The following is a 106,637-nucleotide window of genomic DNA, read 5'->3' on the forward strand; positions in this document are numbered from 1 at the left end:
AGGGGTGGAAAGAGTAGCCTACCAAAATATCACGTAGAAGTACTTGACTGAAATTTTACTTCAAAGTAAAATTAATGGTGTAAAAATATCCTGAGTGAAATTCAAAAGTAGTTCATTTTAAATATACGAAAGAAAAGTTACTGTTTTTTTGTTTGTTTTTAAAGAAAACTGCTACACATAAGCTTTCTCTTGCAATATAAAAAGGACAACAGTAGCCTATGTGATATTGTACATGTTGTTATAGACTATTTAATAAAAAAAAACAAAAAAACAAAACTAAACATGTCCATTCCCATTATTCAGCAATGTTACTACATTGATATTTGTGTTGCTAATAGCTAGCCAAGTAGCTAGCAATTTTACTGTAGCTGAATGGGTGGAAACTAAGCTACTATCATGGATAAATTTGAGCATTTTATGTTACAGTTAGCTAACTTGACATTTCCTCTACAAGCTTGTGCAGGTTGAGGTTGAGGTTTGCAGGTTTTGACTCTACAAATGCTCTCTAAAATGTAGCCAAGCATAATACTTCAGTCAAAACACACTTTAGCAAAAGTAAAATTAGGCTTTAAAAATACTTAGGAAGTGCAAAAAAGCTACTCAGTTACAGTAACAAAAATTTATGTTATTCATTACTTCCACCCATATATATATACATATGAATACACACGTATGGACAGAATTAAAGGCAAAATCACACACATCTTCAGGGAGTTCTTTTGCACTGCTCACTGAATGCCAGGGGAAAGACAGGGAATAAAATACCAAAAAAAAAAAAAACATGCTACCAACTGCACACAGTGAGGATTGCCATCATACTATTTGTCCCGCGAATCACATTCATGTGTAAGAATAGCTAACACTTTTCTATGCTCAGCAGTTCACAACACATACTGGCTGAACAGGAGCTTCAGAGACGTAGGGCCTGGGCAGAGACGTGTCGCTTGCACAGTTGGCTTCAGATGTCACTGTTCATGTCACTGTCATGCACTTACTGTCATGTTTTCCAACCCCCCCCCCCATCACCCAACCACCCCCCACCACCCCCCCATCCACGCCCATCCCATGCTACAGTAAGGCCGCTCGGAGCTGAGGTTATCACATTACGGGGACATTAGAGGGCGTCTTAATTGGTCCTTCCAGGCAGGTAATTAGTGCTGGTGGCATGTGTTCCCATAGCGATGCAAATGACAGGGATGCAGCCACGTCCCACCCCTCACCCCTCACCCCCATCTCTCTCTCTCTCCCTCTCTCTCTCTCACACACACACACACACACACACACAAGTAAAGGAGTTGCCACATTCTCTGGCCATTCCTGGGAAAAGACAATAGGTCTGGCTTGTTAAAATAGGCTCCCTCTCAGCAGGGGGAGAGCGGAGCTGAGGCAGCTGTCCCATAGTAAATTGAGACAGAGACGTCAAGCTTCAATAGTTCCATCAGCCTCAGGAGCCGCTAATCCAGAGGTTTTTCAACTTTTTTTTTTTTTTTTTTCCCGGGCATCTCATTAGCGGGGAAATACAGAGGAATAATTAATTTGAAGCATTTCCTTTCAACTCGCCTGGCCAGTGAAGAGGCATCTGCGGGGAGGGAAAGTCGTGTTGCGTTCAAAGCTTATGGACGACTCTTTAGGGAATTCAGTATGAAATTATTGCAAAGAATACACTCAATTAAACTTCATAGGGGCTCAATTTTCATATAAAAACAATTTGTTTTTGCTAATTGCAGCCTGCTATAATAGAAAACTCTCTTATTACAGTGTTTTATTAGAATGAAGTTGTTCATCATTATCGATTGAAAATGACTGTTCCTAATGTGCTTCATTATTTATGACAGTTTATTTTGTCAATGGAAAGATGAATGAGGATTTTCTATAACATCAAAGTAACTTGAAGGACGCTAATACATTTCCCTGCGGCCCCATTCTTTTCTGCCCATTGGAAGCCTGGTCCATCTATAGCAAATGATTTCAATCGGACCTCCGGTCAGACTGAAACCTCCTACCCTCTGCCACAATAGCGTCACTTCGCTTCGGCCGAATGCCATTTTAGGCCTTTTTGTATCCGTGGAAGACAAACAACTACCGGGAACCCTTGCAAAAAACCAAGAGCATTGTGGGTGTGGGCGGGGGGGGGGGCGGCCTATTCTCTGGTAGAATAATGATGACAAAACAGGAATTCTGACCTTGTCCGGGGGAACACATCCTGGGGCACGCTACAGCGACGAGGGAGCCGAACAATAATAGCGCTGCCTAAAAATATAAGGGACCGACGGTGGAGGTTTTTCATTACAAAGGCCTTGAGAGTTGGGTCCACCGGTGGAGGAGGAGGAGGAGGAGGGAGGGGTGGGGAGGAGGTTTCTACTCACGAGACACAGATCGGATTCCCTTAATTTAGGCCCTACCTGGAAAACAGAGGAGAGGCGCTTTTGAAGTCGGCCACGGCGGCCATTTTTAACCCGGTTCACACCTGCTGCCATTGTGTCACATACTGTTATATTGTGAGCCGCTCTGTTTTTTTTAGCAGCTGATCTTTCCCAGCAAACGTTTTGACGTCTTTTCGACCTTTTGTGCTCTGAACAGTTGTGTATCAGGCTAGTAGTGTGTGTGCGTATTCACAGGCTCATACTGGCTCAATCTGTACTGCAAGGAGGAATCTCAAAGAAGTTATTATTAGAGTCGTGACACGGTGCGCATGGTGAGCGAAACAGTCAGTTCTAGAACTTGCTGAAGGCCACTCCACTGACGCAAAGAGGATATTAAGAATGAATTTCTGAGAGGGTCTGGTCTGAAAGGAGTGTTCTTCATTCATTCATTCATTCATTCATTCTCTCTATACCACTTAATCCGTTTCAGGGTCACGGGGGCTGGAGCCTAACCCAGAATACATTTGGCGGAAAAACACATCTTAAGTACCATCATTTGTTTTCATTTTGTCACAGTAGATGTCGCTTTTGTTCAAAACGATGGATATCTCATTATGGAACAAAAGTCTTTAAATGTTCAGGGTCAGCACTACAGCACAACTTCGGATTGGGAGAACTTAATGACTGAACATCAAATCAGTAGACCTCAAAGTTGCAGATCATGAGTACACCAAGTGCTAGTTCTTCTTAGAATGGCAGAGAGAGCCGCAAGAAGTTTGACTTTCCATCTGCGAGTCCGACTAGGCTAAGAACCGAGACGTCCGTCCAACACCCGCGGCGTCTTCGGGAGATAAGGGTCATGCCTCGCTGTCTTCACCGCGGATTCTCCACCGGCTCCTCGCTCACCTCGCCCAGGCCTCTGCGACGTGTCATCGAGCGACACGTGGCGCTATTTTGAAATCCAGGCCCCTTCGTCGGGAGGATTTGGGAGCGTCTCCTGGAACGAGGCGAGTGGCGACTGAGCGTCCAGACCGGAGGACGGCGGGATACGGGCCGTCCCGCCCCACACCCGGGGCCCGCTAACAGAGGTCCAGCAGCCACCTTGGCTAAGTGCATTCCCCGAGGCCCTGGCCCAAATCCCCGCTTGACCCCGGCTGATAAACTATGCTATGGATAGACCACTTGAAGGTTTTTTTTGTTTTTTTTTTCTCCTCCAAAATGAGGGTTAGTCCAAAGTTTCCAGAAGACCAGATGGTTCTTGGGATCAAACATGGTTTCTTGTTTTGACCCATATGGGCTTTTGAAGGCACGCATCGATAGGCTGCTGATATTTTTGGATTGAAACTGGCAATAGGCGATATTTTGTGCCGACATTCGTATTTATATTTCACCATATTTGTGCTAAAAAAAATCCCCCAAAAATTACAGGGTTTCTTTGAGAGTTCTTTGAGAGTTTATTCTTGGCAAAACCTCTTAAACAGGATTTAGACCATGGGACACTAAAACTCTATTCGTAAAAATAATAACCATCATCATTATCTTTATGACAGTTTTGCATTAAAATCGGGTGAAGAGCTTCCCATAGACGGCCAGTACAGTATTGATCAATTCTCCAATAAATATGTAATCAATCATCATATCCATCATATCAAGACCATATCTTATTTTTAATAAAAGCCCATTTTTTTATTGTCCAGATATATTGGTCTAAGCCTAGTGCGGACGTCTTATATAAGAATCAAGTAAACATAGCCTAATGACTACCAAGTAACAAAACTGTTTAATGAAAACGAATGAACTATGATAAAATGAATGTCATAATGGAACGAGAGAGAAAAAATTAAAGTGAGACAGAGAGCATGAGAGATGGGGAGTATGAGGGTGAGAAAGACAGAGACAAAGAGAGAGAGATCGAGAAAGAGACAGAGAGTAAGACAGAAGGAGAGAGAGAGAGAGAGCAGGATGGACAAGAAGGGCAGACAGGAAGAGAATGGAAGGCTCGGTGACCTCGGGAGGCTCCGGGTTTGGCGTTGCGCTAAGCCTGAGGAAGTCTGGCTTGCATCAGCCGCCTGCGCACAGTAATTGGCCGTGACTGCGAGGGCCCCGCACCAGCATGTACTTGGGAAGGACGGGATTAACACGTCGCGGGTGCCCCAGGACCAGAACTGAGGAGCAGATAAGGTTTTTGTGGGTGATGCTCCAGTGAGGTCCTGGAGAGGATACAGCATCGGGCCGTGGCATGAAAGTTCACTATAGAAGATGAAGCAAATTCGAAGTGTTGTTTTTGGTGTGTCACTTTGTCACTTTGTTTTGCTGAAAGAAGCGATCTTTGAGATGCATTTTCCAATACACAAAGTGTGATGGAGCCATAATCCAATGGCATCCATACAGAAGCTCAAGTCAGATGTTACAAGGCAATAGTAAGCCTCTTGTCCACCATGCATGATGCAATCCCCTGCATTTGTAGCGCCCCCTTTGGGCCAATCAGTGTCATTTTGAGAATGCTGGACTGCAGTGGTGAGATGCATCATTTCCCCAAGTTTTGTCAAAATCCAATCAGAGATATTTGAGATATCACGCATGACACATGGACAAACAAACAAACCAATTGGGTAATCTAATCATGGGGTTCATGGGGTTTACACTCTTTGATGATCCAGTAAAAAAAGTAAAAATTGCACTATTTGTTTTGCCAAAAATGTATTGAGAAAAAAATTGCACAACTGAAACGGGCCAGTTAGAACATGGTCCAGTTCTTACATACTGTAGAAAGCTGATTTTACTGGAGTCGACCAATCATATGTTTGGGGTGCTGGGTGGGGGGAGGAGCCTCAAGTACTGCCAGCCAATCAGAGCAGTGGCTCTTTCTGGCTGCTTGAAACACCCCCAACACAGCCTGTAGCTCCAGGAGAGAGAGGTGGCACTAGAGAATAAATTACTAAAACATTTTCATATGAAAAAATTCATAGCCAGGCTTCCCCTTTAATGTCTAGAGTATCAAGGAATAACCTTCCCTCCTGGATTCAACTCCTGCAATCAGGCTCGTTCTCCAAGATTGCAGGAAATCTAATGACAAGATTTGTTTTTTTTGCAAAAGTTTAAAATATGAGTGGATCGAATATGAATTAGGATTGTGCCATTCCTTTGTGAATGGGTTCCTGTCATCTTAAAACTTCTGAATTAATTGTGTCTGCATTGCCAACATGTTATGTTCACATCCTGACTACTATCCCTCCCTACACACCTGAAGTGGGCCTGTTCCTTTGTGTGTATGTGTGTGTGTATGTGCTTGTCGATAGTGTAACTTTTCAAAAGTCCACGCTTTAAAGTTTTGGATTTGTCAGAGGGGCTATATGGGAGCAAAATGGAGAAAGGGAAGGGAAAGGAGTGTATGTAGTGTAGTGGAGGTAATAGGCTTCTATACGTTTTCATTGACCACAGATAATGCCTAATGAAAGCATTTTCACAAAACACCTCACAGTTCTAGTTCAATATGGATCAAAAGTATCTCAAAATTATTAAATGATAATTTAGTTTTAGAATGGACAGTGGTCTGAATGCTGTTTTACAGGCTTTTCCACCTTCACCAGAATAATACTGAATCCTTGTAATTGTTTTGTTTTGTTTTTTTTCATGAAAATTGTCTAATCTAATTCAAAAAGATTAGCGTGAAATATCAGCTATCAGCAGCTTTAATCCAAAAATTTCTTTATCAGTATCGGCCTGCAAAAACCCATATCAATTGAACCCTAATGACAATCGGTAATGGATGCTGGTTTTGTCTAAGTGCTGCACATCCCTACTGCTGACTGTATGCATAATGCCTGGAAAGGCTTTGTGCACCATCCATTGTGAGTTCTCTCTCTGTGCTTCGTTGTGCCCTATAGTCTCATTTCATTCTATCATTCTTCTTCTATGGTTTCTTGAACTTGTGAACTAGCGGACGCTGTGCGAGCGTGGCAGAAACACCGTGGCATGGCGACTCCTGCACAATGCTTAAAGTCAGCAGGTCCCTCCCAGCTTATCGGGACCTGCAGCTTGGCCGGATCGGGGGGTGGGGGGGGCAATATAAATCGGACCTGCCCGGGAGGAGAGACGCCGGGTTCCTCTTTGTGGGTCCGCACATTGTTTTGTCTGGGCCTGTATTTATTTAGATGTAAATCAGCTAGCAAAAGTGTTACATCCTGTCCTTGTGTAGTGGGTGGCGGTCTGGGGCTCGTTCGGCCGGAGGAAGTCGGCCCCGTCGAGATTGGAGCTCGAGCAGATTGTTTTCCATTATGAGGCTGTTATTGATGTGAGAGGGTGACATCATCCGGCCTCACCCTCCGAGGCCGGGCCGGTGAGAAAGAGCTCCCACGCCCATCTGATTCATTACTCAGCACTTTGAGGGTGGCGGGCTTCTCGTCACGCAGGTGTTTGATCTAATAAGAAGGCAGTGAAATGAATCTTGTGCCATTGCATTGACTGAAATGATGCAGTTTAGTTTTCAGAGTAAAACAATAAAGGTACTTTCAACTCATCTTGCCTCCAAGGAAGAGAGAAAAAGATGCAACAACAAATCCCCCAGAAATGATGCATCTCACCAGTGCTTAAATGCAATGGTGAGATGCATAATTCCCTCAAGTTTAATCAAAATCCAATCAGGTAAATGTTATGGTGCGTGACACATGGACAAAGGTCCAAACAATGTAGTTTCCCCCTCTAAAAGTGCACTATTGAAAATGCCACAACGTAATAGTGAGATGCATCACTCTGCTGAGTTTTGTAAAATCCGATCAGCGGCATGTCAGATATCACGTGAGACAGAAGGACGAATAAATTAACGAATAAGCGAATGAATGGAAGGACAGTTCTCCCCCGATTTCATCCTGAGGGACAAAAAGGATCTGACATGAAAGAAAAAATGAATAATTACTAAATAATTACAAAATTTACAACATTTCTCAACTGTCCCGTAAAGTCTATACTGTAGTTGAATAAAGGAATAATGAATAAGAAATGACAAACCCTTTCCAGGCATTATGCGTGTACAGTCAGCCTGCTGTCTGGATGTGCAGCACTTAGACAAAACAAGTATCCATTACCAATTGTCATTAGGGTTCGACTGATATGGGTTTATGGAGGCCAGTGCCTGTACTGATGTTTTTGATTTGAAGCTGCTGATAGCTGATATTTTGTGCTGATATTTAATGTCTTTAAGTTTTACCATTTTTATGCATTCAGACCATCATGGGACACTAAAACTCTCCATTGAAACCCAGGATACTACTTCTGCTACTACTACTAATAATAATGATTAATGCTAAGATAATAACATATTTATATATACTTGTGTGGAATCTGAACAAACTGTCATATTAGAATCAACTGATCAATTAAACCAAAATCAGATTTTTAATAAAAGGCCAATATCAGCCTGAGAGAGACAGAGAGAGAGAGACAGAGAGAGAGAGGAGGGAGAGAGTAAGAGAGACTGAGACAGAGGAGAGAGGGAGAGACAGAGGGAGAGGAGTGAGAGGGAGAGACTAAGAGAGACTGAGACAGAGGAGAGAGAGACAGAGAGAGAAGGAGCGAGAGAGAGAGGGGGAGAGAGTAAGAGAGGCTGAGACAGAAGAGACAGAGAGAGAGAGGGAGAGACAGAGAGAGACAGAGAGAGAGAAGGAGTGAGAGGGAGAGAGTAAGAGAGACTGAGGCAGAGGAGAGAGAGAGGGAGAGACAGAGGGAGAGGAGGGAGAGGGACAGAGTAACAGAGACTGAGACAGAGGAGAGAGACAGAGAGAGACAGAGAGAGACAGAGAGAGAAGGAGTGAGAGAGGGAGAGAGTAAGAGAGACTGAGACAGAAGGAGAGGGAGAGACAGAGAGAGGAGAGAGACACCGAGAGACAGACAGAGAAAGAGAGATGCAGCGAGAGAGAGGGAGAGCGTAAGAAAGATTGAGACAGAGGAGAGAGAGAGAGAGAGAGAGGGGGGGGGAGACTGAGCAGCTGGTTCCAATGTAATGTAAGCTGAGGTGTATGACAAGATAAGTAATGGGAGGTTGGCCATGTAAAGACCAGTGAAGTCTGCTAATCCTCAGCACTTGGCCTCTTTCCTTCCACATCCTTTTAAACCAGATGTTTTGTTTTTCACCGTAACATCACACCCATAACTTATTTTACAGCCCGCAAGAACGTAGATAAGTAAATCCAATTAGTTGTTGAAAAAACATGACATATTCACCCTTTTAATCACCAAAAAAATCATTCTAATATTGTTGTGATATTCTAATTTTGTTGAATGTGTCTGTGGTATAGTGAGTTTATAGTCCTGTATCAAACTTTATGGTATTTTCTTTTTTAATCTCCTATGGTATCAGTATGAAATTCCTATAATATTCCAATTCCAAACATATAATTTTGCTGTGATAACTGTACTCTTCTTTATTAAGGGAATACAATAGTTATTTTTATAAGGGATTGGTTTGAAGACATTTTTTCACTCACAACTGATTGATTGATCTTTTGATACAAATGCTGACAGCTAAATACCAGTTTGAAGTTTTTTTTAAAACTGACAGTGGTTTGCTCACAATTGTTTCAGAACAAAATGGTTTTTTTTAAATTTTTCTATTTGAAGTTTATTTTACATCAGCAAGTCCTACCATAAGGAATCAATATGTATTTGAAAAATGTATATAGAAAAATAATATGTACCATGATCCAGGTTACAGCACCAGTGTTACAGGTATGTTTAATGTTAGCCAGGAGAATGGATGTGGCTAATATTCAATTTGCATCTAAAATTCACCCAGTATGGATTCAAACGTTTTTTTTTAGTTCAATGCCAAGATTTTTGTTCTAACCTGATGTTGCTCCCATGTTCTCCTGGACCCACTTTCAGCACCACAGACAGCCCCTGCAACCAGGAAGTGAGCTACTTGCACAGGCACAATCAGAACATTGCACTAGGATTGATGCATATTAGGGTTAATAAGGGATATGGCCATGTACAACTAACTAGTTATAACTGCATAACGGCTGGTTGGAGTTGTCGTTTGTGGTTGAAATTGCATCGCTTATTATGCTGTAAAATACACACTGACATATAATGTGGCAAAGCTGATCAGTCCACACACACTTCGGCTTCAAATTTAAGGCGTCAACAGTTCCAAATTGTTCGTTACTTCCCTTTAACCCTCAAGCCACTTCTTCCTTTATTCCCATACGCCGTGCACCCATCGTGAACGGCACGGTGAAAGTGAAATCTTCTGTCCTTTACGGGCCTCCGTAGGCATTCCATCACTGCAATTTGCTAACTGTAGTTGTTATCAGTCTGTGTGCGGTGAGAGCAACATCGGTGAGCCACCAATCTAGCCCAAAAGTGTACATTATGGACCAGATTAATAATATTGAAGTCGTCCCATGCACCAACTCCAACTATCTAAAACCGTTCAGGGTGCACTATAATCAGGTGAGTCCAAATACTAGCTCCTTTGCGTTATCACTGCCTAGACTGTGGCTGTTGGATGCTGCTGCTGTGTGCTAGCCCAACCCCCCCATTCATTTTGCAGCTAGCTAGCAGAGCATGAGGGCTAAGCTGACCTTAAAGCACGGACATTGACAGCAACAATTGGCGTTACTCTCGCTACATTGCCTAAACTATTGCATGTGTGTTGTTTTCACATACGACAATAGCTAGTGTATGACGTGAAACCTCAGCCGGCTGTGAGGCAGCTTTAGGCTAGCATGCTAACGTTAGCTAGCTTCATAGGCTTTGGTCCAGCATCACCATTACCACATGCTTTACATTAGTGTAGGGAGGTTTAGATAACATGGGCTAGCAGTGTTACGTGTAGGGAAGTCAGACGCCAAGGAACACTTGGTGACAGGTCAGTTACTTGGGACTCGTTGAATTACACTGTAGAACTTGACTTTAGCTCTGTGTGCAGGGACAGTCTGGTTGGTGTGTTGTTTCTAGGTCAGGGGTCTTGGCAGTGGGCTCCAGTGACACCCCGGGGCCCCTGATGTAGTCCCCTAGCTAGATGAATGAGTATTGTAGAATCTCATTTATTCAAACACTTTGGGAATGCAGATTGTTAACAGTATTCAGAATGTCTGAAATACAGGTCCAGGACATATTCATAACGGGAAACACTGCATGGAAATATGCACACAGGGAGACACTTTACACTCTTATACATGGGTGTCAATGCACTAAACCCCAAGGTATGGCAGACTCCCTGCATTAATGTAGTGTGCAAGTAAAATTGTCATACCCGCTCATATTGCTGAAATTTCCGGGGACAAAGTGGAGCAAAGACGAGAATGACAAGATATTAGTATTTGGTCAGTGTGATAAATTATTACACAACTTAGAGGGAAATTGGTCTTGGATGCTCTTCTGATGTGATTATTTTAGATATGGCTTCCAAATACATATCATCTGCCAGTTTTGCTTGGTCTTTCCTATAATGATAAAAAGTAGCAGATCAAATCTGGAGTATGTGCCCAACTGACACCCTCATGTGTTGTCTTTGTTGCCATAGAGGTAGAGAGACTCGCTAATCACCACACGCTTGCAGGAATGCTCCTTGACATTAACAGTAGGGGTTTTCCCATGGATAAGCTGTTACTAATTTGTGCAACAACTGGAGGGGGATTGGAATTAGATTTACAGGACCCATCATTCATGGCGGGAAGCTAACTTTGTTGTCCCACAGCCACAGTGGCCAGCGCCTCCCAAAATGCATGAGTCAAATTCTGTTTTACTGTGTTATCAGCCAACTTGTTTCTTAAAACAGAGTAGAACCTACTTACAGTGGTTGGTTACCTACTTATGTGTTTTGTAGAGTAGTTAGTAAACTCAGTGACAGCCAAGGATTTACCAACATTTGGCTGGTGGTTGGTGTTAATTTTCTATTCTCTCACCATCACGTCCAAAGTGCCCATGAGCAAAGCATATGATATGAAAAGACAAATTTGAATTACTAAAAATGGACCCTTAAGTCATGGTGAAAATCCTCTTTCATACGGGTATGTGGTAACAGTTCTAAATCAATCATGACTGGTTAACTTTCTAATCTCTAGTAGAGTTTCTAACATCAAACCACTCCTCTTACATGCTTTTTCAGTGCTCACTGCTCAGATTGTGGTTGCTCTAGTTGGTCTGGTTTGACATTGAATTGAGCTATCAAAAATCCAAATTCTGAGAATTTTGTAAACAAACCCAGTAATACCGTACTTCGGTCTTGTGTAAAATTGCACCAGCACACCACAGTAGTAACTAGGTCTAACTAGGTCTATAGGGCAAGGTCTTTTCTGACTGAAATCTCCTAATTTGTAAGTATATCAAAGGAGCTCAAGAGCTGTCAATCTCCAATTAACTGCCCTAGGGTTCTGCTGTAACTACTGGCTTTCAGGCTTTCCCAGTTCTCAATATTGATAACTGCATACAGGCAATTCTGATGTATGAAATTATGACCCTGGCCTCATTGATCGTAGACTGTTCATGGATCTCCTACAGAAGTATGTGCGCTGAAAATTGAAAATGGTTTATCATCATTTTTCGCAGGGTTCTTGAAGTAATGAAGAACATTGCCATTCTAAACAAACTTAATATTCAGGATAAGGGCTGCAACTAACGATTATTTTAATATTGGCTTCATCTGTTGATTATTTTATGAATTAATTGACTAACCCTAAAAGCACCATATTATTGGGTTTGTTTACAGTAGTCATAAAATTTTTTGCAGCCATGTTCAAAACAAAACAATGCATCGAATAGCGAATATCCAAAGTCACCAAACTTCCACAGTCCATGTAATCAATGATGTCATCGGAGCACTAAACATAATTGTGATTAGACCATTACACCTCGAAGATGTCCGACTAGACTGGTCTCTTAACAGTGATTTCCAGCAGTGAAGACCTTAGACTGTCAGGTCCACTGCTGTAGACTGGCTCTGTTTGTTCTGTTCCGTTTCTGTGGCATTAGGGTTCCTTCCTTCCTTCCAGAGTCCCCTCAGCTTTCTGTTGAGACGTCTTCTCCTTCCTCTAGCTGTATCCACTGAGTCACCGCATACAGCCACCCACACTTCTCTCTCTGCCATTCAGAAGATCCCCCTACACCACACACACACACACACGTCCGTCCCCATAATCTCTTCAGTAGTGAGCCTGTTTACCAGGTCACTGTTCATTTTTCAATCCCCTTAACATATTCGAGCTGAAATGTGCTAGTGTCCTTTTTTTTCTGTTTTTTTTTTGTTTAGGACATTCCAGTAAGGTGTGAAATAACACTGATGGACACTAGCAACAGTGAGAAAAGCTTGCCTACCCAAACAGATGCTGTAATACAGGGTGGCTTTACTATTGGGTGTCAAAAGATGCGTACATTTTTTGCTTTTATTGGGGGGTGAGCGAGAGGGTGAGCACAGTAGAAAACTCCTGGTGGGACTCAGGAGCTACACATAGAGCCACATAGCAATGAAACTCATAGAAAATGAACGGGCATCCTTATTGCTCGAGTTGTCGACGATAAGAGGATAAGAATAAAGTATTACGTAACCCAGTCTGACGAGTGAGGCAAGGTCCATGTTGAACTGTCTGCATGTAAGTCTAAGTGTGGCTGAGTGAGCAGACTGTCCTACTGCGCCAAGCAACGTAATGACAGTCCAAGGAGACACGAGAGGATGGAAAGTGTGAATAAGATGGAGTGTGTGTGTGTGTGTGTGTGCTGTGCTGGGATAGGTAGGGTAGTTTAGGTCAGAGAATTTGGGGCAACAGACAGGCTGACCAGACAAGTGACCGTATTAAATGAGGGGTTGGTTTGGTAGGGGAAAGGAGGTGATGGAAAGATTTGGAGGGCACGGGAAAAAGTTTGTTGCGAGGCAGCGAAACCTTTTGCCCTCCTTCTTTTCACTTCCACCTAGCCTGTAGTTGAACCAGGCCCCCAGAGCCAGTGAGCAGCCAGAAAACGGTGGCCTAGAAGAGCACTCGTCAGCCCAAGAGTATAAAATGCAGGTTTTCATTCCAACCAATCGTTACACTGGCTCATTTCACTGTTACGTAGAGCTGTAGAACTTGAGTCCGGTCTCGGTCTTGCGCGCGGTCTCCAGATCACTTTTTGACGTCTAGGACTTGTCTTGGTCTGCTGCCTATTTTGACTCAGTTTTGTCTTGGTCTCTGTCACTGTCTGCTTTTTCATCTAAAAATATAAAAAATGGGTCGTTTTATTGATGTGTGGTTATTTGTTTCCACAGCACCACAAATAAGTAGAGGCTTCTCTCCTGTAGAAACTTGTGTACATGATGGTCCTCAAACATAAAGCCCTATCAATTGGATCTTGAAAGGTATAGAGCTCCTGCAAATAGATCTATACATCTCTGTTTATCCATTTAAGAAATTCCTCAATCATAATTTTTGTATTTGGAAATGGAAATGAACACAGGTTTATTGCCTGTTTTAATCTTGAGCTTGAATAGGATTTGATTTGCTTTTGTCTCGGCCTTGACTTTGGACCTGGTCTTGACTCGAACTCGATTGGACCTGGTCTTGGAATTGTCCTCCCAAGCGTGACGGGATGCTAATATTGACTATTTTTAATTTCAAGTGTTCCTCCATTATGCATTTCTTTAGGATATGCGTTAAAATATTTAACAACTTTTCATTATTTCACCCATTGTAAGAACATAACGATTGGCAAATGGGATCCAAAAATCTGGATATAGGCTAATCCAAGCCTGAGAGGACAATTGACTGGTTTTGAAAACAGCCATTCTAAGTAGTTCTCTCTCTCTCTCTCTCTCTCTTTCTCTCTCTCTCTCTCTGGATGGTATGCTAATTAGCGAAGTCAGCTACTGTAGTGTTTGATTGGAATGAAAACCTGCGTGCACTTGGGCCTCAATGGCACTGAGGCCCAAGCAACTGCTGTAAAGGAGATGAGCCGGTGTAGCTCGCGGATACGGCGGGGTGGGCCGAGGTCGAGGGCTCTTGTTCGGTCCCCCGCTACTTGGCAAGGAGCGACTGTGCCGGCCTGGGAGGTCCCGGGAGGTCCTTCCACAGACAGGTGGCCAGTGGGATCTGCGGTGACCTTTTTGATCCTGCCAGTCGTGTGGCGTGACCCTTGTTTGTGGCTTGCCGCGTTCGGACCTTTTGGAGGACTGTACCCTGCGGTGACTTGTTTAGCGGTTGGCCTTGTAGTCCACTGCACATTGTTACAGACGGTGACATATTTACATGCAGGGTTGTGTGCATTCCCCTTTAAAAAAAACACCCAACTGAACTGAATCTGAGGTGTAAAGTAGACAGTCACTGTTGAAGGAACATGAAGAAGTTAGAGAAAGATTTTGCCTGCAGGACACCATGAAAATTACAAGTCAGTGCCCAAAAAGTGGTTGTGAACATTATTTTCCCTCAGACAAACCACTTCTTCCTGGAGTGTGAATCCCCTAATTCACTTTTGTCATTCATTGTCATTCATCTGTAACATGCAGAAACCCGCTTGTCCATCTTTCAGCACACATTCCAAACTTGAAGTCGATCTCGCCGGCACAGCCAAGTTCAAATTGACAGCTTACAGATTATTGCGCGATGAATGAGAGCCAATGTTAACCTGTCAAGTTCTCTCAGGACCTCATCATATACATAACCACACAACGTTTCAGTAGAACTAGGCTAGAAATCAGATATTTTGTCCAAACTAAAGTCAACTCTGTCCTGGAAATGAACTCTAATGAAGACGGCACAAGTGGCCGCTCATCATCACAGGTATACAAGCAGTAAAACCAATCCAAAAAGTGACTGGAAGGTGCCCCTTTGTTGTGTTTTCAATTTAATCAGAAAACTCGAGGACCCAGGCACTCTTGTTGAGGGGAGCTGGGGTGAGGGTTTTTTTTTTTTTCAGTAGGGGGGGTTACACCTGTGACAGGAGAGGGGGGCTAAGCTTGTCAAGAGAATGGCGGAACGGCTAAGACAGCAGATGGACAACAAAGGAGGACGACGGCGGACTCCCCTCTCCCCATCTCGTCTTCCCTTTCATCCTCGTCATTTCTCCTCCGGAGCTCGGAAGGGTCGGGGGGGTAGGGGGGGTGGGGGGGGCGTTCTTCGGGGGACTCCCCACAAAGGCTTTTTCAATCACAACGAGGTAGCATCCCTTCCCGGGTCTTTTTTTTTTTTTTTTGTTCCACAGTACATCTGCAGCCTGGATGGTCACTCACCGGAATACACTCGCACACACACACACACACACACACACACACACACACACACACACAGAAGCCCACTCTGAAAGTAGGTAATGTCACGCCTAAGAGGCTCTCTCCGTCATTAGTATTTATTGCTTGTTTTGTTTCCTCTCCTTTGCCTCGCTCTACAAAGCAGGTGATTGTCCCTCATTGACTCCGAGAAAACCGCTCTCATCTTTGTTGCCTCGCGCTCACATCCAGCCACGGGTTGCTATGTAGAGCAGACTAATTGCGTTCTCCATTTATTCATTATACCGATTTGAATTATTCATCTCGAATTATTTATCTAGCTTACAGTCGCCGGCCCTCGCCCCGTCAAACCGAGCGTTAGAGACGTTCCGACTCTTAAAATCTTAAAATTTTCCCGCAGAAATTTGGAACTTGGAACGGTGCTGGTGAAGTCGCCCCTCTGTCTGGTCTGACAGTGTGCATGCTCTGTGGTGCCCGACTATAAAACCATTTTTATTAGGGATGGGACGATATATCGAAATTCAATGTATCGCAATACGAAAATGTGACAATACGTATCACGGGGGAGAAAAATGAATCGCGATATTAGCTCCGTTTTGTTCTGCTGTAGGAATCACGAATGAGACGGCTTGACTATCACAATTTCACAAGCTCTCCATCCAAATTATGGAAAGATTTGTGGCTCAGAAATAGGCTAAACATTATTCTCCACAGTCAGACTTTGTCGTCATCAGGGCTGGGCGATATGGACCAAAAATCATATCTCGGTATATTTAGCCTGAATGACGATACACAATATATATTTCGGTATTTTCTACAAAGTGGGCTAAATGTTCAGTTGTAAGTAGGGCTGGGCGATATGGACAAAATCAAATATCACAATATTTTTGACCAAATACCTCAATATCGATATTGCGACAATATTGTAGGGATGACTATTGGTGCTTTCACAAAATATTTACACAATGAGATTTTTGATAAATAATCATCAGTAATGTGGATATAATGACTAAGTGGGTAAAGGTAAATAATAGAACAGCTAGAACAGTCTGGTAAGTTCAGAAAATGACATCACTTTACTGTAATGCAGCCTTTAAAACCAGGAAAAGACAACACTTATGCCATATCACGATATTACGATATCCAAAATCTAACGATATCTAGTCTCATATCACAACATCGATATAATATCGGTATATTGCCCAGGCCTAGTTGTCATTGAACTTTTATTAATTACATCGTATCGTGGTTGTATCGAATCGTGAACCCCATATCGTGTATCGAATCGTATTGTGAGATAAGCATATCATCCCATCCCTAATTTTTAGGCTCTCTGGCAAATGTGTTTAACTAAGGTTAAACTCAGTATAGGCTATGCTCTGGTAGTCCTTCAGCTAAACAGTGTCAGGCCTATCTCCCAGTCAGCTGGTTTGCTTCGGAGGGACACGAGCACGTAGAGTGACCTCCATTGATTTGATTTGAGGTCTACGTGCCTTTTTTTGGCTTTCACCGGAGGGCACAGTCACATGGTGTCTACTTAAAGAGTGGTGTCCTTGACGCCGGGTCTTGCACTCGCGGAGAGGCGGGGATCGCTTTTGCAAATCAGATTTGTCATTTTGTAAATGAGATAATGCTCTCATGATCATCTCACAGCCTGAGTTTGCGGTGATCCACGAGAAGCACTGTCCTTCTTATTTTGTAAAATGGGAAATTGTGTCCATATGGGCCTAGTATCTGTTTTGTCTTACTGTAATTCATCAGTTTATGAAGGTGCGACCGTGGACTGGTTGTCTTCCTCATTAGTCCACATTTGATGTCATTGTCATAATCCCATTTTTAAACTCATTAGTTCATTGGTTGTAATTTGTTTATGTGATGGCCCCGCTTCCTCTGGTGAGGCTGGTGGGAAGACGGGGACTGAGGGTAAATCCGGGGAAATTGGAAAGCACATGGTGGGAATTAAAAGACTGCCATTGTGTGTGGGAGCAGGAAGGCAGTCGATTTTTTTTTTGATTTTCTTTTTTGCTGCAGCTGCCCGGTCTACGGTGTAGTGAAGGGGGCAGGAGTGTGTGTGCGTGCGTGTGTGTGTGATGGTTATTAGACTTTAAGCACCTAAAAAAGATCAAGACCACACATCCCTCTCTACAATAGCCATTCACGCAAGAGCCTGTCATTTCTGATGCCCAAAGCCAGAGGGACCACATTAATTTCAAGGTCCCGTGTAGCCTGTCCTATACTTCCCTTCCACTCCTCCTTCTCCCTCTCTCCCTTTCTCTCTCTCTCTCTCTCTCTCCTCCCTCCCTGTGGGCTAATCTCTCTGTCGTAATCCATGTCGGCCGTGATTCTCTGTGTCTCCCCAGGGCTATTCACGCCGCCCCCCCAGCAAGTGGCCCTAGTAATGAGGGGAACCCCACCATCTGTGAGTGGTGACAGGACACTAGAGGGGGAACGTCGTTGTGTGTGTGTGTGTGTGTGTGTGTGTGTTTGCGGTGAGCCCCACACTGGTTTGTGCCATCACTTTTGTCTTGAATGCAGTTGCCAGAAAAGAATCATGTCTTCTCACAGATATCAATGTATCATTGCCAAATGAATTGTGCAGCTTGGTATGATTACTGTAAACAAATGCGATGCATGTTCGAACCAATTGGTATCCTGTCTCACACCAGTGCTTTTGTTAGTGCTAGTGTTTCTTAAACGCCACATTTCCCCAAAACCTTGTTCCTTCCTATCGCAGATCCAATGTTGCTAGTTGTCCCCACCCTCCCCCTCCCTGGCATTGCTCCGGCTGCGTTTGTTTTGTCTTCACTTTACTGAAGGCGATAAATTCCCTGGAATTGACGATGACGGGTCTCATTCTCTTCCATAATCCCAAAGTAAGATAATATCCTACTGTACTGTTCTGAGGAACCTATTTGTCTTGTCCGAGCATGCTTCCCATCTCGTTTGATCTTGCTCTATATGGCCTCTCAAAGAGGTCATTGTATCACCCCCCCCCCCCCCCCAGTCCCCCCATTACCTCCAGCACCAAACAGCAGTGCTGCTCTTGGTGGGACAGGCTTTTCCACAGCCCCCCCCCCAACAGCCCCCACAACTCGCCAGCTGTTACCCCTCTGGATGATAATAATAATCATAAAAATGATATTAATAATGATGATAATAATAATATAGCAAGGACATAAAAGTAGACAATACATTTAAAGGAAAATTGTTTAGAATAAATACAGAAAATAGAAAAAAAAAAAAGTTTCACAGTTGGAAAATCGCCTTTTGTCTTATGTCTAGACTGAGGGAAAATCATTTTGAAGTCCCATAAATGTTTTTAGAACATCCGTCAGAACAACACATGGTCACTTCAGACATTCTCAGATGTGCACATGGAAGGGAAGCACTTGCAGTCAGAGAGCTGTTTGTCTTGGCTGAGCTCTCACAGGTTCTCCTGAGAGTTCATGAGGCTCCCATTGACCTGTTGACCTGCTCTCAAAGGACAACTCCAGTGTGATTTGACTTTTTTTTTTTTTTTACATTTTCCATCCCTTTAATGTTAATTCTGACTGCTTTTAAACGCATACACCACAGTTAGATATTAGCTCATTTTAAATCAGCTTTGCCATACCGCCCGGGCTTATTCACTGCCATTCAATTCCGGCATAGAAACAACTCCTGGGACTTCCAAATCAGTCAGTAAAGGTTATCTATCACTGTGAATGAGAAGCTGAAAATCGTTTTTTGCCGAGATGCACTTTCAACCGCTAGCTAATGTTCTCTGCAGTAGGACCCGCCTTCTGTCAATCACAGCCCAGTCAAGCCAACATACATACCAAAGCAAGACACTTCCACCAGCTATAGTCTGTAAAATAAAACGGAAGTTAAAGCTTGATTTTACACCATTCCGGCTTTAAATGTCTACCCTATTCGTTACTGGGAATAACTTGTAATATTTAGGCTGTGTTTGTTTCAAAATATTTACTTTGAAAAACAACTAAGACCAAGGAAAAATGGAAATGGGATGTGCGTAAGGACTATTAGAAACTAAAATAGCAAATATCTCATAACTCCAATCATGCTGGAATTGCCCTTTTTAAAGCTTCCTAAAGCCAAAAAAGATTCCTAAAGACAGCTCCGTGAAGTCATTTGCTGGTTTGTTTCCTTATTTTCCCACTATTTAAGCTGGCGTATACCATCTACATAACCTTTTACCAATGCTTAATATGTTCGTAAAATATTCACTGAAAGGAAAAACGCCCTCTCTTCTCCCTCACTTCATTCAGTCAGCAGCGTCGACAAAGCCGAGCCGAGTGGCGTGAAGCGCCTCGACGCCTCGGTGGCGACGAGTGATTTATCACTGGCGGCGCACACACGCCTCCGCACTAGTTTTGCTTTCACCAAGGGAAAGTGAGAAGGGCGCGGCCCCCGGGCTCCGGTCGGGGGGTGGGGTGGGGTGGGGGGGCCGAGGAGGAGCGACGGCGCTCTCCACACTCGCGCAGTTTGTTGACATGACAGGATTTCGTTGTCGGTAATTACACCAGGAGGCCGTCTCGCAGCGCTGGCAGAGCATCTTTCATAGCACGCCTCGGCGGTTTGGAGGCTTGACGATGTGTCAGCGAGTGCACAGGCCGCTCTCACTTCCATCACTCGGGCTGGCATCACTCTGCGTGTGGCTCAGTGTCTGTGCACGCCTAGAGCTGGAGTCCAAGGTTTAAGGTCGATTGATGTAGATTTGAATCTGTAAATACATGAGTTTTTGGCCTTAGTTGGATAGGCAATTTGTTGTCTGTATAATGAATATTATTGTGTCTCTCTGATGTCATATCACAGTATGATGATTGATTAATAAGTTTGTGTTTAGTTTAATTACAGGTAATAGTCACATTGCAATGCAACTGTAATTATTGGATAAGCTTTTCACTGTTGGAAACCTAAGTTCTGGCAATTCTGTGCAACTTGAGTCAATGTGAACTCTATCATGGTACATGCCATCCTCCAATGAAATTCGGTACATTGTATTTCATGTAATGTCATGTTTTACCAGGCCTACTTTTTTCACTTCTGACAGACAATTCAGTTTGATTTAAGCCATTTGTCTGCACTCCATTATCTCAGAACAAGTGTCTTGTCAGCACAAACCACAAGACTATACTATAACTAAACCTACACAAACTTGGCTTCATGCTCTTATTTCACACCTCAGCATTATAGTTAATGATGCATGAATGCCATTACGCTAGCTTCGCGTCACATTGATACTTACAGTATGTCCATGCCCTGCTGGGTTATGCTCTGGTTGTTTTGACTGTTGAGGTGCATTTGTGGATTTAGCAGGGTTTCCATCTAAGTATTTTTAGTTGAATTCTGATGTATTGATTTAGAAAAGTAATAGAATAGAAACAGTTTTTTATTAGAAGTTTTTTGTTGATAAAGCACTTCCTTGTCTTTTGTTTCAAAGCCTGTAATGAGCACCTGGTAAAGACCCAGTTCCGTCAACACAATTCTGCGTTAATGTGATAGGGGAACTTTGTTGGCCTGAAAGTTAATCAACTAATCAATCAATCAGCCAATTTGGAGGTAGTTTTTGTTCCAAGAGTTTTGAAAGCCAGACATCTGGTAGCAGCTGGCGAGGTAAGATGATTTGAGTAACTGATAATGAGGCGTGAGGCCGCAGTGACTGAAAGATATTTCTTAAGGCTTTACAGGAAACGTACCTGAGCAGTTCAGGTACATGTTTGGGTGCAAGCCATAATTTTTATAATCACTTCTAAAACTAACAGGCAACTAATGGAGAGAGTGTTTTCTGTTTGCTGTTTTTATATAGACCAGAAAACAGTGTTACAGTAGTCCAGGCAATTAGTAAGAAAAAAAAACATGGCTTAAATGGGATGTGCGTAAGGCCTTAATGCCTTAAATGCCTTAAATTGACAACTTCTTCAGTTAAAAACGCATGTGAACTGGTAACTTTGATGCCACAGTATGCAGCTTTTATCCAGGATGATTTTTGGAGGGGCTCAAATTCCCCCTACTAGTTTTCCAGGGGGTTAATGCCTTGTCTGAGGGGGTCAGCAGTAAAGTCAAGTTCATTTACTGTATATAGCCTTTTATCACAACAGAAAATGATCTGGAGGCTGTCACATGCTAATCAATATGTGACACACACTGTATTGCTACCAGTGAATTAAAATTAATTAAAGGATTCAAATATTGCAACTATAGCTCAAAGCTTTCAATGCATTTGTTCTCAAATTGTTTGCACATGTGTTTGCACATTTGCAATTAAGTGCAAATAAGTGTTCACAACTAAAAAATCTATCCCAAGTTTGCAGCTTGTGTCTCAGCCTTACGGTACACGGTGCACACAGCTATGGATTGGGAAACATATTTGCAAGTTTGCGAGTTATGTTGCAACTTCATGTAACTTCTGATATACAGTACAACGGGTTGTGGCATGATTTTCTGCAGGAGGACACTGCCAAGATGGCAGCAAATCTTTTTAATGATATGCAAAAGGAAATATTGATTACAGGGCATAAAGGCAAATGTGTTTATTGTAGCTGTTTACAAATTGCGTCACCCACACACATTTTGCTTTCCAATCTTATGGATTGAAGTGCACATTTTTGCAAGTTTGTCGCAACCTGATGCATCTTAAAATACAAGTACAACTTATTTTGTTAGAAAACATCTTCATAATCATCTTCATCTGGAGTGAAAATGTACAGAATTTGTTTTTTTGAGTCAATTTTAGGCAAACAGGTGGATTTAGACATGAACACACAGACTGATAATGCATAATGTAACTTTATTTATTGTTATTTTAATGTGGAAACAAAGTTGCATATTGCAGCTGTAGGGCATCATTGGCACAATGTCACATGCTGGCTCTAACCCAGAGTACTGTATGTTCATAATGTTCTCTTCACTTCTAGCATTGTGCCGTGCCATTCACAACCAGAACCCTTCTGGTGCTGGCTTCGGCACTGAGGAGTGTTGCTACAACAGGAGCCTCATTATACCTGAATATACTGGTGCAATTAGCTTGGCATTTCACTTCCTTTCATTTCTTGGGTGGTGCTGAAATTGCACCTTGACACACACCCACACACACAACATACATGTATTGTAGTTGAAATAGGCTTGCTCTAGTAAAGCTGTCATCGCTGGGTCTGAAAGAGCTTGTGGGTGGACAGGAGGCGTAGCCTAAATTTTGAATCAAGGTCATATTTCCTCAGGCAGTGGGAATGTAGGCCAGCATCACCATTTAAATTCACTATGAGTAGGCCTAAAATAATTCATTTTTTATTTTTTGGCACTCTTTTTGCTCTTTGTATCAAGTTTAGATGCTGACTTTAAAAGTTAAATTGCATCTGCCTTTATTTATGCATGATGTGAACAGTAAAAGATCAAAATCATGATATAATGAGTAGCCTTATATTTTTGCTGGTTACACCTCAAAGGAGTTTTACTTTTCTATTTTGGTACAACATCAGAAATGAGAAGCCTTTTGTTTTTACCTTGAATTTGCTGGTTACCATATCCAAATGAAAGGGGGAAAAAAAGACGGTATGCGGTAAGGCACAAGGCAATGAAAACTTTGTAAAGGTATTGAACAGATTAAGATTATTTTATGTGAAGTAGTCATTCTTTCCATGTCCTTAAAGGATTCCTCTGGTGTTGGTGAAAGGTAGCCTCATTTTCCAGGTTGGCCTCTCTCTCACTTATGAAATTGCTCTGACTGGTAGATGCCATTCAATCCCATTCATGATGTCCCATTCATGCGTAGTAAAGTAATTCATGGAGGAGATTTATGGGTCGAAGATGCACGCATGAAATAGTCTCCAAGTTAAGTTAGAGGGCAGAAGGTCTTTCTTGGCTTTGTGAGAGCATGTCAGGACAGGTAGTTATGCAATATTATCTTTCAGAACCACACTATACCACAATTCATTTTTAATCTTAGAGGGGGTTCCTGTGGCATTGATTCCCAGATAAAGGTCCTCAGCCTGCCTCAGACTACAGCATGTTCAGCCGAGCTAACGCGCTACTTAGGGCCGGCTCTCTCATCACATAACATATCATATCAAGACAGAAGATTACCATCCGCCACATGCTGCAGAATATTCGGCTGCGGATGGAGGATAACACCGCACAACCCCAGACAGTGTTAGCTGATTCTCTCAAGGTGTGGGCAGCTGTGTTGAAAGATGATTTTGCATGGCGGTGTCAAACATGCAGCTGAATACTTCACCATTGCCAAAACAGACAGTGTGTTTGTCTTTTTTTTTTGCATGTTTGCCTAACCCTAACCTGCCAAAAGTACTACTTCGTTTCATATTATTTTAATCTCACCTAACACATTTGGCACCCTGAACTGCAAATGGTCTTTTCCCCTCTCTATCCAGTAAGAATGAAAGTAACCTCAAAATGACACAGACTATCTGTACGTTTACCTCACAGACGAGCCAAAAAACCCCCAATGCGTCACTGCCCAAATATTTTTCCGGCGTGCCAGAATTTATTGGCGCATCTCATTTGTGCCGGTCACGCACCTGCCTCGGCGGCTCGGCGGTCGATGCCCGCGCTGGAAATTTACCGAGGGAGTGTTCAGCTGCACACCTTGTTGACGTGACCACAGGGCATATAAACAATCAGAGCAGCTTCTGTCATTGAAGCCGAATAACCACAACAGGACGTGTTTCAGCATTTAGTCACCGCCGGGGATCTTTTCCCGCAACCCGGCCCAGCTTGCAAGGGCCCATCTATGGACTTTTTGTGTTGACATTGTGGAGCGTAATACACAATGAGACTACCTAGTTTATATATTCCATAGTGTTGTCATTACACCAAAATTATAAATTAAGGGCTGGCACTCAACTCAAGTATCACCGTTTTGATTCTACAGTGATACAACTGCAAAAGTATTTGAACCTGAAACCTAAATGTTACATAACTCTTCAAATCACATTAGGAGTTTCTTTTTGTTAGATTTCTTTACTTCAAAAAGCCATTGATTACCTTCCAGCTCACTCTAATTGCATTGGGACCTCCTATCTGCACTCCTGCTTAGTTCAGATAGGAGGTTTTTGTTGAGCTCAAGAATGTCATATTCGGTGCCTGTATAGGTGCCTATATTTTTCTTTGCATGTGCAGATGTTTGTTCTGGGGTGTGGCTTGCGGTCCCACTTTAACAAGCCTAAGCAAGCGTCGGTTATGGGACAACTGATTAGCCAATTTGTGTATACCTTTACAGTAAGCGTTTCACTTAAATCACAGATGATTTGACATCCAGCCATCCCAGTGACATGCAACACTGGGTGTGAGCCGCACTCTGACTCGCAAAGCTGTGGGCACATGGTATGCGTCTTACTCAGGATGTCCAACTATATGTCTCGCTGCCTTTTGATCTGTTTATTTATGCTGTTTGTCTTTTCTCTTTTATTCACAGAACGGTACAAAGAAATCCTGGGACTTCATGCGAACCCATGACAGGTAAAATGGGAACATGTTTCATTCACTACTGCTTTACAGAAGCAATGATCACTTATATGTTTTGTCACTGTGCAAATAGATACATCTTGTTTCTTCCAAGCAAGCTACTTTTTTCCATGAAGGCATTGTCAGGAATGAGGTGTCAGCTCCTAAGCCTGACACATGATGCCCCAAGGGAGCAATCTCAAACTATTTGTGTGATTTTTCTTTCACTTGTAGCCTTAATTAGCAGCTGTTTGAGGACATGGCATTTACTTTTTATGGTCTGGCATCTCTAAGAGTTGCCTTAGACTGGCAGGATGTTCAAGTCAAAACAAGCCATTTTTTTGGGGGGGGGGGCTTCCTACCTTCTATTTTGCCCGAGGTACCGCCATGCCCCTAGGTAGATCCCAGGTCATTTCACTCCTGACCCCCCGAGAGAGGTCCTTTATTTTACTCTGGAAAATGGTACCATAGAGACAAGAGCAATAAACCTCAAACCTCAAACCTGTACTTCCCAGAGGAACATCCAGTTCTTCCCCAGGTGGCAATTCTGCCAAGTCGTTCCCCTTCCTTAGCATGTAGCAATGGGACCTGGGATTGTTTTGCATTTTTGTGTAACTGTGCATAGAAAAGTTCTTCTCAGTGGGCTTCATGTTGGCCTACACTTCTTGTCACATTTCAGAAGCATTAATAGAAAGAAAGACCACATGTCAAGAGGCTAAATGGGCAATGCACTATAAAATATCTACATAGAACCTGGTTAATGTCTATCTGAAGAAGGTTGTTTTCCTGAGAGACAAAGATCAATTTCTCCATTGTAATATTAGGAAATCGATTCTGCATGGAATGAAAACTCTTCCTCATAATTCAGTAACACAAACATTTGCCTATTTTTTGAGTTATGATTACTCCCCCAAGCGATTTCTATCTACTAAATTCTTTATGGCAACTATCCTACTGAGCAATTTTACGTTGATTAGACGTTTAAAACACGTCTAAATGGCCCATAGCCGTCCAGGCTAAATAAAGTTTAAATGGGGTTGAAAAGTGAAAGTTTATTAGATGTCTATACATAGACAAAAGTATCCTAGGCTATATGAGAGCTAGACGCAATGTTGAAATTACTTCTTGTGCTCAGATAATTATCTTGTAGGCTAGTCTACAGGACTTCTCTGGTGCATATTTTTGGTATTTACAGATGTTTATTCATTGTAATAATGTATTTACTGCTTGGTCTAAAACAGGTCTATACATAGCCGTAATGATCCTGGGCTATATGAGAGCTAAAGCATAGACGTGACGTTGAAACCACATCTTTTGCTCAGTGGGATCACTTGAATTTCCAACAGACAGGAACAAGCAACAGTTTCCAAAACAAGCTGTAGGCATTCTCAATCAAATGCTAGTGGTGGCTCTTAAAGATGTTGGTCTCTCTGGGACCAATTGGATGGTTTCTGTTATTTTGACACCTATGTGTTTATTGGAATGTTGACATAATGGCACGTGTTTATTGCTGTTAGTGTTTGTCAATGAGTGTGTGTATTTGTGTGTGCACGAGTTTTAAGAGGCCAAGGGCAACGGAAAGGTAAAGTCATTAGGAAGTGGCATATGTTTAGGTCTTCAGTAGCGGTGCTGCTGTCCTGCTCGTCTCTGTGTTGGGTCCCATGTCGCTCACTATGAAGAGTTTGATTCGAAGTAGTAGTCTTTTGACCAAGAAGTCTTGGAGTTGGTGTCCAGTCGGCATGAATAGGTTAGCATCAGTGCTTTGACTTGGTTCTTCCACATCAATCTTGGTGAACACAGCTCTATAACGTAAACTTAGCCAAGACCAAGACAATCTGTCAGCTGTTGGAAGTACAGCTAACCTGTAGCCTTGTGCCAGTATACATCTGGTATTAACATGCGTACTAGGGGTTCAGATTGTATTTGGATATAAAAACCACGCCCACTGAAGCTCACCTAATTGCTTGTAGGGCTCGCCTTACACAATAAAAGGCAATTTAGTTTTTTACTATATATGATGAATGATAGTGGTGATAGATGATGAAAATGGCTTTTTTTATCGAATCACCTCTGTTTTAATCAAATCATCTTTGGATTCAGTTCACATGCATTTTCAGCACTCTGGTTTTCAATTCACATGCATTTTCGTCACATCTATTTTTATCACTGTATGTTTTTTGCTTCCACCGCTCATACTCACTATCAATCTAAAGGATGTTAAGTATGAAATGTAATGTGTGCTGCAATGTAGCAAGGGGAAATAAGCAATCTGATTTCAGTGTGGACACAGGAGATACATTTTAATGCCAGGTGTAAGTGCAATCTGGCTAAACAATCTAGAACAGTGTCATGTATACAAGCTTAACCTACAGTATGTGTAAAAGCTGCTTTAGTGTGCACAAAACACAGCTCATCTTACCTCATCAAATCACATTGAATGAGAAAAGACCATTAACAAATGTCACAAAGGATAAAAGTCTGATATTGAAGTCTGATTTGTCAAAATGCAGTTGTCCTTTTACCACAAGAAGCTTAATTTTACGTCTTTGGCATAGCAAGCTCTGCACTGCAACCAACTGACCTGTGATCAGCTCAGAATGGAGGACCCTCTCCTCATATGTCTGCCGCAGCACAGTGTTCCCGCTGTCCGACCGGAAGCCCCGCAGAGAAGGCTCCAAGCTTAACGGTGCATGAAATGTCCTGAGCGTCCGTTTAGCTTGCTCTCCTTGGTTTAACCATTAGAGCTTTTTTTTTTTTTTTTTGCGAGAGGGAAGCAATGGAACAGCAGTAATGGTGTGGAACAGCAATACAAGGCCCATACCTGCCTCAGGGGACGGCTTCCATGCCCCGGGCCTGTGTGTCCCACTTTTGGCCTGGATCCTCCCGCGCTATTTTGTGGGCGATAATGTTCTGGCACTAGACTTTCTGTTGCGCCTATAGGCTTCATTTCACAGAAACAAGTAGTGGTTTCTCATAGTTCAGATCCTTAGATGCCTGCAGAGGTATTTTTGGAAGCTCAAACCCTGAAATTCAGTGGCTCTTCCCCTTTTGAAAACATCGACGTCATCTGTGGACTTTCCGATTAAGACAAAAACAGTGGTGTGGTGGGGTGATCAGTGGATCTGTCAGAGATTTTTACAGGTTTCACACAGGGAGAAGCAATTAAAAAAAGGAACCCTGTGACCTTCCTTTGGGGAGGGGGGGGGTGAATGAAGGTGTGATAGAGAGGGGAAGAGGATGGAGAACTGGCAGAGGTTTCCACAGTTGGCTGTTCCTAGATAAGAGGCCCTTAAAATGGACCAGGGGCTTTTTAATCAGCAGCTGAGGCACAACTGACCTTTTCCTCTCCTGATATCGCCACACACAGCGATATCAGGATACTAGTATTATTGCCCAATATTTACCCAATTGAATTAACCTTAAATTATTTATTGCACCAGCAGTAAGGTTGGAAATTTTAAGTTATTTCACTGAAGGTGAAATGAGTTGAATGGGTCTAATCACAGAAACACACCAGAACAGACATTGGCAGATGTTTATCAGGCGTTATCTGCAGCAAGCATTAAATAGACACTCAAAACCATTTATCAGATCCCTGTACTAAGGATAAACCAGGTGAATTGACATTGTCAAAAACACAGGAAAGATAATCAGCAGATAACTGTTTAAAAGGGATATTTCAGAGTCTTGGCTCTGAAATAGACTTGAAAATGTTAAGAATTCTGGACTGAACCTTATTAGATTATAAGAGTAACATGTAATAAGTCTGGGCCGTATACCGACCTTATGAATCTCTCACCAACCTAATGTTCTTCATGTCAGTATGGTCTGGTCAGTATACTCTGGTAAAAGCTGCTCCCCACTGCTCATGCTGTGCTCTTGAGAAAAACTACAAAGTAAAGTCACATCTGGTCCACATACTGTATATCCTCCTCATCTAGCCTATGAGCTTCAGTCAAAACAAAAATAGCCTCCCTGTCCTACCGTCCTTGACTGTTTGTTACTAAGAACAAACTTGAGTATTGAGCAGGGACAATGAGTCAGACCTGGTATCCGAAAGAGGATTCTGTGTCTGTATGTTGGCTTCAGCAAACATGATGCAGAAAGAAGCAACATGTAAACATTGTTGAACAATCGCAGCAACACAAGTAATTCGTTTCATCGCTTGAAATGCAACTACCTCATCAAATATGGTGAGTGTATAGCAAAGGAACAAGAGGCAGCTGATGTGCTTATTTTGAAAATTTGAAAGAGATGTCAGTCATTTTTAGTTTCTGCGGTGTTTAATTTATCGTTATCGCGGTAAATGTGACAATAAATCTTGATATGGATTTGAGGTCCTATCGCCCCACCCTAACATGTAATATCTTCTCCGGTTCGGATTTCCACGTTAAATATCTAGTGCGAACAGATATTGAAACAGGCCAGTATCAGCTCCAGGGTCCTGGCTGGGAGCAGGTTGCAGCAGCAATCTCCTGGTCTCTCTCACCATGGGAAAGACAGGGCAGGGCTTCCTGCCTCCTCAGACACATCCGCTTTCCCAACACAGAGCCCAGGCCCCGAGTCTCCACTGGCTGCAAAACAATCACACTCACACACACACACGGCATTGACCCACCTGTGTGCATACAATTTGTTGGGTGGCAGTGGCGTGGCACATCACACTGACCTTCCTTCCCATGTTATCTTCACATGCCTCCCTGCTGGGAGTGCTTTCTTATTTCTGATCCATAAGAGTAGGTGGCAGGATGGACCAGTAGTGGTTAGTGAGGTCATTCTCCATGATTCCCCCATGTGGCTATACCTGCCCTTGAGCAAGATACTTGCCCTACTGCTCCATGAACAAGGCAACCTGGCCTCACCCTCCACCCAAACCAGAAGGAAGAAACAGAATTTCCTTTGGGGGATTAGTACATTCCCACTGAGCAATTTTACGTTGATTAGATGTTTAAAACACGTCTAAATGGCCATAGCCGTCTAGACTAAATTAAGTTTAAATGGGGTTGAAAAGTGAAAGTTTATTGGATGTCTATACGTAGACAAAATTATCCTAGGCTATATGAGAGCTACGTATAGACGCAATGTTGAAATTACTTCTTGTGCTCAGATAATTATCTTGTAGGCTAGTCTACAGGACTTCTCTGGTGCATATTTTTGGTATTTACAGATGTTTATTCATTGTAATAATGTATTTACTGCTTGGTCTAAAATAGGTCTATACATAGCGTAATGATCCTGGGCTATATGAGAGCTGAAGCATAGACGCAACGTTGAAATCACGTCTTTTGCTCAGTGGGTTATATCAAAACAAACAAGAGGTGAGAAGAACAAAGTGCTACCTAGAAATGGGAAGCATGCTGTATTAGTAAATAATATATTGAGCCTTTTTAATATTAGGGGCAATAAGTAAGAATTTTACTAACCCCCCCCCCCCAAAACCACCTACTTGCATTTTCAAAGCCTCAATGATGGAAGATGGTGCTATGAGCAAGCGACCAGTGCCATGCTATATAGGCTAAAAAAACCTCACTCTCCAGCCAAAAAAGCAGTGTTATCATTCCAGTATATGGCATGGTGATATATTACCTCTCCACTAGATGTTTACGTTGGATCTCGGCTCAAATTCGCTACTCACTCCTATTGTGAGTATTTGTGTCCTTTACAGGCCACTGTAAATCAAGGGGACAGGAGGGGGGGGATTACTTTATTCCTCTTTAATAGTTAATAAAACAGCAGAATGATAAACAATGAAGCGAAAGGGAATTAAATAAGACAAAAGCTACTACTAAAATACTAAAAAAGGTGAAGACAAAGTAATCAGTTAACATGGAAAGCAAAAAATATATATATTAGAAGCTTGGTGAGTTAACCCAGGTTAGTGACATTTGTAAGTGTCATGGCTGGTGCTTCTTCTTGTCTTTGGGTTGGTCACAGTCCTGTTATTCTGACAGCAATATAAGCGGCTAACTTTTTTTTTTGTTGGCTGGCATCTTGCATTGTGTATTTGGCCCCTGGTTTTGTTATTTGAACTTCAAAAACATTGTGAATCTCAGGTTGTGGATGAAAATCACGTTCGATATTTTCATCCTTTCTCTGCCAAGGCTCACCTAAGGGCAAAACAAAACCTAAGAAATTGTTTCCACATAACAAAAGTGCATGCTGTACAATACTGACAATTCACCACATTTATCAACAAATCTGACACTTCATTAACGTGTACACACACACACTCACACTCACACTCTCTCTTTCTCATTCTACAAACTGTTGATCTTAAAGTTTTCATGCTTTCCAAGCTACTCAGACCAATGATCTACTGTTTGGGTAGAGATTTATTTTTAGAAAAAGTTGTCAGATTGTGATTTTTCTTTAATCTCATGTTTTTTTTTCTCTCTCTCTCTCTCTCTCCCTCAGTGTCTCAGTGCTGATCTTCAACACCACTTCTCATTGTTTTGTCCTTGTCAAGCAGTTCCGTCCAGGTAAATGATCACCTTTCTCTTTTTCCATCCCCCAAAAAACCTAGCAGTCTAATAACATTATGGACTGCAGTTTATAATACCTTTTTTCTTTTTTTTCTTTTTTTGCCAAGCCAGATCTAGTTTGTTGACCATCCTGTTGGGCACTCTCAGTAAAAAGCAGTACACTAGAATCCCTGTTTATTCAACTGGACCCTAGCAACAATGCAGTCTCATAAATAGACCGCAAGAGACCCCATTACAAAGCAGCCTAACCTCCTTTGTTAGACGTCGCCAGGGACTGTCCCACACTGCAGTGTGCTAAATTCAAGGAAGTCTGGGCATTGATGTATTTTTTTTTCCCTCCCCTCTCTCCTTGCTGTCGGAAAAAAAAAAGAACTAGCCTTTGTCTGAGAGAAATGACACTTTGTCCAGAACCTAGAATTCACTTTCAAACACTTGTTTATTTGCTACATGTCTATAAAATCTTTTTATAACTTAACTGCCTGGTTGTGCTCCAACACAAAACGTTATCTACTGCAGATATTGTTTCATAAAAATTGTTGCTGAGTAATTGACTATTGTGGATGTTCTGTGAATGTAATCTAAACACAAGAGAAAGAGAAAAGTAAGCTGAAATTCTGCAAAGCCAGTAGCTGCTTTTAGATTTTCTATTGTTATCAGCAGTTATCAACATAATAAAAATATCAGTCCAAATCTGTATTATTTTTTCCAAATTTCTGGGCCCAAACCATTTAAGCACTGTGCAGGATGATGTATGGCTGAAAGATATGCTAACAATAGGGGCAGAAAGAGTACCAAATTATCTTACTCAAGTAGAAGTACTGCTATGTTGCTGAAAGTTAGTATAATTATTGATGTAAAAAAGTCAAACTAAAAGGTAGCTCAGTTTAAATGTACTAAATATGAGTAAGAGTTACCATAAAAAAACATTGTTACATATGATCTTTCCTATAATGCCAAAAGGTGTCGAGCATTGTAAAAGTGCGATACCAAAATTCATGTCAATATTTAATCTTTGATTTGAAAAATAGCCTGAAAATGCAGATTCCTGTTACTCTGTACCACTATTACCTTGATGTTCCTCTTGCTATTAGCTATTCAACTAGCTAGACACCAACCAGCCAAATGCTAATAATTCTGTGGATGGGGGTTTGATAGGGATTTCTGGTTGGTCAGTTTCTGATGCAATACTTTTGGCAACAAAATTTGTAATCTGTAATGGATGCGATTTTAAAATGTAGCAAAATACAATCCCAGCAAGCATTTGACAGATAGCGAAAGTTAAACATCAACCCAATATTGCATGATACAATTTCAAATTAAAACAGCTTTGGAAACAGTTTTGGACTGATACCAGAAAGACGTGTAGGTCCTGATTTCACAAAACGATGCAGGTAGCAGGTATGGACGATTATGGATGTCTCAATTTAAATTTTGGTGCTATATTTCTGTTGGTACAGGCCGTCATGACATCTATTCAACATCAAAATGTTTGCTGGGATACTTCATTTAAAACATACTTGTGTAAAAGTAAAATTAAAAGCTACTCATTTACAGTAATGAGAGTAATTCTTCCACCCGTGTCTTAACAATATTTTCTCTTAACAATATCCATCCTGTATTCCATCAACAGCTGTATACATGTGTGAGTGGGAGAGGACCAAGCCTCAGCCTCCCGAGACCGCCGAGAAAGCCGAGGGGGGCGCCGCCGAAGCCGCCGCCCCGGAGTCCCAGGAGGGCCAGACGGTCCCGGAGGGGGGAAGCTCCTCTCCGCAGCCCCCGGCCTTGGCGGGGGTCACCTACGAGCTTTGCGCCGGGCTGGTGGACAAGCCCGACCTCTCCCTAGAGGAGATCGCCCGGCAGGAGGTGCTGGAGGAGTGTGGCTACGACGTGCCTGCTTCCAAGCTGAGGAGGATCACCTCTTACAGGTCAGTTAGGTAGTTGGTTCCCTGTCTGAATCAGTCTTAAAAAAAAGTATTAGTCTGAAATACACTTAGCAGAGGTTTTATTTCACCATGCAATGACAGGCTTCTTTGCTCTGCATGTCCACTCTTGGATTAATACAGCTTTGTTTGTTTTGTTTTCTCCTTTTCATATCTGCTTTTCTAAACACAGCTGGATGTCATGTCCCTTAACAATTGATATCCTGTTTCTTTTTCTTATGCTGTCCATTTGTTCAATCAGCAATTGTTTCTTTGGTTGGATTTGGTTTGAAATTGGTCATAAATTCAAGTCTAGGTAGCATTAAAAAATATTAAGTTTGGCTTCTGAAACCTGCAAAAAAATGTGTGTTTGTACTAGGAGTAAAGCATATCTTTTGACCAATCAAAAGATGACATAAACAAGCCCCTTCTCATTGAAGACAATTGCCAGGCAGTTGGGCAAAAGACCTCTAGAAGGTGTTAAGGACTAACTAAACTAAAACACACATGGAACACTGAACATGGACAAGAAGATAGGACAAGCAAGCAGCACAGGAACATGAGAATATATAATAGCAGACACAAGAAGGGGGCAATATAACAATCACAACAGATGTCTAAATGATGAGAGAAAAAACTGAGGAAGAGAAAAATGCTCAGGTTATGTAATCAGGTGGACAGAAGCGACATGGCTGGTAGCACAAACCATCCGTCTCTGTCAACATATAAATAGACTACAGGTAGATATTACAGTTGAAAGTGCCAGGAATAAAGTTCAGTCAGTGTAGCAGCAGATCAGAGTGAGCAGCAGACTGTGTGAGTACAGCTCAGTTAAATACACACTGCCCTATTGGTGAAGTACAGTGTGATTTGTGACTAACAGAGATGAGACTGCATCAGCAAGAGTTTCCTGACTGAACTTGTGTGGCTCATTAGTCCCACATTAGGCAGCAGCACCTGGACAGCTAAGACTGATGGCTCTCATAAGCATGCTTTTGATTTGACTCGCGCACCTCCTCTGGCTTTGTTGGTGGTGTCTACTGCGGTTGTTATGTGTGGGCTGCTTCCATTAAATGGAGAGGTATCATCTTAACCCTCATGACCCCTATGAGGCTGTTTCTGACAGAGGCACACGGGTTGTGAAGCTGTGTGACTCGCTGCTAACGGGCAACCCCAGGTCACAGCCCTTTGCAATTGAGAAATACAGCTCCGTTTGACTAGCACTTATATTCCTCAAGGCATACAAAGATAGAAACTGACAGGAGTTTTCGTGAGTGTGAGTGTCCAAGTTTGGATACAGCAGTATGTGGCCCTCCAAATGTTTTAGTCAATATAGGGCTTTCAGGTGATGTCTGGCAGCCATATTGGAGGTCCTCAGCTCTTGGACAACAACAGCTGAGAATAGCAAATTGCATATCTAAGCGTCCAATTTGTCTGTCTCAACCAAACTGAATGGACATGGTTAATTTCTGTGCTGTGTTTGACTGGGAACTGATCATTTCACTGTTGATAAATGTGATAAATTTTGTGTTTAGCTAGCTCATATACAGCTGTATGTTAGCTAGCTAGCTGTAGTATTGGGTCAGCTAGTTATCACTGCTTCGATGATTTACACAGCTAATCTTACGTGGCTATTAGGAAATAGTGGCTAGTAGTTGCATCTTTACATTACCATTAGTTGCTTTGCTAAATTAGCTTGCTGGCTAGTAAGCTAGCTATCAAAGCCAAGTTAACGGAACTGTCTTTTCTCAAGCTACATTTCAGTGAGTTTTGGAGTAGAGATTAGGGCTAAAGGCAAGACAGTTTACTGTGTCACAATAAGCTAAATTTAGAAATAATTCTAGCATATCAGTCTATTCACTTTTACTTATAACATTTTTGAATGGACCTATGCCCACACCACAACTGTCTTTTTTCAAATATCTCTGTAGCCTGGTTGTTATATATTTAGACATTATTTACGTACAGCCAATTCTCGCATCATGGAGAATGTTAAAAACAGTTGTTTTCACAGCTATAGACCCCTCTGATCTTTACCTTCCCTCTTTTTATTTTTTTCTTCCTCCAGGTCAGGCGTGGGTGTGACGGGTGCCAAGCAGACCATGTTCTACGCCGAGGTGTCGGACGACAATCGCGTCGGCGAGGGTGGCGGCGCGCCACAGGAGGGCGAGCTGATTGAGGTGGTCAAGGTACCCCTGCACGAGGCCATGACGTTCGCGTACGATGAGAGCATCCCCAAAACCATGGGCGTCATCTTTAGCTTCATCTGGTTCCACAACAACATGTCGCCCAAGTACAAGATCTCCACCAATGTGTAACCAGCGTTAAACAACTCCTTCCATCGTTTTAACCTGTCCCCGAATGAAATCAAACACTGGCCCAGCACATCCACTCTTCCCCCATGGCCCTTCATCCTTTATTGCCTTTTTGCTTACTGGTACATGATAAAGGGTGGGCCCCTTGTCATGTTGCCAACACGTATCTTTGAGTTTTGTCCTGTTACCTTTCTAATTTTTATGTGGTCTTAATTACCTTTCCTAAAAACAAATTTGCCATATGCTGGGGGTCACTGGCACTTTTTTCTCTCTTCTTCATATTGTTTTGGTATGTTTATCCTTTCATTTACTGTGCCATCTCGCATAAATGGCTGTATATCACTGGTTCCATTTGCCTGCCCTTGATTAAGCCATGATCCAGTAATGCAAAAACAATGCTTAGTCAATGGTGGGGCCTTGTGATGATAGAAGTGATTCGCGTGATTTATTAACCACCACTTGTTCAGGCATGCCTCATTCAATTTCTCTGTGATCCACAGCCTCTAAGCAATACTTATCATAGTAAACCCCAGGCTAAACAATCACTCAGTGTCACTGAAATCTTCTCACTTTGTCACAAAGTGGTTAGGAGGTAGAGCCAGTGGATATAATAGCAGACTTCATTATACAAGGAAATTGTGTAATTAGGTTTTCTTAGACACTATACAGCAGAAATATTCACCTACCTCTGCACTGAGGGCCTAATTTGCAGTATTCAGCATATCACTGATTGAGTACTCAAGTACAATCTTAATTTGCATCATATACAGGGAGTTATATTAACACACATAAGAATCAAGTCCACTTCCATTGGCCTTTTCACATTTAGTTAGGGATATGACAAGCTGCAGTGGGTTCCCATTTGTTTTCAGAACCTGATACACGGCATATAACATGTCCGTGAAATCCTTAGATTCACTTTGACGTAACTTCCCAAACGGGCGCATCTGTGAGGCCCTTTGTTTTGGGGAGATGAGTTTGAGTTTTGTTGATACCACCATGGGTTTTGGAGAAAGAATTTTTCTCCCTTTTACCCCTTAAAGGAGTATGGGTAGGCCATCCTCAATTATTTATATTTTTCTGTCATGGATCACATTGACGAGAGACCAGAAATAGACAAGAGAGCTATGCCAAAAAAGCGTGAGCTGTGGTTTAAACCCAACAAGGCCAACTGACCATATCTGCTATTGAGATTCTCAATGTTTCCATCCATCCGATCAAACCTCTCCCATACGCCATTGTCAAGCATTTGTACTTCACATCACGTCCATATGAATCCAACTCAGTCCTCTCCAAGACTTCTGGCTCAAACCTTTGCAAAACCCTCTATAAGGTTTTCACAGCTTCCATTACAATCAAGCCATTTGTAGGCAGTGTTATTTATGCCTAGCATGTTTTGGTATATCACAAAGCACCAAAACTGAGGACATTTTGAACAAATTAATGGAGGCTTAAGAACTAGTCTCAAAGGACTTGAACTCTTAATGATTATCCTTTGGTCACAATTTATTTGGGGAGGTCCCCTGTAGTTAATGCTGAAATGGAGTAGTTGTGTAAAGCTTTGATGGCCATAAGGACAGAAAGCTAAGCTCACAAAAGTGAACCTCAAAAGCAGCTTGCCAAAATCTCAGGTCCAAATAGCCAACCCTGCGGTCATATTCAGGGATTGAACCATTCTATTGGTTTAATTTCATCTCTGAATGTGATGATGACCGACATGTAATCACATTTCAAGATCACTTGCATCTTAAATAACTGTAAGCAACAAAATGCTTACTATTCTTACTATATGCCAGTACTTTGTTCATCCAAAAAAGGGCTGACACTTCATTTACTATTTAACATATGAACAGAAAGACGTTCACCTACATTGTAGACACCTACATTGTAGACAATATGGTGTGTTAAAAGATATGCAAGTGCTGAAGCAAAGCCAATGCTGTTTTTTAGCAAATTACCGCTCGATACATACAGTATCTATCATGCCATATTACTACACTTAAACAATCAGAAAACTACACTGGCAGATCTTGTTACAATTCCAATGTAGCCATGCTACAGCGATTGTATACTGAATGGGACTTTAACTCTTCGGCAAACCACTTGGTGCACCTGCAAAGTTTGGAAGTTGAAAAGTTTGTGTGGGGAAAAAATGCTGCGTTATAAGTGTTGTAAGTTGAAAAAACTGACTTGCCTGAATAACTTGGTGGTTTAGCATCTACATATTTAAATATACTGTATGTTAATGATATTGGGTTTCTATTGATAAGTGAGACTTTTAAGTGCAATGTTTCTAATACCTTTCAAAGATTATAAGGTATGAAAGGAGTTATAGAATGACCCAACAGGTATGATGTACTTGACGTACAACTTCTAGGAATACTGGTGGGCCTCTGTGAAAGAAAATAGTTATAAAGCAAGCAAGTGTCCTTGCTTCAGCTGATGACAAGACATCGCCAAAATGTATTGCAAGATTTGCTGGCACAAGTGCGGAGATTTTTTTGCGCTTTGTATTGGCCATCGTAGAAGCAGACTTGCTTTGCCTTGTGACTCAGGGTGCGATCACACCAGTTCATTTTCTTTGGTCTGAACCATAGTGGAAACAATTACTTTGTTGCATCTTTTATTTGGTTTGCTTAGGTTCACACTGCTTAATTACAAGTGAACCAGGGCTTGTAAACAAAGTCACATGGACGCACAAGTAGCTTGTTTATTGGACAGAGTTTGGTAACCTGTCATCAACCCATGTTGGAGATTTTGGCGGTGGTTTGCACTCTTGACCACAATTTACCCTTTCTGGTGTTCATGCCAGTTAGGAACACATGAAGAAATAACTGAATATGAGCATCAGTCAAGACTGCTGTTGTGCTAGGCTTTCCAAACACGAAGAACTGCTGGAACTGAACCGACAGAGTAAACGCTCTAGAGTTTGAATGAAACGGTCCGAACACGCTTGGTGTGAACGCACCCTCAGTCAAACCTTTTGAGAGGTCCTTCCCACCCAAACCTTGTAGGAATAGATGCATTACCCTCATAGCCATAGTTATCCATCTCAACCACTTGAGTTCTCCTGTCCATCCAAGAACATTCCTTGATGCAGGATTGCATAATTCGCTGGAATTGCTTGAATTGATTTTATTTTGTTGATTCCCTTGGACTAACGTCACCCGGGCATATCCAAGTAAGTTCCAAAGCATATTACCTAATGCTTTTTCAAGACAAAATTCTACCACTCCTATGCAAATCCACAAATTTTCGGCATCTAACTTAATTCACGGTACATGTTCAACACCAAATCCAATTCTCTTTGACTACCACTTGTTGGAATTTATTTTTAGGTTTCAAACAAACGCATACACATTGTTAAATTGGGGGCATGTCAAGTTCAATCTCAGGACACCTTGGAAAAAATGTGGAACGCACCTCTGGAAACCCTTGAAAGTGACCACTGGAAGACATGTTGGGGGGTACGTCTTAATTCCATGAGGCCCCCACATAATGCTACTCCCCCGCAAATAGGGCTTTAGTTGATTGTTTTCCATTTTCTCGGTTACTGTCAAACACTTTCACAAATTGTTCTCGTTTCTTTCTCCATGCTTTACACAATGACAAATAACCTCTTATGTGATATCTTCAAATGGTTTCTTTAGCTCGAAAAGAGTGATATCAGGGAATTATTGGAATCTTATTCTCACTAGATCGATGACCTCAGTCCCTTACCCTCTTCATTTACTCCACCTTTTGTCCATATGACAATCTTTTCTTGACAGTCTGTCTCGGTTGAATGAGATTTTGAGTGGATTATCTGACTGTGCGCACTGAGAGTAGCTGAAAAGGAGAACTCCACTGAAAGATTTCCGATGGTGCTCACTTTCTACCTTTTTTACATGGTTGGTATTTGTTTCTTTGTCCGACACTTCCACAGTCTAATACAGAGTTCTTCAAAGTGGGAAGTGTGCCCACCTTGGAAATTAATGGGTATACTCGCATTTTCTCTTAACTCATGAGAAAAATAGCTATAGCTTACATTTTAAATAGCTTCGACATAATCATTCCATTGTTGAAAGAAGCAAAATTGATTTTCTCTGACGGTTTTCTGAAATGAGGCCAAGTGGTTCAGACTTGGCTCACTCTAAAACATTGATGTTAACCCTTCCACAAATGGGACAAAAAAGCCACTTAAACCTTTGAGGCCAGTCTGTAAATTTACGTCCCTGTCAAACGTACGCATCTACCCCTCTGCCTTCTCTTTTGGCTGTAACTGTCTTTGCATTTGAGGAAAGTTTTGTAAAAACAAGGGGCTGTTTTCCCTTACCCTAGCACTTTTGACAGAAGTGTAAGGTTGCAGACTGTGCCACTGGTAAGCCATATTGACTTCTGTTAAATATCACAAATATTTGAGGTAAGGAAATGGTTCAATGATAATTCCGGTTATTTTAAACCTGGGCCTTATTTCCATAGTTTTTACTATCATGACAATTAATTGTGTTCAATATTTCGCCACTTCATGGTAGAACTTTCTGTACCTTCAGTTCCGTACCTGTCTACACAGTAACATACGCTGCAATGGAACCTGCCTACATCCAATTTTCCGATCTCTGGTCTATTGCCTGAAACTTGCATATATTGCGCTATTAGATATGTTATTTTATTTAGCATTAGCTATTCAGCAAGTAGAATATGTGGGATTTTTTGCGGCTTCCGATATCGTGATATAGTGTGTCGACACAAGTGGTAAACACAGCAGGGAATCCACTGGCGTCGGCAGTCCAAGGTATTAAAAATCAAAATTAGTCATATTCACACTAATACAATCAACTGTATTATCTCTAGAGTGACAAAATTTTGAACACAATCATTAAAATGGCAAAAACTTGGAAAATAAGGGCCAGGTTGAAAATAACTAGACTTATCCTTTAAGTTGCATGGTTCTATGGTTCTTTGCCTATGCTGTATATTACCATTAGCCCAGCATATGACATTTCTACCTCCATCACTCAGGCAAGTAGGCAGCACAACTAAAATATCTGATGTCCTTTTGCTTGCTTTCAAGGCACTGACATATCAAATTTTCAGCGACGTGTCGGAAATGTCAACGCTCAGTGGAGTTCTCTGCGACAGAATGCTTAAATCTTCTGATTTTCCTCATGAGTTGTACCACATTTTTTTTATACATGTACCCCATTGCTATGCTGTAGTTGCTTCTTCAACTGTGATTTTCTTTTTCTTTCTTTGAATGGTTTGTGCACCGTTTCGAAATTTCTTACTGTATTTTCAGTGACCATGAGCTGAGCTATATCTTGAAAATATCCGTTTTTAAAGGTGCTATGTGTAGTATTCTCTAATTAATACAGGTATATTGCTGTTAAATCAGTGGTGATGATGCCTTTGACTGTTGATTTTTGCAGTTCTAAACAGTAGCTCCAATTGTCTGCTTGTTGTTACCAAACAGTGAGCCTGAATTGACAGAATTTTGCTTTTGTTGATCAGTGATTCTTGCCTTGCCCACGAATCCTTGTAAGGCAGTTTCTGGGTCTTGGGTCTGTACCTTCACTTTGCTTCCTTATTGGTGGGCTGGTAGCTGGCAGTTCAGAAGCAGCCGGGGGAACATAATCAAATTTGCTGCTGTCAAGCAGTTCACAGCGGTTATACAGTGTAGCACATATGGTAATCTATTAGATTGTGTCATATTTACTGAAAATCCTACACATAATACCTTTAAGAGAAAGGAGTATTATGATTTTTCTCCTGGTAAAGGCATACTTGCAAAGCAATTTGTACAATTGTGATTTCTCTTTTTCTTTCTGGTAGTGTCTTACACTGAATTTGTGTTCTTAAAAAATATTCTCTGAAAAAAGTACTAGCATAAGCATTGCAGTATTAATGATCTATCATGTATTTTATGCTTTATTTGGAGTGAATACTCATTGTGGGCAGTGTTTTCAGTAACGTTTCTGTTTTTTTAATTTATTACATAAATGTTTAAATATTTAACTTTGAAACCATATGACACTTGGTACAAATATATATTTAAATATGATACTTTGCATGTGCACTAACTGTGTTTCATTAAACTGCATTAAGTTTAAATAAAATAGGTTTGATGCCTGATATTCATTTTGTCTCACAGGTTACTCACTTCTTACTCGTACAGTAGATGTGCTTTAAAAGTCCTATATAGCAGAAGTCATCATTTAATTGAAGTTTTGAGTTAGGAGTGAGGATGTCTAACCTGTATTTCCAAAGACTGCATATATCTATACTCATTTCTCTTTTACAGTCTTGTAAAAGATTGGCACCTCATGCAATTTACAATATAAATCTTCAAAATGAAGGTCGTATTTTGTTGTATTAATTTGTTGTGACAGGATTACTAATCATTAGACAAAGTTATTAGGAGGAGGGCGAGGTTGCCTTAAACATATTAACTAACCAAGTTCCACCGCACTACATTTGCTATGGCAACCATGAAGTTACTGACAACAGTGACTTCCCTGTCTACTGCTGGAGACATATGTTACAGCCATCTATGAGACGCAACACTAAAAGGAATCAAGAATCTGCATCTGCTCTCTCTATTGTCATATTATGAAATATTAAAACAGTGTATGGTTATACGATTATTCAGGGTATCTGTGGGTCCTTTAAACAGTTTTTATATTATCTAACTTTAATGCTCTTTAATTCTTTTATTAATTAATTCAGTTATTAAAGGTCTTATTTTTTGTGCTGCATGTCCACTCTTACATTAATAAAGAACAGGGTTAGTAATACAATAATGCAAAACCTCTGCTGGTCATATCCTGTTGCTCTTTTTCTTATCCTGGCCATTTCACATAGTCACAACTTTTCACAAACATAGTTTCACAACTGTCATTAGCTGTGTTCAGTCTTCAATGAAACTGAAAGAACACACTTGCAAGCAATCTGTGGTGAAGTCATCATGTGAGTGGCATCCATCACATGATGAACTTGAAATTCCCACCACTTCCCTACTGCTTAGGTACATACTGTCCATCTGTCAGTAGTCTTTATAAAGCCTATCGATATATCAAGCCTGGTGAACAAACACATCTTGATAGGATACAAACTAGATCTGGAACAGGAAATAGGACAACACATTTATGCAAAGAATTGGACACAAGCCCTTACAGTATACAGTATGTAAATTGTGAAAGCCTGATCTTGATGTGCATCTTGATATATTTCCCAGTAGAGATAGCAGATTGTCTTGGCCAATAGACTGTGGCATCAGCAAGTGCAGGGTTCCCACAGTAAGGAGATGTTAGGAAATAGGAAGAATATTTTCTTGCAGTTGCCTCTGTGTGAGATAAAGGCGTTAATCCTATAATAATCTTCCGTATCAGAATGCTTTAGAAAACCCTGATAACTACTAAATGGGTAGGAATATTAGTAATTAATCTTTAAGTTTATCTTCATCCTCTGCTCACATCAGCAATCCCATTAAGATTAGATAGACGTATTTGTCAGTTCCAACATTTTCAACTATCTGTTCATCAACCTATTGCTTATACTGTTTATTAACAGTCTTAGGATCTATATACAGGCTAAAGGAACTAGGTACTTCATCACTAAAATGCAGCTACCTACAGTGACTCATTCTATATCACTTTACTTCCTTTCTTTTTTTTCCTCAAATGCCAATACCACACATCCCCTGCTATCTCTTCAAAGCATGTTGCTTGGGAACAAGATGGCAACAGGTCATGCTCACACTCCCTCCCACTTTAGTAACACATTTCTCTGGTAATATGGCTCTATTGCAAAGAAATACACTCTATACAGACGCAGTCTTCTAGACCACAATGTTCTTACTCGGTTAATGGGGTTTAACTCAATTTCCTGCACAGCTTCAGATCATGTTGACGACAAGGTTAACACTGAAATAGTATAATAGTAATCGCCTTAGAGAGAGATAGGAGTCAACTAGTAGCCTATAATTAGTTTTGAGTTGTTTTCAGTTGATTTCAGACATGCATGTTCAACAAGGACCTGATAAAAATCCTACAGTCACATAGCTATTACTTAGATGTAAAAGGATCTAGAAGACCCAAAAAGTTTCATTTAATGCTTTTTTCCATTCAAGCCTCAAGCCAATAAAAAATCGAAAGCTTAAAAGGAATGTGAGGAATTTTGATATTCATCCATCCGGGTCAGGGCTGCGGTGGCAACGCAGCGACTTCCTCCAGCTCCTCCTGCGGGGATCCCGAGGCATGCTGGGAGATGTAGTCCCTCCAGCGTGTCTGACCGACCCACCCCACCTACCCCCCCCCCCCCCCCCGATCTCAAAAATTACATGAATACCCACTTCCCACCGCCCTTCCACCTCTGTGCTTTGTGTGACAGTGTGGACAGAGTACCTGCATTGTAGCCCGGTGGCTTTCATGTTGTAATTGGACACATGGGATCGCGGTGTCCCTCTCCTCCAGAGGCCATCTGTGTGTGTGCGTGTGTGTGTGTGTGTGTGTGTGTGTGTGTCTGTGTGTTCACCACAGCAGGTGGACGGCCGCCTCTCTTTCTGGACGAAGTCAGTTCCCAGGTGTGAGCCGGCAGCTGCCCTTTGAAGCCGAGACAAGAGCCACCGCTGGAGTCGCGAGGTAAATCGAGGGACAAAAGTCAACAGGATTCCGGCGTGCTCACACACTGTCCATCTGTATGCAAATGAGGGCTTGGACATATGGGGAAGGAAGAGGGGTGGGGGTGCGCAGGGGACTGGAGGGGATGGCTAATGAACTTTCTGTAGAAGGACTACCAAGGTAAAATAAGAAACTTTATTGCCTTTGCGGGGAGAATTTTGTCCTGGACTTCGAAGCTGCAGCACAAAAGACAAAAAAAACAGAAACATCATGCAATCAGTACATTAGATAAAAACACATCATACACATATCAAATAACAGTTTTCAGAGTTTTTTGGAAAAGGCAGATGGAAAAATGGAATGTCTCCGATAGTTGCTGAGGGAAGAGCTTGATTTTCCCAGCCGAGGAATCGAACCAACGACCTTCTCAAGCGTCTCTGCATCTCTAACCTTCTGGTACTGCTTCCCTTTGAGTCCCTTAAAGATTAGCGACTAAATCTACTGATCAGATACACGAATCCTCCCTTCCTTTTCATATCCACTTTTTCACCCAACGTACACTTGAAATTACTCCAAGATGAGCTTCTTCTTCTGCCCTCGCCTCTTGAGCGATGACCGCCGATCGGGTCGTACCCTTGGACCGGAGGGGGAACTGATTTAAAACGGTCCAAACTGACAAACAGACCTAGATGGGAACCAGATGAACACAACCTGTTTCTCTCTTATAGGCCCAATATCGAGTTGGTCACAAAGAAGACTTTGCTGCACTCTTTTTACGACCTTATGTCTGCTGGGCCTTATCAGTGAGGTATATTTATGAGGTCCCGTATGCTGGGATGGCATGGGGGGAGTTAAAGTAAGTCTCTCTATATATATCTCCACATGTGGAAGGGGGCAAACGGGGGAAAGTCTTATCTGCTACGTTGCAAGCGACAGGAGAGAAATGTGAACAGCATGCCGCACATCCTCTCTAATCGTGTCTTTTATCACCGATACACGACGGGTAGCGTTTAGATTTGTACAGCGCATGTCATCTCTCTCAGATTGGTGATGGTGAAGGAGAGGAAGCAAAAAGAAGTAATAGCATTATGAGATCAAATGGCTTTAAGATGCGACTATTTTCTCCTCGTCCTCATGTTGAGCGTTGGAGATGATCCGTGAGTTTTTGGCGACAGATTTGAAAACAAGCTCAAGTCGAATGGAGTATGCCCACAAAATATCTTGGATGAGCAAATGTCCCCGGTTTGCTTGGTGCTGCTCAAACCAGAAATAGTCTTCCCAGGAAGTTTGAAGGTGTTTTCTCCTCTGAACGGCGACGGCGAGTGTCACGCAGATCGGCACGTGTGAAATCCGAGCTCGCCGCATGAGAAAACAGAAACGCATACAGTGCTATCAGCAGAGCAGAACATAAGGGCATGAGAGAGATACACCTCGGAGTCAGCGATGGCTGCCTGTCTCCTCTTATCGCAGCGGAACTGCCCTTTCCACACACTTGATAGCTCGGTCAAGCATGGGGACGAAAGGGAAAGCTGGGCAGCTGAAGTCGCCGAGACGCAGTGGCTTCAATTAGAAAAATGCTTATCCTCGATTCCATCATGCAGAACCAATTGAATTGATGTGAATGATTGAATTAATTCTATGAAATTCTATTGATTCTATTAAATTAAGTCTAGTATTTCTTTATTCATTGTAATGCATTCATGCCGTATATTGGGTGATGAAATTGGTTTCATATTTTGATTTATCACAGAAAATTAGAGAAAATGGAATGTAACCCACTGAATTTGGCATCAAGATCATTTTTTCTTAAACTATACATACTGTATATACATACAGTATGTAAATCCTTTTCATAAAAGAGGAAAGCCTTTTATAAATGAGGCCCTCACTGGATGTGATGAAAAAACTGTTGAGTTCTGTACTCTGTTCCCTCCTCTTGAAACCGGTGTATCTTTGGGATTAGAGGTTGACCCCATTAGTATTGCTTGGAGCTGTGGGGTATGGACTAGCCAACTGGTAGATTGGAGTTTTAGTTTGACAGACATTTCTTGGACCACTCTGGAAGCAGAAATAATCTGATTGGTTGAGTTAAACCTCAGTGGGCGGAGTCAAGAAAGCCATTGTTCTCTGTGGCAGAATTTAGTCTTAGTTTTTTTAAGTTTAATTTAGTTTTTCTGGCTAAGTAACAATAGACTGAAGCCCAGTGAAAAAGGTAAGGGGTAAGAGAGGAAGAAGTAGCCATACTAGCCTTTAGCTGTCTAGGTAAACTAGTTAGCTAGCTGCTGAGCTTCCAAGATCATGAATGTCACGGCCAAGAAAGAATGAAAAAAATAAGTCACTGCTATTCATATTTTTTAGTTATATTTTTACCAGAGTTCCTTCTTTGCCTTTCAAGTTTGTCATTTAGCTAGTGGTTCTTTGGCTCCGCCCACTGAGATTTAACTCAACCAATCAGATTATTTCTGCCTCCAGAAACGCTCTGCCTCTAAGAAATGTTTAACTCCAATCTGCATTGTATTGGCAACAGGGTTACCCATTACTTTTCTGACCATTTTTTAACTCCCTGCATCCACCAACATTCGCATACCCATCGTGCCGTGTTCTGATTTCTGACAGGCATTGTGCCAGAAGAGTTAAATTCTTCTGCCAGCCTTGGCATGTAGTTTCCCCATTCTTACCTCCAAAGATTTAACTATGGGAGGGAATTTCTACGGTTGAGTCACACCAACTAAAAAACTAGCTACAGCACATTTCTCTTCCACTCTATTGAATAGTGAGAGATGTAAGGTATGCAAACCTGTTTCCTGTAGGGAGAGAAGGCACACACCTCCTTTCATCTGCATTGATTGATGCTTAATACACTTTGATTTGCTGTTCAAAGCAGCAGCTTTTGCAATAAATAGAAGAAGAGCTGGGTAGTTAGCATGAGCAGTGATAGCCACCAAGGCCGAACAGACAAAGAAAAGAAACTCAAACTTCATCTATGAAGACATACAAGCCTCTACCAGGATAGTTGAGGATAGCAGTGGACTGTATTCATTGATATATGAACAGTATTTAATAATCTCCCCAGTCTCTGAAACCTGGAAGTGAGCAGCCTTTCCTGGTTGGTCTTTATGAAGCATCAAAACAAAGTGCTGAGGTCATTTCCAGTCAAAATGAGATCATGGCTCAGTCTATTCTCCTTCTACATCTGTACTGAAACTGAAAATGGCACAGTAGGTTATATTTTCACCAGTATCATTATACTCAAAGGGGCAATAAATAAGGTTCTTATTGGTCCCATAGCACAAAATGACAATAATATCTAAGGGGGGTTGATGAGGTTGTTGATCAATACCAATGACTCAATGATTACTTGAGATTTCTGGCTTCCAAAACTCACTTTCTGGCCCATACTTGTGTTTTAGAACAAAAACTCCCTGCACATTGAAGTGTGTATTGTATTGGAAAGCAACACTCACTGCAAACTGAGCGGTACATAGAGCTCTACAGTGAAGTAGCTGACAAAATTTTGATCAGAATCGATCACCATGATGAGAAAAACTAGGAAAATAAGGCCCAGATTGAAAAAAGAATGGATTTATCCTTTAATGCCCCTTTAAAAAGATGTTAAACTTATTATGTATTTGGATGAATCTGCAGGGGGAATATACTCTACTGGAAATCATATTATTAAAAAGTACCATTTATGCTGTTAGTATGGTCAGTATGGACTGATATGACCTCCATATCTGCTTTTGAGATGATGCTTAATATGATTCATCCATCCATTTGCACAGTGGAAAAAATACAGATCTGCATCCTTCCCACAAAATATTTAGAATTGAATATCCTGTGGCTGATTGAGTAATATCCCATCATGTATACCACTGTATGCAGATAGCTGCCTACCACAGCTGGAACATTAAGGACATAGCCTATTAATGGGGATAGAACAAATCCAGTGTCAAAAGCAAGGCAGCCGTATGCATCTGCTTATAAAACTGAAAAACATAGCGATATATTTTGCTGATCAAAAGCGAGCATCATTTTAGTAGCAACTGCTGTGAGGTAGTCATGAAACAGCACTAATATCTCAAACCCACACACACACACACACATACACACACACACAGTCCACAGTCCCCAAAAGATGCTTAAAGATAAAAGAGAATCGACCCGTCGGGCCGTATGTACTGAGACAGGAGATCTGAAAGGAGAAAAGCCATGAAAAATGGATGAGAGAAGAAATCCACTTCACCTCCCCCCTGGAGGCTGGCAAACCCCCCACAGCGCCCCGACACTCCTCCCACTCCTAATCCCTCCTCCTCTCTCTCTCTCTCTCTCTCTCTCCCTCACACACACACACATGCATGTAGGGTATGCACAGAGGAAGACCAGGTATAGGCACACACACAGTTTCTTCACCACCCAAAGCCCTTTAGTAGGTGTTAGGGGTTACAGCGATATCCACTATCAGTTTGCTTATATATTAGACTGATATTGGCCTTTTATTAAATTACAGATATTGGACTGCCATGTCATCCGCTGCTGATATATTTCTTTGCACATTTTATTTCATTCATAACTGTTTGGTGATGTTTTTTGTAAGTTCATTCTTCATTTAAAGGCCTAATGTATCCCAGAGTTTCCCTATTGAATAGATGTGGTGGGTCAAACTGGCTTAAAGAGCTGCTAATCTAAAAGAATGTCATTAGTCTGGGTTTCAATGGAGAGTTTTAGTGTCCCATGATGGTCTAAATGCTGTTTCAGAGGCTTTTCCACCCTGACAAGAATACAATTCTGGGGGAAACACTGAATAGTTGTAATATTTTGGCTTGAAAATGGGGGAAAAGATATGGATTATCAGCACAAAATATCGTTATTGGGCTTCAAAAACCAACTCCGGTCGAACACTAGTACACACACACACACACACACACACACACACACTTCCTTCACCACCCAAGGCCCTTCACTAGGTGTGACCCAACTTAAGGCACACACAGCTACTTGTGACAGCGTGTGAAACGTTCCAGTCAAAGCGGCTGCAGCGGCTCGGGCTATCGGCCGTCTCCTGTAAGGCCTATCTGATGGCCTGGCAGTCGCCTGATGAGGGGGAGACAGGAGGAAGGGTTGTGTGTGTGTGTGTGTGTGTGTGTGTGTGTGTTGGGGGGGGGTTACACTCTGATGGTTTCCTTGTCATAAAGGAAACAACAAAGCTAAAATCCCTGCAGCAAAATGTCATTATTTACCACCAAAACTTCCAAAACTATTCCAAACTAACTTATATATATATATACTACAGATTGAATTTCTGGGGACAAATTGGAGCAATGACTGAAAAGATATTGGAATTTCAATGATAAATTATTAGTAGGTCACCAAACTATCAGCTTAGAGGGAACATTGGTCCCGAATGCTCCCCTGATGCGGTTTATTTTAGATATGGCTTCCTAATAGATGGCTGGCTATTTTTGCTTGATCTTTGCCCTCCATTATAATGACAAAAAACTTGCAAGATCAAATTTGCACTCTAGGCTAAAGTGTGGCAAGTGTTCATTTCACAGAATGGGGTCACGCTCGACAGTGAGGCTGTGTTCCAGCAGTATTTAGTCTAAGGACCGAGCGCTCTCCTGGCCTTCGTCTGTGTCTGTGGATGAGAGGCCCGCTGTGTATGGATCACAGGTGGAACCACATTCTATATGACGAAGTAGACCTCTGATCCACATACACTGATAAAGGACTGATGAGTGTGAATACAGGCCAGAGAGAGAGAGAGAGGAGGGAGAGAAATAGAACAGATCTGCATAAGCTGGGACTCAAACTTCTTACACTTAGAGGAAATCCCTACCATAAAATGATATGTGGGCCTTTTCTGCATATTCAGCCACATAACATTTGAAGCATAGCATCTGCTGTGGGTGCTTGTGCAAGAGTCCATGTATGTGTGTGTGTATATGGGGGGGGTCAATTGGAAGGAGGAAAGCCACTTGTTGCGATAATATGCCTGCTTCTCCACAGGAAATAACATGTACATGTGTAAAATGGTGCTCTAAATATACTGAATATATGTGCTTTTACATGTATGTTAATGTGTTAGATCACCACCGCGAGGGTGAATATGATAAGATGAAATAATGATGATCCCTGTGGGGGAAATTGGGTCACTGCAGCAGCAAATAGTAATAGGATGCAGCAAAGAAAAAAAATAAAAAATAGAGCAAATGGGTGGTATAAACATAACACAACTGACAATTACAACAGTTAGGTAGAAATGTGTGGAAAAAAAATAAACTACATAATTATGGAAGGGTGCAAATTAACAGCAACTAAGCAAAAAACATGAATACAGAATATGTATAATATGAAAATAGAAATATATGCTGTATGAAATAAGTCAAGAAAATATAAAAATATCAAGATGCATGCTATATCTAACAAATTAGAAGACTATGAGCTATGAAGAAAATAAATATGTGAATTTACAGCATATGTAAATTCACGTTTGTTTTCTATAGAGACTGACGCAAACCGTGTTATGGGTGACTGGCGCGTCCACAGAAGAGGGCGCTCTGACCTGCCGCAATAGGGGGTTGAATGGAGAATATACAGTACTGTAGTGCACCATGGTGAACTGCTGGCCGGCTGGATTCACCCAGCAGACCAAGCCTTGTTATGGAAAAAGTGGTATGCGAGTTGCATCAGGGCTTATAGGGGCAATCTCACCTTTAAACCCCCCATCCCATCACGCAGTAGCCGATTAAGTGATTAATAAACATACTTCATTAGAGCTGTATTAATTGGTGTTTATATTGACCTAATATGGGCGTCAAGTGGGTATGGCAAGGTGTGGCACTTACCATACCTTAGCATAAGTGAGTCTTTTCATTATTATTTATTATTATTTATTTTAGCAAAGATCAAGCAAAAAATGGCAAGAACATATATTTGGATTCAACATCTAAAAAAACACAACAGGGATCATTCAGGACCAATGTTCCCAATAGCTGATAGTTTGGTGACCTATTTCTAATAATTTATCACAGTGACCGAATAATAATATCATATCAATCATTGCTCCATTTACATACATTTAGATTAGTCGATTTACATATCAGATCATTGAAACCCTAAGATATGGGAAATGATATTAAATGCAGGGACTTTGCCATGTCTTAGGGTTGTCAATGATCTGATCCGAGCCAATTGTGTTGCCTTGCCTAATTAAACCTATAATTAAATTCCAACCTACGCCGATAAGGTCCTATAATTTGCAATAACACCCATGCATCATAATATCTGTACCGGGCGCGTTTAATTAATTTCGACATCTGTTTCAATTTGCATGCTGTAATGCGGTTTTAGTCCAAACGAAGCCCAGTATTTCAAAAAAAAAAACAAAAAAAAACCCCGATATAATTCAAGTTTTTGGGGAGGCGGAGGAGGAGAAGGAGAGGAGAGGAGGGAGAGGAGGAGGAGGAGGGGAGGAGGAGGGGGGGGGGGGGTTATATTGTCCGCCCCCTTTAATCCGGTTGGCTCAGAGACTGCCCGCAGGCCAATTTGTAAGTGGTTTGCGGAGCTGCCAATCAAAGCAGACATCCTCTCCTCAGGCTGTGGCTGCGAAACATCTCAGTTGCTGTGTGGAGAGATTTGACGGAGGGACACTCCTGTGCGTGGACCATCACTACGCTGCAATCCGCCGCCCCGCTCCGACCGACGCGCATGTAATGTCTCGGTGAATTCTGGACACATACGCTGGAAACCCAAAAAACCACGCATGTGAATTATTATTATTTATTTATTTTTATTTTTTTTGCATGTCAGGAGAGGGGGAACTAGTCGCCGGTCCGCGGCTGTTTGTCGTTTCTTATCGCTTCTCCCCCCCCTCTATGTCACTCTAATTAATCGGAGGCATGTGGAATCGCACCAGGATTAGGAATTGCCTCCCAATAGTGTGCCTGCTGTTGACGTTATGGACGGAGGTAAGAGGGCTCCCGTTTGTTTGAATTTGCGCCACATGAAATAAGATCAATGTTTAAAATAGTCAATGTCAAAAGTTGGTGGGCGTGGGCAGATGTATTTGCTCCCCAGCGTTGCATATTCGCATCACATTAATCGATAATTGAATTACGTAGCCGTCAGTTGTGGAGCATGTGATCATGTTACCATGACAAGACTGAAGTCTGAGCAATTAATATAGGCTACTCTTCCATTTTGTTGTAATGCTTCAACCCTACACGTTTTTTTTTTGATTTTTTTTTTTTTTTGGTGTGTGGAATTAGGCCTGCACCAAGAAGTTGGAAGTTGCATTGCATCAATTGCCTGCTGCAGCGGTTCATTTCCACCTCCTCCTGTCTGAGAGTAATTGTCTGAAATCGTAGCCTATTAAACTGCATATGGGTTTTTAGCGCATGGTCCAATTCATGATGCAACAAATTATTTTGGAATAGCTGCCCCATCTGAGATAGCCCACATCTTGGAGTCAGCCACTGTTACGCACCAATTTGAGTACTGAATGCGTGTGTAGTCTGTCAATATAGTGCCTGCGTATAAATATATTTTGTCTTTCTTTTTTTAATGTTATTTTTAGGTGTCCCAGTCAACTGGCTATTTCGAGCTGCAGCTGATCACCGTGGAGAATGTAAACGGCGAGTTGGCGGACGGGGAGTGCTGCGACGGCTCCAGGAGCCCCCAGGACCTGCGCTGTATTCGAGACGAGTGCGACACTTACTTCAAAATCTGTCTAAAGGAGTACCAGACCGAGGTCACCACGACCGGCCCCTGCATCTACGGAGTTGGATCTACACAAGTTCTCGGTGGAAATACGTTTTATTTTAAAAGTGCAAAGAATAACCCCAATAAAATCGACGAGGCTGGCAAGATTTTGATCCCCTTCCAGTTTGCGTGGCCGGTGAGTGTGCTTCCCTGCTCCAATTAAGGCTTTATAAGAAGAGTGATTGCTGCCCCCCTCTTGTATGGGGAAAGAGGAAAACGCCAAACCCCATTTAAAAACCAGGCGTTATAATGTTGGTTTGCGTATCGGCAAATATACACACCCGCTAGAGCAGGACTTAAAACCTTTTAATCATGGTTAGGAGCCACTCTTCAATTCGGCATTCATCCAATACACCAAGCAGCACTTATTTCGATAAAAAAAATTACACTTTTATAACTGGTTTGGCTGTTATTCCAACAACCTTCCATCAAAATACACAGTGGCAGTCAGTTGCGAAGCAGTTATAAAAGTTGAAATTTTATTCAAATAAACTGCTGCTTGATGGGTCATATGTTAGCCGAATTTACCAAAAGACGCCAAGGAATCGTTAAAGGTCTCAAGTAACGTTCTCCTGTGGATGTATCTTTGCAATGAAGGTAGACCGCATTAAAGTGCCAGATTTTTAATGGAGTTCGGCGTGACATTCTCGACATACGAGAATGGCACCTATCATGGGGTAAATGATTGCATGTTCCATAAGGATCCAATTGCAGCTACAGTGGTTCGCAGTGTCATCTGGCTCTTCTTTTAAAGTTGCCTTGATATATGAGGTTGGCTTTGTTCCAACCCACCAGCATGCACCTGCCAAGGCCATGATAGGCTAATTAGACCGGGGGAAATGCTTTGATATGTAGACCCTAGCTGAGTTTAGAGAGGAGAGGGGGAGCCTCGTTCCCTCTCTCGTACGGAGACAAGGTTATACCAAACTTTCATACCTTGTAGAACATGACTTAAGACATTTTCTGATTCACTAGTGTCTTGTGGTAAATTCGGCGTGCATATGACCCACCAAGCAGCGCTTAGTTCAATAAAATTCCAACTTTAAGAATTGATTCACACTGCTCGCTACCGCCAACTACGGTGTAGCCTACTCTGGCAGAGGAAGATTGCGAAAATACCACGCGAACCAATTCTAAAAGTCGATATTTTGTGGACAGAAGTGCTGGTTTGTGTATTGAAAGCATGCCGAATGGAAGAGTTACTCCTACCGATTTTTATAAGGTCATAAGTCATGTTCTACGAGGTATGTAACGTTAGCCGTTATGCAGGGCAACATTAAACTGCCAAATTTTCCATGAAGGCTACATCCTAGGTGTATGTGTCGATGAATGCACCTTTGGGCCTATTAATCCTCTATTATAACTTAAAGTGAGTCACATTTCGCTTTGAGCCTTGTGAAGCAGTGTGGAAGATGTGCTGTTAATAAGGCTAAGGTGAAGGATGCCTCCAGGCAGTGGTTGGGTGTGTAGAGCTGGCTGTTTTTGACACCTCTCTCTCTCCCCCTCCTCTCCTGCTGCCGGGTGCCAGGTGGCCCCTGGTGGCCCCTCCAGGGCAATTAAGCTTGTCTGACCGTGGATGAGTGATAGCTGATGGATTAAGCACAAAGAAGGTGTACAAGGTTTGACCGCCATGTTAGCGAGTTTAGTAGTTTTTTTAGGACTTCAGATATTGTCAAATGGACCTATAATGCTGCATGTTTTTATTAGGATATCTAACATGGTGGTTGTGCTGGAGGTGGGCGAATGAAATTGGACTGTGTTTGCATTGTAAGCTGTCATGTTGTGCAGAATATAAGCCACTTGCCATGTTATTTTGAAGGAAAACATCAGCAGTACTTGACCAAGGGTTTTGAAGATAATGAAGTTGACCCTTGACCCCATTACTGCACAGAGCATCTTATTAGGGTGCCACTTAAACTGGATGGCCCCTACCCGATTATTATATTTTTTTATATTTGTCTGTCTGGGGACACTTGCCAAAGATATTTCCTCACATCGGGAGGCAGCAAGTTAAGTTTCCTCAAATTTAGATGCTCTGATGACTGACTTTTATTACAATTTTTTTTTATATTTGTAGAGTACACAAGGCTGATTCAGGGATTTGTCTTTGTGTGTTTGGTGGCTTTTCTTCCAGCTACATAGAGAAAGTGTCATACATCCATCAGAAGAAGTCTCTCATTCGACGTACTGACTTTTAACACCTCAAGACAGAGGTGAAGAGGCCTATTCTGGTGTGTTGTCTTTCTGCTAAGTGGCCCGGGCTGATAGCGGTGCACTATTCCAGTGCCAGATGTCACAACAAGCCTGCAGGGTCACTGGCTGTGGCGTTGTCGCTTTGCTCACTGAAGGAACAAAGATGCAGTGTAGTATTGACTGTCTGATCTGGCCGGCAGCCCACTTCGAGCCCCGTGGAAGCCGGCAGGGGGGCTGGACTCCTCCGTCATCCCCGTCCCGGCTTTAGCAACCCTCTAAAACTGAAAGTCATGTATTAAGGTCGTAGGAATACTGGCTGTGCTTCAGGGGAACACTCTGGTTATGTTCACACTGCAGCTGAAAGTGTGCCAATTCTAATTTTTTTCCCCCTGTCACATGTGGCACAGATCTGATGTTTTCTAATTGGTGTGAACGGCAAAAAGCTGCATGAAGTCACATTTTTTTTTTTCTAATTCTGACATGGTGTTACAAAATCAGATCCTGAGGCATGAGACCTACATGCGACTTGTATTTGGACACTCAAATCGGAAATTATCATCTTTGCCATGGCAATAAGTAAATCGTATGTCAATCACCTGAGACAATCGGCACAATCCTGCCACCATGGCAGCTTGGCTGAGCCAGCTTTGGTATGGAGGACAAAAGAGACACAACAATGGAAAGAAAGCAAGATTGGCGACTTGATTGGTATTTGGGGAGACGCCTCAATTCAGTCAAAACTCAGGCTCTTACTGTAACTGAAATGTGTTCAGAACAAGAGCCAGACAAAAACGGACGTGACGTCTTTCGGTGTTGATTGTTATCATTTTTCGACAACGCTTTCAATTCCAAAAAAAAGAAAATCAGATACGAGCAGCGATCCGGAATTGAGCGCGAGGGCTTGAGCTGTGAACGTAGCCCTTGCTTCCTTTTTTAATTTGCTAAAGTAGCACTTACGCAATTCTCATAAAGAGGGCTTTTCATCTCCCGCCTCCTTAGCGCTGTAGTCGGGCCGGCACAGTGCAAATCGTCTTGCAGTTTCAGGGGAGGCTGCTTGTACGTCACGAGGAAGCGGAGACATCAGCACACCAGTGATGATGATGATGATGATGATGATTATTGTTGCAGGTGTGCAGTACTCCGATTTCCCGATGCTGATCTGTTCTTTGGAAATCCTCCTCCTTATTGCTCCTGGAGGGTGTTTTCTAGCTCCGGCTTGTCTTGTCAGCATGCCAGTGAAGAGACCGACTGCTGATGCTGGTGCTGCCACCTCTGAGCTCAGCCTACACTACTTTTTTCTTTTTCTGCTGTTTTGACTTTACAGTAGGCGCACACTGCTTTTTGTCTTTCCCTGCTGAAGGGATATAGTGTTGTGTTAAGAGGTTTGATATTGAAATTCAAGCTTTCTCAAGTTGAGGGAAATTGTTTCGCAGCGAAGGGATGCAATGAAATAGTTCAGTTTTTTAAGGTAGGTAAGATTCAGGTAATGGTTAGGGTTTGGGTTAAAGGAGAAATCAGTATTTGGACTTGACCCAATGGAAATAAAAGCAATAGTTTAGAAGCAAAACCTGCTTTTGATAGCTGGAAACCTATGCAATATTATGGATCATCTTTTATGGTTTTGTCTAGCTATGTAGTAATATCCTTAAGCATTAAGGGCAATGCTTAGTGTCAGGCTATGTGGACCTATGGAACGGATCTAGACGCTTTCAACCCAGTCCAGCAGCCGGCTGACCAAGTTAAGGCCTCCTCTAGCCCGGCCTGATTGAGTTTCCATTTTGTTGGCCCATGCTGTGTCTGCAGTTCCGGAGAGAGAGAGAGAGAGAGACACGTCTTACTTCCATTTGATCGCTAATGAAATTGCTGGTGGAATTTCTCTCTCTCTCTCTCTCTCTGCCTCTCTCCCTCCCTCCCCCTGCAGCTACATCAACCGGACGTCCGTTTTGATGTGAGCCTGCCTGTAACTCTATCTCTTCTGAACTTGGGATGGGACGTGTCGCACCTCCTTTCCCGGCAACATAGTAAATGCGTGCATGGGTTCAGCCGGGCTTCTAGTTGCTCTGCTCCAAGCGAAGCATGAAACATAAGCGTTACTTCCGAAGCTAGACCCATTTTGAAGAATTTTGATAGCATCCTGTGTGAATGTCTTATCTAACACCTTATCTCTTTAGGCGATCGACACAGTTGTAGCGTCTGTATTCCCGTAAACACAAAGCGGAGCTCTCGGAGTACATCTTTGATCAAGCAACGAAGGGTACAGTGAGTCGGGAGCGTGTAGAATCTCATCGACTTGAAAGCGACGTGGTAATCTGCGCAGACCCGCTTAAAGGTTGTTTTCACTGGAACACGCCCAAAGAATTTGAATGCCGCTGGCTCGGCTGTGCAGGAGCCACGTGCTCGTGACACGCTCACTGTTATTGTCGCGCTCTCTCGTCTGGGGTGTCACCGTGCCTACTGTAGAGCGTTTCATTAAAGGTCTGTGGTTCTCAAAGTGGGGGTTCGGGGCCCTCCAGGGGTTCCAGGGGTTTCCCAGCTCAATGAAGAATACTTTTAATTTCACTATAATTGAATTCACTGGAGATTATCCAAATTGGAGAGAGTATAATCATAGGTTTCACTCTCGCTGCTATTATCTCCCCATGTGCAGTTTTACAATTAAATACTAAATCAACAACGAATCTTCCCATATGGGTCACTGGGACAAAATCTTATTAAATGGGGGGTCTGTTTGGGGTCCATGAAAGCAGGATATGAAACCACTTGAGGAGCCGCTGACCACATCCTCAATTCTGAATTGCTTTGTTCATATCTTGCTTTTGTTTTATTCATTTTGTGACTGTTGGTATCTGTTCTAGGATGTAGCCCGTATCCGTCACCCAATAACGAAAGACGTCACATCCGTTTCCGAGCCGACGTTTCTCTCGGTTGTTGAGCTCATTCCGGTTTCAGTATGTACCTTTTTTTGGGGGGTTTTGACTGAACTGAGCCGTCTCTCCAAATACCAGTCGAGTCAGCTATTTGGCTTTCTTTCCATTGTTGTCTCTGGTTGTCCTCCAGGCTAACACTGTGCTCAGCCAAGGTGCCGCGGTGCCAAAATTATGTTGTCAATTATTTGTCAAATTAGTATTGGCCAAAATACAACTCTGTGCAGCTTTTTGTTGTTCACAGTGATTGGAAAGCATCAGATCTGTGTCACATTTGAGAGAAAAAAGGAATTGGGACACTTTCAGCTACAGTGTGAATATAGCCCAAGTATTAAGAAATGCTAGAATGAAGTAAGGATTGGGACATGGCTACCCACTCAAGCACTTTGTCTTGGTTGTACATGTCCTCTTTGCCTTCTCTGCTAGTCAATACTTTCGATTATGTCTTTCTCTCTCTCTCTCACTCTCTCTCATACAAACACACAGAGCCCAAGGCTAACAGAGACTGCCATGGTTAGCCACACCTGATAGGGAGCTTGCCAGGGCCGTTGCTAGGAGACGGCTAGATAGGCCTCTAGTAAACAATTATCCTCCGTTGCCGTGGCTCCCTCCCCCATCCCTCCTCTTTTTTTTTGCCCCGGGGACGCTGTGTGGAAAGCCACTCATCGGAGTCTCACCTGTGATTCAGCTGATTTTCAATATTGATTACGCAATTAGCCGGTCGACCAGGGCTCCCGAGTCAAAGAGTTGGTATTTTCTAAGAGTGCTTGCTCTGACTGTGTTCGAGGGGCACTTGGGGTCTGGTGTTTGTACTTTTTAGGTTGCAGTGAATGTGTGGAGCTGCCCATTCCAAAGCCCTGGGGACTGGACTCACCCTCATCTTTGGTCTAACTACAAACTGTAAATATGAAGCATGTCTGGAATGGTGTTTGGAAAGAAATGTTTCTGAGTAGCACATTTTGTTCAGGTTGCCAGGTTTGCAGTGTGACTCTTAAGAAGTACAAGTCTGAATCATTGTGCAGTCAAGTTGTTTTTTTTCTAGAACATTCGGACATTCTCAAACCACGTTGTTGGGAGTTCTTGAAGTCTAGAGGATGCAAAAACCAAAAAGCAAGCGTATAGCTGTATTTGAAGAGTTTTATTGATCTTGATGTATCAAGAAGGAGGAAAAAGTCAACCTTACAGCATCACAAGTTTCTAGAGTCGCCTCCATTGCTTTTGTCTGCTTCCCAGCCCCATCCTGCACACAGTCGATGCGCTTGAAGCTGTAGGACGAGGTCAGAGAAGTTCTACCTACGCATCAGACGGCCTTTGCTCTGCACCCATCTCTGATATTCTGATATAAGGTAGAAGGTGGGCGGGATCTTGGATGGTAAAATGTAATCTTTCCCACAAAGTGCTGTAGCTGAGATCTGTGGTCAGGTGACAGTCGTTGGTGTGTTCTCAGAATAACATCAAAGCTACAGCTTAATTACTAACCGGGTGGTAAATGATTTCAACGTCCAGTTTATTCATCAGCGAGAGTGACATAACTGAAGAAGATCAACTAACATGACTTGTGATTGCTTGATCCAAAAAGCAGGTGCTTTAGTCGCGCTTCTAGTCAAAGAAGTTGAAGGAAAGGGAAGAAAGTTAGTTCCCGTCCACCGCCGCCATTACTTACCGGTAAGGCCTTCCCCCCCCCACAGACACTGTCCGTTTTGTGCCATCAGAGGTTACGAGTCCGCCAGTCATCTGTGTTGTTGCTTCGCTCACCAACAAAGATGCAGTGTAGTATTGACTGTCTGACCTGGACAGCTGCCCGCTCCCAGCCTCGTGGAAGCCGATGTGGACTGAACCCCGTCACCCCCCGTCCTAACTCCAACTCTGCGCTCTAAATATTAAACAGATCGGTGTTATGGTGTTTGTTCAGCGTTGTTTGTTTCAAGGCTGACCTGTCATTTTGGGAGGCCTAGTAAAATACGGATATAATGTGGAAAAAATGTTTTGTATTGACAACTAGATAAACCAACTAAACTAGATTAAAACTAAACTAAAAACAATACTTGGTCCTCAAAAGGCCATAAGCGATCGACCTCAAACAGTAAGCTGATTTTCATTGACTTTTATGACAACTGTGTCGACATTCAGAATGATCACGTGACTTATACACAACAAATCCTTTGCAAATTGCATTTACATTGAACCGCCATAATATGATGAAGCCATCTACCTTTAATAATGTCAAACCCAACTTTGTGAATGTCTGATTTCACTGTAGAATGAATACTTGATGAATTGACAACATCATCCCACACCAAACCCATAGCAGAGGCACACGGTTCTGGAAGCTGGTCTTCCTATAGGCTCAGAGATGCAGTGGCATGATCATTTTTGAATGTCTAAACCAACATTCAAATTGTCATGTGCCATCATGGGAGCCTTCCCATAAGAAAACGCCCTGACCTTGCACTTTCCAAGCTGGCTGTTGCCAGCCAGCCAGTGCAGGCAAATTATTTGGAGTAGACTATGGAAAATTTTCATAGGTGCATTTATACTCTCTGTAGTGCCATTTAAAAAATAGGATAGCATAAGTGATGGATGATAAAGACCTAGTATAAAGATGCTGAAAGGTGTATTGACATGACACATTGCACACTGCAGTATCTTGGCACCTGGTTTACCCAAAGTGTAGATTACAGCACACTGGCAGTGTTACCGTCACTGTTATGCTTGGCAATTTGTGACTTTTTTCATGATGTTAAATTATGTATGTTCCAATTATTTTTCTGCATTGTAGTCTAAGCCTGGCCTAATGAATAGAGCATGGTCTGTCATTGTCACCCTCTGCTGAGGCTGTCAGTGTGTGTGTTTTTGGACATTTAACACTGCAGGCTGCTCTGCCTAAGATATTATTCAGTGTCGCCTATGCATGTTTTTCAATGTGATAGCTCTGGATAGCTATGCTTTTCAGGCAGTAGCCTATGGGTGGATGGCAAGATTTGAACTCTCTTTCAAATGTGTAGTGTGACAGATTGTATGGAGGAACCGTAATAAGGGTCTGTTTGATTTGGTCCCTAGCAGGGGGGGTGGGAGAGACTTGAGTGGCTATTGATTTTGATGACTTAAGTAAAATTGGTGAGCATATGCCCACTTTCACACAGCCGTAACGATGAGGGAAACGGCCCGGAGCCACTCATAATGGCGGTAATCGCGTTGAAGATACTCTAGAGATTTGGAGACGGGGGTCTGCATGTGTTGTGTCTGTTATAGTAGAACATGGTGTGCTGAGTGATGGTGTAGATGCCCCTGTGGTGGTCTAATATATATTCAGTGATCAATTAGCCTGTAATTTTTATTCATGTGTCAAGTTCAGTTTCCTCTCTTCCATCAAAACATATCATCAGACATGTGCTTTATGTACCAACAACAAGATCATCTGCCTCCGGTGCTTTTAAAACCAAGGTAGGCGGTGAAGCTTTTGCCCAGGCTCTATTGAGTACAAGCAAACTTGTACTGTGGTTAAAAACACCTGTAAGTTGTTAATTATTTTTTAGGCGACGACAAAATGCACGCGTTTCGTTACAACTGAAGTAAAAATAGACATGAAAAGATTGAATTTGACAAAATGTTCCCCCAGGACACCTCCGACAACATGCTGGGACGGCAGATCCCATGTGAATGACTGGCTGCTGGCAACACAGTGGAGGGGGGAAGTGAATATGTGGAGCTGCCTGAGTAGTTTTTAAAGGCGCTAAATCATTAACACATTCATTTCGAGGCATTAGTGCAATTACTGTAAACAAACAAGACCATCATTGAGAAGATTGGCAGCCTCTACCAGCCTCTGCGCTGCGTTTTGACATTGTGTGCCACCAGGTTGAATTTGGAGGGAAATCTGCTGTGTTGCTTTACAGCACGAAGGGAAGTTGTTTTACGGCACAAAACAAAAACCTTTTTTTTTTATCTGCGTGTAATACACAACTTTTTTCCAGTTCCACTATTGTAACTGTATGGTTTCAACTTTAGCTTACCTGGCCTGAATGCATATCTACTGTTATCAAGGCTGTTATCGGCTCTTATCCTTCCTCTCGCTCTTCAAAACAGATCAGAGCAACAAAAGGGGGAAGTGGGGCAAGTAGCAACCTCTGTAACGGGAAGGGTTTATAGGAATTGTGCTGCTGTTTCTCAAAGTAAAAGGCCACATCACACTTTTTTTTCAAACTATTGGCCCAGATCACGCTATTGGCCCAGGTCACACCGATCAAAGTTTTTCTGGTGTCTGGGAAAGCTCTCTAGAGAATGCATTAGAAACAACAATCATACAGCCAAAGACTGAAACAAATAACTCAAAGTGGTGCTTGAAGCAGGCTATGTCCATAACTTTTACATGTGTAGCTGATATGTAGCTGTGTCTCTTTGTGTGCATGCTGCCATTGTCGCTCCGTATTTATCCGTCTGTTTAAATATATGCGCATGTTGCTGTGGCCCATTGCGTCCCCTGTCTCTTGTTAGATGAATGGTGTGCAGGTGCTGGAGGCTCCTTGCGGGGGTAATTAAAGCATGTCATTACATGGGCAGTTAAATTGTCACTGTACTGTTGAACCTGTTTGAAATGATAATGGGACTCGGCTGGAAGCGGTGCTCTGTTGCTCTCCAGCCAGGCCCGCCTGTTGCTTTGGATCAGGAATTAGCCTAGTTAATGTGTTGAAGCAGGTCTGTTGCTGCGGTAGCCGAGTTCTTGGGTGAATAAACACCTGGGCATGTGTAGGTGGCAGTTTGAAACACTGGCCAAGATCTTGTCATTGTTTGTAAGTTTTGTCTTGTCTTGCTTGTAAGTTTTAGCCGCGAGTCATGGATTTGGCTTCAGTGTGACTAGAAAGAGAAAGCGGGCATCAAAAGTTGTGCATCACGTTTTTCAGCACACACAATTATGCTGACATGCTACTACTGTGACTGCCAGACTCGTGTCACTATTCTCAGATGAACTCTTCAGTCATAGCACTATGGTTGGTTGGCAGGTTGCCATATACTCTCCCTCCCTGTCTGCAACCACTTTGTAGCCTACATTGGTTTTTGACTTTAATGAGCAATAAACTAGTGTACGCCTAGTTGGACATATCACTGTATCACATTTACATTGATTTGTTCCTTCTATGCAAGTGTGAGTGTGTTTGTTTTGCATGTTGGGTTGCATAGTCTTAGATCATGCTGGTTAATTAGCACCCGGAGGGGAGGGGTTTGTTGTATTGGAAGTGCATGGTAAATGACCCTGTTGGCATAGTAGCAGCATGCTCAATGGGCCGTGTGTGTGTACACAGTCGGTGTGTAGGCCAGCCAGCCAAGTGCCTTGCCTTCAGTGCGACGTCTCTTGGCACACTGCTCTAGTAAGCAACTGTGTCCAGAACTCCCGCCCCTCCACCTCCCTGCCCAGCAGAGCTATAGTTTGAATTTATTGCCATTATGTAGTCCTGTCTCCTCCAACTGGCACTTCCTCAAACCCAGAACCTAGTTGAATCCACGTTGTCTCGCAATGCTTTATGAGTCCTAGGTCAATGGTTCTACACTGTATCCCATCGAGGCCCAATAGTCTGCAGGGTTTCATTCCAACCATGCACGGCACCAGCTGATTTCACTGATTACTTCTTTCTCTCGGGTTGAAGTTGTGCAAATCAGTGAAATCTCCTGGCATAGTGTTTGGCTGGAATGAAAACCAGCGTACTCTGGGGCCTTGATGGCACACACTTGAAGACCACTGCTTTAAAGGAGATGAGCCAGTTCAGCTTGGCACAGGGTCGAGAACCACTATCCTTGGTGTATGCTTGTGTCTGTGAGCAGGGGTCTGCACATCGGGTGGAGACTGTTGTCTTGTTGTCTCACTTCAAGGACAGCTTGTTGGCAAGAAGGGTCACTGACAGGGCGGTGCAAGGTGGGGCTTTGTCTCAGGAGAGTGTCCGATAACGGCACTACCGTAGTCAGGCGGCATCTGGCACAGGATGCAGACTCTTTGGCTGGAGCATCTGGGTCCGTGTGTCGGAGGTGGGAGTTCAGCTCCAACTCCAAGGTAGAGATGTCATGATACCGTAGTTTTACCCTACGATATACCGGACCAAGTATTTTGATGCCAAGTCATACCAAAATATAGGAGACGTGTAGGGAATTTGTCACTAAGTCTTTTGTCCTTGCTTTTGAACGGATGGAGGAGCTGGAAGCTGGAGAGATTCATATTCAAGTCCTCACTATCTGCTGAAGTGCTTTTATGTCCGTGAGTGCTCTTGGCCACTTATTGGCAGCACTGAAGATGGGTGTTAAGCACAAGCATCAATGCTGCTGCCCCCCCACCACCAGCACCCCCAAGGTAGCACCCACTGTCGGGACCTTTTGTGTGCAGCTGGGGGAGGAGAGGACGGCTCCAGGGGTGGCTGGTGGTTCAGCTCTCATCTTCTTCTTCCCCTCGTTTGGGAGAGGGACTCTCACAGCCCACCCCCACCCACCCTCCCAATCCTTTTCTCTGTGTATCCTCCCCGGTAGTAATCACATCCAGTGTCTAGACTTTGCTGACACTCAGCCTGTTCTCTGCCCCATTCATTAATGATACTCACCATCATTAAGAGTTATGCTGCAAGTAATTATTTTGTTACCAGTTAGTCTAAATGATTACAGTAAGTAATGTAATTGGACATTTCAATGTTAATATAATTTTACCATGTTAACATAGTTTTCATGTGGAATATGTCATTATAATCAAACTACATACTAAATATTATTGCTCGAGTTAAGACACATAAGTACCGGCCACATCTCTATGATTTACAAGGCAGACTGGGAATCACGAGGCAGCTACCTAAGAATTTGCATTCCTGGAAAACTTGCACTATCAGTATGTAAACTTATTCAACGTTTCATCTGAGACCTGCAGCATGGCTAATAACCTAGCAAATGGCAAGATTTCCTTGCAATATGAATATGCCAGGTTTCCTAGCTTTTTAGCTAGTGGGCTCCCCTAGTTTGACTAACATTTGCCATGCTCCTGTACTGTCATGTGCTTTGTGTTTTTGCTCTTTTTTGTTTTGGATTTCAGCTGTTGGTGGATGGTAGTTAGTGCTGTAGTCCAGTGGTTCTCAACGTGGGGTCCGGGGACCACCAGGGGTCCTTGAGGGGGTTCCAGAGGGTCCCCAGCAAATTGATGAATTGTTCAACTTCAGCATTATTTCATTTACAAGAAGCTAAGAAGCTGTAACAATTAGAGAATGTAGAAGAATTACTATTTTGATCATAGTATCACTGTTATCTCTCTACCTACAATGCAGATAGTCATGGAATTCTGGACAAAATCATATCTAACAATACTAATATTCTCAGATTTGGGTTCGAAAGACAAAATCTCATCAAATGGGAGTCCGTGGCCCTAATGTGGACTAAATTAGGGGTCCTTGATATGAAAAAGGTTGAGAACCACTGCTGTAGTCTGCCACTGCAACTTTGCAGTGAACTAAGCACCATATTATTGGTTTTCTGTTTATTCCCATACTTGAATGGAATCCGGATACTTACACATAAGGCTTGGGCTTGCCATAGTCATGTTCAATAAAAAAATCAACAAATTGACATAGTCAACATAATGGGATGACATTGAGGAATTGTTGCAGCCATAATTAAGGCACACAGGATGGGGTCAGACTCTCATTATGCACATCTGTGTTACCTGGGTATCATTCATTTATGTCCATGAACATTAACATGCATGATAAAGGGTGTAACCGTTATTAGCCCAGCATGCAGCCATTAGTTATTCTAGAAAGATGCCATCGCTGGTGTCAGAAGGCACTTGAGGCACCTTGCGGGTTTGGCGAGATGGCATTGCCGGATGCCCTTGCTGGAATAGCGTAGACTCAGCCCTAGTAAAACCAAAAGCTGGGATTGACATCACAGATTAATGAAGATTACATGCAGCGATTACTGGCCACGGGATGAATCGAGACGACCTCATGTCCCTCAGAGGGCAATAAATCAGGAGCTGTCAACGGAACTCCCCACGGAGCTGAGGACGGGGAGGCGCAGAAGGTACCGGGCATTCAGTTCACCTCCCAATGACAAGGGAAACAGTACTTGAAATGGCTCTTGGTTGCAGTCTATGAGGAAAAACTTCCTAGGATTGGGACCAAGCAGTAGACATTTTTGCCTTTTCATAGTATGGTGGTCCATCGCATAAAGGAAAGGTAACAGAAAACCACTGCTTGGACTAATTCTCACAGTCCAAAATCAGCATTTGAGAAGGTAAAATCTTTCCTCAGCAGCAGAAATGAGAGAAACTGAACTGAATTGCTGACAAACTAGGATCTCACACTGGATTACACACTAGGCTTGGATCTCGCATTCTTAGTGTTCTTAGAAGGCAAACACCACACACACACACACACAGACGGAGCTGACCCCTTCTTTTGAAACGAAGTGTGCAGATCCATGCTTAGTGACCCCAACCTGCCCCAGCTTCCACTCCCCACTGCAACCTCTCTTCTGTTTCCCAGTCCCTCTTTATTTAAATGGCCACCTTCCAATCCCCCTCTCTCTCTCCACCCACCCCCTCGTCGTCTGGCGTGGGAACCCATACCTGTGGCTCTCCCCAGACTCCCTCCCCCACCACGTCCTCCACCGTCCTCTGCCTTCACAAGTCTTTTTTTTTTTTTTTTAACCCAATGAATCTCCTGACCTAAAGTCTACCTGCGCTCCCACGGTGGCCAATGAAGGGATTCGGGTCTAGTTTTGGACGCCGCTTTGCATCACGTCAAACACGCAGATTCACGTATAAACATATGACATATAAACATCTATTTTTTTTTTTCAACATGCCCCCCCCCCCCCCCTTCTTGGCTTCGAAAAACTAGGATTTCTCTGAGTAAATCCTCTAATCCATTAGGGGAAGGGCCGGGTAGGGTTTGGGAGATTTGACTGTGACAGGGGACATACCCCAAGGATTCTTCATGGTCTTGCTTTGGAGTATTTCATTTGGTCTTGTGTGTGTGTGGGTGATCTATCTGTGTTTTGGGGTGGGTGGGTTATTGCAATTTTTTTTTTTTTTGTAGCAGTGTAGCACAGTCGGACGCAAGATTAGGACTTGGTGTGAAAACCACTGGCGACATTGTCCGACTTCGCCCACGCAACTGTCCCGACTTGGCTTAACAAGCACACACGCTGACACTAATTGTCCCCGTGCTGACGGGGTCTCTCCAACGGACAGGGGTTTTGGTTGGGACGGGGGGGGGGGGGGTGAATTGCGGTGTTGGGACAAGGGTCTTTGTTCAGTAGCCTCTTCCCCTTCCCTCCCCCCACTCCTCCCCTTTATCCCCCCCCCCCTTCCCGACCCATCCATCTATCTCGCTCCAGCCATTTGGGCAGCTGTCACTTAATCCAGCTAATCACAGACTGGGATGGTCTGTGGGAAACCAGACTGGTCCACGGCTTCGCTCAGCCCCAGCACACATTTCACACCCAGGGACTGTTTACCCAAACGCATACAGGACGTCGGCGTGCAGGCATGTCTGGGTTTTCGGGCAAATGGAAATCCCAATAGGCCCAGGTCACAATATGGCCACTTTTTTTCCCCCTCTTTTAGCACTTGATTCGCTCACATAACGTGCGTGCAGACATCACCTCGCATCCCATCCCCAGATGCGCAACATTTAAAGATCCGCCTATGACTAACACACACACACACATTCCCCACTAACATCGGTTCTTCTCTCACGCATGGACTCACACCCACCCACATGCTCAGACTGGGGACAAGCCGGCCCACCCTTTTGTGGGGGGGGGGGGGGATGGGTGGAAAGGTCAGAAGCCGCGCTGCATGTCGTGGGATGATCCACGTTCATGTCAAATAATCCATCTTTGGCGAGGCTGCATCTGTTGTGCGTCTGAGCAACCGGCAGCGGCGGGAGCGCAATCTTCACCCCGCAGCCTGCCTTCCCTTCCCTTCCCTTCCCTTCCCTTCCCCAAACCCAAACTCCACCCCATCCTCTTCCTCTCCTTTACCTCCTCTACCCTAACCGGCCCGTTCCTCTTCCCATCCTTCCCTTCTCGTCTCGAGCTCCCGACCGTCTCTCTCTCTCCCCCCGGCGTCTTCGTCTTCTCATCGTTTTCAGCCGTACCCCTTATCCCGTACCCCGAGCCCTACAGCTCACCCTATCCCGTCATCCTCCATCCCCTTCTCTCCTCTCACCCGTGGTCTTCCACAACAACACCCCCCCCCCCCCTCCCCTTCCTCCCACCACCACCCACAGCCAGACAAGCCTACTTAATCCCGCAGCCCAGCAGCGACCAGCCTACCAGCTTGTTGGTCCCCCCCAGATCAACAACGCACACTGACACACTCACACTCACACTCACACACACACAAACACACATTTAACAACCCCCCTCCCCTCCCTTGTGATTTCTCCCCTCACCTCTACTACAAGTCCCCCCTTCTGCCTTCCTTCCACCTGCCCCGGGGCAATGTCCTATCAATGACATTACAGTAGAGGTCACAGGCAGTCACGCCGCGGCTACTACAACTGCCACTGACATGATGGTGACGTAATGAGTGCTATTTAGGTCAGCTGGTTGCCTAGCAGTGTGCCCTGCAGCACACCAGCTAGATTACCCCTGCTCTGCTGGTTAGCCTGGTTAGCTTCTGTGTGTGTGTGTGTGTGTGCGTGCGTGCAGTCAAACTGGTGTCACCTGTGAAGTTTTGTTACATCATTGCAAACACTTAAAAACAGATAGGGGGGGCCTGAACATGCACTGAATCCCATAGTTCATTTTTTTTGAAATAATATTTTGATTTTTAGTACCATCAGTGAGGCTGCCAATATTGAGATTCAGACTGGTGAGTCGCATTGTACCGCTGGTTCAAGAAGAGATTTTCCCCCATGCAAACCACCGGTCCAACTTCATATTCAACTTCATATCATCAAAGCTGGATTAAAATGAAGCATTGTTTTCAGACACGTGTAGCTAAAGATAGGCAGATATCTGAGTGACTGTAGTGCTTTTGGCAGTCAAACACAAATTGGACACTGGCCAATTGAGGAAACCATCAAACCATGCTGATTTGCCTCTGATAAACCTCCTGTCCTTCATTGCTTTCCTCCCTCTCCCTGTTTTTTTCCCCTGTCCTTTCCTTTTTACATATGTGTATTTTCTCCTACACAAGGATTAGACATTAGTGGGCAACTGTGGTCAGCACAGGGCACGATGTATTCTCCGGTGAATTGTAAAAGCATAACATGGCGTGAAACAAGATAATCCCCTTACGCTTCTGATTTACCTCACTGCCAATATTAGCTGTGGGAGAGATGAGCTCTGTCTGGCTTTGTCCTTGGTTGTCAAAGTGACCTTCTTGATGGACATCGTGCCATACCTGCTGAGTCTGTTTTTTTTTCCAAAGTCCACTCCACTCTCTGAGAATTTTAGTTTATTTTTGAGAGGAAAGCTGAGAGGGATTTTGAGTAGAGGAGACATGGAAAGAGAAGACTCAATAAAGTACCTTCTGGCGGCCATATTGGAGGTCCTCAGCTCTTGGGTGGCAAGAGCTGATTGCATTTTTAAACTTTACGACCCAGCCGTCTTAACAGTATTGAAAAGACATGGTTAATTCCAGTACTGTTTTTGACTGGGAATCCTCCCATAACTTGTCATACATTGGATTGGTTTTGTGTTTTTAGGAAATGTCAGCTTGTTTGTTAGCTAGACCAGTGGTTTTCAGTTGTGGTCCTTGGGAGTGCCTGTTGGGTTTTCTATCCTACCAGGTAGTTAATTGCATTCACCTTGCATCACAGGTGTAAATGAGTCCTTTATTAGGTGGCTAGAATGAAAACCAACAGGACTCTGCATCCTGAGGACTGTGACTGAGAACCATAAAATGGCCAAACATAACATCTAGTCAGCTGAGAATCACTGTCATTGTTACTAATGCATCTGATTTTCCCAGGAGCTAACATTACTTGGCTAGTAGCTAGTAGTGGTCGTAGTCGTAGGTTCAACTGAAGCTTCCTATAATGAAAAATCCAGAGGAGCGGCCCTTTAGGTTTAGGTGGTCCTGTTGTGTCCTTGCCTCCCTGTATCTCAGTCCTCCAGCCTCTGTTGGCCTCTCACACAGCTTTACTTACCATATCTTGCTCTCTCCATCTCTGAAACATTGGGTTTCATCGGCAGCGTAACTCAAGCACACCTCCAGGCAAGAGAGCCAAGTAGCATACGAGAGTCAGTAGTAGCGGTGGAATCGATTTTGCATCCTCTGTCTCTGTGTGTGTGTATGTGTGTGTCTGCTGATGTTTGAAGCAGGGTTGCGTGATTATGGCTGAAATGATGATCTCAATTATTCTGCCTGATGTTATGAACACAATTATGATAATTGGTCTCAGTGAATTTAGGAACAAAATGGGGTTGGCTCACTGTAAAGTGTTGCTGTAGATGTGTGTGTGTGTGTGTGTGTGTATAGCTGGGAGTAATCAAGGACAGGACGGTGCAGAAACCTTGCCCTGAACGCACTCATACTGGATTTAGTGATGATTATTGACATTATTGAATAGATTGCTTCTACTTTGTGGTGTGGCAACAGTTCAAAGGCAAAGCTTGTGGAGTATCTGTGCTTTTTGATGCCATTTGGTTTGTAATGTAAAGGTTTCCAAATGATACATTTTTGGCTTTGAAAATGACTTTTTGTGTTTTGAAATGTGTTCACACTCAGGATGGCTTTGCCTCTGTAGTGGTGTCCATTCTTATTTGACATTTGGACTAACAAAATGCCAGCTTGAGTTTTGGCTATTCTCTACTTGAAGCGCTAGGCGAGTCATTTCTCCTGCCAGCTCTGCTCGACTCGCATGAAATGACAGATGTGAGCAGAGATGAACACACTGTAAGGGCGCTTTCACACCTATAGTCCGTTTGCTTTGGTCCGAATCAGTGGATGAGTTGCTACTTTGTTGCATTTTTTCATTAGGTCCGGTTAGTGTTCACACGCTCCTGTGTTAAGCGAACCAACATAAACAAATGACACGCAGTCCTACATGCAGTTCATCTATTGGACAGAGCATTTCCGAGAGAAAATCACTTCCTGTCAATCACATTGTCACGGACAACAATGGGGCAACAGCAGCGTATTGCGATTGCGATAGTAGCTTTGATTATTATGATTTGGTGTTGCAACCAAATAAGAACAGTGGAGTATGAGCACATCTCGAGATGTGTGAACAATGTAGGATTGCTTCACACAATTCAGAGGAGACGTACAAGAGGGTACCGAAGGAGAAGGCGGGCCCTAATGGATGCCTACGATATGTTCTCTGTGTACTTATTACACAGAAGACGAGTGAGGTAGGCTATTTATTTAACGTTACATGAATTAGGGGCTGTTCACACATACCGTTTTTGCTGCCTGGAGCGCTTTTTGTGAGGAGAAATGATAATGTCACCTGACATTAGCTGAGCAGCTGCTAGCTCAGTAATCAGCTGGTTAGCACTTCCAGCAGACAATGTTGTGGAACAAGCAAAGGCTTGCCAGATATTTCCAATACATATCCGGTATAATCCATACTGCCTTTATGATCGCTGTTACAGTAACGTAAATTCACTGATTACAACGTCCTATTTCTCCACCGGCACTTTCACTTTCTCCATATTTGTTGTTGCTATGGGAAACGGCCAGCGTCAACGGATGTCAACATCCGTTTTCAACCCACAATGCTCTGTATTTTGGTTTGCTTCCTATATTAGGTCCTATATTAATTCCGATTTACGTTCTCACCTAAAGTGAACCGAACCGTGGTTCACTTGGAAACGGACCGAGTCCCGACTTTTCAGGAGGACCATGGTTCGCTTGTTTGGTCCGCACCAGAGTTCCAACGCGTGTTCTCACCTCTCCAAACGAACCAGACTTACGGAGTAAACGCCATGGTTCGATTAAAACGGACCGAACAGGGTATTAGGATTACGTTACAATTAATTGTGCAGCCTTAGTTGTACAAGTCATGCATCCTAATGCTTAATAATATCCTCCTTACCATGCGTTGCCATTGGACAGCAGTATGGTGATGTGGTTGCCTGTGGTCTGACTGCAAAGTTCTCATTTAGCCGTACCTGGAGAGAAACTGACAAACTCCACAGGCTTGCATTGGCAACATGAAGGAAAATGGTCTTGTATTCCAGTCAAAATGTACACATAACTCTCTTTTTGACTTGTTTCTCTTTCTTTTTATCTCTCTCCAGCGTTCGTACACACTGATCGTCGAGGCCTGGGACTGGGACAACACCACGCACAACCGTGAGTACAAGCCCACACACCCACCATTGCTGTGGCTTCCATCAGCCCTGTTGAGGGAGACGGGGGGTGGGTAAGGTTAGCAGTTTCACAGCTTGTTCTTATTCATGGCAAGTATATAGACTCAAGTTTTTTCCTGTGTTCCCCCCTCTTGTCCCTCTTTGAGTCAACGGATGTGTCTTGTGCCTTGTTACACGTATATACGTACGCTAAACATGGAAGAAAAGAGGGTATGATGTGCAGCAAAGGTTGTGAGATGGATTTGAATTCATAATGTGTAAACCTGGCGAGCCACCCAAGACGCCTCGCAGGATCAGAGGCTGGGTTCTGAGGCAGCGTCGGCCCCCGGGCGTCAACGCTGGCCAGCTGTATCCTGTTTTCCCTCGGCCGTGTCCGCTGGGTGGACTCCTGCACAAACCCCGCTTTTCCCGTCTTAGCAATAGCCCAGTCTGGGAGGAAGAGGGGCCCATTGAGCAATGTGGGATTATAGTGTCTCTGAGTGTGCGTGGAGCTTTGATCTGTGCAGACAGTGGCACTTTTGATGGCTCTCTTCTCCCGTTCCCGTGCAGGCGAGCGTATGCGTGCAATGCGTTTTATCCACCCAAGTCATCTAATGCAAACTCGCACCTTATTTACATTAGGTCATCACATCCTGTTTTGTCCATAACATCAAAAGCACTTCCACTTGTGAATGAAGACAATGGACAATAAATAGATTTGACATCACAGCGCTTTGATTAGACTATTGCATCCCCTGTCTGCCCTCCTGTTTCTGCATTTAGCCCCTCCAGTAAATGTGTTTTATAATAGTCATGTCTGATGACGTTTCTGAAGGAATTGGATGGAAGGCCTCCACAGGAAAACTCCTACTCCATTGCCTGCCAGCTACTAACTCTTTTCTTATACTGCCAAACTGCTATAAAGAAGTGAAATAGATGCTTTTGGTGTCTAAGGAAACAAGGATGGATTCATTTATTTTATAGAGAAGAGATCAAGGCAAAATGTTCCCCTTTTTACTTTTCGCCAAACGGACAGGGAAACTGGGGAAAACTGAACTTTGAAGCTCAGGCAGGTTAGATGCATTTCTGGGTTGCACGCTATTAGCGTTCAAAGGCACAACAACCATCAACTGACTCGAACCTTGATGTCATGGGTTCAAGGCACACAACCTTCTGGAACAAAGGCTCCTTTCAGCCTCCTGGGGAAGATCACAAGGGAGTCTGCTTGTAGTCGTGAACCTCCGTAAAGTCACAGTTAGAGTAGTAGCCGCTGCCTGGCTGGGGGTAAAGAGACTGCAGGGATGCGAGGGGGTTCCACTTTGTCACGCATTGCTTGTCCCCGTCACGTATTTATTTTTTTGCCATTTCATTCCTGCTTCATGTATTTTTACCCAAGATGGTTATTTTCAATTATTTTCACAGTAAATGTAGAATTTTAAGGCTGAGTTTTACCCTTGATATGTTTCCCCTCCCTTGGATGCCATTGATTCCCCTTTACTGGGATTTTGGGCCAGGCTATGTTTCATATGTATATCATTCCAGAAACATTTTATCAACATAATAAAGTAAAAGTAGGTGTACATTATGTGCAATGGTCCATCATAAAGGACTAAGTGAAGTTAAGGTCAGTCAGGGTGTGAGCATCCATCACCACTGATACACTATCAGTTACATGTTTTATTGAGAAAAAATTAACTTCACCCCACACAAAAATAATCATCAATTGCCTTTGCTGGGAAAAGACAACAGTTTTTAGGTTAACACCACTGCTATTGTCAGCAGAGCCATGTGCTCTGTGGCTGCTACACACATACTGTACGTGACTTTAATGGTTTCAACTCAAAGTTACTTAATGATTAGCCCTAAACTGTGGGGATGAAGGTGGAGATGATCATCGGGTTGTTCATTGCCATGCAGGTAGCCATTCAAGTGTAGTAACTATAGGTGTGTATGTGTGTTAGGGACAAGCAATCTGTATTACCTCCATGCGTGAGTTTATTATTTGAATGAAACAGTCCATTTACAAATCTTGTTTGAATCTGTCTTTGCTCTTATCCCCTTCCTATCCTGTTATGTTGGTCTCTGAGCTTCTCCATTTTACATGGTTGAACTTGATTACTCATGAATAACAATAATTGAGGTGATCTGTCTTGTACAAAAACAAAAATGACTTTACTGTACGCATCAGACATCGGAGCAAAGCTTCGGCCTGAGTCAGCAGCAGCCGACATGTCTTGGCCTACGTCAGAGCCTGCTTAGCGTATCGGTCTGCGTTAAGAGATTCCTCTCCTCCGGCGTCACGTCCTCCAGTGGGGTTCTCGTCCCCCCCCCCCCCCCCCCCCCCCCCACCCGTGTCCTCAGGAAAGCCGGCCGGCTGTTTGCCTTGTGTTTATCGAGCAGGAAGCGGGGTGGACTGGACGGCCGGGCTTCGTGTTTAGACACCGCGGCAGCAGGGCCCGGCTTGGGCCCGCAGCCCATTGTTCTCTATCTGGAAACTGCCGGGGGTTATTTCTGTTATTGTTGCTTAATTCTGTCTGACATTGTGTCAGTCCTCAGCAGAGGAAGGTGTGTGTGTGTGTGTGTGTGTGCGCCCGCCCGCTCGCTCACTTCGAAATGTCTGTGAGTGCGGTGCGTCGCGGCCCCCAAAGCCACGGAGAAAAGGAAATCACGGGCCCCCCCCACCCCCTATTTCCACAGAGATTGTTCGCCGGCTTCGATCCCACTGTGATAAAGATTGCTTTCTTTTGTGGGGGCCGGCGTGGCAGCGGGCCCCGCGGAGGAAAACAGAACGTTTTAATGTGCGTCGGCGCGCCAGAGGCCGACACGGTAGCCACCTCGCCACAGACACTAAATGGCACCGCGCAATACAGAGAGCCCAGAGGCACTCGCGTTTTTGCGCTATCGCCAGAAAATGGGGGGCCCATTTGCACACAATGAATTCCAATCGCGTACTTAAGATTCAGTGGGTTGTTTTCCTCCACACACCACGATACCGGGGCCCACTGAGGGAGAACGCCCTGCTGTTATCTCCATAAAGGACACTCATAGTAAAAATCCCATATATCACGCTAGAGACGGAGGGAGATTCCACATGCCTCTTTCCGATGTCAACATTTCAAATAAAATGATTTATTTTTGTGCCAATACCAAATACTTTGTGTACCTTTGCCTTTTTAGTGGTAGTATTTTTGGGCTCATTGCCAAGCTGCTCCCAATGCAAAGGATGAGTTTTGAATTTGGTCTCCCCTGTAGTTCAAAATGTCTCTCTCAAAGTCTCTTAGATGTCAGTACACTTCAAATCCAAGGAAGCCGGAGGCAAATGACGGCTTCCTTTTTTCTTTTTTTTTAAAAAGAGAACGACCAGGCTGACCTTTTGACCGGCGTGTTTGATGGTACCTTCAAAGTGAAAGGCTTCTTGGGGACCTTGAAACGTTTCCCGTGCTGACGCCGCAGTGTGTCGGTTTTTTTGTTGCGCCGGGAGAAAGAGTTACAAGGGAGAGAGTGCTGTTGAAACTTTATGGTACCTTCAGCCCCCGGGTCCCCCCCCCCCCCCCCCCCCCTCAATCGGCATTCATGGTGGTCTTTTCATTCTTCAGTGTCGCCTGTGTGTGTGTGTGGGAGTTGTCAGTGGAGAATTCGTAGACGGGACAGGGGGGTTCAAATGTTTTACGTGATCTGCTTGGTTCTGCGGTCTGATTTATCCCTCATCCCTCTTTTTGTTTCCAGATGAGGAGGAGCTGCTGATCGAACGCAGCGTCCACGCCAGCATGATCAACCCCGGCGACCACTGGCAGACCATCCAGCACGACGGCCCGGTGGCCCGCCTCGTCTACCGCATCCGGGTGCGCTGCAACGAGAACTACTACGGCAGCAAGTGCAACAAGCTGTGCGTCCCGCGCGACGACTACTTCGGCCACTACCGCTGCGAGCAGTCGGGCAACCGGGTCTGCCTGGAGGGCTGGATGGGCGAAGACTGCAGGACGGGTGAGTCGCCCAGCCTTACCTTTTGGTGGCTACGGTGATTGGCTTTGATTTGAAACGGTAGCGTCCCGGCGTCGCTTTCGTCTTGACGTGTCGTGGGAGTGCTGAGATATCTAGATGGGTATCTCAAGTCAAATTTCCCCAAAGTGCCTACATGCTGTAGATATAAGCCATATGGTCCTGTATGGTGCTAGTTAGGGCTGAACGATTTTGAAAAAATATCTAATTGCGATTATTTTGACTGATATTGCAATTGCGATATGATTTGCGATATTAGAGGGAATGATAATTTTTACATCATTATTCTCATTTTCATTGAAAAACGTATTAAAATGATTATGGTGTGATTTTTGCGGGGATCTGTACCAAACAAAGATGTTTTCTTAAGTCTGTAGAATATGATGTGTAGGCCAGGACATCTCTGCAGCACCACAATATTTCATTTAAAATGCTATTTTGACACACATTTCGCCTTTAACAAATATTGTGCCTCCTGCGATTTGAAAAATGCAGTAGGCCATATTGCGATTTCGATAAAATTTTGATTAATTGTTCAGCCCTAGTGCTAGTAAAAGCAATGAATGAACATGCATTCATTCTAATTGTATCCATTGATTTCACTCACAGCAGCCCTCTGTGGCCATTTTGCATCCCACCAAAAAGTATTTAAATGTATTTGGGGATGCAAAATGGTGTAAGTAAAGGCAACCTTTCTGCGAGCTAAATCCATAGTCCCACTCAATATCATAAAAAAGCATGGTGGAAATGCAAAGTGTGCTCTTGGGTTAGCCAGTTAGTTCATGCTTGTGGGCGGGGTGGGAGAGAGTGGGGGGGCCTCCATAAATCACCCAGCTGACCTCAGGAGACTAAGGGTGAAAAGAGGAGGGGAGTGGAGAGGGGGCATGGTTGTTTTTAAGAGGGGGGCGGGCAGGGGGGGGGGGTCGTGTTGTACATGCAGGCAATAAAGTCGTCCCCCCCCCCCCTTCCCCAACCCCGGTCAGGGTGCCACGAATTCTCCCGTCTCGTTGCCACTTGTCGGGGACGATGGCAAACAAACGAGCTTCTCCTCCTCCTACTCTCGCTCTCCCGTTTCGTTGCCTCCCTTCTTTTCTCCCTGGCCCCTTTTTCAAAAAGAACAAGATGCGTCTGTATGGGCAGAGATCTAATGGTACATGTCTCCCAAGGGAATGTCATTATCACTTTCAAATGGTTTCTCTTGTCTCTCTCTCTCTCTTTCTCCCCTATCTTTTTTTTTTTTTTTTTTTTTTCTCAGCAATCTGCAAGCAAGGCTGCAACCTGTTACATGGCGGCTGCTCTGTCCCAGGGCAATGCAAGTAAGACCAGCCAGGATCTATCTTGTTTGTCTTCATTTCATATTCAGAGATGTGATTGTTCAGCTCATTTCCAGTAGGAGAGTGGGGAGTTTTCCTGTTGCTTTTGTGGTCCTGACCACAGTCAAGTCATGTTGTGTGGAAAGATGCTCTTTAATAATTGAAAATGCAGCTGTTGTAGTGTTAGGATTATCTCAAATTTGAAGACCAAGAGGCAAGGAGGTGAACGGAGAGCCCGAGAGTGTGCGAGACAAATGGACGGTGGATGTCAGATGCCAGCGGAGGCACCTTCCCTTGTGTTTTTTTTCTGTCAGCCTTCCGCTCGCCTCACGGACATCTCCACCACGGTTCACGGTATTTTTAGCCGCCAAAATCCTCCACAGAATACCAAGCATCTCGTCAGCTCCCCCCGCGGCTCGGGACGGAAGAAAGGCAGTCGTCGGTGTGTGTGTGTGTGTGTGTGTGTGTGTGAATTCGACCACTGGAAAACGTGCCGGGAATTGTCATATCCCCTTCCCCCCCCCCCTGTCCGCATTGCAGTCCTCCTCGAAGGGGCAGGAGAGGAAATGAATATCCTAGCATGTTATGTACGTTTCCCAAAAGCGGAAACGACCGAATTGATAAAAGTGACGTAGTTCGGCGCTTCCAGGATGCGGGACATCCCGTCATCACCTGCCCTCCCACTCGCCCAGATGGACAGAGCCGCTCGTCTCATCGTCAGGAAACGGGGATTGGCTCGGAGCCGAGGGAACGAAAGAAGGGGATGAGCGGTTTTAGGAAACTGACACGTATACGTATTGTTTTGGCCGGGTTGGATCAGCAGGCCGCAGCCGTACGACAATTAGCAGGGAGACAACAGGAGGAAGCGCCTCATTTTTTTTTACTAAACCGGAACCGGAAATGACATGAATGCAAGAGCGACAAAGGAGAATTTAGCATCTTCCAGTACCCAGGCCTTAGGTCGCTGAATAACCCCAGACAGCTGGTTTACCATGGGCAAATGTGAAGAATGGTGTATGAGGGTAAAGTCTTCTTTAACTCATTGCATTTGCCTGACATCACCTGGACAGATAGTCTTCCCAGCAAATGACCAGATACATTTTGACAATGCTTTCAGGGAAAGTGGCTTCAATTAGTGAACAATCCAGATGGTAACAAATTATGGACATATTCCCTATTAAAAAGCATTTTGGTAACGCATGCATTTAGATGTGGAGTCGCACCATCGGCAATAGAAACAGGCAGATATACAAATATCCAGGCATGTAATAACGGCTCTATTGAATCAGAAACCTATGTACATATAAACTGTACTATACACATATTGGATCAGAGCTTTTATCTCAATTATCCAATCATAAATTTTAATGAGTATAATGCTATACACAAATTATGTGTGATTTGAGCTGGTAATTACTGCATTAACAAATGCACTAAAGCCTGCCACCTTATCGTAAATGGAAGACGTTGATTTAGTGTCTGATAAAATAATGTATACTATGACATGTATGCTTGTAATACCTCTGTTAAAATTGTTTTTATGCTTGTGATGTTTATCTATGGAATGCTTTCAACTTGTCTCACATCTCTAAGTGGTCCTCACCCATTTCAGTGACATAGTGTCGTGTTGGTATTGAGTTGGTAGGTTGTTTTATTACCCGGCCTTCGTTCTGCCCACACTTAACGCACTTTACCTCACGCTGCCTGTGTCGAGGAGTGACACATTAAACAAACAGATCTATCTACATCAGTGTTACATTGGGACACCGAGGGCTTTTCATCAAGATCCAATAGGCTTGTTCCGACGCATTGTCAAGCGCTTGCCATGTCCATAAATCACTCGGGTGGGAGATGTAAGAACGCTCAGCACCACGCCAAAGGTTTCGCAACCTTTGGCAAGACCCAGTGCTGAGACGAGTGCTGCAGATGTTGGAATTCAACCCAGCGCCGTGCCTACACCCGTTTTTGAGAGGCGATTACTCCATGCCTACACCCCTTAAGAGGTCGATTGAGGAATTCACCCACAGACTGCCTCTTTGTATCTCTTCAAGCTTTGGGGAATTGTTTTTTTTTTTCCCCCCCAAAGCCAGCAATTAAAGCAGTTGTCCTGCTAATGTCCCCTAAGCATTACCGCTAGCGTTGCTGTCAAGCCCTCTCGAGCTAATCGTATACGGTGGAGCAAGCATGCCAAGTATGCCCTGATGCCCCCCACCACCCTGAGAATGGCAGCGATTTTTTGAAGCCCCCCACCCCCCCCCACCCGTCTCCGAGAGAGGCAGCGGTGCCGTCTGCAGGAGAGCGCGGGCTCAAAATAGCAACCAATTGACAAGACAGCTGGCCCCCGACGACACCGCAGCCTTGGAATAGCGGAGCGCTGTCATGAAGCCGCACACGCACACTGTATACACACAACGGCGGTCCCCCACGCCACCCTCGTAGCCCCCTCACCCCCCCCCCCCCCCCCCCCCCCCCCCCCCCCCCCCCCCCCAGAACCCCCCCCCAACCCGAGCACAGGAGCCACTGGAAGTATTCTTAACCCCTCCTGCCCTGGAATGTCACCCTCCACTAAGATTAGTTGGCAGGAGGCCTTGGGGGGTGGGTGGGATGGGACGGACTGATGGATTGGACGCGAGAGTGGATGTTAGGTCTGTTTCCACTGCTGGACTGCCTGCACTGAAAAGTCGGGGGGGGGGGGGTCTTGCACATCCTCTGAAGTCCTGCCAAAGACCCTCGCTCCCATGTTTTAGCTTATTCTGTATTCTTTTCCTTCTTCCTTCAATTTGAGCAAAGGAACAAACCGCCACCAGCAGAAACACCCCCTCTTCTTCAAAAGGAAAACATTTTTTTCACAAATATTTATGTTAACGCACCCTTATATTTTGGTTATTGAACTGACTTTTATCGAATGAGTGCATCAGTAGAATAAGCTTCAATTCCTAGATCACCAAAATTGGAACAACCAATAGGACAAAGGTCAGGGACTTAGCGCCTTGGCAACATTCCTGTGACCAGTGAAAGAAAATTCAATAAGAGCCTAGGAGAGAAGAAGACTTTTTTTTAGAGAGCAAGTAGAGTGTGTAGATGGGGAAATCACTTATGTTCATGCTCATATTTCGGTGTGTGTGTGTTTTGACAGGTGTAAGTACGGCTGGCAGGGCCAGTTCTGCGATGACTGTGTGCCTTACCCCGGATGCGTCCACGGGACGTGCGACCTCCCTGGCAGTGCGACTGCGAGAGGAACTGGGGCGGCCTACTGTGCGATAAAGGTATGGAAAAATCTCTTGCACGGCGTTTCCCTTTCATTTACCTTTTCATGGAAGTGTTCATAACCATTACAAGAATCCGCCTTCACGTAGCCAAAATGGCCGAATCTCTCCCCCCGATTGACTTGATTTTGAAATGCAACTGTCCCGCAGCCCCGTTCTCCGGAGAATGGCGGCTGGATAGTTTTACTGCCCGTGTGATCCGAGCGGCAGCGGGGACACCCGATCCGCCCGCGTCCCTTCGTCACCGAGGGCTCTTTGGGGGATGAGAATGGGTCCTGAGATCCCCGGTGGAGACAGATCCCTGCTCATTTATTTACCAGCCTTTAGGGTGACCTGGCCTTTAGCCTACGGACGGTGCTCAGGGATCAACTAGGTCGTAGTTTAGTATATTGTGCATGTAAAAAACAATACAACAATTAAGTGAGATTTGGGAACTTTTAATTGTCATACCCTCCGGTTGATTTGAAAGGTTGCACTTCCGGTTTTAAGGTCTTCTAACAGTCGCCCAACTTGAGGTAAAAAGCCAGCAAGTCGGCTGCATCCTGCAAATAAAGAAGTGTAACGCAGTGCAGCAGTGTGTGCAGTGTGGCTGAGAAAACACCCTGTGCTCCCTGTCAGAGCTGACAGCCAGCCGGCTCTCTCCACAGAGCGAAGCCTCAAAACAGGCCGCCTGCCTGGAAACTCCCTGCACCAACAGGATAAATGGTGAAACGAGCAAAGAGCCGTCTCACAGGATGGCTCCAATTAGCAAAGTCTGAAGAGACAGCTGCGGTTCCTGAAGTTTTATATATATGAGTCTGTCTTTGTGACTCATCCGAATGAATACTGATGTCAAAAGGTGCCAATGCAGCAAAATAACAGAGTGTTTGCTTTTCAATTTGGGTCTTTAATTAAAGTAGCTAGGTGGCTAAATTGGCAGTTTCTTGTCTTCCTGGCCTGACCTTTTGCCTTCTAGGCAGATTTGAATGTAATTATCTTTTATTTTTCATGTACATGTTCTCATAGGTAAATGGAATTCCATCTACTTGCTGCTTAATATCATACTGCCAGTTCAAACATAGACTAAAACATGTGGGGTTTGATGGACTGATACTTAATGCATCCCAACCCAAAAAGTAAATCAAAATGATAATTAGCTTTGTTTTTTAAATTGTAAACCAGGGCAGGAGCTATTTGCTTCTAGTTAGACATTGATAATGATGGCCTTCATGAGAATCAACCTTAGCTCTGGTTTGTAGTTCTTTGTTTTGCTGCTTGATACTCTTGATACAAAAGACTTGTAATTTCCTGTATGTAGAAAGTATTTTTTCTTGCTGCCGGAACTGCAAAATGTATAGCGGCATTTGCAGAAGATTCAAGCAGGGTGGGATGGAGTCATTTCTTCTTGCACAGCCCCCTTAAAAAATAATATAATTTTTGCATGAAATTCGTACAGAACGCTACATCGAGGGTTACCTTGGTGTCACTAAACCGCGTGTCCCTCTGTCCTCCAGATCTGAACTACTGTGGCCGCCACCAGCCCTGCGTGAACGGAGGCACCTGCATGAACACGGAGCCCGACGAGTACCACTGCGCCTGTCCCCAGGGCTACTCGGGCAAGACCTGCCAGATAGGTGAGGGGTCCAACCCGTGTTTTACTTCTATGATTTTGGCCGCTTGAGCTTGTATCTTCGGCGAATGACGTTGCTTGCTTCCCCCCCCCCCCCGCCAGCCGAGCACGCCTGCGTCTCTAACCCCTGCGCAAACGGCGGCACGTGCCACGAGGTCTCCGCCGGGTTCGAGTGCCACTGTCCGCCGGGCTGGGACGGTCCCACCTGTGCCAACGGTGAGTCGCTGCAGCCCCCTCCCCTCCACACTCTCTCTCTCCTCTCACATCTGTCCATCATCTCCGCTCTCTCCTCCAGAGCCGCTGCTTTCCATTTTCGACAACCTTCATTCGGATATTGGTGTTTTCTTCTTAATCAAACAAGGCCCCACACACACACACACACACCAACCACACCACGTCTTTTTTTTTATCCTCCTCCTCCTAAGCCTCTCGTCTCTTAGCCGTCTTAGTGTGTGTGTGTGTGTGTGTTTTGGGGTGGGGGGTCTCAGATAGGGGCCACTGGGATTAGACCCACCGCTGATAGCCATCGGAGGAAGACACACTCAGGGCGGATTTACATAATCTTACCCTCACTTTGAACCAGGCTGCGTTTGTGGTGCCTGTGAATCGGGAGCATTGTGGGGACACACACACACACACACACACACACACACACACACACACACACACACACACACACATCATCAAGACTACCCAACCTCCCACCTCTCCCCCTCTCCTCCTTTCACCATCACTATCTCTTTTTATGCAGCTTTAGTAGCCGGATGCAGATAGTTAAAAGCTGCCCCACCCTCTGCATTGTGCATATGTGTGCATTTCTGTGTTGTGCAACAGATCCTTCAACACGAGGCATGCAGTTACATGTAAGCAAAGAGCTGAAGGGTGTGTGTGTGTGTTTTCTCAGATTTGGACGAGTGTGCCTCCAGTCCTTGTGCCCAGGGTGGAACCTGTATCGACCGGGAAAACGGTTTTGAGTGTTTGTGCCCCCCGCAGTGGGAAGGGAAGACCTGCCAGATAGGTGAGATTTGGGTCTCTCACACACACACACACACACACACACACACACTTGCATTCAAAAATGAATTCAACCAGGTTTTTTCTTTGCTTTTCATTTGAACCCATCATACCAGCAATTCTACAATACTGCCAGCAAACTACATTCAAATACACAAAAAACGGACAACAAATTAATTTCTTGAATCTTAACCATTCGGTGCACTTATGAAAGGGATGATTCCTTTTTGACCTGCACTCGGTCTTAACATTTCAGGATTTCCTTATTCATTTCTAGTGGGAAAAGTACTTTTTTTCTGTCCGTTTTTTTCCCCTGGAACAAATAAATATCCTCCGAGACACGCGATGGCGCAAAATCCCTCGCCGTGCCCGCCTCCGACCCGCCGGCGACCGCTCCGGATCGCCGTTGTTTCTGGATCCGAACCGGCCAGCGGCAACCCGAGCCCCGTGGCCGGTCCATATCCCGGACGAGCTGGCAGCTGCCCCGCAAGCGCAGCAGGCATTCCCGTTTTTTTTTTTTTGTTTTTGTTTTTTGTCTCAATGAGCTCTCCTATGAGTGACGCGTTACAAGTGTGTTTATATACAGTGTATATGATGCTGTTTGCTCGCTGCCGATGGTGTTTTTGTTTTTATATCGCTCCCAGGCCGGCACGAAGCCAGGAAATGGATTACGACCGGTAAACAAAGTTGGGGTGGAGGGGTGGTGGTGGGGGGGGGGGGGGTTTGATGGCGGAAAAGGGATCCCAAGAGTTCGGTCTCATCTTACGAGCTCAGATCTCAGCTTACAGGCGGCAATTGCCCTCCTATCTTACCTGGCGAGTGTGTGTGTGTGTGTGTGTGTGTGTGTGTGTGTGCAGTAGAGTGTTGGGTTTCGGAGAGAAGACAGGTGTGTGTGTGTGAGCAGAGCAGGACTCCCTGGGGACTGCCCTCCCTCCCACCCACCCCTCCTTTTGAATATTTGAGCGGCAGTGCTTTCTTTTCTTTTTTTTTGTCATTGGAGGTGTGGTGTGTGTGTGTGTGTGTGTGTGTGTGTGTGTGTGTGATGGTAGGTAATATAGGAAAGATGAAAGTGAGTACTACAGTGTGTCATTTGTTACTTGGCCAGTTGGATAGTGGTGGTGCTTTACTTCTATGTAAATTTCAGATGGATGCTGTGAAACTTTATAGAGGCCAATAGGGTTTAATTTCAAAAGGATGCAATTTTTCACACAGTATAAATATACATTATATGATTTTAAAATTTGCTGTGAATTGATTCAAACTATATGATGCATTTCGTTTCTGTCCCTCCATCATGGCACATGGTATGCAGGACAATACATGATAGAAACTTCATTCCCCCTTTAGAGTAGATGATCGGATTAGATTTTAAGCACCTTGCCGCTTATATTTGCATATTAATGAGGAAAAACAGATTTTCTTGAAACAAATATAACGCAATGTTTTAAGATACAGAGGTCATGTTAATACCACCCATGTGTTATGAGAAAACAAGTATGCCGATGTAGAAATATTTGCTAATGAATGCATTCATTTGCTTAATTAATCACCTCATTAACATAATTTGGTTATGTACTGTATAATGTGGTGATAATGACGGGACAGCTCAAGTGCCTCTTGTTTAGTACTGTGATATATGATTTTGTGCTTTGCGTTTACTAATATGGTTTAGGGGTAAAATTGAGCCAAAAATTGATTAAATTTAAATATTTCCATTGTTCTTTATTAAACTTAATAAAGAACCTTTGAACCTGTAGTTCAGTGAAATAACTTGGGAAATGTACACACTGAAAATGCACAACTCTTCATGCTCTAGTGGGTTGAACTTTATAACAATATAAAAAAATAAAATAACAATAATCTCTAACTTAGAGATTCTCTAAATCTCTACCCGTGCCCGGAATCTCTAATTCTCTAATAATGCTGGTACCTCTTTGTTTCAGTGATGTGTTGGCTGGGCGTTAAAGCTTGGATTTCAGGACTCTTTTCTTTCTTTCTCCCTCTGCCTGTCTGTCATTTGACGGACTTGGTGTACTTCTGCCTTCACAGATGCGAATGAGTGTGCGGGGAATCCCTGTGAGAACGCTTACTCTTGCAGGAATTTGATCGGCGGCTATCTCTGCGTCTGTTTCGACGAGTGGTCCGGACAGAACTGTGACATCAGTCAGTATTTTCTCCCTCGGCGTCACTCCCTGCATTTCTGTCTTCCCCACTGGCCCTCCTCTTCATCGGCTCCTTTCGATAGCCTTCTCGCTCGCCTGTTAGGACACATAACCTAGGTGCATTCTAGCGTCACTCCCTCCTCCCCCCAGACGCGGTAACTCCTTCCTCTCTTGTCTTGGAAAACTTGATGACTGAACCTGCATGCCCAGTTCCTCTCTCTCTCTAGGAGTCCATCTAAGGTCTTTCCGGCACCGATTCAGCTCCACTAATTATTCCTTTCCCATCTGTAACGTAGCCTGTGCACATTCCACACTGTATGGTGTTTAGGTGATATATGACCCAAGGTTTATTTACTTTTTTTTACACCTTTTCATATTTAATTTTTTTTTTCCTCTCTGTTTGCGCCTGCAGAAGTCGGTGGCTGCCATGGCAAGTGCCAGAATGGAGGGACGTGCAAGGTATGGATGTTCTCATTTCTTCTTCTTCTCTTTCAAATGAGGCGAGGTGAAGTTGATAAGGAAGGGAGGGAATTGCCTTTATAAGCATGCAAGCAGTCGCATTCACGAATAAATTAAGCGTCCAAAACTACAGAAAATTTTAGAAAATTAGAATTAAATTGTAACATAACTCAAAAACTAGTCTTGTCTCGGTATTAGAAACGTGTTAAAAGTTCTCCCCTATCACTAGATGGTCTATCCTTCACCCACACCACCTCTACCCAGCCTTTACCCCCCCCACTCCCAATTTATGGATGTTAATTGCCTATACTGTAATCCCATTTCCTAGTAGATAAACGGTTCTTGACTAGACATACCCTCGACAACCCCCATCTTCTCTCTCTTTGCCTCGTACCAGGAGGGCCAGAGGGGCCACCACTGCCAGTGCCCGGCGGGTTTCGTGGGCACCCACTGCGAAATCCAGCGGAACAAATGCGACAGCGCGCCGTGCCAGAACGCCGGCCGCTGCCACACCGTGCTCGGCGGCTTCGTGTGCGAGTGCCCCGACGAGTTCTCCGGAGAGCTGTGCGAGGTGAGTCTCGGGTTTCGGGGGGGCGCGCATATGGGGTTAACGGTGGCCTTAAGCCCCCCGGGGGGGACACACTACACCGGCGCAAAGATTTGGTAAATTGCGCACTTAACGACCAGCGTATGCGTTTAGGGATTTTATTTGGGGGGAACACGCACTTGACAACCTGTAGGATTTTGGGGAATGGGCATCTGATGGCCGGTTGGATTTTGGGGAATGGGCATCTGATGGCCGGTTGGATTTTGGGGAATGGGCATCTGATGGCCGGTTGGATTTCGGGGAACACGCACTACCCGATGATTCACGCAACCCTCAGACGAAAAAAACACACTCTCATACAAACTATAACACAAGATCATCTGTGCCGACGTGAAAATCAGCCAAGACGGCCAAATTGTGGCTATAATCAGGCTAAAAGTTGTGTAGCGTGTCCCCAGCCCTACAGGCCAAGCCGGTTTCATTACAAACGTCTATATAGATGTTTATAAAGAAAGTTAATGTCACCGATCAGGCGTATCTTTGGACTCGGGGCGTTCTCGCAGCAGCCTCTTCTAACTAGATAGTCTGAAGCTAATGTAGGTTAGCGGCGAGGAAATCGACACTTGGGCGCTCCTCCTGGGCCCTGAATGGAGGACATTGCTGGTCGGGAGCCAAATCCTGATTTAGCATCTCCACTATAAATATGAGCCTCCTTGAATGAGGGTGACGCTGGACCGCTGCCTGCATACTACGGGGACTTTGATGCCTGCCGTGGCACGGTGTGCATTCCTGTTCTCTAGTGGCAAAACTACGACGGCTTCCAGCGTCATATTTCTTTCATTAGCGTCTGCTCCCGAGTCCATAAAAGTCTGATTGTTTAATTGCAGTCATTATTTTATTTTATTTTTTTTAGATATACATTTTCTACATTTTACACTTGATCTGAACGAGGTCTCCCAAGTTGACCTGGCTGCCTCGACTGAGTCTTGTTCAGCTTTCAACATCTGACTCGTCCCACTTGGCGTTTTATGCAAATCCAATTTATGAGGTTTGCGTGTTGCAGCAGGAGTCCGTGCTACAAGGGGAAAATGTCTCTTACGCTGTGAATGGTGCATTACAGTGAATGTGCTGAAGACGCCCTTGCCCTCAGACATGATTCCCCCCCCCCCCCCACACACACACACACACACACACGAGTGCACACTCAACACCTAGCCAGGGCTCAGTCCAGCTGCCAAACAGGATAGAATAAATGTATCTGGCCCTGTCACTTAGAGTAAAATAAACTCTGTGTGTGTGTGTGACCGAAGACACTTCACCCGCCCTGTTGCCCCGCTGCACCACTCTTGCGCTCAGCACCTTAAATGGCAGCGGGTGCGACCCATGGTTTATGCGCAGTTAGGCTTCTGTTTACAGAAACCGGGGGATTTTCACTCTGACCTCCATACTGGAGCGCGTAACGGCAAAAGATGTCCCCACGGCCTCCGGTTGGGTTTTATTCTGTGTCACGGTGGTGCCACAGAGAATTTTGTCATTATTTCACTGCGGCTCTGCACATTTTGCACCAAGTTTGATGTTGCCGTGACCTGTCCCTCATAATGGGTTTTCCTCTCCCTCTCTCTCTCTCTCTCTCCCTCCATCCTCCCTCTCCCCCCGTGCTCGCGTGTCAGGGGGATTAAGCGGGGGGGGGGGCAGAGACGTAACACCGACCAGGGGCTGGATCCCCTTGATGAGCTTAGGGAAAGTGTCCGAGGCTTACCTGCCCGTCCGCTTACCTTTTTTCGATTTTGCCCCCGAAATGCCTAAACCTCTCCTCCTTTCTCTCCCTTGTCACTTGTAAAAAAAAAACAGAATATATCCTCTCCTTAATCCTCCACAGGTCCCCGGCTGGTCTCCCTCGGACCCTTGCGAGCCGAACCCTTGCGAGAACGAGGCCGAGTGCCACGCCATGGCCCGGGACTTCTACTGCGCCTGTCCCGAAGGCTACGAGGGGAAGACCTGCGACCGCGCCAAGGACCACTGCCGGACCGCCCCCTGTCAAGGTGACCGGAGCCGGTTCGGCGATGGCCCAGATCAGACTTGGGATTCCTTTGGCATACGTGAAAGAAAACCATTAAATATTTTTTTTTTTCTCTGCAGTGATCGACAGCTGCACCATCGCCGTGGCGGCCAACGACTCGGCCGAGGTGCGGCACATCTCCTCCAACGTGTGCGGGCCGCGGGGACGCTGCGTCAGCCAGCCGGCGGGCAACTTCACCTGCGCCTGCGACCCGGGCTTCAGCGGCGTCTACTGCCACGAGAGTACGTATAGACTCTCATCTCTCCCCCCCCCCCCCCTTCCTTCCTTCCTTCCTTCCCTCTCCTCGGGCCCACGCCTCCTCACGGCTCCAACAACATCGGAGCAAACGCTTTAATTTCGAAGTGAGATATGATAAGGTTACACCTACTTTTCAAACAAGTACAGTCATTTTTGGAACTTTTTCTGAGGATGGAAGTCATCCACTGTGTATTCATCACTGCTGCCCGATGAATTTCGAGACAGTTTTCTTTCTAAATATGGATATTTACTCTGAAATCCTGGGAGGAATGACTGGTAGAGGCTTGATCTTGATTCTGGGGATTGACAGTGTTTTGATCGTCCGATTCTGATTCTCCCTCTAATCCTCCCCCATACTTTTTTTTTTGTAGATATCAACGACTGCATCAGCAACCCCTGCAGGAACGGCGGGACCTGCATCGACGGAGTGAACTCCTTCCAGTGCTTCTGTCCCGACGGCTGGGAGGGCCGCCTCTGCGACCTCAGTGAGTTCCTCTCCTATCTGTTTTTTTTTTTTTTTGCAAAACTAAAGCTCATAAATGACATCTTTTAGCCCAGTTTTTTGCAGCGTTTCAAACAAAAGCCCCGCTAGAGGAAGACCGGCCGCTTGCTCCGCGCCGGGTTCCTTTGCACTAAATAAGAAGGGAGTTAAGGTAAGAGCTGACCTTGTGAACCTTTCCCTTTACCGCCACCCTGCTTCCCCCTCAGACGTGAACGAGTGCAGGCGCAACCCGTGCAAGAACGGCGGACGCTGCGTCGACCTCCTGAACGACTTCTACTGCGAGTGCGCCGACAACTGGAAGGGCAAGACCTGCCATTCCCGTGAGTTACGCCGACCTCTCTGTGTGTGTGTGTGTGTGTGTGTGTGTGTGTGTGTGTGTGTGTACATGTTTGCAGCTTGTAGACTGTTGTATTTTTTTTTTTTTTATCGCACCAGGGGAGAGCCAGTGTGACGCCACCACCTGCAGTAACGGCGGGACCTGCTACGACCACGGCGACGCCTTCCGCTGCGCCTGCCCCCCCGGGTGGGGCGGGAACACATGCAACACAGGTGAGGCTGGGGATATGGGTTTTTTGTTTTTGCTGAAGGCTTCTCGAAGATATTTTTTTTAGACTGAAGCTGCCGAAAGCTGGTATTTTGGGCTGATATTTGTATCTTTAATTTTGGCCGTTTTTGATGCAAAAAAAAAAAAGTATTCAGTGTTTCCTCAAGAATCTTTTTCTTGGCAGATTGGTAAAGCCTCTGATATAGTATTTAGACCACGGGATGCTAAAACTCCATTGACACCCAGGATAATACTAATAACATATTTAAGCATCAAAATGTGATAATGTAGTCAAACAATCTGCATCATATCTATTGTATCATAGGTGGAAGGCAGTGGCTGGCTGATATGCTGATTTTGAATTAAAGGCCCAATGTATCAGAAAGCCTAATGTATATCTCATTGACAGCCATGTGTTTTGATAACTACAAAGAGGGGTTTCAACAGGTTTCAAGGGCCTCAAGGGTCATGAAACCCACTCCCCACATGTAGTTTGTAACCATGCAAACTTTCAGCTCAAGTAAGAAAAGGACAAACCATGAAAAAAAGCCACAATACTGCATGTGAATTGTGCAAGCGTGTAGATGTATGCCCTGTTTTTTTTATGTTTTTTTTACAATTCGCCACACCTCTGCAAATCTCTGACTCATCTCCTCTCTTGTTGCCCTTCTCGCTCCGCAGCCAAGAACAGCACATGCGCCTCCAGCCCTTGTTCCAACGGCGGGACGTGCGTGGGAGGAGGGGACACCTTCACCTGCATCTGCAAAGAGGGCTGGGAGGGCCCCACCTGTGGCCAGAGTCAGTTTCCCACTCATCTCTCACCACTTACTGTTTAGAGTAACTTACAGAGGGAATAAAAAAAATTGAGGTTTTGGAATGAGCACTTGTGGCAACACTTTACTGCTGCCTTAGGCTACAAGCAGATTAGAAGCCCATTAGGCACATAAATAAACTTTTTTTTTTTTTTTTTTTACAGTATATTCAGCAAACTTCATCAGACAAGCATCAGAAAATTCTGTTCAATTTTATAGCATGCCATTAACTATACACTTGCCCCCTAATGTATTCAACCCCCCAATTGTTTTGCACATATAGTATACATATAATAATCTCCATGCACTCACACTGTGCTTATGATGCCTTATAATGCCTTATGATGCCTTATAATGCCTTATGAGTAGAGCTGCAACGATTAATCGATAAGTTGTCAACTATTAAATTAATCGCCAACTATTTTGATAATCGATTTATCGGTTTGAGTAATTTTTTAAGAAAAATAAGTCAAAATTCTCTGATTCCAGCTTCTTAAATGTGAATATTTTCTGGTTTCTTTCCTCCTCTATGACAGTAAACTGAATATCTTTGGGTTGTGGACAAAACAAGACATTTGAGGACGTCATCTTGGGCTTTGGGAAACGTAATCGATTATTTGTTTGGTCTATAAAATGTCAGAAAATGGTGAAAAATGTCGATCAATCGAGAAAATAATCGACAATGAAAATAATCGTTGCAGCAGTTGCAGCCCTATTTATGAGCACTATATCAAGTAAATTGTCACTAGCCATTTTTGTGAGTTCTTGAAACTCACAAAAGAATGCAGAATGCTTGAATATTTCATTAACTCTTTTTCTCACAGTATTTTGATTTTACTGATGTATCGCTTCACCAAAACCTGTGATATCAAAGAGCTTTGAATGTGAAAGTAAGACAAGTAGCACAAGCAAATGGTTCACCCAGGACAGCAGATTGTGTCAATAGCGTTCAAGGGCCCCCCCACATCTGGGGAATTTCCTCATTATGTAATTATGTAAAGTCTAAATGAGTCAGCTCAACATTATACAGAGGATATCATTCTGTTCTGCTGCGTTACGACATGTAGGCCCATCGTCTCCTGCCACTCCTTCAGTTGTATTGTGATAACACCGTGCCATTCGATCAGCCACATTTATATTTCTCTGTTCTATCCAACAGATACAAACGACTGCAACCCTCATCCATGGTATGTATTTGGTCCCTCCACACACACACACACACTCAGTTTTTCTCCTCTCTGTTCACCTCCTCTCCCTGCCTCTGCCTTTCTCATACACACACTGTACATATAGGCCTCATGGGGTGGAGAGAGAGGTGAGGAGCTGCCAACAGCAGGGGAAGTTGCCTCCTAAATCGAGCCTCAAAGGGACATCGCTGGGAGGAGGGGGCTTGGATGTTGAATAGGGCAGGGGGGGGAGTTTTTTTTTTGGGGGGGGGGGGTATAAGAGTCCCTCCTACCCCGTGGTGAATGGCAGTGGGGGTGGGGGGTGGGGGGAGGGCTTGTCAATTCTTCCCAGGCGACCTGGGGGTGGCGGGGGGGGGAGAGAGCGGGGCTTTGAGGAGGAATGGAATAGAGGGATGATGAGAGGAGGGGAGGGGAGGGACTGGACACGCCTATTAGCATCTGAAAGGTGGAGGCTTGTATTGATGAGTTGAATTGAGCCTTGTGACTCCCTCCACCACCCCCCCCACCCCCCATCATCACACACACACACACACACACACACACACGGCGTGCTTTGTTGCAGCTGGAGAAGATATGGCTCTTGTATAGCCTTATCTAATCGTTTTCTCTCTCTCTCTCTCTCTCTCTCTGGGTGTCTCTCCATCTCTTTTCCTCCCTCAGCTACAATGGCGGCATCTGCGTCGACGGAGTCAACTGGTTCCGCTGCGAGTGCGCCCCCGGTTTCGCCGGACCCGACTGCCGAATCAGTGAGTTTATGAGCTTTACTTCACCCTATCACACACACACACACACACACACACACACACACTCCTGGGTATGATGCCAAAAAATGCAAAAAAAAAAACCAAACCCTATAAATCATTTTTAAAGCAAGATCCCGCTGTGGCAACCTCATCCTCCACTTCACGGAGACCCTAACTGCGTAGCCATGGCAACGTAGTTTAGTTAAAAGGATAAATGGGAGGGTGGGAGGAAGGAAGGAAAGGAGGGAGGGAGGAAGGGCAGGAGGAGAAGGGAGCAAGCACGCCTTGACACCTAAATTCCAGACCAGGACGCCCCCCCCCTCCTTTTAACGCCCCGGGGGGGGGGGGGGGGGCAAAGGTCGTCCCTCCTCCGTACTCACAGTCACACAAACAACACACGCATACAAACACGCACACGGAAGACAAATTACCCGGCGACCCTGAAATTCCTCGCTCTCGGCTCCTTTTGTTTTGGGCCGGGCTCGCGTTCACCTTTTCTGTCAGGCTTGAATATGAGCTTTCTCATCCGGGCTATGTTCCTGTCAGATGTGAAATCTCGACGACAATGGTCGGTCCACATCTCTATGCATTTTTTTTTTTGTTTTATGAGGGGTGGCACAATAACATTTCTTTCAAAGATAACAGACGCCTAGTGGGTTGATTGTTAAAGATGTTACATGCATGATTTGCTCGTTGATGTATTGATGGAATTAAACGTGATGGCAGGAAAATGTGACTTTTTTTTGTGCTTTTATTTTGCTAAATCTGGGAGTTTTGCTGCAAACGTAAAGAAAACCCTCGGTGTAGACTGGGAAATTGAGCAATAAAGCAAGTCGGGAGGGGAAATTATGAAATATGCACATTCAAAAACTGTTACGACAATTTGACAGTGACTTGTTTAGAGACAATCCACAGCGGTCACTTTCAGATATATTGTATATATATATTATACAGACATTAACGAGTGCCAGTCTTCACCCTGTGCCTACGGTGCCACCTGTGTGGACGAGATCAACGGCTTCCGCTGCACGTGCCCGCTCGGCAGAACGGGGCCCCGATGCAAAGAGTGTAAATATTGTCTTTGTACTCTCATATTTTTCACTCATTCATTCCCTCAATAACTCATTCCCTCATTACTGCAGACGCAAGTACATGAATTCAATATATATGTGTGTGTGTGTAGTCATAGGTATAGGGAAGACTTGCCACTATGCCGGGCTGCAGTTCCCCCATGGCAGCCGCTGGGAGGAAGAGTGCAACAGTTGCCATTGCATCAGTGGGAAAGTGGACTGTACAAAGGTAACATGTCACTCCTATCAAATATCTATCCCTCTCTCATACACAGTCACTCTCTCTTGTCCTGTGATGGTGTCTGTGTGGCCAGGGTAATCTCTGTATTGTGTAGTGGTGGTGGTAAATAATAGTGACAAACCCAAATCTCTTTAGTCACACGACCATTCATTCTAAAGGCAAGTAAAAGAAAACTGCATCCAATCATCTTTTAGAAGAGCATTATGAATAGTAAATTTAGCTAGTGGCATTACTAGCCATGCCATGCTACATAGACCTTGCTAACTAACATCATGGGTATCCAATTCCGGACAGCATATGACCAAAAAAATCACAATCATATACCAATGTATTTCATCCTGTACTTGAATTCAGATACTTGTAAGAAGTGCAGGCTATGTAGTCAAAGCTCTTATTTTTACATTTATGAACCAATACCGATTCTCACATGAAGTAACTGTCACCCAAAGTGGGATTTAAGGCTTCCCGCTTCTTGTTCATGACTAAGTTCATAACTTAGTGTTTTATATGCTTCTGAAATGTGTATGAATTTATGTCACTTAGCTTTCGGTTGAGAACTCTGTATAAAAATGACGGTATGAGAACTCTGTATAAAAATGACGGTATGAGAACTCTGTATAAAAATGACGGTATGAGAACTCTGTATAAAAATGACGGTATGAGAACTCTGTATAAAAATGACGTTAAACACCGGAAATTACGCGAGTGACCGAGTGGCCAGCATTGGATACAATTCCGTTAGCTTGATTTCACGCTAACGTGATGCGCAGTGAAAGAGGGCTGCACCAAAGTAGTTCATCAGCACACTCTAGAAGAACAAAACGTTGTACAAAACAGATAGAATTAAAGAAATAAGACGTACCTGAAGGCAAATAAAACATCATCCAATGATACTGTGCCCAAATAGACTCCTATTGAAAGTCACATAAACAAGCAATGTGCAGTAAGTGTAGTAGCTAGCTAGCATAATGTGTTGAAAATAAAGTTTTCCAAAGGAGTGTTGTTGACAAATTGAGTGTAGTACAACTTTCTCAGACATGGGACGGGCAAAAGCATTAATTTAAGTCTAAATCATAAAATGGATTATTATCATGGGATTAAAAAAAAAAACAAAGTGACAGTTGCACAGACATAAATGGAGGGAAATATTGGCACAGCAGTCCAAGTGCAGTACCAAGCTAGCATAACGTGTTATAAAAAAGTTTTCCATAATGGCATTGGATTATCCGAATTGCACATGAATGCAACATGTACTAAGGCACTTGTATTGTGCGTGATTATACACAAGTGAATATTTTATATTGGTGACACTTTACAATAAGGGTCACTAAGTTAAGGGTTAGTTAATGCTTAATAAGCATTAACTAGCTAATTAACAGTTAACTAATGTGTCTGGTAATCATTTACTAATGGTGTTCATGTTAACTATTTATACATTATTTAATAGTCATCTTTATAAACTATTAAAAAATGTATAAATTAATACCTTAGTTAACATGAACACCATTAGTAAATTACACATTAGTTAATTGTTAATTAATGTTTAGTTAATGCTTATTAAGCATTAACTAACCCTTATTAAGCATTAACTAACCCTTAACTTAGTGACCCTTATTGTAAAGTGTTACCTTTTATATTTATATATTTTAAGTGAATATTTGAACCCCGTTGCACCAGGTGCTGTGCGGTCGCCGTCCCTGCCGGCTCCAGGTGTCGGGCCAGGATCAGAGGCAGCACTGCCCAGCCGGGCGGGAGTGTCTGGAGCACAGCTACCTCACCTGCTTCTCCCCGCCGTGCCACCAGTGGGGGGTTTGCTCCGTGGCCGGTCCCCCGCCGCCGCAAGTGCCCACCAAGTGCCAGCCCAACAGCGGGCACCTGGACAACAGCTGCGCTCGCATCACGCTCATCTTCAACAAGGACAAAGTACCAACAGTGAGTAATCCAGTGGATATGTGTTAGAGTGGTTTTTTGTTCCACACATGCACTCTTGAGTAGACTGATATTTGTATGTGTGTGTGTTTCACCCCAGGGAACAACAGTGGAGAGCATCTGCTCCGAGTTGAGGTATCTTCCTGATACCCGAAGCTTGGCAAAAGACCATGCCCTTCTCCTACTCTGCGACCTTTCTCATTCTAATCAGGATGCAGTAGAGGTGGCTATAGTAAGTGACTGTCCAATACACACTCAACACTTATCAGCACTGTTCCCATCCTTGGCTGGTTGCAATGTCCAGTGTGTCTTAAGACATACGTATACTCCTTGGCAGTTGAAGTGACACGTTAGGACAAAGATGTCAAATGTTCAGATGCAGTTACACAACTTAATGCTCTATTTTTTTGTCTATTTGTGCCTGTTTTCTTCCCCGTCCTTCCTGGTTCTCAGTCTTTCCAGCCGGAGGAGCAGCCAGACCACAGTTTGATCCAGGAGGCAGCCAGCACCATAGTGGGCACCTTGTCCAAGCGCCACAACAGCACCGTGATGCTGGCGGTCATTGAGGTCAAAGTGGAAACGCAGGTCATGCCCCCCTCAGTGGGTGAGTAATAATTAGAAAAGGTGTCCCGCAGGGCTGCGTTATGGGCCCCCTCTAAGAGGCTTTCCACTGCTTATGCTTTAAGGAAAAATTAGATCTCATCGGTTTGTGATGTTCAGTGCATTCTAGGAGTTATTTTGTGATAAGGGGTAGGAATTAAATTTTTTGGTGTACCCACTTTCCCTCAACCTGCCTTTGGCTACTTCTACTTCAGTTAGCGATGTACTCCATTTCCCAGAAAGTCTTTCGAGAACCTCAGGAGGTGCTGTGTTGGTGGAGAGTATTTTGAGTGCGTTTTGATTGCATACAGTTATTTGCTATGGTAGACTTATGTTTGGTCCATGTTTGTAGGTGACGAATGATGCTAACCTAGTCTTACTTTCTCTCTCTCTCCCCCTCTTCCAACTCCACTCGTCCCCGTGTCCGTCTCGACGCCAACAGATTACCTGGTGCCCGTGCTCTGCGTCCTCTTCTGCCTGCTCTGCCTCTTCTGCATCATCGTGTGCGTGTGGTGGACGCGCAAGCGGAGAAAAGAGCGCGAGAGGAGGACGCGGTCCGCCGGCGACGAGAGCGTGAACAACCAGTGGGAGCCCCTGCGGCCGGTCGCGGGACTGCAGCAGCAGCAGCAGCAGCTCAAGGACAGCAACCGGGAGGCCGAGCAGGAGCGCAAAAAGCTCATGGGCTCCTCCTATCGGACGTGTGACGAAGGGGAGGAGGAGGAGGAGGAGGAGGAGACGGAGGGAGAGCTTGAGCTGGAGGAGGAGGAGGAGGACGGTGGCGGGGCGGAGGCGGGAAAGCAGGCGGTTTGTATGTACTCTAAGACTGCAGTGCAGTCCAACGGGGGCGTGATCTGCACCTTGCACAGCTCCAGCTCGCCTCTCAAAGCGCCCCACCGGACCCCAGGCTACAGCCCCAAAGACAACCGCTGGAAAAACGTCAGTGCCGCCTTGGCCGGTCAGAAAGACCTCAGAGACCATTGTGTATAAAAAAAAAATAAATACATAAATAAATAAAAAAGACGGAGGACTCGCAACATAGGCGAGAGAAGCCGCGAGGCAGTGACTATTCTTATTTTTGGACGATGAAAGGAAAAAAAAAAAAGGCTTTGTGTTCAAATAAGCCATTCTTTGCTTTGTTTGTTTTTTTGTTTTTGTTTTTTGTCACTGTCACCTCTAAGAAATTTTGAGTCCAGATGCTAGAACGAAGCGAACGTACTTTTTTTTTTGGGCTTCTGTTCACGTATGTGTACTTTTTTTTTTTTCATTATGTACAGAAGGAGCAGAAACGGAGGCAAAAGAAGGTCTCTGCGATTTTTTTTGGTTTTTTGGAAATTTAAGCGACGACGAATAGTCTAAACGGAGAAAAAAAAAAGACAGAACCTGTATAAAGATTTTTATTTTTTTTTTCGTTTACAGATGATTGTGATTTTGTTGAGTTGTCAGCGGGCTCCTGTTCAGCGTGTGGGGGGAGGGGGTACAGATCGAAGGGACAGTAAGGGAAGGTTTTTTTTGTTGTTTTTTTTTTAGGGAAATTGACTGTGGCGGCCACGGTAACAATGGCGACCCGCCCCTGTTTTTTTTTTGTTTTTTTTTTGCTCTGTCTTTGGCTTTGCCCGCCGACCCGCCTGTGGCCATCCTGCGCCAGCCTTACCAAAAAAAAAACACTCGGCCTGGAGGGGGGGGGGGGGTGGGTGGGTGTGGGGGGGGAAACGGGGACAGAAACCCCAGTGCCTACTATGTGGCCTTCCATGTTTTTCTTCTCTCCTGTCTCTCAGTTCTGTTTTTGGCTGAAAGCTCTGTTTGAGGATTTTTTGCAGTATTTGAGTTGGTAGCAAGTGCCTTTTTCTAAGAGCCCGCTCAAGGTCTCCGAGTCTCGCTGCCCAGTTTGACCTCCTTGTTCTCAAATCTCAAAAAGGGATACAGGTGTACATTTTTTTTTTTTTTTTTTTTTTTTTTTTGGAGAGTTCATTTTCACAGCAACGCCGCTCAAGGTATTCAATCAAACAAGAAATGAAAACTGTACATATGTGTAAATACTAAAGGAGTCGCTGTGTATATTTGAATTAAGTAACTTAAAGACAAGTCACACATTTTTATTATTATTATTATTATTATTATTATTGTTATTATGATTTTTATTTTTTTTTACAATGTCATTCCTTTTATTTATGCCAGTCGAAATAGGCAGGTTTTATAACACTTCATATCCAGTGTCCCACAGTTAAGAACCTTTACAGTGAGGTACCACCTATGAAAGGATTTCTGAAGGGTTTAGAAATGGCAGATACAGTCATTTCCGGTGATAAACAAAACAAATATGTGACTATTGTGGTGATGCTTTCTGAATACAAAGGTATACGCTCACCATAGCATATCTCTGTGGGAACCAGAGCAAGTTCCATTCACATGATTTGGATGTGAATATACAGTCGAACGCTGTGTGACTGTATGTGGGTCAATAATCCTGGACCTGGCCTCAATCTGTTGCCCTCCTCACATTATATCTCTTCTACCAGCTTGGCATAGTTTTCGAACGCAAAAAAAAAAAAGGAATATAAATAGGAAAATGATCTATTCACAATGAAACGGAGCTCTTCCAATTTCAATTTTCCAATTCCGATCATTGTATGTAAGGGTCCAGTCACTTTTAACTTATGAAACAGTGTTGCTTTCCGTTAGAGGCCTGGATGATTTTGCTTCAGTCGTGACTCGGTTGAAAATGGAAGAGGAGCATTGTGGCAAAAGCTGACATCACGGCCTTAAAGAGTTTTTTTTTTTTTAACTAGCAGCCGTTTCTAAACCCGTCACAAACCCTTCTGCTTCAGGTGCCTTAATGTAACGTGTAACGCATTATTTGTGTAATCAATGGTCATCTTTTTATGTTGTTGGTTTGTTTTCACTATTAAGGAAAGTAACTCTTTAAAAACATTGTGTGGTGTATTGTGGCGTGTTTTATTCGCCTGAGTAAAGTGCTCTCCTTGTCTCACTTTGCTCTCATGGAGATTTCTGGAATAAAACACTGATGGAGGTTCCTAAGAAATCCACCATGGCTCTGTCAGTGTCTTGTTATGTGGACGCCAATAGGTCAAATTTTGCTTGATGTTTGGTTTAAAGGCTTTAATGAAGGGAGCAGTTTTTGTTGCCGCCATGCAGGTGTGTTGTTCAAGGTACCAACTCGATCTGACATAACTTTCCTCAAAAAATGTCCCCCCCCCTTTCGTGTCCATGTCATTGTCTGGAAAAGCCATCATGTCTTCTGTAAATGGGACACAGCAAAATAAAGAATTGAAGATGCATCCCTTCACAGCTGGTGTTAAAAGCTGAATATGCATATTATGTATATTTGATTGTGGAAGGGAGTAAATAGTTGTTAATTTTGTACAAAGAGGAAAAAGATGAATCGCTCTCATTCATTCACTCTAAGGTAAATAAATCCCAGTTATTTATTAAAGCCGGCAGTATTTGGTTTGCAGTGCAGCACATTGGGAAAGCATGAGAAGTAATGGGCACAACCTCTTGAAACCTGAGTCAAATATAATATCTGTGGCAGACTGGTAAATGTTTAATATCAGATATCAGCTATTTACATGATAACTTTGAGTGTCTTCCAAGTGAGATTTGTTTTGCTCATAAGTTTCATTACTTTCCAGTCCTTTTTGTCTAATCTGACCAAAAGTAAATGCTATACTGCTCAATATCAGAAAACACAGGATTGTGTAGTACAAAAAAATTGCACTGTACATCCACATACCAGGAAGCAACTCAAGTGTTCAGCTGTTCTATAGCATGCTGTCATGTGAGAGGAGATGTAAACAAAGTGTATTCAGTAGGGAGCAGGTACCAGTTATACATTAGTCTAATCTAATTAGGCTGCGTTCACATTGCAGGCCCTCATGCTCAGTTCCAAACTGCTGGTGTTCCTATCAATTCTACTATGTAACAGTATGAAAAGTGCTGTCAATGCAGTTTAGTGCATACCAATAACAAAAGACATCACATTAAAAAAAAGAAAACATTCGAATTCCATTAGAAAACATAAGATCTGGGTCACAGGAGGAGGAAAAAATTCAGATGTGGGACAGTTTCAGCTGCAGTGTGTACAGAGCCTTAAGATACTGAACCCTAATGTAATCATGTTCTCCAATGCTCAACACCTGACTCGGCCCTAGAAAGTGAGCCGGTCTGTGTGGTGCCGAGGACGAGCCGGATCGATCCGTCCCATAACCTCGCCCGTCTTCCTCCGATCCCTCGCGCTGCCGCCACGCCAATAAAAACCCCCTCTCCTGTTCTGGGCCGATCCGGCCTCCGCCAATGGGGAGGCCCGGCGTGATCGTCCCCGGGCTACATAAGGATGTGAATGTTTCATGAGTGATGTTATGATGCGGAGGGTGGGACAGTTTTCTTCCCCCCCCCCCGTCTCCCGCGGGTGCCCCTGGCCCGGCGCTAATGGGACCTTCCTCCTGTCGGAAAAAAGGGCCGGATCGACTTACACGTCTCTCGCTGGAAGGAGCGGAGGGGAAGGGAGATGATGATGTGTACGGATATTATATACACCATGATATGCATTCCAAATGAATATAGAAATATACTGGAATACAGTCAAATGTTAATGCGTCCAGTGGCGGTAACAGGAAGGCGGAAGATGACTACAGAGTCATTTAAGGAAGGGTGTCATCATTAGGAAGCATCATTCAGTGTTGATAAATGGTTACCACTAATTAAAATTGCATTGGAATTGGCACACAGTCCAAATGGGACTTGTACAACTCTCTCCCCTATATGGAAACCTGAAATCTACTCTAAACACTACAGTAAACCAGCCTGAGCCTTCACCACACAAGCTTTTTTCTCACATCTGCTGCCTCTCATGGCAAATATGATAAAAAGCCTTCTTTCATTCTCAGCCATTTCTTAGCCGTTCACAATGTCTATATTCAATATTCACTGTTCCTTGGTCTGCTGCGGAAATGTGACTTCACCGGTCAGTTCATCACAAACATGACCGAATTTGGTGTACCGCTCTTAATTCTGAGCCCGGAAATTAAATCGCACACCACAAGGATGTTATTCTTCATCCTGAAGCATGAGTATTTGCAAATAATGTGAAAGGTTTGTTTGTTTTGACCTGCTTGGACGGCCATATGGGTGGGGTTTGCAACATCAGGACAATTCAAAATAGTGTCAGGTAAATCACTAATCTGAAACATGTACTTGGTTGACTGTAGACAAATGTCCTATATATATGGCAAACCCCTCTTACTTAGCACCATAATCCAAAACAAATGAATTCTAAATGCTATTTGACCTAGTTTTATTCTTTATATGGACATAAAGTTGTCCTGCCTAAGGAAGCGTATTTCCACCGAGGAAATACGCTTTATTTGTATTTTTCAGTGTAAGGTAGTGGAAATGCGATGCCCAGTTCCCTCTGGCCCGTCTGCGTGCCATCACTACCCCCCCTCCGCCCTCCACCCCCCTCCACCCCCCCCACCTCCTGTCCCCAGACTGCATCAGTAAACCGACACCAGATTCCTGGAGTGGCTCCTCGCAACGGCCAAGGACGTCTCAGCACTTTGCATTTGTAAACAAGTAGTATGAGTACTATGCCGGAGAGGACCATCAGCTGAATTGCTTCTTCTTCTACTGTATTCTGCTGTACATTCTTTTATACACGCGTGCAGCGGAGTGCTTGGTGGATCCAGACTGTGAGTCGGGTGTTTTGTGTGTTCCTGCTCCCCGCGGTTGTTCTGTACATCTGTTAATGTGGGTCTTCGGGACCATCTGACGGTGGCAGCAGCTGGGTGGCAGGATTTTAGGCTAAGCCCTTCGTCCCCTTCTAACACACACACACACACACACACACACACACACACACACACATACACACACACACACACACACACACACAAATCATGCCCCTTATGGGACAGTAAGCTGGCACGTGCTGGTGGACAGCGGGCTGCAGCTGGGCACTGTGGGCTGCCAGTGTGTGTATGTGTGGTGTGTGTGTGTTGGGGTGGGGGCGGTGGGTTTGGCTGGCACTGCAGCTCCCACCAGACACCGCAGCACCCCCCCCCCCCCCCTGTTTTGGGTGGGGTGGCACTAACTTGGCAGAGGGGAGGGGAAGGCTGGCTGAGGGAGGGGGGGGGGGCTGCAACAGAAAGAGTCTTAAGATGCAGTAGCAGCTTTTCTGGGGCAACTGCTCCAGTGTGTGTGTGTGTGTGTGTGTGTGTGTGTGTGTGTGTGTGTGTGTGTAAATAAACATGTTGCACACAATCTCGACGCTATACAGTGGATTTCATTTTTTATTGTTCAGGTAAGATGAAACTTTAATGATCTCTGTTTTTTTTTCACATTGAGTACTTTGTGTAGATGTATGACAGGAAATCCAAAGTGATCAAGTTTTTCAATTATTTTGTTGCTAAAAAAAAAAGTAAAATGTCAAGTATTATTACAGTATATAGTTAACAGTCTTTATTGATTGATTGCCAATGATGAACTCCTATATTACAAGTAAAGCATTAAAACTCTGCCTGAAACCAAACTGACCTAGCAAAGGGGCAGGTACCTCTGTTCTCCATGCTTAAAGCTTCTCAGAATAGGAATATTTGCTTTTGGATCTCTTGGAAACAATCTATGGCTTCAGATTGTTTTTCAGATATTTTAACATGCAGCAGTGAGGCTATCCTTATCATTGCGGTTTGCTTACAGACAACTACATATAGCATTTTAATATTAATAAATCATTACCACAGTCATTTTGAACATTGGTATAATTGCTGTAAACAAACAAGACCATTGGCGAGAATTTTGTCAGCCTCTACTGGACTCCACTGTATTTTACATTGTGTGCCACCTGGTTGACTTTGGCTGGAAATTTGGCTGAAATTGATTTACAGCACAAAGGAGGATTGCTTTATGGCACAAACACGGCGCTGTTGCAGTGGCAGATACTAGTGGAAGGAGAGAAAGTCAGGCCTTCCAACATAATAAATCTTCTTAATATTGAGAAACGCTAGCACTATCAATACCACAGATGTGAGATAGAGGCTACCAATCGTCTTGAATATGGTCTCGTTTGTTTCTGATAATTATACCAAAGAGTTACAATTAATTTGATTATTTGAATTAATTAAATAAGTTTAAAAAGGCTACATGTAGCACCTAACACAGTCATAGTAGTTGGTCCATTCAGAACACACATGATGGATTTTGCAGGGCAGGAGGAAAGGTCTAAAGCCAAAAGGGGGTAAACAAACTGTGAATTCGCATCTACTCCCCTAGCTCAGCCAAGAGTCCTCACACACACACACACACACACACACACACACACACATTCATACAGTGGCCTGATGCCAGGAGTTTGTCTTGTGGACTTCTCATGAGAGAATCTGGCCTTTAGCAGCTGGAGGGGGAAGAAGAAGACATGATGACACAGGACTGGGGCCACAGCTCACATGCTAGCTGAACTCTGAGTATGTGTATGTGTGTGTCTGTGTGTCTGTGCGTGTATGTGTGTGTGTGTCTATGCATGCGTTTGGATTTTGCAGGCTTGTTTATGTGCAGATGCACAGCCAGATGGAAAGTCGGTGAGCTTGTCAGTGCGTCTATTTATGTGTGTGTCTGTCTTCCCATCATGCACTATTCCTTTAGGTTTGCCTCTACATATTCTGTGCATGTCCGTTTGTACAGGCTCAAGTGACAGTGCGCGGGTGCAAGCCGACACCATCTACCCATGTGACATGCAAGGTCAATTTGCACCTTTCCGAGCTTGAGTGACCTTAGGTAATGTAAAACACCCTTAGTAACTACTCTTCAACCCTGTCATGTAGAATACAGCAATGAATTATGTATAGGAACTGTGGAGGATTATAAGACTGCATCGATTGTTTGGCCCATTGGTCACCTTACCCAATATGTGAGGACAGAATTGATACCAAAATCGTCTCTGTGTCTCTAGATCAGTGGTTCTCAACGTGGGGTCCGGGGACCACCAGGGGTCCTTGAGGGGGTTCCAGGGGGTCCCAGCAAATTGATGAATTATTAAACTTCACCATTATTTCATTTACAATTAGTGAACACAATTAGAGGATGTAGAAGAATGACTGTTTTGATCATATAGTATCACTGTTATCTCTCTACCTACAATACAGATAGTCATGGAATTCTGGACAAAATCATATCTAGCAATAAAAATATTCTCAGATTTGGAGCAGAGACAAAATCTCATCAAATGGGGGTCCGTGGCTGTAATGTGGACTAAATTAGGGGTCCTTGATATGAAAAAGGTTGAGAATCACTGCTCTAGATAGCTCTGTCCGGTATGCATGCTAACGCTTTAGCATACAGTATGTAGCGTTTTCAAAAGTATAAAGATATACTTTTTAGTAATAGTTTGTTGTTGTTGTTCTTATTTTGTGGCCTGTAGATTCATAACTTCTGAAAACAAAATCTCAGTCTTCATCATTCGTGAAGTCCATATGAATAAACAGCACAAAAACGTAGCTGTCGTTAGCTGTCCAGCTAACGATTGAGCTAACGTCGCTCACTTCCTGTGTAAACAAAACAAGTTACGCTCAAAGCCTTTGGGAAGAGAGATCTGCTATTGAAAGTGTTTCTTCTTTTATGTCTATTTTACCAATCCCCTAAACAAGTTCTCGTTTCCTCACTTACACACTGTATGCTAAAGCGTTAGCATGCGCAACGGAAAGAGCTATCTGGAGACACAGAGATGATTTTGGTGCTAATCCTTTTGTCAAACTCATTGAATGTTCTTTTCTTCTTTTTTTCTTTGTGTCCATGTCCCTGATGTAACACACGTCTCACCTCTCCTAAACTGTAACGTGATTCACAGTGACCTTTGGACGCACACAAGGGAGATAAATTACACAGTTCTGGTGAAAAAGACACAGCAATCATCATGATAGCCACTATAAAGCACTGGGGCAGCTGTTTTGCTTGTGTTTTTTTTGTACCTGTACAAGAACAGGACGACAAAAGCTTTTCTGAAATGTCCAGGAAGTGCACAGCGACACTGGAGAGGCCGGTGTTTTCTTTGGCTCTCCCCAGTTTCCAACTTCCCCACAACTTCAGATTCACTTCTTTCTATCCTGAACTTCAAACAAACGCTTGAAAGAGGAAGCATCCAGATTCTGATGTAACTTATTCATTCACTTCACTCTCTTAACTTTTATTATTTATGTTTTGCTTCCATGTGTTTTAGTAAAAGGGATCTACTGAACTCATTTCATATTGGCCACAGCTTTAAATTTGTTTATATGTGCACAAAGTATTCTGGATGCTAACTCATATTTTGCTTAACACTATATTTGATATTTATATGCATCTTCACATATTCTGAAAATTACCATTGAAGAACACAGACTGAAGAAACCAATAGTATATAGGTTAAGGTGTTTAAAGAAAAGTCCATCCTCAGATACTCTTCTACCGATAACATCAATTGAACATCAATCTGTGATGCTCAATGCATTCTAGGAGTTATTTTGTGATGAAGTGTTTTGCTTTTTTGGCGTTCCCACTTTTCCTCTACCTGTCTCGTCTACGCATCTACTTCTTCAGTTAGTGATTTCCTACATTTCCCAAAATGGCTTTCCACAACCCCCAGAGAAGCGTGAACTTGTTGTATCCAACTTTTGGGTTATATGTGTAGGTGGACAGAGTGATTGCGGCAAAACTGGTCCACACCCACATTAACAAATAAAAAAATCCATATTAAATCCAAAGATCTGAAGAAAAATAGTCAGTGTTGGCATCACATGTAGGTTGAGGCATTAACATAATTTTACAGCCCTATTGATTTTCCCATTAGTCTGACAAGG

General features: G+C 43.8%; 2 protein-coding genes across 2 annotated transcripts; both read left to right on the forward strand.

Moving 5' to 3' along the window:
- The first annotated feature begins 9,686 nt into the window (after positions 1-9,686).
- Positions 9,687-41,956, forward strand: nudt14 (nudix (nucleoside diphosphate linked moiety X)-type motif 14). The gene is made up of 5 exons (XM_071512617.1): positions 9,687-9,812; positions 24,986-25,029; positions 31,429-31,493; positions 33,127-33,421; positions 35,484-41,956. Exons 1-5 carry the CDS (start codon positions 9,732-9,734, stop codon positions 35,731-35,733), a joined length of 735 nt encoding a protein of 244 aa, XP_071368718.1. The 5' UTR covers positions 9,687-9,731; the 3' UTR covers positions 35,734-41,956.
- Positions 41,957-51,974: 10,018 nt separating this feature from the next.
- Positions 51,975-98,462, forward strand: jag2b (jagged canonical Notch ligand 2b). The gene is given in 27 exon segments (XM_071512610.1): positions 51,975-52,294; positions 52,903-53,223; positions 72,431-72,485; positions 76,208-76,465; positions 77,736-77,796; positions 80,930-81,003; positions 81,006-81,059; positions 82,553-82,672; positions 82,771-82,884; positions 83,573-83,686; positions 85,732-85,845; positions 86,257-86,303; positions 86,701-86,874; positions 88,730-88,892; positions 88,990-89,151; positions 89,539-89,652; positions 89,876-89,989; positions 90,105-90,218; positions 90,895-91,011; positions 92,185-92,212; positions 92,873-92,958; positions 93,910-94,023; positions 94,139-94,254; positions 95,944-96,198; positions 96,296-96,427; positions 96,649-96,799; positions 97,238-98,462. Coding segments are annotated over 27 exon segments (3,786 nt in total). The 5' UTR covers positions 51,975-52,225; the 3' UTR covers positions 97,783-98,462.
- Positions 98,463-106,637: the final 8,175 nt, after the last annotated feature.

The sequence above is a fragment of the Centroberyx affinis genome, unplaced genomic scaffold, assembly GCF_046629955.1.
Source record: "Centroberyx affinis isolate AG114_WGS23_722 - 3 ecotype Tasmania unplaced genomic scaffold, CSIRO-AGI_Caff_v1 ptg006388l_1, whole genome shotgun sequence".
NCBI classification, from domain to species: domain Eukaryota; kingdom Metazoa; phylum Chordata; class Actinopteri; order Beryciformes; family Berycidae; genus Centroberyx; species Centroberyx affinis.

Coding starts and splice junctions, on each gene's coding strand:
- nudt14 (XM_071512617.1), top strand. CDS start 9,732: ATGGACCAGATTAATAATATTGAAGTCGTCCCATGCACCAACTCCAAC. Junction 9,813..24,985: donor TCAGGGTGCACTATAATCAG/GTGAGTCCAAAT, acceptor TTTTATTCACAG/AACGGTACAAAGAAATCCTG. Junction 33,422..35,483: donor AGGAGGATCACCTCTTACAG/GTCAGTTAGGTA, acceptor TTCTTCCTCCAG/GTCAGGCGTGGGTGTGACGG.